The sequence below is a fragment of the Lemur catta genome, chromosome 10 (assembly GCF_020740605.2).
Source record: "Lemur catta isolate mLemCat1 chromosome 10, mLemCat1.pri, whole genome shotgun sequence".
In the NCBI taxonomy this organism is placed as follows: Eukaryota; Metazoa; Chordata; class Mammalia; order Primates; family Lemuridae; genus Lemur; species Lemur catta.
In genome coordinates, this window is record NC_059137.1 from 741211 (window position 1) to 877700 (window position 136490).

The following is a 136490-nucleotide window of genomic DNA, read 5'->3' on the forward strand; positions in this document are numbered from 1 at the left end:
TTACCTTCGCCTGACGAAAACAAACTGTTGCCTTGAAACCCCATAACGAATATGCTCCTGGCTGGGCGCGGTGGTTCACGCCTATAATGCTAGCACTCTGGGAGGCCGAGGCGGGAGGACCCTTTGAGCTCAGGAGTTCGAGACCAGCCTGAGCAAGAGCGAGACCCCATCTCTACTAAAAATAGAAAGAAATTAGCTGGACAACTAAAAATATATAGAAAAAGTTAGCCGGGCATGGTGGCGCATGCCTGTAGTCCCAGCTACTCGGGAGGCTGAAGAAGGAGGATCGCTTGAGCCCAGGAGTTTGAGGTTGCTGTGAGCTGGGCTGACGTCACGGCACTCTAGCCTGGGCAACAGAGACACTGTCTCAAAAAAAAAGAGTATGCCCCTTGTTTCTTGGGTGAGGAATTTGGGGGATGAACTAACCAATATTGTCACTTGGGGCAATCTACCTTGTAAATTCTCTTCCTCTTCTAAGCTGAGTGATGTATTCGCCATTGGCATGCTCCCAGAACCCTTTCGTGGGAAAAGTGACTTCTTCCAAAGGGTTTCCAGTGAATGGAATGGAGTCTCCGTATGAGCACTCTGCACCAAAATCATTCGTGCTGCACTTTCACACGACCTGATGCCAAAAACACACGCTGTATAGAGTAGCAAAGGCCTTTAATATAAATGAGACGAGGGAACTACCGCCTCACTCCCCCGGGGATTCACGATCTGTGAGAATGGATCCATGCAGTCTCCAGCTCGCAGGCAAAACCCAGGGTCACTCCTGCTCTGCCTCCTAGCGCAGGAAATTCCTCGGATACAGCTGGAAGAGCTTGCCTTCCTGTGTGGGCTCAAAACCGTACTTTTCCAGGTTGTCCGGATCGAAAGTGCCGTCCTTGAAGTCCTTCTCGATAGCAGGTGCGACTGCTTCCACGAAGAGCTCCCTGGCCGTCAGCGGCGCGTCGGCGCCCGCAGGGGCGCGGTAGCTCACGTAGGGCTTGAGCTTGAAGCCGGCCAAGTCCGGGACGACGAACTCCGGGACCTTCTCCTTTACCTGCACAAACTTCCTGCCCGAGGCGAAGAAGCCGGTGCCCTTTGCGCCCCGGCCCTTGCAGAAGGTGCGCGGCCCTCGCTTGCTCGTCCACTTGCTCATCCTGTCCGCGCCGCGGACCACGACTCGGGCCGCCGCGCTCAGGACGCCCATGCTGCGCCGCCCTGCGGAGCCCGGAGCCCGCCTGACTCGCTCGCGCAACTGTCTGGGCCGCGGATCCCGCTCGAGCCCCCACGCGGCCCGCAGCGGCTGGGACACCGAGCCCCCACGCGGCGTCGCTCCGCTTCCGGCCGGCGCGGGCGGCCGCCACTCTGCAGCAAGAGCGTCTCCGATTGGCTGCCGCCGCATCCAATGCGCAGCCTCAGCCCTACGAGGGGGCGTGACCTCGGGACTCGGCCAATGCTTGGGGAGATCCGGGGCGGGATGTCGGGACGGCGGGGCGGGGCGTCCGGAGCGCGGGCTAGGTGAGTCACCGCCCTGCGCGCCCCGAGGTCGCGGGCCGTGGGCGCAACCCTGTTGGGAGTCGCTGTCGGCTCCCGCGTCCGCGCCGCACGCCTACGGGGCCTGGTCCCCTGGCGTCGCCCGCCGCTGCCTCGGGTTCGCCCGCCTGCAGAGCCCGCGGCGTCCCTGAGGTGGCGTCGGGCCGGCCGCTCGTGGGCCCGGGTCTGAAGCCCCTTCCCACGGGAGGCTCAGGTCCTCGCCGTCCCGAGTTCGTCGTCACCGGACCCAACACACCGCCTTGCGCACTGAACCAGCTGCACTGGACAGTCTCACGTTTGCCCACCCCCCATCCCCCGGCCGCGCCCGGCCTGGTCTCGTCCCTGTCACCAGCAGAGCCCCCCCGCCCTACCAGCGGTGACCCCGCCTCAGTCCCAGCCCCCCCCAGCGGTGACCCCTTCCCCAGCCCCCTCCCCAGCGGTGCCCACTGCCCAGCCGCGCTCTCCCCCGGTGGAGCCCCTCCCCCAGCCCCCCCCTCAGCGGTGCCCACTGCCCTGCTGCGCTCTCCCCCGGTGGAGCCCCTCCCCCAGCCCCCCCCCTCAGCGGTGCCCACTGCCCTGCTGCGCTCTCCCCCGGTGGAGCCCCTCCCCCAACCCCCCCCAGCGGTGCCCACTGCCCTGCTGCGCTCTCCCCCGGTGGAGCCCCTCCCCCAGCCCCCCCCTCAGCGGTGCCCACTGCCCTGCTGCGCTCTCCCCCGGTGGAGCCCCTCCCCCAACCCCCCCAGAGGTGCCCACTGCCCTGCTGCGCTCTCCCCCGGTGGAGCCCCTCCCCCAGCCCCCCCCCAGCGGTGCCCACTGCCCAGCCGCGCTCTCCCCCGGTGGAGCCCCTCCCCAGCACCTCTACCCACAGGCTGCTCCTCGCCCTGTACCAGGCCCAGCTGAGCTGCCCAGAGTCCCTGGACCTACCTGGAGTTGAGCCCTGTGCCTTGGCTGCTGTCCTGGGTGAGGGCTGTTTACAGAGAGGAGGAAGTGGCTCCTAGTGAGGCAGCAGAGGCTTCTGCAAAGACAACTTTTGTTCACAGAGAACACGCTTTTTCAGCAGAGTTTTCCTCTCAATGAAAGCATAATTTGACTTGAAAAGGAACCTGGGGGAAAAGTCTGAAACCACGTGTGTCCTGATGTGAACACGAGCTGGTGGCTGTGTGCCGTTGTTGGCCTCTGTCTCCTTTCACCCCTGACTGTTCTGTTTTTAGCCATGGAGGAGGACAAAGATGTGTGCCTGGAGGTATGTAAACCAGGGGTCCAGTGAGGAGTCAGATCCTTGGACTTCCTAGTTGGGGAAATTTCTGGACCAAGAAAAGGGTCCTCTTGGCATCTGCTCTGTCTCCTTCTTTGTCCCAGTGGCTTCTTGAAGCCTGAGAAGTGTGGCAGCGTGGCTCCTCTCTGTGTCCTTGTCACGCTGCTAATACTTGTTAGACAACCGAGCTTTCCCAGCGTGGACAGCCATGTGGCTACTGGCCATGTCCTGTCTGTTCTCCCCTTAAGGTTCTAACCTGGCCTTAGGACTTTGCTGGTTTTGCATAAGGTCTTTTTCTTAGTCAAAAATCTGTAGCCAGATCATAAAGGCTTTATTTCTAAACCAGAGAATTAGGTCTATTAAAACAACAGTGGGAAGCTGGACAAGACTGAGACGCTCAACCGCAAGAGAGTGTAGATAGGCTGTGGGCCGTCCCTTGGGTGACTGGGCTGTCCGAGGAGTGGTTGCTGAGCTCAGAGCCACACGCTTAGGTGCTACTGTGTGCCCCCTCTGGTACGTTCTTGAGAGCTGGGCATGGAGCCTTGGGGGAAGGCAGCCTGAGCACCTCTGTTCCGAACTGTCTGAAGCAAAAAGCCCCCAGTGCTTGTTTTTTTTTTTGTTTTTGTTTGTTTTTTGGAGAGTCTTGCTCTGTCATCCAAGCTGGAGTGCAGTGGTGTCATCACAACCTCCAACTCCTGGGCTCAAGTGATCCTCCCACCTCAGCCTCCCAAGTAGCTGGGACTGCAGGCGCACCACTACGCCCAGCTAATTTTTCTTTTTTTTTTTTTTTTTTTTTTCCGTAGAGATGTGTTCTCACTATGTTGCTCAGGCTGGTCTCCAGTGCTTTTATTTGCCTCTTGAACCAAGTTCAAAGGGTTGACTTTTCTGGACCACTTACTTATTCTGCCTTGATGCAGAATTGTGCTTTTGAGATGCTTTTGTGGGTGCCCTTCAGATTTCTTTGGGTTTCCTGGCACGGATTGCCTCGTCTGAGTCCTGGCTCTCTGAAGGCTAGGGAGCTGCCTTTGTGTTTGGCACTTGTGTAGAAACTCAAGGGTTAACAGGCTGCTTGGGAGGAAGGTGTGGATGCCAGGGGGAGGAGAGCGGCTGCTATCTGGCTGGGTCTTCCACTAGTTTTCTCTTCCTGTGAAGTCAGCAGCATCCTCTGCTGTCACCCACTCACCATCTTGCCCTCACCCTTCTCTTCCCTTCCTTCCTCCTGCCCACGGATCTGGACTTCTGAAGTCCGTTGATGCCTCTGCAGGAGACAGTAGGATGCCAGGCGCACACAGCCTTCTCTGCTATTTTTTATTTGACGTATGAGCTGGTATTGAATTTTCTCAAAATGCAGATGGACTCTGAAAGTCCTTGGGTTTCTGAGCACTGCTGCCATGTGGGCTCCCGTGTGCCCTGAGGCCAGCGGCACGTGGCCCTGTTGGTGTTCAAAGGGCACTGAGAGATGGCTGTGGGCTCCCCTGTGGCTGGGGACTGCTTACCTGGTCTAGCTAGTATCCCAAGGAGCTGGAAAGCCCAGGGATCAGGTATGTCAGTGATATACGGGGCTTTTGTCGTGACAGCACAGATGCTGGCCTGAGGAGGACAGGTTGTTCTCTGAGTGCTTCCTAGCAGGTGGGCTCAGAGGGCCTCAGCACCCCCTGGAGAGATCTCTTCTTTCTGGAAATCTCCAGGCTGACTTCCTCCCTCACTCCCAACTCTGCTCTTACTGCTCTGACCAAGTCTGGGCTGGGAAGCCAGGCCACCCGCTCCTTGCTGTCCTGACCATTGTGTTCTCTGCTGCAGGCTGGCTTCTGTCTGGGTGCTGCACTGCACTCCTGGGGGCTGCAGTCCATGGAGGAGCCTTCGCAGTCCGCCATGGTAACCACCTTACGGGTTTCCCTAGGGCGGGACCTCGCGTCCTGCTGCCCCGTGCCCTGGCTCGTTGCTACCCATCCTGTGGTTGGGGAGGGGCGGGGCCTTCTGGATTGTCTTGCTGACAGGTGCTCTGTCTCCGCTCTGGCCCAGCTGATGGGGATTGCCATGGGAGCCCTCCTGTCGTCGGCCTTTGTTGGCGTTACCGTCTTTTTTGTGTACAGAAGGGTTAACCAGTTTCGTGAGTATCTTGGTTCTGTCTTTGGCCCCTAGCAGGGGGGATGGTATGGGTGTCTTGGGATGTGTTTTGAGCTTCTGGGAGTCGCCTTCAAGCCCATGGTGGCTTTTTTTGGAATCTGTTGGCCTATCTGGGCTCAGACTGAACACATCAGCTCAGAGGGCCGTGTCTGTGCAGAGGCTTGTCTGCTCTGCCTTCCCAGCAAGGCTCGGAGAGCAGAGATGAGATTCCACCTTTGAGCTGAGTCTGTCGCCCAGACCCTGTCTCCCATGCTGAGTGGTGGCAGGGACAGGACAGGACAGTAACACGGTTTACTGCCCAGCACCTGCTTCTCCAGGGCCGGGCCAGCCCTGCAGCTTTTACTCTGGCTCAGCGGCGTTCACCACCTGCACCTCCTCAGGGCTGCCTTTGCAGACCCAGCTCCCCACTGTGTCCTGGCTGTGGCTCAGGCTGCCCCTTCACTCCCTTTGCAGAACAAGTGCAGCCCACTCCTCAGTACAGGTTCCGGAAGAGGGATAAAGTGCTGTTCTACGGGCGGAAGATCATGAGGAAGGTGCGTGCTGCAGGCCCTGGGGCTCCAGGGCTCCCTCTTGAGCAGGCTTCTGCAGGGTGGGCCCTCATGCCCGCCGTCTCCCGGAGCCCCAGCTCTTGGTGTGTGCTGGTCTTTCTCCGGCTCCGCAGCCCCTGCTGCTGGGCACAGGGTTTGGGGCACATTGTAAATCATGCTGAGTGGTGTCCCCAGCTGCACCCCACACATTTTACCCAGAAATGCCCTCACCCTTGCAGGCCTTGAGTCCCCCTGGCCTGGGAGGGCGGCTCGCAAGGGCTGCGGCAGGCAGTGGCTGTTGGGGAGGGAAGGTGGGCGTCTGGCTTGAAGCACCTAAGGCTGCTGTGGCCCGTGCAGAAAGACAGGAGGCCCCATCGGCCCTCTGAAGTGGACGTCTGTTTTGACAAGAAGGGGACAGAAAGGAGCTTTTCAGGAACATCTCTGGGGATAGTGGGTGTGGAGGGTCCTGGCTCTGGTGCTGAGATTGGTAGTCTCTGCCAGAATGTGGGGTCTGGACTGAGGAAGGAATCCAGCCCTCTGGGGTGTGTGGGGGGTAAGTTCCCTGATGACCTCATGTCTGTCCCAGGTGAAAGCTCGTTTTTCAGTGTCTGGTGGTTCTGAAACCTCCTAAACCCAGTTCCCTGGGTCAGGGCTCAGGAATCTGCATTTAACCAGCCCTGATCTGGGGCATAAGCAGCCACGGTTTGCCCCTTCCTGGTCTTCAGCCACCTGCTGTTGCAGGTCACCCCCAGCCCCTCCTGTGCTCCTGAGGGCCCAGGACGTTCAGCAGAACACTCAGGAGTGGTTCAGAAATCACACAGACTGATACACTTAAAAATGGCTTAACGATTGGTGTTCTTTGTAGGAAACCCGAAAAACTGAGACAAGCGGGGATATGATACAGGTGTTTATCGTGGGTCCTCTGTTGTCATCGGTGCTACGTGCCATGACAGGAGAGAGAAGTCAGGGGCTGGGGCTGGGCCAGGCTCAGATGGGCAGGCTGGGGGCGGCATCTGCCACAGCCTGTGCTGAGGTTGTGCCACGTGGGGGTGACCTGGAGCAGAGTCGTGGAGGTCCCACAAAGGGTTGTGCAGTGGCAAACGAGGTGAGATGGGAGGACAGGGAAACTGAGGACCCGGAGCAAGAGCCATGGTGATGGCCACAGTGGCGAGTCTCTGCACTGAGACCACTGGTGTTCTGGGCAGTTGACTGGGCTCTGTCTGTGAAGCAGGGGTGAAGAATACTCCAGATGCAGGACAGACTGGGCAGCGGCCTGGGCTGAAGGCAGAGGGGAGGTCGGAAGGTTCAGTTGAACATTGACAGGATTCTAAAGGGCTGTAGGAAGGGGTTCTGGTGACCAGGGTGGAAGAAGTGGTGGGAGCAGCACCAGCCTTCTGGGGGGAGGGCACAGCAGGCATGAGGCTGTGGAGCTGTGAAGGGCTGGCTGTCTGGGGCCAGTGAGGACAATCTTGAGGACGTGCGGGGCTGTGTGACGTGCCGCTGTCAGCAGTGATGCCCCTCCAGGAGCCAGGCAGGGTGGGGGTGGCACAACCAGACCCAGGAGCTGAAGTCAGGATTGCCAGTGGCCCACGTGCAGGTCCTGCGGACTGACCCCTGGGGCTCAGAGTTCAGCAACTGGCGTTTCCCTCGGCCCTGCAGGTGACCACACTCCCCCACACGCTTGTCGGGAACACGGCACAGTCCCGGCAGCGGACCAGGAAGAGGACCAAGGTGCTGTCTTTGGCCAAGAGGTACTGGGAGTGTCCTTCAGACCATATCGCACCAGCTGTCCACCCTGGGGGACACTGGTGACGGAGCTGCCCTGTGTCGGCACTGCCTGAGAGGTCTCTGCTCAAGGTGAGCGTGTCTGTCGTAGGATTCTGCGTTTCAAGAAGGAATGCCCCACTCTGCAGCCGAAGGAGCCCCCGCCCTCCCTTCTGGAGGCTGATCTCACGGAGTTTGATGTGAAGAATTCTCACTTGCCGTCAGAAGTTTTGTACATGCTGAAGAATGTTCGGTAAGAGAACAAGCACGGGCCTGCTGCCGTGGCTCGGGGTCCTCCAGGAGCTGCGGTTGACGCAGCTGTCTCCACACCTTCTCACTGGGCCCCCTTCACTGGGCTGCCCTGAGCGGTGAGGGCTGGCAAAGCCCGCCTGCCTTGTGCCTCGGGACTGCCAGCCTCGGTGCCTCGTGCTGGGCGGAATGTTCAGCAGGCGTCAGGACGGTGCTTCAGGGGCGTCTCGTGGTCCACTTGCCCCTCACCGGTTCCTCCGTGTTCTGTGTAAACTGTTCCTCACTGTTTCCGTCTTCAGTGATACACCCAGAGCAAGGACAAGAAGTGCGTGGATGGATCAGAAACCGCAAGCCTGGGCTCTTTTCCATGTCGCTTGTCTTGCCGTTGGTCCCCTGGACAGCACCCCTTCCTCTCTCCAGCACCTGCCCACCCTCCCAGGGGCGCCCCTGCCTTCCGTCCTTTACGCATCCGGTTCAGGGTCACAGTCACAGCTCAAGTTCTTGAGTTGATGGGAAAACAGGCTCATGGGAATTTGAGAATTTAAAATCTGTTTGACAGTGATTCCTGGTGGTTTGTTGGTCAGCTGTGCAGATCTGCATCGCTGGACCCGGCACTGGCAGGGACAGTGGCCTGTGTCCTCTTGAGACTGTTTCAAGGGCTGTCCATCTTCTCTTGCCGTCCCGGGAAATGTGTCCCACAGTGCTCTCTGGTTCTTGCAGGGTCCTGGGCCACTTCGAGAAGCCACTGTTCCTGGAGCTTTGCAAACACATGGTCTTTGTGCAGCTGCAGGAAGGGGAGCACGTCTTCCGGCCGGGGGCGCTGGACACCAGCATCTACGTGGTGCAGGATGGGCGGCTGGAGGTCTGCATACAGGACGCTGTGAGTGGCGGGGCCATGATGCCTGGGATCTGTCATCTTCAAGTTTTAAAAATTTTCCATTGAAAATTTAATGCAAAATTTTAATTTTTAGTTGTTTGGGGAAAAAGGCACACCTTCATCCTGACATTCATACACAACTGCTGTTTTACTTTTTGCACATCACCTTTACCCTTGAGCACACGTATGTCTGATGTTTACGTGGGTTTGGTGGTGGTATCATATGTGGTTTTATTTGAGCATTTCACCTGACATGTTTTATTTATATTTATTTATTTATTTATTGAGACAGTCTTGCTCTGTCACCCAGGCTAGAGTGCCGTGGTGTCAGCATAGCTCAGTGCAGCCTCAGACTCCTGGGCTCAAGTGATCTTCCTGCCTCAGCCTCCCTCAGAGCTGGGACTATCGGCATGCTATACCACGCCCGGCTAATTTTTGTATTTTTAGTAGAGACAGGGTCTCACTGTTGCTTAGGCTGATCTCGAACAACTGACCTGAAGCGATCCTCCCACCTCTGACTCCTGGAGTGCTGAGATTACAGGCATGAGCCCCTGTGCCTCAGCTGATATATTTTATTTTGCTTTTTTTTTTTTTTTTTTTTTGAGACAGAGTCTCACTCTGTTGCCCAGGCTAGAGTGCTGTGGCATCAGCCTAGCTCATAGCAACCTCAAACTGCTGGGCTTAAGCGATCCTACTGCCTCAGCCTCCCGAGTAGCTGGGACTACAGGCATGCGCCACCATGCCCAGCTAATATTTTGTATATATTTTTAGTTGTCCAGCTAATTTCTCTCTATTTTTAGTAGAGATGGGGTCTTGCTCTTGCTCAGGTTGGTCTCAAACTCCGACCTCAAGCCCTCCTGCCACCTCGGCCTCCCAGAGTGCTGGGATTACAGGCGTGAGCCACCGCGCCCGGCCTCCTGATACATTTTAAACATGTTAAAATGTTTCTTCCAAGGATCCTTTGAGCCCAGGAGTTCAAGGCTGCAGTGAGTTATGATCGTTCCACTGGACTCCGTCGTGAGAGACAGAGTGAAACCCCATCTCTTAGGTGGAAAAAAAATGGTTTTTTCTCAGAATACTGCCTTTAATGGTTTGGTAAATCATTGTATTGATCTGATATGATCAATTGAACCCTTGCAGTATTTTCAAGTTTCTGATTATAAATTTTAGTTGTAAGAAAATAATTTAGGTACTCGTTCACCTAGGAGCTAAATACTTGTTTCCTGCCCCTGTTAGATTATACGCTTTGAATCCTGGTTGCTGGGGGTGGCCGCTGGGTCAGATCCTAGCGAGGCTTCCCGTTAGGGCGGGCGGCATCCAGTTGTCCGTCCTGGTAGTTGGTGATGCAGACTTCCCACTACTTGTTCTTGTTTGGGGCAAATATGTAGTGGATCTTGGACTTTGTATGGGGGTCTCTTGACCTTCAGGGCTCCTGGGAGTGGGCAGTGATCCCAAGACGGTTCCTGCACCATCCTTCCAGGTTTCTAGAACAAAGGTGTTGTCTGGGCAGAATATTTGATTCCTGGGTTTGTAGCTTAGCCTATGACTGGACTTGGTGGGATTGTTAGAAAGGAAAGGGCCTTTGTTTCGACCAGGCTAGGGAAGTCGGAGCCAGTAGCTCCCGGGGCATGTGGCCCTCCAGCTGGGGCCCGGAGACTCCGTCCCTGCTCGTGAGGGGCTGCTGAGAGGACCGGACCCGGCATGTTTCTGGCCATGGGGGAGCCGTGGAGGGAGGGTGACTGTTGCCAGATTGGATTTCCAGGGTCAAGCTGAGATGAAGTATTAAGTCACCAAAACTGCATGTTTTTTCCCGTTTTTTAAATAGAAAATCATATTAAACTTCTATAATTTATGCTGATAAAAACTGAATTTGGTCCTCGACAAACTAAGGTTTTGTGAAATTTCACCTAAATCCACCCAGTGAGGACCAGTCATGGTGTTGAGAGGCTGTGGCCAGGTCGGGTTGGGTTTCGTCCGTCGTCCTTATTCTTTTCTCTCCTCTGGTTCTGGCAAGTGCAGCCGGTCCTCTGCCTCCTCGGCTGCGGTGCCCACCTCACCAGGGGTGACGTGCAGGCAGAGGCTTCTGGCCTCGCCGCCCTGGGCCCACGGGCGCCCCTGGACTGACAGGGCTTGCTGTGCTCTCCGCGTGCAGGATGGCACCGAGGTGGTGGTGAAAGAGGTTCTGGCAGGAGACAGCGTCCACAGCCTGCTCAGTATCCTGGACGTCATCACGGTGAGTACCCGCCGTGCCGGGCGCCTGTCACCGTCAGCCCCAAGGCCTTGGTTTTCCCATCTCTCCTGGACAGCAGGTCTCTTGTCAGTAAAGGCCAGTTCTCCGCAGTGACACGGGGTGGGAGGATTTTCCAGGACACGAAGGAGCTTCCTTCCACCCACAGTTGGTAGGGGGGTGTCGGGGAAACCGTGACGATATGTTTAACAGTAGCCAGGCATTTGGTTCAGGATTTCGGTTGCCTTTTAAATGATTGTCTTTTGGACTGGGTGATACATGTATGTGGTACAACGTTCAAAAGGCCCCAGAAGTTGCAGAGTGACAGTTTCCTCCTCTCCTCAGGCCCCAGGACTCCTCCCCAGGAGGGACCTACTTCACTAGGTTCACACAGGGCCATTCGTGGTCCCCCGTGTTCGCTGTTCCCTGTTGCAGTGAAGGGTCTTGTGTGTATATCATTCCAGATATTGGAAGACCGGTCTGTAGGGAACGTCCTTAGGGTAGACTTGCCGGATCCCGGGGGATGCACGTTTGCCATTTCGACAGGTAATTGCTGACCCGCCCCCCACGCAGCGTCTGTCCGGCAGTGGCCTGTGCACCCTCAGCAGTGCAGGGTGCTGCCCAGTGCTGCGTCTTGGCACGTCTGACAGATGGAAAAACTGCATCTCATGATTTTTTGACTTTTTATTACGGAGCATTTCAAACATACACAGAAGCAGACAGAAGAGTAGAGCCAGTCCCTGTGCCTGTCACCAGCTGCTTCAGGTCTCAGTTCAGTGTGTCCCGTTCCCTCCCTATTAACTAGAATGTAATATTTGCTTAATCTTCTTTTTCTTTTGAGTAAAACCTACATACGGCGAAACAAATCTTAGGTGTACAGTAGCTGAATTTTGCTAAAAGCATGTACTTGTGTTAACGCGAAAGGGGCATTTGATTTGAATCTTACTCTTTGAAGTGATACCTTTTCATTTTTAGCTATGTATTAAGGCAAATTTTATATCGGTTTCTCTAGACTTCGTGAGGAGGGATCTTTGCCACAGTGCATTCGGGCCGGGCCAGGAGTCTGGGAGCTGTGTGTGAAGTCTGGTGGAGCCTGGAGACTCCTCTGTCCCAATCCTAAGTTCTTAGGCCTGGAGAGGAGGCAGCAAGCTCCACACAGAGGTGCTGGGGTGCCCAGTGTGCTCACTCTGCTCCCTGTCAGATGAGCACAGACATGCTTTGGGCCGTGTAGGGGCCTGGGGTGGAGGCATGGATGGGACCTCGGTGTCTCGCTGGGTCCCCGGGACTAGGTGTGTCTTCACAGGACACTTGCCACAGGCTAGGGAGGCCACCTGCCCGGTGGAGAAGAGGACACCCACCTCCACTGAGCAAGGCTGACCTGCCTTCGAAAGGCTGGCATTCAGCTTTGAGGGGGCCACTGGCATGGGCTGGGGGGCCTAGGGTCCAGGCCACCACGTCATCTCTGCTCCTGGTCAGGCCTCTGGTGGGTTTGTGTCTCTAGAACTCTGGCTGGCTTCTCGGGGACTCCTGAATGTGTAAGGCGTGCTAGTGGGCCTGAGAAAAGCCAGGAAAGATCTGGAACAGCTTTGGCCTCCATGGACGTAAACCACTTAGACATGTGGCACCTGCATCCCTCCCACGACAGCTGGTTTGCCTCTGTGCGAACTGGGGAGGGGCCTTTCTCTGTTGTTCCTTATTGTTTTTGTTTGTTTGTTTTTCTTTTTAAATCTCTCTTGGTCTGATATTCCTATTCTTTCTGATTCTGGTCTCCTTGTGGTTCTGTGTTGAGCCTGATTGTTACAGCACTGTGATGGGGATGGCCAGGAGGGAGAATTGTGTGCTGTGACCAGGGCCAGGGTTGTGTCCTGCCTGCCTCAAGAGCTGCATCCCTCTCCTCCTGTGTCCCTGTCAGCCCTTCTCCCTGGGGGCAGGAACCCACCTTCCTTGGGTGTCGTGGGAGTGTAAAATGGGGCATGATCTTGGAGCGAAATTATTGTATGTTGTGATTAATTGGTCACTTGGAGTGACATAATTTTTGCCTCATCAAACATTTGTGTTTGTCATTCTAATAAAATGTAAATTCCTTTTTTTTTTTTTGTTTTTTGTTTTATTTATTTATTTTTTTGAGACAGAGTCTCACTCTGTTGCCCGGGCTAGAGTGCCGTGGCATCAGCCTAGCTCACAGCAACCTCAAACTCCTGGGCTCAAGCAATCTTCCTGCCTCAGCCACCCGAGTACCTGGGACTACAGACATGCGCCACTATGCCCGGCTAATTTTTTCCTATATATTTTTAGTTGGCCCACTAATTTTTTTCTCTGTTTTTAGTAGAGATGGGGTCTCGCTCTTACTCAGGCTGGTCTCAAACTCCTGATCTCAAGCGATCCACCCACCTCAGCCTCCCAGAGTGCTAGGATTACAGGCGTGAGCCACCGCGCCCGGCCCCAAAATGTAAATTCTTACCAAATAATATGAACAAATTCTAAAATATAATCATTCTTGATGTTTTATACATCTGTCCTCCCCATCCCCAAAGCCACTTCCAACTCTTAGTTTCCTCCCGAACGCCCTGCTTACCTTGCTGCTCGTAATCGACTTCCTGCTGCGGGTGCCGGCGTGCCTCTGCGTGCTGGTGCTCGTGCTCGTGCTCAAAAGTCACGTTTGCGTTCAAGGTGGTGTTATCTTCACTTTACAAATAGTCTTCACAGGTGACCCTTGGAGTGTACTAGGGTTAAGTTTCCCTTTTTGCCAACTTTTTATTTTCCCTGTAATTAACAGTTGTCATTTTTTTGGTTGCTTAGGTTTTTTTCTATGCGCTCATCACAAATTTATGCCCTGACCCAAGTGCTCCATGAGTGGTACTTTTCTCTGGGAAAAGCCTCCACCCAGGGGTCCCCCGCCCCGTCGTCTTGTCCAGACCTGTTGTCCAGCTGCCATCCTGGGCTTTCCCACTGACTGCCCTGGGGTTTCCGCCCTCTCCTGTGCAGGGCTCAGGTTTCCTCTTTCTTGGTCTCCTTGCTTGTTTTGCTGGAGCAAATCCTCTGTTGGATTCCTGAGACAGAATGCAAGGGAGGTATATTTTTTTGAAACCCTTACAAATCTAGAATTGTCTTTATTCTACACTACCTTTATCTTTTTGTTGTACTTTCTAGGAGATTTTTCTCAACTTCCTTTTGGAAACTTTGTACTGAATTTTTAATTTCTGTCATATTTTTTTATTTCAAGAGATTTTTTTTCTCTGTTCTTTTTTCTTTTTCTTTTTTTTTTTTTTTTTGAGACAAGTTCTCTGTTGCCTAGGCTGTGGAGTGTAGTGGCATCATCCCAGCTCACTCCAACCTCAAACTCTTGGGCTTAGCGATCCTCCTGCCTCAGCTTCCCAAGTAGCTGGGACTACAGGCATGTGCCACCATGCCCGGCTAATTTTTCTTACTTTTTGTAGACATAGGGTCTCACTATGTTGCCCAGGCTGGTCTTGAACTCCTGGCCTCAAGTAACCCTTCCACCTCAGCCACCCAAAGTGTTGGGATTATAAGTGTGAGCCCAACCTGAATGTTATTTTTAAATATCATATTGTTTTTACTTGATGGATAAAGTAACATGAGGTTTTCTTTGGCTTCCTGAGTTGTCTCTGGCTGTTCTGAATTTCTTTTCTCTGTTTATCGGTTTCTGTCTTTACGATCAGGGTCTTTCTGTCTCCAACATTCAATTTATGTGAGAGTGAAATCCTCGGACACAGCGACACAAACCAGTATAGGTGCATCTCATAGGCATAATGTGGACCGAGAGAGACCAGGTACAAAGAGCACACACACTGTGTAATTTCACTTAAATGAAGTTTAAGTACAAGCGACACTGATACATGATGGCAGAGCAGTGGCCAGCCAACTTTTTGTGTAAAAGGCCAAAGAGTAAATATTTTAGCTTTATGGGCCACGTAGTCTCCATTGCAGCTACTCAGTGTGGCCACCGTAGCGTGAATGAACCGTTGGCAGTGTGTAAGTGACAGGTGATGGGAGGGTTTGGGCCCTGAGGCTGCACTGGCCGCCTCTGTGACAGACGCCACATTAGCGGGTGCCTGTCAGAGGGTTAGGTTGGGTATTCACTTGGGGAGACAGAAGGTAATCCGGCTTGCTGGACATGTTCTGTGCTTTGATTTGGGCGGTAGTTATATGGGTTAATTATAAAAAGAGAACTCGTGTGAGCCCCTGGAGAGCTGGGTGTAAGCCCCATGTGTGTGGTTGGGGGTTGTCGCCTGGGGACTCCCTGCAGGGGGACTAGGCAGGAAGCTGGCTCCTTATTTGAGGAGCTGGTAGCCCAGAGGTCAGTGTCTGCAGGTCTTTAGGGCAGCTTTCCAGAAAGGAGTCTGGCAGCATCCTCTGTGGTGGCGTTGGCTTAGCGTAGGGGCAGGTGTCTAGGGCGTTCCCATCCAGAGTAGACTCTGTTCTTTGGCCTGTGGCTGTGCCTGTTGTCCCGGTGCTCAGCCCCGCTTCACCTTCCCCAGAGGATCACCTGCTGGCCTGCGGGCCTAGAGGGAGGGCCATCCGCCAGCCCGGTGGGGCCGAGGAGGAGCCTGGGGCTGGCCTGCTCCTCAAGCAGCCCCTCCTGCCTCTGGCCTCGAGGGGTCCTGCCCGGAGCCTCCCATGGGCTCTGCAGCACGGACCGTTGTCCCTGTCCAGGTTCTGCACCCCTAAGGCGTAGTTTCAGCTTTCATTAGAGGACTCCATCAGCTTCTAAAATTTTGTTGACATTCCTTACCTAGTAACTCTTGCTTTTGCCTGACATAAGTGTGTGTACCTTCCATGAGGGAACAAGGATAAACACGTATCTTCAACCTACCATTTCTAATAGGAGGTTGGCTTTATTATTTTAATTTTTGCAAAGTTGTTACAAAATACTTCAAATATACAGAAAAGCATGATATTGCTGGGTGTGGTGCCACATGCCTGTAATCTCAGCTACCCGGGAGGGTGAGGTGAGAGGATCGCTTGAGGCCAGGAGTTTGTGTCTAGCCTGGGCAACATAGCAAGACCTCGTGTATAATAATTTTTTTAAAAGCATGATATTGTAAACAGACATGCTAACTATAACCTAGGTTGCGTCGCCATAACACGAGTTAGCTACTAACTATCAGTGTCGTTCAAGTTACCCATGTGTGTGCTCTGATTTCACCCTCTTCTTCCCTCAGAGATAGCTAATTTTCCCTGGTATTCACAGAATATGTGGTGCAATTTTGCTTGATTCTAAATCTCACAAATGGCATCCTACTTGTACAAACATGTGTTAGTTTGTGCAGGATCATTAGTGTGCGATTCCTGTGTGGACAGGCATGGTTCTCGCTCCGTCACTTAGACCACTGCTGACTGGTCATCATTTGCTGTTGCACAGGACGCTGCTGGGAGTATCTGCAAAGGTGTGCACGTGCAGGTGTCTTGGACCCTGCCTGCCAGGGCAGCTCGGTGCACCTGGCCCACAGCCCAAGGGCACCGCCTCTCCCTGGCTGTCACGGTTTCCAGTTTTAGGTGAGGCTGAGGGCTTTGTTGTTCTAAATAAACAACTAGATTCGAAAATAAAATGCACATGAGCCACTTTTAGCAACAGCTGCTTTTTTCTCCTGCCCCAAGCATGTGCACATGCTTTTCTCTCTAGTCCCAGAACAGAGAGGAGAGCTGCGTGTCACTGGGTTTGTGTGGATGTCTCTCCCTTGTTTCTGCAGGGTCTTTGTACATCCTGGTTGCCTAACCTGGTGCCTAGGGGACGTGCTGGCCACGCAGGTCTTGTAGCTGCAGCCTGGGAACAGGAGGAGGCTGCCCCTGAGTCAGGGTGTGGGCACAGGGCATCCTCCGCCCTGCGAGTGCCCACAGAAGGGAGCTGGCCTCCGCAGCCTGGCTGTGTGGTGCGTGTGTGAGGGGACAGCCTCTGGCCTTACGAAGGGTGGCAGAGTGACTCCGGAGAGGGCCTTTCTGTGCTCGTGTTTCTGGTGGTGTCAGGTGGATCTCTCTGTTGTGGAGGGGATAGCTTTTTTATATAAAGGTTTTGAAATGAAGAGAACAAAAGTACAAGTCGAAGAAAAATTGCTGAGTCTCAGAGCTTGATTACAACGTCCTAAGACTTGACTGTCCGTGTCCCTGGCGTGCAGGCTGTGCAGCGGGCACGCATGTTCGCCCAGCTCTGCTCTGGAGTACAGTGATGTCAGGAGGGCGGACACCCGCTCGGTCTCACCTTGTTTGGGCCCTCACTAATGTGGCCTGGTGCACGAGAGCAAAGTAGAATTCTCTTGAACAGCAGCAGCAACAAACAGGTGAGCTGCTGTTTGCGTTAAATATCTGTGGTGATTCATTAGGCTTCTTCATTCTGGTTCTCAAAGAAGGAAATTAAGGTTTTATTTTTAATAAAAGCAAAGTAGGAGAATTCTAGTTCTGCTGTGGCAGGGTAATGCTACTGTAGCCTCTCCTGCTGAATACAGCTAAAAACTCTGGACAAAATGCAAAAAGCAATTACTAGAGAACTCTGAAAATTAAGCAAGCAGATTGTGGGTAGGAATCAAAATGTAGGGTAGCCACCCATGAGGGGACGAGCTTTTTTGTTTTTTCTTTTGTCTCATTGCTTGCCTTGATGGCAGCTCACTCATAGAGCCAGCTAAAACCCTGATGGGACATCCTCTAAAAGGACCAGAAAAAAGGGCCCCTGAGGGCTGGAGAGTGTGCGTGTGTGTGTCTCAGGGAGGAGAGAGCTGGGGAAGTGGATCCACTAAGTCTGTCCGTGAAGCTGCGCGATCTCGGGACAGACCCGGAACAGCACAGCAAAGGTTTTGAAAATTGAATTGAGATTCAAACCTTAGCTCGACTCTCAGACTAACTGCTGAGTGACATGCGTGAGGTGGAGCAAAGCGTCAGAACAAAGGTTTTGAAGACAGATATTGAAAAAGGAAAAAAAAAGTAATTTCCTTATTAAGATAAGGACAGATACACTGTATGACGTAGGAATCCCATCCCTAATTATTTAGCAAGAGAAACGTCAACTGTGTTCACACAAAAACCTGTATATGCATATTTGTAGTAGCTTTATTGATAAGTGCCCCAAACTGGAAACAACCCAAATGTCCGTCAACTGGCGAATGGATAAAGAAACTGCGATGTGTGCAGGAGACAGGCTAGTGCTTAGGAGACAAACGCAGACCACTGGTAGATGCACCAACATGGATGAATCTCAGCTGTCATCTCGGGGAGAGAAGCCTATGCACTGTGTGGTTCTATTTAAGTGCCGTTTCGACAAAGCCAAGACCATAGGGACAGAGAAGGCAGGTGAGTGTTTCCAGGAGCCAGCGGAGGGAGGAACAGAAGATGAGAAAAGGCCACAGAGGGACATCCCGGTATGGGGCTGTTCTGTTTCTGTGCTGGTGGTGGACACACCAAAAAGCTGTGCACCAAAGAGGGCAAATCTTACTGCACGCAAAGAATACCATGATTAAGAAACATTCTCTTCTTTCCAATGGCAGCCAACTTCCGTAAGATAGAAACCAAAAGCCACTCATTAGGGATTTTTGTTAGGCTCTTTGATTAGCCACTTGAAGCCTTGTTGGCAAAGTCCACTTGTCACGAGTCATGTGGCTCTGCAGCTGGGGTCCCGTGTGTGCTCCTGGGTAGAGGCTCTGGTTAGTGCTTGGTCACTGTCACATACAGTGACATGACTGTGGTGGTGGCCATTTGACAGGAGAGTCCTGACTGTCTCAGTGGCCTTTCTAGGAAGCCTGCATGGGTTGATGTCTTATACACCCTTTGACAAGGGAGTACTGACAGCTGTGACAGTTGAGACCGGGCAGGACATTGGAGAGCTGGGTCCATAATTCTCAGCGACAGGTGGGAGCAGGTAGAAGCATCACCTGGTGAGTGTGCAGGTCTGATGGTGCTGGCTGCATCTGGGCCTGCCCCGACCCTGGTCTGTTGTTGGCCAGCCTTCGCTGTGGATCTCTTGGACAATCGAGGCACGTATGCACTTTGCACCCAGAGCAGCCTGCTCCACAGCACAGACTGGGAAATGAGAGCCACTCGAACGGGAAGCCAGGTGGGGCCTCCGTCCGGGGGGCTCTGCTGGGCCCACAGAGCAGGGACTGACGGAGCTGCTATTGCAGGGTCATACTTCGCCGTACAAAACGGTCTCCGCCCGTGCGGCTGTCCCATCCACCATCCTCCGGCTTCCAGCTGCGGCTTTTCAAGGAGTTCTTGAGAAATATCCCGAAACCCTGGTGAGGGTGGTGCAGTTGAGTCACTTCTTCAGTCAACTCTTCTAGGTGCTCTCAGTCCTCCGAGGCAGGGGACCCAGCAACTGGCTTGGGATTCGAGTAGGTCTATTTGCAGGTTACTATCTCAGTCCTGAGTTTGATAGCCATGAAAATGGGCTCAGAAGAATAGTGTAATTGATGTGGGATTCTGAGTGGGTATGGGAAGAACTAAGGCTGTTTTTAAACATTTTGTAACAGATATTTTACAATAAAATTAATATTCATAATTTCAAAGAGGTTTTCAGATCTCTCATTCTCTCCCATGAAGAAATTTTTAAATTTTTATTACACTTAGAGTAATTTTAGGTTTACAGAAAAGTTACATAAACAATGCAGTTTCCACATGCTGTTCACCACCCCCCCCCATGTTAACATCTTACGTTATCGTGGCGAGTTATCAGGAGCAAGGGACGTTTTTACCCCTGACAGGTCCCTGGAAGGGGTTTGGTTTGTTCTGGGTCTGGGGGGCGTGGTTCCCTGCTGGCGGCCACGACCCTCGCCCTGGGCCCGTGGCTGGGGCTCTTGGCATATGCGTGTCTGTTGCAGATCATCATGGTGCGGCTGCAGAGAGTGACCGTTCTGGCTCTACACGACTACCTGGGCCTGACCACGGAGCTCTTCAACCCTGTAAGTGGACACACTGCCTCACAGAGCCCTGTGTCAGCTCCACATGGTGTCAGGATGGCCTGTCAGCTGTCACTGCAGGGCACCCAGTGCCTGGTGGGGACAGTACCAACCACAGCTGTGGCCATTCTATTTGCTGGTCTTCGGGACTTTGGACTTCGGGAGGTGACTACTGGGCTGTGTTTACTTTTCTACCTTAAAGCAAAGGCCAGTGGATGAGTTGGGGGCTTGATTCTCTGGGGGGCCTTGTGTTAAAAAATTCTCTAATCAGTTAAGATTTGGGAAAGGCGGAATTCCTTCTCGTGCTGGAGTTCATCCCTTCTGGATACTGGCCTGATTGTGAGCGGCCGTATTGTGCCCCTGCAGCTTGTGTTGCAGGAGAATCTGGTATTGGAGGCCGTGACGAGGCCTCCTTTGTCATTTTGGGTCCATAAAACACTGACTGCCCGAACACACACACATTTTCCCTTTCTAGCTCCCCACGGGGCTGTAAGCTGAGCTGACTGCCTTGTCCGGTGGAGGCTGCTACCTTCTTTCCATCCCTGTCCCCGGGGTCGTCCTGCCAGCACTCAGCTCTGTGTCCTGCCCTTGATTGACTCCTGCTGTCTATGCAGACTGGGTGGGGTTGAGCTGATCCCACACTGTGAGCTGTTTGGAGGGAGCAGAGAGGGCATTGTCAACGGTGCAGCCCCTTGAAGCCTGGCTCTCCGCGCTCCCAGCAGTGTGAGCCTGGGTAGACGCCCGACCTGTGGAATGGGACAAGACTGGCTCCTACCTCACAGAGTTCTTAAGAGAACTAAGTGCGATAGTGGTTTCATGCCCTGCTCCGTCCTCGCAGCCGAGTTGCTGCCCCAGCATGCCGAGGGCTCCCAGCGAGGTACTGTGGGGCGTACAGATACAGCCCCGGTGGTTACGAAATGCCTGATGCATGTTTTTTATTTGGATTCAAAATTTTCTTTTTCATCTTAATGAAGTGTGTTACAGTGAGCCTAAGGTAAAAGTAGGCTAAGCCTTTGTTGCCTTAAACAAATCAATCTTTTTTTTTTTTTTACTCCCTTCTTAAAACAGAGTCTCACTGTTTTGCCCCCACTAGAGTGTCATGGCGTCAGCCTAGCTCACAGCAACCTCAAACTCCTGGGCTCAAGCGATCCTCCTGCCTCAGCCTCCCGAGTAGCTGGGACCACAGGCTTGCGCCACCATGCCCGGCTACAAATCAGCCGTTTTTTTTTTACATGATTGGATTTCCTAGTTGATTATTGGCCTCTTCTCGTTACCTGAAATGTAGCTGACAGTTTTCCTTGCGAGTTTCCCCCTCACCAGTGGTGAGCAGTCCCCACTAGAACGCAGGGGTGTTGCTGGAGCAGCGCTGATGTTCCTTCTCGTGTCCCAGGAGAGCCAGGCCATCCCCCTCGTGTCTGTAGCCAGCGTGGCTGCTGCAAAGGCCAAAAGGCAGATGTTCTGTGGCCCAGAAGAGTGGTTTGAGAGGCCCCTGCGGCCCCGGAAGCCCTGCGACTCAGGTACTGTCCTGACCCAAGGAGGGCCACCTCCAGCCCAGAGCCCAGGGCCTTCTCCCTCCCGCTGCCCAGGCCACCTCACACGCACCCTAGGCCACCTCACACGCACCCTAGGCCACCTCACACGCACGCTAGGCCACCTCACACGCACCCTAGGCCACCTCACACGCACCCTAGGCCACCTCACACGCACCCTAGGCCACCTCACACGCACCCTAGGTCACCTCACACGCACCCTAGGCCACCTCACACGCACCCAGGCCACCTCACACGCACCCTAGGCCACCTCACACGCACCCTAGGTCACCTCACACGCATCCAGGCCACCTTACATGAACCCAGGCCACCTCATGCACACCCCAGCTCATCGCATATGCACCCCAGGCCACCTCACATGTGACCAGGTCACCTTGTCCTCCATTCTTTAGTTCTCCCCATTTTTTTTTTTTTTTTTTTTTTTTTGAGACAGAGTCTCACTCAGGCTCGAGTGCAGTGGTGCCATCACAGCTCACTGCAGCCTCAAACTGCTGGGCTCAGTGATCCTCCTGCCTCAGCCTCCCGAAGTTCAGGGATTACAGGCATGTGCCCCTGCGCTCAGCCTATTCTCCCCACAATTATCTGTGAGGGACTTGGCACTCAAGGACCAAGAAGGCCCCATGTGGCCTTAAGGCCGTAGGTTCCCCACCCCAGCCCAGGTGAAATGCGCATATACGGGAATAGTTTTTCACCTATGTGCTCTTACCGTGCTGCTGTGAGCTCTCAGGAGGGCTTGGATTTGGGAAGGAAGCCGTCCAGTACGGCCCATGCTGGCCGAGTCACCTCGAGGACGATCTGTGGGACAAATTCAGCAGCCACCTTATCAGGTGGGGCTTATGCCCTTTGCTTTTTTTATAGCCTGTCATGTTCCCAAAGACTTCAAGTGGTTGACAAAAAGCATGTGAAATTAAATAAAGCAGTGTTTGTTAAAGTGGAACGGAACACAAACCAGAATGACCTGCTTGCCCTCGAGTGTGTCCTGGAGACCTGCAAGGGCAAGTGCCGGGCCCAGCCACCCAGCTGGCCCGTCCTAGGACGAGGCTTTGCACCATGTTGCCCTTGAAACCCAGCTCTGGCTGGTCTGGTTCCTCACAGAAGTCCATTTTAGAGTATGTGTCATTTAAGTATTTCTGCCTGAATAGCATCCTCTGACCTGAACTTTTGGCCATTATTAGGCGGTGGGGCAGGACGGCTCTCCTGGCGTGGGTCTCGGCAGAGGTCGGGGCGGGCAGGTTCGCAGGCCCCTGTAGACGCAGCAGACAGCATCGGCCTAGGAGGCAGCCTCCTCCATCCAGTGTGGGGGGTGAGGCCAGGGTCCTTCCGGGAAGGTTCTGGTGGGGCCACTCCACCTGAGGGACAGGTGGAGCGTCGAAGCCTCGCGTGGTTCCTCCCAGGTGTGCTCAGATGGCCACCTCGACTAAAGGAATGCCACTGAGAAAGGGACAACTGGCAGCTTCCACCTGAGCAGGAGTTGACTGTCAGGCACACAGGCCGGCAGCTGGGGTGGTCAGTCCAGGAAGACCGTGGAGAAGGGTGGGGAGGGGGCGCGGCGCAGGGCAAGTCTGAGGCTGGCACTTGCTCACCTGTGGGGCCAGCCAGGTGCAGATGAGCAGGGTGTTTGTGTGCAGGGGCACAGGGTGCTGTAGAGGGCTGTGCCTGGGCCTCAAGACGTGCAGATTGGGTGCCACTGTGGGGACCCTGCTCTGTGAGCTGAGCTGGACACTGGGCTGTGTGGACACCAAGGCTGTCACACCTGTCTCCCCAGCGGATCGTGGGGGTGGCCGTTCAGCAACCTCTGGGCCTCTGCTGAAGGGGAGCCTCTCTGTCCCTCTGCCTTCTGTCCATGGAGAGATCCCAGACGACCTCGAGAAGTCCCAGGCAGGTGACCCTGACCCTTCGGCCCCACAAGGTAAGGGACCTCCAACGGCTGCCTAGCCAGTATTGCCGACAGGCTGTCTGTGTCTGAGGGAGGGGCTGAGCTGCCCTGGCACTCAGCGGTGGTGCAATCTGTAGATGGACGAGAGCCCTGTGGGCCCAGAGGAGCCTACACCTGCGCTCTCACTCTGGGGTCAAGGCTCGGCGGGTGTCTTGCTGCCCTCGACATCCTCTGCACACCTGTCCCATCTCACCATCCCCTCACACTTCCCTGGGGTGCCGGCCTCACTGCTTCCCACCCAGGCCACCTCCTGCCTCAGCCTCCCGAGTAGCTGGAACTACAGGTGTGTGACATGATGGCTGGCTAATTTTTCTATTTTTAGCAGAGATGGAGTCTCAGTCTTGCTGAGGCTGGTCTCGAACTCCTGAGCTCAAGCAGTCCTCCCACCTCTCTGCCTTCCAGAATGCTAGGATTACTGGCGTGAGCCACCATACCTGGCCAGGTTTTAAAATTTTTTTATTTATTTATTTATTTTTGAGACAGGGTCTGGCTCTGTCATTGAGGCTGGAGTACAGTGGTGTCATCATAGCTCACTGCAGCCTCAAACTCCTGGGCTTAAGCAATCCTCCCACCTCGGCCTCCCAAAGTGCTAGGATTACAGGTGTGAGCCACCACGTGCCAGCCTAGGGTTTTTTAAATGGCAGTATTTTATTGAGGCATAAGTAACACACAGAGTGGCGCACCAAGCTAAAGGGTATAGCTCTGTGAAATCTGACAGGCACATGCTCCATGTGCCTGTCACAGTCAATAAGCCACATGCCCCTTCCCATAGGGTCCGCATATCTATGGCTCTGGTTTTGGCTCTGCTGGAACATCCCGTTCCGTGAATGGGGTACTTAGGATATGCGCCTGCACCTGGTGCCTTTCACTCAGCGTGATGTTCGTTTGTATTGTGTGTATCTGAGGTTTGTTCTGGGTTTTTTGTTGTTTTGTTTTTTTTTTTTTACTGCTCCAGTCAATGAAACAGAAACTTTATTGAGGCCCCAGGGCCATGGGGCTTGGGCAGGAGGCTGCCCTGCAGGGAAAGGAGGCGGAGGCGGTGGAGGGGCCTTATTTGACCTTCTTGGGGCACAAGTTGTTGGTGTGGCCACACTTCTTCTTAAGGCAGTTGACACCATGGCAGTGCAGGCGAGCATAACATTTGCGGCAGATCATCTTGTCGCAGTTGGATTTCTGGGCGAACTGGCAGAGGGAAGGCTCAGTGATGCCACCTCGCAGATGAAGCACCTGGTGCAGGGTGGACTCTTTCTGACTGTTGTGATCGGAAAGAGTGTGGCCATCCTCCAGCTGTTTGCCCGCAAATATCAGATGCTGCTGGTCAAGTGGGATGCCCTCCTCATCTTGGATTTTGGCTTTGACATTCTCAATGCTGTCACTTGGCTCGACCTCAAGGGTGATGGTCTTGCCCGTCAGGGTCTTCACAAAATCTGCATCTCTGCGTCTGTAACTCGGTTGCCTCGTTGAAGAGAAAGAGAGATGGTTTGTTGTTCTTGCAGCTCATTTGTAGCCTCCTGTTGATGCCGAGTGCTATGTATATGACCTGGTACAAGTTTTATGACAACCCTGAGAAATGGGTGTTATAAATTCTACATTTTGGATGAGGAAATTGCAGCTTAGATAAGTCACTTGCACGCACAGCTTGTACATGCTGGGCCAGATTCAAAACTAAATGTGTATGTTCCAAAGCTCATGTCTGGTCTGGAGATGTGAAGAGGTGGGTGTTCGGTAACATTCAGAAGTTGACTGTGGGTCATAAAAGGGGGGTGTGTGTGTGTGTGTGTGTGTGTGTGTGTGTGTATCTGTGCAAAGTGGTCTCACCCTCTGCTTTGTCCCATGGAAGCCACGGATGGAGCCACTGCAAAAGCAGCAGCAGGAGAGTTCCCACAGGCAAGTGCCCCAAACCATCCAAGATGGAACCTGCTGCCTTCCAAAGAAGGGAGCACTACAGCCAGGGTGCTCACTCAGGGCACTCAGTCTAGCGAGGACACTCAGTTGGGACTCTCAGTCAGGACGCTCAGTCGGGACACTCAGGACGCTCAGTCAGGACTCTCAGTCTGGCGAGGACACTCAGTCAGGACTCTCACTCAGGACTCTCAGGACTCTCAGGACGCTCAGTCAGAAGGTTCACTCAGGACTCTCACCCAGGACTGTCACTCAAGACTGTCACTCAGGACTCTCACTCAGGACACTCACTCAGGACTCTCTGTCAGGGAGCTTGGTCAGGTTGCTCAGTCCGGATGCTTAGTCCTCGGCACTCGGTCCAGGGCGTTTATTAGGGAACGTGTGTACATCCTTGTTGGATGGCAAGACACAGGGTGTTGTGCCGGGTGTGTCTCTGGTGAAGGTGTGAGGGTCTGGAGTTTATCTGAGTGTTTAAGGAATTTGGCTCAGGGTGGGGGTGAGTTTCTTTCAGTGCTTTGGGCAACGATTTGATATCTTTGTCAGGCGTGAGAATGTTCAAGGCCCCAGTTTGGGTTCAAGCCTTGTGGGGGAAACCTGCAGCTGGTTGGTCACAAGGCGCTCAAGGTACTCCATGATTTTCGGTCTGGACACCCTACACCCTCTAGTGATTGGAGTCCTGTCTACCAGGATTTTTCCTGTTAGACATGCAGGGTGCTCAGGTGTGTGGACCAGCAAGCAGTGTCCTCAGTCTCCCCTCTGTTTGTAGGGGGCCCAGCTGGGGCCACCTCAGACCTGGGTATGGCGTGTGACCGGGCCAGGGTCTTCCTGCACACAGACGAGCACGCTGGGAACTTAGTGGCCAGCAAGGTGGGTCCCTGCCTCTCTCTTTTCACCCCTCAGTGTTCTGCCCTCCCTGGCTCGCTAGTGCCTTGAGGGACACAACCCATCCTCTGATGTCAGACAGTCTGCAGAGGGTCACCAGGCTCGGCCAAGCTGCCCAGGGCCAGCGCAATGTCCAGGCCTGGCCAAGCCCTGCATGCCTTCCTCGCCACATGCCTCCTAACTGCTGGTATCTTTGTTCTTCTCAAGTCCAAGAAAAGTGTGATTGTTGCAGAGGTCCCTTCTGGGGCCTTCCACTACTCAGAGACTCAGGCGGATGAGACTGTCGCCAGCAGGAAGACAGACGCTATCTTCAGAGCAGCCAAGAAGGACCTCCTCACCCTGATGAAGCTGGACGTGAGTGCATGGTCCCCAGGGCATCTGAACCCCGTCCCCACAGCGCCTGCAGCTTCCCCTTCTTTCGGGCAGTGGTTCAGGCATGGGAGGTGGCGGCTGCAGGGGCCTTTGGGGTGGAGCACAGGCTTAATTTGCCGTTTGGCATCCCTTTCTGTGAAGCACGGGTTCTAGCCTCTTCCCCATTTTCTGTTAGTCCAGTTTTTGCTTTTGATGTTTAGGTTTCTTTGTATTTTCTAGATCACAGCCCTTGGTTGGGTGTAGGTCATGCGCATGACTACTCTAGGGCCTGCCTCTTTGCACCTGCTGAATGCTATCTGTGGTGGACCGAAGTTCCTAATTATAATGTAAAACTTATTGATCTTTTCCTTTATGGCTAGTGCATTTTGTGCCTTAAGAAATATTTCCTTGCTCTCATACCGTAAAGATTTTCTACACTGTTGTCTAAAAGCCTTACTTTTTTTTGCTTTCTGGGGTTTTAATGTAGATAAAATTAGTTTTTATGAATAATGCAAGGAAGGATTTGATTACATGTATTTTTTCCTCATGGAAACTCTGCTGGCCCAGTGTCCTCATTGGAAAGTCTGACCGTTTGCGCTAGTCCGCTGGATCTCTGGCATCGTTCCAGGCTGTCCTAGGCCCTCCCTTCTGCCCTGCCTTGCTACGGTTGGCACCTGCAGTGCAGCTCTGCAGATGGGGCTGACTTCCTAGGGCTGAGAGCAAAGGACAGAGAAAGGTTAGGTTTTCTCACCCTTTCTGGCTCTCTGGGCCTCTTCCCAAAGAGGGGGAAGGTAGAGGGAATTTCTCTTGACGTTTTTGTCATCTGCACCATGGCACAGCACAGCATCTCTACTGGGTCAGCCTTCAGGTTGAAGTTGGCGGGTAAGGGAGGAAGGAGAACCAGGCCCTGCCCCGTCCTGGTCATCTTTGATGCTGTGACCACACCCGTGCCCCAGCCCACCTGCTACCCCGTGGTTTTCAGAGTTCTTTTGTCTGATGATGGCTTTTACCTTCTGTCCAGAGTTAATAGCTGTAATACGAGGGAGAGCAGCTACTGTGGATATACTTCCTTCTGCTGCCATCACTCTTGAGGGACGCTTTGCTGGGGAGAGTTCTCACTCAGCATGTTGGAGCGACACCAACTCTGGCTTGCGTTGCTTCCACTGAGTAGTGTCCTGACCTGTCCTCCTCTGGAAATAACTCTTTCTCCTGCTGCTTTTAAGATATTTTCTTTTCTTTGGTTTACTGCAGTTTCCCTATGACAGAGCTGGGTGTGGATTTCTTTTTATTTATCTTACACAAAACTCATTGGACTTCAATCTGTGCTCTGAATCCCTTTTGAAAAATTATCAGCTCTTTGTTCAGGTACTGCCTCTGCCCATTTCCTCCCCCTGCTGCGACTCAGGTGCGTGTGTCTTCTCATTTATCCTCTGAGTTTACCCTTTCTTCTGTATTTCCGATTTTTTAAAAAGTCTTTTTATGCTTGAATGTAGATGTTTTCATTTAAGTTTACTAATTCTTTTTTTACAGTATCTAATCTGATGTTAAACCTATGCATTGACTTGTCAAGTTTGGTTATTATACAGTTATTCTAGAATTTCTACTTTTAAAAAAATCTGTCACTATTGAAATATTTCTAGTTCTTGTTGAGTGTTTCAAGTCTGGCTCTCAGGCCGCTTAGCGGTCACACCCTGTGTTGAGTTCTCTCGTCTTTCTGTTTTCTTTCGTTCCCTCTGGGTCTTGCTCATGATGTGTTATCTCTTCCGGGCACTTGTCATCTTGGTTAACGATATGCTTTGGTACTGTGAGCTCTCTGTAGTACTTAAGTACTTATTTTTGGACATAATATGAAACCCAAGGTAATGTCTCTTACAGAAGAGATTTTCATCTGCTTTGCCAGAGTCTGAACTGCGGGCAGTTTGGGATCACTTTATGTTCAGACTCAAGGCTTGAGATTTGCTGGGCCATTCAGATGTCCCAGAGCTAGACTCCAGAATTCCTCAGTTATGCTTAAAATTTGGGGAGTTATATTCAATCCAGCAATATAATTTTCAGATTATTTTTGTATGACATTTTTTCAGTTTCACTTTAGTAATTTTAAAGTTATTTTGATTATTTTTAAATATTCAATCATTGGTTCATCTGGAATTTAATTTTTATTTTCTTAGCATAGAAAGGTTTAAACCTGTAAAAAAGTAGGAGTCATAGTATCATGAAGTCCTGTGTACTGTCACCCAGGTTCAGTAATTATCAGTTATGGCTAATCATTTTATAGCTATACTCCTAACCCACCCCCTAAATATTTTCTTTCTGTAAAATTTCAAACACTATATATAGTAATTTCATGTCATTCTTCTCTTAAGGTTAAGGACTCTGTTTTGTAAGATATAGCTGCAGTGGAATGTCAGGGGCCTCCGTTCCTCATCTGCCCGGCCGTGTTCTTGGCCTGGCTGTGTCATGATGGATTTTAGTCGTGTCCTGTTGTTGTGCACAAGGCAGGGTCTCTATAAGGTCTATACGTTTGCAGTTGGTTGATATGTTTCTTAAATCTTCTCTCCTGTCAAATAACTTTTTATTAATGGAAAAATTCAAATATTTGCAAAACGGATGCAATGGCATAATGAGGGCGAGTGCCTGCCATCCGGCACAGGCACGGTGACGGTCAGCCCACGACTGCCTCGTTCCATCCATACCCGCCTTGGCGCCCCCAGCCCCACCCCAAGCATCCCACTCTGAAAGCAAATCCCAACATTGTGCTGCGTCACTAGTAAATACTTTGGTAGTTACCTCTAAAAAATGGGGGCTATTTTTAAACATAATCACAACACCGTTATCACTCCTGGCAGTTTAACAGTGAGCCTTACTGTCTTCAGCTGCCGGTTATACCTGACTTTCTAGCAGTCTCCTTAGTCGTGACTGTGGTCCTCGCCAGGCCAGCCGGGGTGTCCTTCACGTCTTCCCTGGAGGTCCCTCCCTCTGTTTTTCCTGCCTCTTCTTTTGTCGCTGAGGCTGGTCTCCCCTCCCACAGAGCTTCCCGCATTCTGGGTGGGGCAGTGGCACCTGCTGCTCCAGGTGGGTGGCTGCGGCCTGTGGCCTGGCAGTGGATACAGGGGCCACGCCAGAGTCTCCTCCTCCTCCTCTACCGCCCCCCAGTCTGTCCTGGCAAAACCAGGTCTCGTCAGGAGGCGTGTGACTGTCGCCTCTTCCTGTGGGGAGATGGCAGCAGCCTTTGACGCCCAGGGCTCAGATCCTTTCATCACCGGGGTTCGCGCAGTTTAAGGATTTAGTTACTTATCATGTTACAAAGGTGACCAATGACTTTCTTCTTGTGTTTGTTTCATTATCACTGTGAAATCTGGATTTAAACATTTTGGTGATTTTAACCGTTTGCAGGTGTGATTCTCGCAGGTGCTCACCTGGGCTCCCCGTGCAGGCTCCTGGATGTGCTGGGCACTTCCCAGCCGTACTCGAGGGCTGCCTGGGCTCCAGGCTCAACCTGACTGGGTCATTGTGGAGCCTAGTTTTTGTAGGTAGCGTGAAAAAGGGCGTCTCACTGATAGTTTTCTCATGAGTTATGCTGGCACTGTTCATTAAATAAATCACCATTTCCCACTGAAATGAAATCCTCTCTCTTTTACATGAATTCACAAAAATGTTGCTGTCTATTCCTGCATTTTTGGTTATATTCCACTCAACTTGTCTCTTTCTGTGCTAATATCACCACTTTGCAGAGTCTCTGGTGGCATCCTCAGAGTGGCTGCAGCCTCTGGGCTGCTACACTCGGCCTCTCTTTAGTCCAGGGTGGCCTCCTTCCTTGTGCCTTCGCTCAGCTTGTCTCTTCATGTTCCCTCTCTTGAAACCAATTCTGTCTTTTAGGACCCGTCCTTGTTGGATGGCCGCGTGGCACTTTTCCATGTCCCTGCTGGCACTGTAGTGTCTAAACAAGGAGACCAGGTGAGCGAAGGGCCCCAGCCCCGAGGGTGTGGCCACTGGGCTTGTCCGTGCAGCAGCACAGCGCGGGGCAGAGCTGGGCCGAGGGGGCTGCAGAGGCTGTCTCACTGGGGGCCTCCCGCCCCGCTTGCTGGGCAGTGAGGCTCAGCCGCAGCCCTCAGGCTGCCCCAAGCCCTGGGAGTCTTGTTCCTGCAGTGCTAGACCGTTTCTGTTCACACCTGACAGGTATGCAGATTTGGGAAGAGGTCATGCACTGGACACAAGCCGGGGTTTGCCTGAGTGGTTTTGTGGGGCACATTTATAGACGCTGCACTGAAATGTATGTGAGGTGTGCAGGGTGGCCAGGTGTCGGCCCCCGCCCAGGGCAGGAAGAGGTGCCCTCAGAGGCCTGGCTGCAGGCCTGCCAGTGCGGGACCCACCACGAGTGTTTCAGGGAGAGGAAGTGTCTTTGCTTCTGAGGGAATATTGGGCTGACCAACACATATTTGTGTGGAACAGTTAGATGCCAGGATGCTGGGAGGGAAGATGCGTGTATCTGAGCAGGGCTCGCTGCAGGGAGCTGCACACATTTCCTGTGACTAATGATTAAACAATACAACCGCTCACGTTGCTGAAATGTGCCTGTGTCCAGGGCTGGTGAGGTCGCCGACTGGGCGGAGGAGGACCTTGTTGCTCGCCTTGTGTCTGTGGCGCGGGGCCTGGCCCGATGAGGCCCGGTGCCGTCGTCCGTGTGCCGCGGCCAAGTAGCCTCCCCAGGCCCTGGTCCTCAGGACATCCAGGCTGCCTGCCCAGTCCCACTCCCAGCTGCTGGGGCGTCTCCCTGCGCTATGGGGCACACTGCTGCCATCGAGCCTGCGCCCCTCTGCTTTTGTCAGGACGTCAGTGTCCTCTTCGTGGTCTCGGGGCTGCTGCACGTGTACCAGCGGGAGACCGACAGCAGGGAGGACACCTGCCTGTTCCTGACATGCCCCGGGGAGACGGTGGGCCAGCTGGCCGTGCTCATGGGCGAGCCCCTCCTCTTCACCATCAAGGCCAACAGGGACTGCAGCTTCCTGTCCATCTCCAAGGCCCACTTCTACGAGTGAGTCCCCCGGGCAGCACGCCCAGCTCCTGTGATCTGTCCCTGAGGTATGTGTGACACGGCTTCCACCAGGCAGCTGCATGGTCCTTCTGGCGCTCATACACTCTGCCCTGCCCGCTTGTGTGTCCCTAGTTGGTGTGTCCCCGAAAACTTTGCAATGCAAGGCCTAGCCCGCTGCTCCTCTGTGTGGGCTTTCAAGCTCACTGTGACCAGTTGGCCGAGTTCGTCCGCGGAGCCAGGCCCAATATCTGTGCTCTCCTCCTGGTGAGGCAGAGCCAGCGACGATCTGCATTTCACAGTCGCCGTGGATGCGTTGCACCTGACCTGGCCTTGCCCTCCCGTTGCAGCTCAGGTCCGTGGCCCCCCGACCACACTCAACAGGGCCCACTTAGGGCCCAGGCCCCAGCATGTGGCTGTGAGCAGTGGTGCCTCGGGCCACCCTGCTTCACCAGCTGGGGCTCGCGTTGCAGGAGACGGCACTTCTGGGGTCAAAAGGCAAGGACAGTGTGGCAAGAAAGCTGCTCTGCCTCCCGGGCAGATGAGCCAGCTCGTGTGGGGCAGAGCACATCAGTTTTGTCGTCCATGCCCTGGGCTGGTGACCTTCGTCAACCTGACCCCAGCCCATGGTCCCAGGTTCTGTCCCCCAGGCTCAGAGCTGTCCTCGGTCTGCCTGTGGGGGCCCTGGGCTGCACCCCTTGCTGGTCATGTGGTCAGGATGGCTGCCTGGCAGTGAGCTGCTTGTCCCAGGGCACCAGATGGATTAAATGCTGCCATCATTTCTGCATTGCCAGGGGTCCAGAATTTCCCTGGAGCCCAGAGTTCATTTCAGGGCCTTCACCCTTGTGTTTGGCTGCCCGTGGTGTGTGTTTTCCAAAGGCCTCTGCCTCCTCCCAGGCCAGAGTCCTGCTGTGATCGCAGGGCTCTTCTCCCTGAAAGGTCAGGCAGATGGAAGGAGGGGTCAGGGGCCAAAGGCCAGGGTTGTGGCCAAGTGCATTTCCTGAGCAGTGGTCAGGAGGGGTGGTTCAGATGAGCAGGATGGCACCATGCTCAGCTCCCTCCAGCCAGGCTGGTCTGGTGCTCTCATTCTGTACTCTCGTGTCCGCAGTGTGAGTCAGGACCTCCTTCTACAGAGGGGGAAACTGAGGCTCAGAAAGGTGGAAACCTGCCCAGCTCCCTCCACCAGCAGGGGGGCCGGGCCCCAGGATGGAGCTGGGTCCATCTTCTTCCTGAGCACTCGGATCTGTGTCCCTGAGGCACAGAGCACACTCCCAGCTGCTCCTCTAGCCCCGGAGCTCCTGCCCTCTCTGCTCTGGGAGAAGCCCAGGAGGGATGGCAAGGAGCCAGGACAGGGACTGCCAGTGTGGGGGTCGGGGCCCCTGCCTTCCCTGTGCCTCGACGCGGCCAGATCCCTCCGTGCCATGTGTGTCTGTGTGTGTTCAGGCGTCTGTGTCTGTGTGGGTATCTGTGTTAGTACAGGCGTCTGTGTGTGGTCGGGCGTCTGTGTCCATGCGGGTATCTGTGTTAGTACAGGCGTCTGTGTGTGGTCGGCCATCTGTGTCTGTTCCGGTGTCTGGTTGGGCGCCTGTGCCTCCGTGCGGGCGCCTGTGTCTCCGTGCGAGTGACTGTGTCTCCGTGCGGCCGCCTATGTCTCCGTGCGGGCGCCTGTGTCTCCGTGCGAGTGACTGTGTCTCCGTGCGGCCACCTGTGTCTCCGTGCGGCCGCCTGTGTCTCCATGCGGCCGCCTGTGTCTCTGTGGGGGCGCCTGTGTCTCCGTGCGGGCGACTGCGTGTCTGTGCCGTGTTGCCTGTGGGCAGTGTGAGAGCCCTGGAGTGCGCAGCCCCACGCCCACCCTGCAGGCATAGTCCAGCTGATGTCCTGGGTGTTCTCCTGCAGGCCAAGGGCTCAAGTGCCACATTCCCATCTTTGGGGTCTGCGTAATTGAGCACGGTCTTGCCACCTCCCTGGGGTGTCGAAGGGGCTTCCACCATCTAGTGTGCACAGCAGAGCTCTCTCCTGCCCAGTAAGGCCGACAGCGGCCCACGAGCTGACCACGCCACCCCTCCAACACCCTCCGCAGCCACCAGGGAAGTGGTATTCCTGTGGTCAGAGCCCCCGGCCACCCTGCACCCACCCAGGAGACCCTGCTCCCTCCGGGCCCCGGGGGCCTCCACCACCCCCTCTGCCTGCTGTGTTCCCCAGGGGCTCACTGCCATCCACACCACACCCAAGTGTGTCGATTCACCGTCTGTGGCTATGGTCTGTGCTCCAGGGGCATTCATGGGTTGGCAGTGACAGGAGGAGGGTTTGCCCACCAGGCACGTGGGCCGCGGCCGAGCCAGCAGCTGGCCGGGCACTGTGCTGTCCCAGCCCTTGGCCAGTGGTCTCGTTGCCCCCAGAGTGGGCGGCGTGGCTCCTGTTTGACAGACGGCGGTCACGGCCCACCTGCTCCCCCGTGCAGTGGCCCTGAGTGAAGAGTAGAGTCGGGGGGATGGGGGTCGGAGGGGGCGTCAGCAGTGACTCTGGACTGCCCGGCAGAATCATGCGGAAGCAGCCAACCGTCGTCCTGGGCATGGCACACACCGTGGTGAAGAGGATGTCGTCCTTCGTGCGGCAGATTGACTTTGCTCTGGACTGGATGGAGGTGGAGGCCGGGCGTGCGATATACAGGTGAGGCCCCGGCTGTCCGTGGTGCCCTGAGGTGAGACAGTGGAGGCCTGGACTGCACATGCTCACACACACTCGTGTTTCGTGGGCATCTCTCCGCGTCAGCACACACATCCACACCATCCTTTAGGACGACCCAGGGAGGTGTTTCAGGCAGCACTTACGTGGGCGCCCGTGTGCTGCGTGTTCCCCGGAGTGTCTCTCTTGGCTCCGTGTCACAGACCCAGCTTCACGCTGGCCCAGGCCACAGGCAGACCATTGTAGCTGTCGGTATTTATGGTGCTAAAAAATAACACTAACAAAATTTTGGAATATTTATTTATTTAAAATTAACAATAAACTCATATGTGTTAACATATTTTTAAATCGAAAATAACTATTTTCCTAAACAAAAAAAATATAGAAGACTGTGTTCTTTTAATTTTTTTACATCCAGAGGTCCAGCTGGCGGTTGGGAAGCTGGGTCTGGGGGCTGAGGCTGGTGGGCCAAGGGTCTCAGGGCCTTGGTGTCTCTTGTAGGCAGGGGGACAAGTCTGACTGCACGTACATCGTCCTCAGTGGGCGCCTGCGCTCCGTGATCCGGAAGGATGATGGGAAAAAGCGCCTGGCAGGGGAGTACGGCCGAGGGGACCTCGTTGGTGTGGTAGGCGCCTGCCCTGTCTGTCCAGCCCCGCCTCCAGCATCCTGGATCTGCCTGGCTGGTTACTTCAGGGGAGGGAGGCCTCAAGGTGACCTGCAGGAGGGAACTCCCTCTTGGGGCTGGTCCGCTCTGGCCCCAGGCTCTGCCCTTGCCTGGGGCACCCTCTGGCCCAAGGGCTGTGTCCCTGCCCAGGCTGTAGCCCCGAGTGAGGGAGGTGGAGGCAAGAGTTGCCTTTGGAAGGGCTCCAGGGGGAGCAGCTGGCAGCTCATCCAGCCTCCCCAGGGCATCCTGTGCAGGAGGGTCTCTGTCCGGAATTACAGCGCAAGACACCTGGGGTTCTGTTCATTTATTTAAAATTCTCAGCCCATCTGTGGGGAAGTCCAGGGGCTCTCTGCCATCTGGTCACGGGGCTCAGGGCAGCCCCCTGAGGCTCGAGTACCTTGGTGGGTGGGTGCTCAGAGCTGCAGCCTCCGGCCCTGCCCTGCCCTGGGCACCAGGAGAGCTCGTGCCAGTGGTGTTCTGGCACTGCCTGGCCTCCAGGCTCGGCCTGGGGTGGGCATCCCTATCAGTCTGGCACCTCTCCAGAGCTGGCGCACCCGGCAGGACGCTGGTGCAGATGCCTCGGTGCCCAGCAGCAGGGCTCCCGTAGGATCTGAGCACCATTTTAGAAAGAAGTCTTCTCCAAAGGCGTTTGTTTCTCAGGGAGTGCTGAGACTACCCTTGTTCCAGCCCGCGGTGGCCTGTGCCTGTGTCTGGGATCTGTCTGGGTTGTCGGGGGTGCCTTTAGCTTCCGGCATGTTCTGGTGGTTCTGACAGCATGCCACATGCAAGCACCTACTATCGTCTTCCACCTGTGCAAAACAGAGGCTTGGCTAGGTCATTCTGCTCCCCCTGGCTCCCTGCACCTTGGGCTGTGTGTGGCTCTGCTGTGGGGCTGTGGTCCACCTGGCCGTTGGGATGCTCTGGGGGACAGGTGTGGCTGGCCGGGCCTCCAGGGCCTGCAGGCTGAGCGCCCCGGCCCAGCATCCAGCCCGTCCTCCTCAGGTGGAGATGCTGACCCACCAGGCCAGGGCGACCACCGTGCACGCCGTTCGGGACTCAGAGCTGGCTAAGCTGCCAGCAGGAGCCCTGACGTCCATCAAGCGCAGATACCCACAGGTAAGGGCGGCAGGGGGCTGGGCTTTAATTCCAAGCTGTGCCTTGCGTCCTGGTGATTATTCAGTCTCAGTGCAGGTGGAGCACAGCCTGGAGCAGGTGAGTGGGATGGATTTACAGAATCACCAGACAGATCACCAGCCTGGCAATAGCAAGACCCTGTCTCTACAAAAATAAAAAACACACCTGTGGTCCCAACTACTCGGGAGGCTGAGGCGGGAGGATCACTTGAGCCCGGGAGTTGGAGGCTGCAGTGAGCTGTGAGGACACCACTGCGCTCCAGCCTGGGCGACAGAGGGGGACTGTCTCAAAAAAAAAAAACGTGACAGATCAGCATGGTCTCCGCAGGGCGGGCTCCTTGCGGTGCAGCCTGGGAACAGTAGGGTTGGAGTGTGGTGGCAGTGCAGGTGGCGCCAAGCTGTGTGGCTGTCTGGCCTGGTCTCTGCCTGTGGGGGACGTGGTGCCGCAGAGGGGCTGGTGCACAGGGACGGGGAGGCAGCCCAGGGGACGCTGAAGGTGCAGGTCTGGCTGTGAATCAGCCACACACGTCACATAAGCCCTTTCATTCTAGAACAAATGAAAAGCTGGGGCAGGTATGGCCCTGGCGCTTCCTAGCCCTCACCCCAGGGCACTCATCCTGCCCAGGTCGGGCAAATCTCTGCCCCCTTTGGAGCCTTACAGAGGGGTCATCACCTTCCCTGCAGACTCAGGTGCCGGTGGGCTGCTCCTCCTCCCTGCGCTTGGTCCTGGCCCTCGTTCTGCCCACGGGACCACAAGGCACTGCTGCGTCCTAGAGGGCAGAGCCCTCGTGATTGGGCAGCACCTCCCAGCAGGAGCCTCAGCCGTACCTTCAGAGGCTGCTGTGTGGCTCTGTCTGGCGCACAGTGTGGGTTGAGCCAGTGGGGCCCCTGCCAGCCCCTGGGCGGTGCTCTGCGGGGTGCCACAGGCCCCCACACCTGGGCTGGGTGTCGGACTGATGCCCTTTCCAGGGAGGGGCCAGTGCTCTCGGGGCACTGGGCAGTGTCTTCCCTGCAGGCTGCACCAGCAGTGGCTGTCTCCCCTGGGGCCGCACGCCAGCCCTGGGCCTCTGACTCAGGAAGCCGTGGTGGGGCTGCTCCCCGTCGGCCCCTGCCCCTGCCCCTGCCCTCAGAGACCACTTTCCAGTTTCTGTCTGTTCTGGAGTTCGTATAAACGAAACAGTGCAGAATACAGTGTTTGGTTTATGGCGTCTTGCTCGGCATAGCATTTTGGAGATGCAGGTTGTTGTGAATGTCACTGGGGCATTCTTTCCGTGGCCCAGTCGGCTCCCACTGTGTACACTTCCCGTGCTCATACTCCCGTTGGTAGATACTCAGGTTGTTTCCAGCTGGGGGCTGTTAGGAACAAGGCTACTGAGAACATTCGTGTACAAATGATGTTATGGACCAAGTTGTCATTTCTCTTAAGTACCCAAGAATGGAATGGTTGGGTCACAGGGCAGATGTGCTTTTCAGAAAACTGCCAGACAGTCGTGAGTGGGCACTGTATAGAGGCCGGGGCAGCTTGGCCGTGAGTCCCGTGCCACACAGCCAGCACTTGTGCTGCTGGTCTCTCGGTCTGCACCATGCCCTTCAGTCGGAATTAGAATCTCATTGTGATTTAAATTTCCATTTCCTTCATGACCGCAGATGTGGAGTACCTTTTCAGGTATTTATTGGCTTATTTTGAACCTATATCATTTGACATAAGAATAATCATTTTTAAAACTGACTTTAACTTAGAATTTTGATTAATTTTTAGTTGTGATAATTATGTTATGACTGTTCTTAAGGGCTTATAGAGCTACAAATTCAAATACTAATGGGTAAAATGCTGTTTGGGATTGGCTTTGAAATTTTTCAGGTGTGTGCGAAATAAAATTATTGAAGTTGGATGAGAAGAGTGGAGTTCACTGTGCTCTTCTGTCTGCTTTGTGTATGTGTCTGTATCAAATTTTCAAAATGCAGTTTTAAAAAATTAGTTTCAGCTAACAGTTTGATGCTAGATTAGTTGCACATGAACCATACTTATTTTTGTTTTTGATTTTGGAGACAGAGTCTCACTCTGGTGCACAGGCTAGAATGCAGTGGCATCATCATAGCTCACTGTAACCTCACACTCCTGGGCTCAAGCAATCCTGCCTCAGCCTCCCGGGTACCTGGGACCACAGGTGCACGCCACCATGTCTGGCTAATTTTTCTATTTTCTGTAGAGATGGGGTCTTGCACTTGCTCAGGCTGGTCTCAAACTCCTGACCTCAAGCAATCCTCCCGCCTCAACCTCCCAGAGTGCTGGGATTACAGGCTTGAGTCACTGCACCTGGCCCAGACTTCTTTTTAGCTTCTCTTTTGGACTCCTCTGCTTAAACTACTTTTTGTCTCATATCGTAAAATTTGGGTGGTTTCACTTGTATCCTCTGTGGGTCTTTGACTCCAGCATCCTGGGGGTGAGCGAGGATCTCTGAGTTAGCTTGCTGGTGGGCTGCCTGACTTGGCAGAAGGGGCTGAGAGAGGTTGTCCTCACTGCCCTCCCACCTGCAGCAGGTGCGTCTTCAAGGTTGACTTTGAGCTCTTGGCCCACAGGGTCAGGAAGCAGACTGGAGAGGGAGGCTTGAGGGCAGAGTGGTGGGAGAGAAGTCCCACTTGCTTCCGGGAGCAACACCAAAATGACTGTCAGCGCTGTCACCTCGCTCTCCTGAGTAATTCAGGTTTTGCTGAAGCTAAGAGCAGCATCTCCTTCCCAGTCATCCTATCCTGCCTCTAAGAGCGGCGGTAGTTAGATTCCCTGTACAGTAATGCGTCTCTGCCATCTTGTAAACCTTAGCAGTTAAAAACATTCAGCACACTTTATTTTTATATGAACCATTTAAAAGTAAATTGTAACAATTTTAATTTGTCAATTAAAAATTAATTTTTAAAAAGTAAATTAGAGATATTTTGATATCCTAACCTTAAATATTTAAGTCTATAACTCTAAAAGTTAATATTAATAATAGCAAAAGTGATATTATTATATCTAAAGATGTAATAATTCCTGGGCATCATCCAGTAGCAGCCCGTGGCCCCAGCAGTGGGGTTGTCCACTCAGGAGGAGAGCCCTCCGCCGTGGCGAAGCCCACCAGCCTCTGCTCGCCCTGCCTTCAGGGTGGTGGGGGGCTGCCCCTGCAGAAGTGATGGCGAGAGGCTTGGTCAGGCTCAAGGGCACTGGGGACGTGCCCCTCACCTCTGACAGCCCCCCACGGCCACTTTTCAGAGCCAAGCCCCACACCCTGGCAGCCAGAATGGCAACCGTATGGCTCACACAGGCAGGGTGAAGGGAGCATCACCTGGCACCCACAGCCGTGTGGTTTCCTGAGTCTTGTCATCTTTGGAGCATCATTGTGGGGTCTTTAGTTCACAGCATTTGTTGGTGTAAAATGTTTGGTTTTGGGGTCTCTCCTTTCTCTGCCCACAGGTGGTGACTCGGTTGATTCATCTCTTGGGTGAGAAGATCCTGGGCAGCCTCCAGCAGGGACCTGCAACAGGTGGGTCACCCCTGCAGCCTTGTGGGAGCCCCACCTGTCCTGCAGCCCCTCCCACTCCAGACATGGCCCCGCCTGCCTTGGAGCCCCGCCCACCTTGGAGCCCCGCCCTCTCCGGACCATGGCCACACCCACCTTGGAGCCCCACCCACTCTAGCTACCAGGCTGCCCCGCCCTCAGGAGAGGCCCTAGGGCATCCACCAGAGGGCATCTCTGAACTGGGTGGATAAAGAGAGTCCTTAGATTTTGGTAGTACCAGAAAAATTTTGCAAAACTATGTCTCAACGCAGGCAGCATTGGAGGGAAACTCTATTATATGGGAAAAGAAGAAATGTGATACGTCTCCTCCCTATTGTTGCCAGCTGATCAGGAGAAAGAGGGAGAGTGAAACCTCTGGGAAAAGATAATTGGTGGGATGCACTGGATCAGCACCTAGTCGGGTAGTTAGAGTGCTGCGTCATGTGCAAAGCTTGGAAAGGTGTCGAAACAATTCTAGAGTATTAGGACTTAAAAATTTTTTTTTTATCTCAGCTTATTTATTCTTTTCTAGTTCTGAGTATGTGCTTTCTTCAGGAGCCACTATTGGAATTAGGTTTTCAGGCTGTCCTCTCTTACTGGCTCTCAAATATTTGAGAACTCTGACATTTGACTCATTATCTTTGGTTGACGACGCTGGACTCCAGGACCCCCTTGCTGTTCTGTGAACTCCTCTCCCTGCTGCCGGCTGCCTCCGTGGCTGCTGCTCTCTGCCTGGAGCAGGCCGCAGGGGAGCCGCACTGCTCCTGCGGGCCCGTGTGCTGCCTCACGCAGCCTCCCTACCCTCCCTGTCTGCCCCCAGCACTCTCAATTTCCCTTTTCCACTTAATTTTTCTCCTGTGTACTTGTCACCCCTGAGACATCACATAGGCCCTCTAGTTAGCTCATTTGTTATCCATTTCCTGCGTTGACATGTGGGCTGCAGGAGGACAGGGGTCTGGGTATGTTTTTTCCCAGCTGTGACCTTGTGTGCGATATGGAATGTCTATTGAAGGAATGAGTGGACGGACAGACGTGCCACATGGCGACAGCAAAGTGTGGAGGGTGTGCGACCTAATCCAGCACGATCTCATCCTAATTTGATTACAGCTACAAAACTCTCCTTCCAAATGAAGACACATTATGAGATTGTGGGTTGACGTGAATTTTAGAGGAACACTGTTCAACACATGAGATAATTCTTTTCATTTTACTTTCGACCTATTGTACCAGCTGAGTTTCTTGTAGAAATCATATAGTCCATGTTTTTTTCACCTCTTCTGACAATCTTTATCTTTTAAATGGTTTCTAGGCCATTTACGTTTAATGTAATTGTTTTGTTAGGATTTATGTCTTCCATTTTCTTTTTTTCTGTTCTCACCCCCCACACTTTTTAAAACATTTATCTATTTTTTATGTTATGTTATCTATTTTATTATTTTAGATATGGGGTCTTTCTGTGTTGCCCAGGCTGGAGTGCAGTGGCTATTCACAGGCACAATCGTAGCACATTGCAGCCTTGAGCTCTTTGGCTCAGGCAGTCCCCCTGCCTCACTCTTCAGAGTAGCTGGGAAAGCAGGCACATGCCACCATGCCTGGCTTTTAAAACTTCTTTTAGGTTACTTGAACCTTTTTGATTATTCCATTTTTATTTATCACGTGTGGTTTCCATTATATCTCTTCATGTGATATTTTCTTTTTTTTTTTTTTTTTGAGACAGAGTCTTGCTTTGTTGCCTGGGCTAGAGTGAGTGCCGTGGCATCAGCCTAGCTCACAGCAACCTTAAACTCCTGGGCTTAAGCGATCCTCCTGCCCCAGCCTCCCGAGTAGCTGGGACTACAGGCATGCGCCACCATGCCCGGCTAATTTTTTCAATATATATTTTTAGTTGGCCAGATAATTTCTTTCTATTTTTAGTAGAGACGAGGTCTCGCTCTTGCTCAGGCTAGTCTCGAACTCCTGACCTCGAGCGATCCACCCGTCTCAGCCTCCCAGAGTGCTAGGATTACAGGCGTGAGCCACCGCGCCCGGCCGCATGTGATATTTTCAGTGGTCGCTCTAGGGATTACAATGTCCATACTTATCGTTGTCTGCTCATGCCAACATTTTATTTAACTGGAATGTGGAAACCTTACCACCATTTGGGTCACTTTATTCTTCTCCCTTAATGACATGGTGTCTTAACTGTGACCTCTAGGTACACAGAAAGCACTCCCCAAATGGTGTATAACTTTCACTTTCAGCCATCAAGCATAATTTTCACAACTCAAGAGGAGAGTAGTCTGTGATATTTACTCAGATGGTTACCATTTCTGCTGCTCTTCCTTCATTCTTGGTGTTTCCAGTTTCTTTCCAGTGTTATTTCCATTCTGTCCAAAGAATCTTTTTTAGCAGGCTTTGTTTGTTTGTTTTTGGGTGGGTTTTTTGTTGTTGTTGTTGTTTATTTGTTTGTTTTGCAACACAGTCTTGCCCTGTCACCCAGGTTGGAGTGCAGTGGTGCACTGATAGCTCAGTGCAGCCTCGAACCCCTGTGCTCAAATCATCCTCGCCCTCTGCCTCCTCAGTAGCTGGGACGACAGGTGTGCGCCGCCGTGCCTGGCTATATTTAAAATTTTTCTGTAGAGATGAAGTTTTGTTGTGTTGCTCAGGCTGGTCTCGAACTCCTGGCATCAAGCAATCCTCCCACCTCAGCCTCTCAAAGAACAGGAATTACCGGTGAGAGCTACTGTGCCTGGCCTAGCAGTTCTTTTACAGAAGGTCTGATAGCTACAAATTCTCTTAGTTTTCCCTCATCTGAGAATGTCTTTACTTTGCCCTCATGCTGAAAGATATTTTTGCTGGATGTATAATTCTGGGTCGGCAGTTCTCGCATCTCACCACTTAAAAAGTTTTGTGCTGCTTCCTTGTGGCCTCCACTGGTTCTAATGGAAGTTCCAGATGCCTGGTGTTCTCACATAGGCGATGCATCATCTCCCTCCATCTTCAGTTTTCAGAAATTTGATTTCGAAGTGTCTGGGCATGAACATCTTTGGATTTATCCTATTTGGGGTTTATTCATCTTGAATCTGTAGGTGTGTATCCTTTACCAAATTTGGAAAGCTTTCAGCTTTTATTTCTTTAAATATTTTTTTAATATCATACCCTTTCGCCTCTTGAAATACAATGACACTAATGTTAGACCTTCTGTTACTGTTCCGAAGGTCTCCAGGGCACTGCTCATTTTGTAAGTCTGTTTTCTTCCTGGGCCGAGAAGACAGAAGTTCCTTTCGATCTGTCTTTGGGGTCACTGGCTCCTTCCTCTGGTCCTCTTGGTTCTGCGATTAGGCCTATGTAGAGAGTTTCATTTCACTTACTGTATCCTGGTTCCTCTCTATGCCTTCTGCTTCTGTGCTCAGACTGTGTCTGTTTTAGGGGCGTTCGTGATTGCTGGTTCTAGCTGGTTATGACAGCTGCTTTATGGACCTTGTCAGATAATTCCAACACCTGCCATGTCATTTTTGTCTCTTGGTAGTTTTTTTGTTGTTGTTGTTCCAGTTAAGATTTTCCTTGTTCTTGGTATGCCTGGTAATTTTGAATTATATTGTGATATTTTGAGTATTAAGAGACTCTGGTTCCTACTGATTGATTTTTTAGAGATGGGTTCGTGCTGTGTTGCCCAGGCTAGAGTGCAGTGGAGCGATCACAGCTCACCAGAGCCTCAATTCCTGGGCTCAAGCATCCTCCTGCCTCAGCCTCCCGAGTAGCGGGGACTACAGGTGGGAGCCGCTGCATCAGGCCTAGTTCCTGTTGATATATTCTATTTTAGCAGTCTGTAAATGTGCTTGAATTCTTAGAGCACGTCCTGACCCACTCTTGTGGGCTGTTGTTTGAATGTGAACGTAACTGTCAGGGCCTGTGCGGTCGTGCTGCGATCTGCCCTGCCGTGCCGGCAGAACCTGTGTGAAAGCTGCCTGGGTTCTGCGCTGTACCCCGCTCTCAGGGCCTCGCCGCTGGTCAGCTTCGCGTAGGCAGATTTCAAGACTTTGTGTCCCCCACCTCCCCCAGGGGGAGCAGAGCGTTCTCTGCCTACTGGTGTGGGGTGGGTGGTTGGTGGGTGTGTGCTGGTGTTGCTCAGTGCCGGGCAGTCTCCCTGCAGGCAGCACCCTGGGAAGGGCACTGCTGCTCTTGTTGGGTTAGTGCAATGGGTCTGCCTTCCTGTCTTCATCCCCCCCGCGTCTTGTGACCGTGGCTTCCTGTGCTATTCCAGGGTCTTGTGGCAGGTGGAATGTGTCTGCTCTACCTCCCTTTTGGCCACGGCTAGAAGCCAAAAGTTCTTAAAGACTACGCAAAGCTGGCTGTAGAATCCCTTTTTGCTTCCACCTGAGATGGAGGATTCTGACGTGTGCAGCCCCTGAGAGAGATGAGAGGAACGGGATCCCCAAGGAACAGCTGCAGGAAAAATAAATAAAACTCAGACCACGAAAGAGAAAAACATTCAGACTAACCTTGGAATGGGAGAGGTGATCCTTTGTCTCAGTGGCACTGTCGGGGGTGTGTGTTGTTGTTTGCTTTTCATGGCAAAAGCAGCGCACACTTCACTTGGCATTTAGAAGCAGAAGTGTCGCCGGAGGACAGTCTGAGCCCCCAGTTCTTCCTGTGTGTGTGGAGGCTCGGCTGCCTGGAGAGGAGTCATAACTGCGGGTTGAGGGTGTGACAGTGACTGTAAGAGACCCTTGCAAGACGGCTCAGCAGTGCTTGGGAAGGTGGCCTTGGTGGTGGCCAGGGTGGGGCGCAGCATGAGGACCACCAGGGTCCCCAAGACCTCCTGGACAGACAGGCTAGAGGCTGATAGGGTGGCCACTCAGGGCCAGGTTCAGGGTGGCAGGAACCGGAGCCTCGTAGGCAGCTGGAGGAGCTGCACCCGGGTTCTGTGTTCTGATCGGCGGGTTCTGTACCGGTGTGGCTGGTGCCACGGGGGGGGGGGGGGGGGGGGGGAGGGGGGGAGCAAAGGTAGTCAGAACGGCGCCAGATCCAAGAGGAAATGTGCAGCAAATTTTCTTTTGCTTCATTTTCTTGTCCGTGATTACCTAGTTTTATTACAAAAGCTGTGTAGGCCTAGGAAAAAGACACTAGAGAGTGGGGAACCCTGAAGGTATGAACTGGGAAGCCGACGCTTCCCCTTCACGGCTCCTCAGGCTCTGCCGGCCGCAGTGTGACCTGCGCGCCCTTTCTCACACAGGTGTGTCTGCACCACGCACTGGGCAGGGTCCTCTAGTGGGACTGCTGGTTCCTGCATTGACTCCAGGGTTAGGGTCTCTTCTGGGGGATCCAGTGAGCCCCATGGCCAACACCTGCCCAACCCTGGGCTCTCGGGCAGCCCCAGACAGCTCCCACCTCCAAGCACCCGTCTCTGCGCAGCGGCCTGAGCATGGACGTCCCTGCACGTCTCGAGCGTTGCCTGGTCACGGCCACTTAGCAGAGCTGCGTGCTGTCTGCAAGAGCCTGGGATGTGCCTGGGTTTTGCAGCCTCGTAGCAGAGAAGGGCAGAGGACCCTGAGTCTTGGCAGCCTCTGCAAAACACCCGTCCCTGCATTCCTGGGAAACACCTGCTGCAGCTGAGTTAAGGAGCCAGTCAGGGGAGAATTCTCTCCTGGCGTTGATAGTGGAGTCGGGGAGACAGGGCTCAGGAGAGGGTGGAGGGGCAGGCATGCAGCCCTGGGCAGTTGGGCTGGGCCCTGAGGGTGTTGGGGGTTGCCAGCGGCTCAGGTTGGCCACAGGTTGCAGGGGGCTGTGGCGGTTGTAGACTTGGCTTGTCCCAGGTTGGGCGGGGGGCGGGCACTGGAGGGCTTTGGGCAGAAGAGGCGCCTGGCCGGACTTGGGTGGGGAGAGTTGCCCTGGCCACTGTGCGCAGAGCAGCCTTCTCCCCAGGAGGTGGCCCTGACGCTGACGGGGGCCCGGGGCTCCCATTTGCTGGTGATGAGCATGACTGAGAACAGGGAGCGTTGGGGCCCCTGGGCAGGTGAGGCCAAGAAGCGGGGCTGGGGCTGGGGGCCAGGTCCAGAGGTGTGTCCGGAGCTGTCAGTTGAGCCTCAGTGGGACATTGTGCAGACAGCACTGCTTGCCTGTGTTCCTGTCTGTGTGCAGATTGAGGAACCTTTTGTTTGTTTAATGATGCAGTTACATTTATGAACTACGTGTTTGCACTCAACAACATAGCATCAGCTCTTTTCTTGCCAGTACATAAAGGCGTGTTTTATTGAGAGCAGCATGGTCACACACTGAGCCAGACTCCCCATTAACAGGCCTCCCGATGGCCTTGGGCTCTCCTAAGCCGCTGCCACAGGCATCCGTGTTCGTGTCCTGTAGGCAGCAGAGGTTCCTGCTGGTCACCGTGTGCGGCGGGGCCTGGCTGCCGAGCTCTCCCTTCTGTTCCCTGGTCTCTCCCCTCCAGGCTGCATCCGCCCTCTCCCGCCATTCTGCACCCCCATGCTGACTTTAGCCCATCAGGAACTACTGGGTCTGGCAGCTTCTGGAAACGGCTTCACTAGGGGTGAGAGGAGCAGAGTCAGAAACGAAGCCCGTTCGGAGGAGCTGGGCCTGTTGGCAGGAGAGACGAGCTGTGGCAGCCATCAGTGCTGGGCCCCGTGGGGGCAGCGGGGGAGAGAGCCCACCGCATGCCAGGCTGCAGGAGACCCTGGCTGAGCAGGAACGTGGCAGTGGTGCAGTGGCCAGCGGGCGTGGTGGGGCCATCCCTCACCTTTACAAGAAGGAGACTTCCACTAACACAGGGACCAGAGGCCCTCTGACAGCAGCTGGTGAACCTGTGGACCGACACACTGCCATCCTTGCTGCTGTGCTGGCCGAGGGGCCCGTCAGCTCGCTTGGGGGCCCAGGGGGAAGGTCCCAGCCGCCTGGGTGAGCCACTTGGTGGAACTCTTAGAGGCCCACGGTACAGGGAGAGGAGGGCTCCCTCGCAGACTTGGTCTGCCTCTGTCTCCCCAGGGCTACCCCAGCCCAACCCAGCCTCCACTGGTTTCTGGAGGTCGTGTGCACATGAGGGACAACGAACATGTCTCGATCTTCTAAGCTCTTACATCGTTTCCTGTTTCTAGAATGAGTGGTGGGAAAACTCTAGGAACAGCTGGGTCACAGGATGAGTCCTCCGACCTGGCAGGATATTTTAACCATTGTAGCTTATTCTGGGCTTCACATGCTTTTCCACACTTCATTTGCTTCCTGAATCACCAGGCTCCAGGGGCAGGAGCACGTCCGTCCCGCACGTGGAACTCAGGCACTCAGGGGTGTAGTCAGACAGCTCTGCAGGACGGGAAGGGTGCGTGGGGAGGAGGCCTCTGGTCACTGCGCGACCGGGGCAGATATGGGAGCCTGCCGCACTCCTCCCAGGCAGCCTGCGCCCTGGTGTCACCTGGAGGTGTCGGGAGGCATCCAGGCTGTCTCGGACACGGCCCAGCCGACACTGCCCTGTGATCCACAGGCCACCCACTGGGGCTCCACACAGCAGGCAGCAAGTGGGACTCGGGGAACCCAGCCGGCAACCTGTCCACAGTGGCCACGATGCCTGTGTCTGAGGACGTGCCCCTCACTGCCTTTGCCCTGGAGCTGGAACACGCCCTCAGCGCCATTGGTAAGCTCTCCCCACAGCCTGAGTGACATGTCCTCATCAGTTCCCGAGGGTCCTCGGGATCTCTTCATGTACAGCCCAACCTCTGTGTCTGTCAGAGCTGAGGGTCGGGACGGGGCACCTGGCTGGCAGGAGGGGCAGGCCATGGGGGGTCTTGCCTCACCCCTGTTAAGGCTACACTAGGGGTCTGAGGGCATCCCTGAGGCTAGAACAGGTGTCAGGTCCAGGGTTACCTAGAGATAATGCAGGGTCCCTCAGTACAGAGCCCCCCCAGCCCATCCTTGTCCTCAGTGCAAACCCCCCCCAGCCCTTCCTTGTCCTCAGTGCAAACCCCCCCCAGCCCATCCTTGTCCTCAGTGCAGAGACCCCCCAGCCCATCCTTGTCCTCAGTGCAGAGACCCCCCAGCCTGTCCATGTCCTCAGTGCAGAGACCCCCCAGCCTGTCCTTGTCCTCAGTACAGAGACCCCCCAGCCTGTCCTTGTCCTCAGTGCAGAGACCCCCCAGCCTGTCCATGTCCTCAGTACAGAGACCCCCCCAGCCTGTCCTTGTCCTCAGTGCAGAGACCCCCTAGCCTGTCCTTGTGTTCTCAACCTGCTGCTCCTCTGTTCGATTGGATACTATGGTGGATGGCCGGGGCCTCAGTTGGGGTCAGGTGACTTTGGTGGTGTTTTCAAATTACTGGTAGCTACTACATTTGCATCTTCAAGAACAAGAAATTGAGGTTCCTGAGAAAGCTTGGGGACTCTCAGAATCATGAGATATTTTGTATTCTTTTTAACACTTTATTTACAAGTTTTTATGGGTTGTGGGTAACCCTGATGATAGACAGTGTATCACTTCTCTGTGGTTTGGTTGTACTAAAACTTTAAGAGTTGTCTCTGGGCCGGGCGCGGTGGCTCACGCCTGTAATCCTAGCACTCTGGGAGGCCGAGGCGGGCCGATTGTTTGAGCTCAGGAGTTCGAGACCAGCCTGAGGAAGAGCAAGACCCCGTCTCTACTAAAAATAGAAAGAAATGATTTGTACAGCTAAAAATCTATATAGAAAAAAAAAAATTAGCCGGGCATGGTGGCGCATGCCTGTAGTCCCAGTTATTCGGGAGTCTGAGGCAGTAGGATCGCTGGAGCCCAGGAGTTTGAGGTTGCTGTGAGCTAGGCTGACGCCACGGCACTCACTCTAGCCCAGGCAACAGAGTGAGACTCTGTCTCAAAAAAAAAAAAAAAAAAGAGTTGTCTCTGCAAAATGATATAATAATGAATGCAATGAGTATGGTATAATTATTATGAAACAGTATACCATGATAAGACTATGCAGTGCCATGTTAAAATGCTCTCCACCTGAGACAGACATTTGATAATAGAAAACATTAAATAAATGCCAAAAAAAGATTTATAAAACTGAAAGATATTATTACTATTATCTAATATTTAAAAGTTATTCTCAAAATTCAAGTTTAAAACACATAAAGCACTCATCGCCTCCTTTGATAGTCTTGATCTTTGTTTCCTGATGGATGTTCAGATGTGTGTAGAAAATTCCACTCGTTTCCACAGACAGCTGGCGGATTGCTCAGAGTGCAGCCAAAGCATCTTCAGGTTGCACAGTGGAGTGTTGTAAAATTCCCTTTTTAAATCTTTTTATTTTGAAATAATTGTAGAATCACAGGAAATCATAAAATAGTAAAGAGAGAGCCCACGTGCCCTTCACCTAGGTCCCAGTGGTAACATCTTACGTAGCAATATCAGGACCAGAAAACTGGCATTTGTACAATCTGTAGACCTACGTGAGGTTTCACTAGTTTTTGTGTGTGTGTGTGAGTGTGCGTGTTCTGTGCCGTTTTGGCACGGGCGTAGGTTTCCGCAGCTGGCCCCATCCAGAGACGCGTCAGCCCACCTCGAAGTTGCCCCTCCCCCAACAGCCCCACTCACTGGCAGCCACATGTTCCTTCTCCATCTCTGTAATTTTGTCATTCTGAGAAAGTTATAAAAATGGAATCGGGCTGGGCACAGTGGCGCACGCCTGTGATCCCAGCACTTTGGAAGGCTGAGGCAGAGGATCACTTGAGCCCAAGAATTGGAGGCTGCAGTGAGCTACAGTGACACCACTGCACTCCAGCCTGGGTGACAGAGTGAGAGACTCTGTCTCCAAAAAAAAAAAAAAAAAGGAATCGTACCATAATATTGTGTGTGGCCTTTGGGACTGAATTGGTTACTCAGAATGATGCTAAGTGTCAAGAGCTCATGCCTCCCTGTTGCTGAGGAATGTCCCATCGTGTGGATGCCCACGGTTGCTTTGCCCCCTCAGGTTGTGTGGGTCGTTTCTGGTTCGGTGGTGTTAGGAATAAGGCTGCTGTGATTGTTTGGGTAATGGATGTTGTGTGCACATATGTTTTCATTTCTCTGGGGTAAATGCCCAAGAGTATGATAAGTATGTGTGTGTTTAGTTTTTTATAGGACGCTGCCACACTGTCTTCCAGAGTTTCCAGCAGCAATGCATAAACATCCTCACCAGGCTCTGTTGTCAGTCCTTTTTTTTAAGAAATGGGGTCTTGCTATATTGCCCAGGCTAGACTTGAACTCCTGGGCTCAAGTGATCCTCCTGCCTCAGCATCCCTAGTAGCTGGGACTACAGGCAGTGCCACAGTGCCCAGCTTACAGTGATTGCTCTTTTTCTTATTTTAGCTGTTCTGATAGGTATGTAGTGGTAGCACATCACAATTTAATTTGCTTTTCTCTAGTAGTGCATGATGAAGATGCACATTTTACTGTCTTTATTTTCTTGGGTGAAATGTCTGTTCATACCTTTTGCATGTTTTCTAACTGGACTGTTTGTTTTCTTACTGTTGAAGTTTTTCTTTCTTTTTTTTAGTGACAAAAATCATGTATTCTTTTTTAAAAAAATAGATTTATATTTTTTAGCAGTTTTAGGTTCACAGCAAAATAGAAAGGAAGGTACAGGGAGTTCCCATCTACTCCCTTCCCCCTCACACGTACAGGCCCCGGCTGGAGTGGAGCGTTTGCTGCAACCGGTGCACCCACACTGACTGGTCATCACCACCCAGGGTCCACCGTTTGCCTGCGTTCACTCTTGCTGATGCACATTCTGCACAGGTTTGAACACGTATGGTGACACGTATCCACCATTACGGTGTCACGCGGAGCAGTTTCCCAGCCCTAAAGACCCTCTGTGTTCTGCCTGTTCATCCCTCCCTCCCCACTGATCTGCTGCTGTCTCCGTGGTTTTGCTTTCCCAGAAAGACACAGAGTTGGAGTCAGCGGCGCGCGTCCTTTTCAGATGGGTTTCTCCCATTTAGTGACCTGCATTTACGTTGCCCCCACGCCTTTTGCTGGCTTGATAGCTCATTTCTTTTCGATGCTGAATAATATTCCGCTGTCCGGCTGTAGCACAGTTCAATGTTCCCTTCATCTACTGAAGGACATCTTGGTTGCTTCCCAGTTTGGGCAATTAGGAATAAAGCTGCTATAAAAATCCGTGTGTAGCTTTTTGTGTGAACGTAAGTTTTCAACTCATTTGGGTAAATACCAAAGAGCATATTGCTGGATGATGTGGTACAGTATGTTTAGTTTTGGAAGACATTGCCAGCTGTCTTCCAAAGTGGTTGTACCTTTTCCCACCAGCGGCGAGTGGGGCGTCCCGGCGTCCACACCTTCCCGGCCCCTGGCTTTGTCGGTGTTCTGGACTGGGCCGTTCCGACGGGTGTGCGTTGGTGTCTCAGTGCTGCGTTAGCCTGCGTTTCCCTGATGACCCGTGACAGGAGCCTCTTTCCGTGTGCTGATCCTCCCTCTGTGGCGCCTGCTCTGCTGAGGGATCTTCTCAGATCTTTGGCTCGTTTTTTAACCATGTTGTTTACTTGTTAAGTTTTAGCTTTTTTACAGGTTTTGGGTAACAGTCCTTCATCAGATGTGTCTTTTGCAAATATTTTCTCCCACCTGGGGCTTGTCCTCTCAGTCTCTTGACGGTGTCTTCACAAAGCAGAAGTTTTTAACGTAAGGGAGGCCCGGCTTGTCAGTTCCCTGTCGTGGGTCGTGCCTCCGGCGTCCTATCTGAGCAGTCGTTGCCAAACCTGAAGTTATCTGGATTTTCTGTGAGGTTGACTTCTAGGAGTTTCATAGTTTTCATTTCACATTTAGGTTTGTGATCCACTTTGAGTTAATTTTTGTGAAGGGTGCAAGGTCTGTGTCTAGATTCGTTTTTGCACGTCGATCCCCAGTTGTTCCTGCACCGTCTGTTGGCAAGACTGTCTTTTCCCTGTTGTAGTGATTGCCTCAGCTTCTGTGTCAAAGATTAGTTGACTGCATTGCTGCGGGTCTATTTTGGGGTGTGGCTTGCTTTTTTATTCTTTCAATGCTATCTTTTGATGAACAGAAGTTCTTGATTCTAATATATGGGCTAATTTATCAATTTTTTCCTATATGGTTACTGCTTTTTGTGTTTTATTAAAAAAATGTAATCCTGTCCCCAAGTCATAATGTTCTTGTAAAAACTTTATTGTTTTAGCTTTCCTTTTAAACGTACGGTCTACCTGGGGTTGATTCTGGTCATGGTGTGAGGTGGAAGTCCAGATCCGTTCTTTTCCGTGGGGGTGTTTGCAAGGCAGGTCTGCTGCGCTCCGGCCGTGAGCTTGCCTGTGTCTGATGGTCCTGGCCCTCTGCTGCCACGGCAGGTCACACCGCGCAGGTGCGCTGCTCACAGACAGCAAGGGACAGCAGGAGCCTCGACGCACTGCCAGCCGGACCCCAGGCTCAGGGAAGCTGCTGAGGACCCTGGAAAGCAGCCCACCCGGGTTTCACAGCCAGGGCAGCATGGCCCACTGGGCTGGAGCGTTGCGAAACACCGTGTCTGGGGGGCTGGGACAGAGCTGTCCCGCCCGTCCCTCCCCACCTCTGCGTGTTGCCCCCTGGCACGGTCTACAGTTGTTCTTGAGAACTGCAAGTGAGACATAGGGGAGAACTAGGTGAGTCCAGGGCCACCTGGAGCCCTGTCCTGCCATTTCCAGGTGACCCAGAACTCTCGTTTTGAAAGACCAAACCTGGCCCACCGTGCAGCTGCCTCACCTTCACCGTGACTCGGTCACCCTCGCTTCCGAGAGGGTTTTACTGACTGAATGAAAGCCGATAATCATTTTATTCTAGCACTTTGAAGGTGTCTTTCCATTTTCCTCTGGTTTCCAGAATTTGGGAAAGAAGCTGTTTGGCAGTCAAGCCGGCAGGGTTGCCCAGGCCAGAGCAGGCTTGGGACCGTGGCCTGACTGATGTCTGCTTCAGCCACACCCACAGAACTGGAGCCTGGTGGTGCTGACCCCTCTCCTGCCTTCCGGAAGGCTGGCTTCGCAGGAGGCGCAGGTCTCCCCGGCCTGGCCTGTGCCACCTTGCTCCCCTGGGCTTCCCCACGGAGCACCTGCAGGCCCGTAGCAGACTCCTCCAGGAGTGGGGTGGTCAGTGCAGCCAGACCAGCAGGAACTGAGCCCATGCCCGGGAACCCAGAGGTCCCTGAATAGCCCCTGAGAGCCTTCCCAGTCCAGGGGGGCCCAGAGCCACAGACGTCCATTGTGGGGTAGGTGGGGCCAAGCTGGGGTCCCTGAGGGCCTCAGGCCAGCAGCTTCATTTTCCTGCGTCTGGACGTGGCCTGTCTCGTCCTGGGTGGCTCCTGGGGCCGAGAGATGGAGCTGCTCGTGCCTCACCCCACCTTGCAGCGCTCCCGCCCTGCAGGCCCTTCTTGTCTTGTGCTGGGGTGGAGGAGAAGACACTGCTGTGTGGCTCCCGACTCAAGGGTCTCACTCCAACCTGCTGGCCAGGCAGGGCAGCCCCACCAGGGTCCCTGCCCTCCCCAGCCTCCCTGGGAGGAGCAGCCTGTCACCTGCCCAGTGTGCATGTGGTGGAAATCAGCCGTGTTTCAGCAGGGCTCACGCAGGTGTGACGCTGCAGTCCCAGCTTTCCACGCACAGCACTGGTCTTCCGGGTCCTTTCCCCAGGGGGAGGGTGCTCTTCCTCGACGGCCAGGGCACAGTGGGCAGCGCTGCCTGTCTCGTCCTGGCTTTTCTCCCGAGCCTCTGACGGGTTGTCTGCGGATGCTCTCTGCTGCTTGAGCAGGCCCTGACGGCTGCCTGTGGGGACAGCGGCACGCTGATTTTAGGGACATACAGCGTGAAAAGAGAGGGCATCTCGACATCGGTGAGCTTCAGCATGTTGGAATCCCGCCAGCCTCGCTGATCTGGATTTGGGAAATTGCATTATCTCGTGGGGTAGAACCTTCCCTGCCTGCAACACGCAGTCAGGGATGCAGAGATTCGACTCCTCTGAGGTTCAGGGAGGCTGCCTGGGGGTCTCTCAGGGCAGGGGGGTCTCTCAGGGCAGGGGGCGGCTGCCTCAGGCCACAGGCACTTCTTCCGAGGTAGGAAAAAGACGTGGCAGTTGCTTTCGAGGGAACAGACCCTCAGGACAGGAGTGGATGCTGTCATCAGCCTGGTCTGTCCTCGGAGGGGCTGCTAGGACACGTCTCCCTGATCGGTGGTTGTGTTTTCAGGCCCAACCCTGCGGCTGACCAGCGACAACATAAAACAGCGCCTTGGCTCTGCTGCTCTGGACAGGTGTGTGGCGGTCAGTGCCCGTTTGGCCCCACGTAGCAGACAGCCTGGCAGGCCCCAGCTCCCTGCACTTAGCCAGGCACGCCCTGGCTGCTCCACGGCCAGCCACACCGCAGTGCCGGCGGCAGTGACGCCACTTGCAGCACTCGGCACACGCTGGGCTACTGTAACCTACTGGTCACGGTCAGGCCTCCCGGGGGACCTCCAGACCCTCCCTGCTGCTTGGGCAGCCTGCGCCTCACCCTGTCCTGACAGCCCCACACAGAGCCCCAACCCCGGGGCTCCGCTGCAGCCCTGTGCAATGGTCCCGTTGCTAGATGACTCACCAAGGACTAGGGACAGCTGGGAGTGCTGGGCGGTGGCTGGTCCTGGCCCTCTGCTGCCACTTTTGGAGGGGGACACATGCTCCCTGGGGAGTGGGCCTCCTGGGCGCCTCCCACGGAGAGTGAGGCCCTCCCTCTGCGCCGTGCAGCACCCACGAGTACCGGCTGTCCAGCTGGCTGGGCCAGCAGGAAGACATCCACCGGATCGTGCTGTACCAGGCGGACGGCACACTCACGCCCTGGACTCAGCGCTGCATCCGGCAGGCTGACTGCATCCTCATCGTGGGCCTGGGTGAGCAGGAGCCCACGGTGGGCGAGGTGAGCAGTGGGCGTGGGCTGGGGAGCCCCTCTCTCCTCAGAGCCCTCTGCTTCTCGTTTCCTTTGAGTGAAATATTTCAGGAACTCAGAAAAAGACAGTAAGAGCTAACACCCGGACATCTGCTTCCCATGCTTTAAAACCGTTTTGCTGCATTTGCCCCTGGTGGTGGCTTCACAGAGCAGGGCAGGTGCCCTGAGTGCCCACTGACCCCAGGTGGCCTCTTTGAAGTCAGAGCCTCTGTCCGTCTTCCGCATTTTTATAACGTGTGCATAAAGCACTGTTTTATAGGCTTGAAATTTTATATAAACAGTGTCCTATTTTATATACTTCTGAAATTTCCTTTTCTCCTCACTGCTGAGGGTTCTGAGCTTTGTCCACGTTTCACGTGTGCGGCTGTGGCTGTCCCCTGAGTGTCCTCCCGCCTCTGCGTTCTCAGCGCTGGCTGTGACATCCTTTCATGGGATACCTTCCCGGTGGGCTACCAAGCCACAGGGGCTGTGTCCCAGGGTTCCCCGATGTCACCAGCATGCCTTTTTGGCCGCTGTGCAGTTTTTACCTGTGCCATGGGTGCGGGTGCAGCCTTTCACGTCCTTCCCAGGCCTGTGCGTTTCCTCCAGCTTCGCGGGTGTGGAATGGGGTCCCCCTCCCCTCCCTCTGCTCCCTGCTGTGCTCTCCTCATGAGCTTCTTCGGCCTCTCTGGTCCTGGGGCGGCTAAGAATTCCTCATCTCTCATGTCTTGAGAAGGTGAGTGCTGGAAAACCATGTCATCTGAAAAGGTGGTGTGGTCACAAGGCCGTGTTAGAGAAGCAGCAGGAGGAGGTGCCCCCGGCCTGCACGCCCCCAGCACCCTGGCAGGCAGGCTGACCTTGCCCGGCCCACGCTGGGCAAACCCTGTGGTCGGAGCTTCACTGGCCCTGAGATAAGCTGCGCCACGGCCACGCTGCTGCGGAGAACCAAGGGGCCGCTCTGGAACTTGCCTCGGGCCTCTGTGCCGTGTGGGGCTGGTCCTGAGCAGGTCTGCAGTGTGGGCCTGGGTGGACGGCCTTGCCTGGCCTCCAGCCCCGTGCCGCCCCCCGCGCCCTCGGGCTCAGGCTGGCTGATGCCGGGCCCTGCTCCCCAGCTGGAGCGCATGCTGGAGAACAGGGCCGTGCGCGCCCAGAAGCAGCTGGTCCTGCTGCACAGGGAGGAGGGGCCGGCGCCAGCCCGGACCGTGGAGTGGCTCAACATGCGGAGCTGGTGCTCCGGCCACCTGCACCTCCGCTGCCCACGCCGCGTCTTCTCCAGGAGGAGCCTGCCCAAGCTGGTGAGACCTGGGTGCCGGTGGCGGGGCCAGCCCGGCGGGGACTCTGGGCCTCTGCTTGCTTCCTGCTTGCATGGTTTGTTTCCCTGGACTTTCAAAATACTCCTACAGTCTCTCTCTGATGTTCTACCATCTGAGCTCTCTGGGGTTCTGATTACGATGGTTTTTCACCTCTCCACGTGCTTGTGAACTTTGGTCACTAGCTTGCGTTGGCTTGATCTCGACCTTCGGGATTCTTGTGGCCACAGCGTGGTGACGCGCCCTGCAAATGAAGGCATGAGCTCGAGGGGCACCCCTGCAAGACAGGCCTGACAGGGCCCAGAGCAAGTCCTGAGCCCTTTACCTGGGGGCCTAGTGCAGAGGCAGCCCACGTGCTGCAGCCCCTGCTCCTGCGCACGGGGGACAGTCCTGGGGCCGCATGGCAGCCCGGGATCCCGTGCCCTCGAGGGCACCGTCTGCTGCAGGGCCGGAGGGTGTGGGGATCCCATGGGCAGGGCTCTGTGGTCCGGTGGTCCCTCTGGGCCTGCTCATCCACCCATGTGCCCTCTGCTGACACCCGCCCAGCTGAGGTGCTGGCAGGGTAGTACCGGACAGACCCTGCCATGTCCTGGAGGGCATCAGGGGTCAGACATGGAGGAAACTCACCCTCGTCGAGTCAGCAGGGCTGGGGTCCTGCCCCAGCCCTGAATCTGCATCTGCTGCTCCTCCCCCAGATGGAGATGTACAAGCGCGTCTTCCAGAGACCCCCAGACCGGCACTCGGACTTTTCCCGCCTGGCGAGGGTGCTGACGGGCAACGCCATCGCCCTGGTCCTCGGGGGCGGGGGGGCACGGTGAGTCCCGCCCCTTCCCCCACACCACTCCTGCCGTGTGGGCGTGGGCGAGTGGTAACAGTCGCCCGTGGGTGCTGTGAAGACATGCCGCAGACCAAGAGACCCTCAGGCCACAGGTGGGCTCTGCCCCTCCAGACCCAGCCTCCAGCATGCTCAGGAGAGTCCCTGTGGGTGGGCCAGAGTGTGACCAGGCCCACGAGGTGGCTCAGTGCCTGGTGGGCCCGTCGCCCCTCTTGCCCAGAACCGCCCTGGTTTTCATTGTTGCTAATTTAGTAGAAGAAAATTTGTATCTTGTTCTGATGTCTTTGCTTTGAAGCATTTGTTTGCTTATTAGCCATTTGCATCTCTTCTTCTGAAACCTATTCTTACCCTTTCAGTCTTTCCAGGGGGCTCCTGGCAAGTTTCTTCCCATGTTGGTACACGCCGTACGGAGCCATGATCCGATTTGCTCGGGAGCTGGTGGCTTTCTGTAGTTCTTTGGACTGTTGAGTTCCTTAAAGGACTTTTAACTCAAATAACTCTGACACCACCCCCTCCTGAACTCAGTTAAAGAGAAATGCACTTGAGACAGAAGTGGGGCCGAGGGTGTCCTGAGGTGGCGGGAGGGCTGTGCCCGCGCCTGCTGCTGCTCCGCACCTCCCCGCATGGGGTGCCCGGGCGCCTGGACCGGTGCGAGGGCGGCACCAGGTGGCTGCTGTTGCCGGCACCTCTGCACGCGGCGCCTGGCCCTGCGGCCAGGGTTGGCTGCGGGTGAGGAGCACCCGCCTGAGGTCGCCGCTGGGGGAGGACCCAGGGCTCTTCCTGTGCGTCTGGACAGCGGGCGGCTCAGAGCAGCTGAGCCCAGACTTGGAGCTGCCCGTAGGCCAGATCTGCGGCATTTTGAATGCAAACGTGACTTTAGTCAAGGGGACACTTAGAAACCGTGTGGTTCTACGCGGCACATACAGCAGAACAGCAGCCCCCTCGCCACCCCCGCACCCGCCCCAGAGAGATCCCCGAAGTGACCACTGCCCACCTTTTTGGCTGGCTGCCTGTCTGTGGTTCTAAATAGAATCCCCATTCTGTTAATTTTTTGTTTTTTTCTGTTTTAGATCATTGACTTCGTAGCCCCTCCAGCACGCACAGAGTCTGTGCGTCTCTCTCCGCCTCTCTGGGCCCGTCTCCCTCCTTCCTGCTCATGGCCACAGTGTGGCCTGGTCACTCACGGGCCGTGTGTGCTGTTACCCAGAGCCAGCTTACAGCGTGTTGTGTCCTGTGATTGTGTCTCCTTCCTCGGAGTTGACAGTTGTCACATTTGCCATTTGCTGGGTTTTCTGGGCATTAATTCACCCACAGACACTCTGCTGCAAACACGAAGCTCTTGGCGCTCAGGCACCAGCCGTCTCCACTTAGCTCAGCGCTCCGGCTTCCTCCCATCGCCCCTGGTCGCTTTCTAACGTGTTGCTGAGATGTTGCCCCAGAATTTTCCTTCACCGCCATCTGGGAGCCACCTTTGTTTCTCTCTTGTGTTCAACTCCATCTCCTGCATTCCATGTCTTCCTCTTCCTTGATGTGCTCCTTATTTTGGTGGATACATACTCTAGAAATTTCCTTAGGAGGAGACGCGTGGAAGGAGATGCGGTTTTTGTAAGACCGTGCCTGTCAGAACACGTCCCCATTCCATTCCCACGCTCGAGTGACAGTGGGCTGGGTATGGAATTCTAGGTGGAAACAATTGTCTCCCAGAAGTTTTAACTCGTGGTTCCATTGTCTTTTCAGCTTTTGGTACAGCTGTTGACATGTGCGATGCTATCTTTGTTCATGAGGCCTGTGTTTTTCTTCTGGAACTTTGTAGGAGATCCTCTTCATTCTGGGTGTTCTGGAAGTGCACTACGCCCCTTGCTGTGGTTCTTTTTTAATCCGTTATGCTGGATTCCCAGTGGTTCTTTTCAAATTTGGAAATCTATGAACTTTGGGAGATGTTTTATTTATTTTATTTTATTTTATTTTTTTGAGGCAGAGTCTCACTCTGTTGCCCAGGCTAGAGTGCCGTGGCATCAGCCTAGCTCACAGCAACCTCAGACTCCTGGGCTCAAGTGATCCTCCTGCCTCAGCCTCCCGAGTAGCTGGGACTACAGGCATGCACCACCGTGCCCAGTTAATTTTTTCTGTATATTTTTAGCTGTCCAGATCATTTCTTGCTATTTTTAGTAGAGACGGGGTCTCGCTCTTTGGCTGAGCTCAAACTCCTGACCTCGAGTGATCCTCCCACCTCGGCCTCCCAGAGTGCTAGGATTACAGGTGTGAGCCACCACGCCCAGCTAAGATGTTTTATTTTTTGAAATAAATACCTTTTTCTTTTCTCTGTTCTCTCTTCCTAGAGCTTCTAGTGGTCAGATTTTGGGCACCCTAGATGGATCCTCTAAGTCTCATATCTTTTCCTCCCGTATTCTCCATTTCTATCTTTTTATTCTACTTTCTGGGAGATTTTCCACAAATGTATCTTCCAGTTATCTTCTCTGCTAAAGTATTTCTAATGTCTGGATGCTTCTTTCCTTTCGCAGTATTCTCTCTCTGTTTCATTAATCCAATATCACATTTCTGAGAATGTCGACGGCAGGTTTTTACTTGTGCGCTTGCGTGCTTGCTGAAGCTTGCACCATGCCCCTGTTTGTGTCTGGCGTGTCCACTCAGCGCAGCGTGTCTGAGACGTGCCTGTGTCCCTGATCACGTCGGCAGCGGTGCTGCTGAGGGGTGCTCCACATAACCGCACTTCGCATATCCCACTTCCTGTTGATGGAAATCAGGTTGTTTTCTGGTTTTGGTTATTATGAACACAACTATTATAACCATTCTTGTGCAAATCTGTTGGTGGACATATGTGCTCTTTCATCTTAGGCAAATCCTGGGAGTAGAATGACCTACTCATGGGGTCATTGTACCATTTTACACCTCCACCCGTGATAGAGTTCCTAGTTGCCCACGTTCTTGCCAACCCTTGATACTGTCAATTTTTGTTTGTTTGTTTTGAGACAGAGCCTCCCTCTGTTGCCCCGGCTAGAGTGCAGTGGCATCATCACAACTCACTGCAGCCTCAAACTCCTGGGCTCAAGCCATCCTCCTGCCTCAGCCTCCCAGAGTGCTGGGATTATAAATGGTAGATGATGTATTTTCCCCTTAATCTGTTAATGTGTGAATTACATTGATTTTCATGTTAAAACTAATGTTATGTTCTTGGGATAGACCCATGTAGTCACAATGAGTTAGCCTATTTGTATATTCCTAGATTCAGTTTGAATTGGAGTGACACTTGACTGAATTGTCCTTTCTTGAAATATCTTTGCTGGCTTTGGTATGACAGCTTGTTTGCTGGCTTCGTAAATTGAGGTGGGAAATGCTTCTTTCCTAATCTCTGGAGAGTTTTATGTAAAATTTATGTTACTTTTTCCATATATGTTTAGTAGAATTCAGTGGTGAGACCATCTGGACATGAAATTCTCTTTGTAGGGACTTAAAAGTTAAAGATGCATTTTCTTTAATTGTTACCACGCTATTCAGATGTTCTGTTTCTCGTGTTAGTTTTGGTAAGTTAGGTTTTTCTAGGGATGTGTCCGTTTGATCTTAATGTATTTATAGCATGACATCGTTCCCAGTAGCCTCTTATCTCTTTAGAGAAAGTGTCTGTACTGACGTCCCCTTTTCATTCCTGACATTACCAATTGAGGCCTTTTGTCCTTTTATTTTCTTTCCTTGGCCAGTGTTACCGGAGGTATCAGCTGAATTAGTCCTTTCAATCCACCAGCTTTGATCACTGTTGATCCTCTTATTGTATGTTTGTTTTTTGGTTCTTTAATTTGTGCTCTTTGTTATTTCCTTAATTTTACTTTCTGATTTAAATGGTTCTTGATTCTTAACTTGTGGGCCAGCAGACATTGTCTGTGAAGGACCCGCTCGAAGGACAGACGAGTCAGGGCTGTCTGTCTGTTGCCCCTGTGATGGCAACATGCCTCTTCTCAGGCTGGCTCAGAGAGTTTTTTCTCTGCCTTGGGCTTTCAGCAATGCAGAAATGGTTTTCTTTGATTTATGCTTAGAGTTTATAATGCTTCTTGAATCTGAGGCTTGACGTCTGTCATCAATTCTAAAAATACCCAAAAGTTACCTCTTCAGATACTGCTCTGTCCTGTCCCCTCTCTGTGGCTCAGATGACACGTCAATGAGACCTTGCTCCAGATCCCGTATGTTTCGTGCTCCTGGACGTGTTTCGTAAGAGAACATTTTACACGTTCCATCCCTTCGATGCTTTGTGATTCGACGAATGTTTTCTCCCGATCTGTCTTCTGTGCCACCATTTCTCTCGCACGCTGGTCCAGTTTGCTGTTAAACTCATTCATTGAGCTTCTCATCTCAGTAATTTTATTTTCCCCTACTTCCAGAATTTCTATTTGATTTTACTCCAAAATTATCAATTTTGTCTTTAATTCCTTGAACTTTTTAAAAAGGCTTAAGCCTGAGTTTGTAGTGATACTACATATGGTTCTTTTTTATTGTGTTAAAATATACACAACATAAACTTTACCATTTTAACCGTTTTCCAGTGTACAGTTAAATACATTCACAATGTCGTATAACTATCTCTACTATCCATTTCCAAATGGGCTTATCTGGGCCAACTCTAAGTCCACTGCTATTGTCTGTTTTTCTTACGGTCTTATGGTCTCTTCTCCTCATACGACGGGTGGTTTCTGGTTGCGTGGTGTACATTCTATAGGACAGTGGTGGCGGGCATTGGAGGCTCTGGGTGGGAACCCCAGCCCCAGTTCAAGGTGACGAGAAGCTGGCCTCCTGGCCTACATGTGCTGCGCTCCCCAGGACCCTCCTCACCTGCCCGGCACACGACCTGGTGTAGGGGCAGCAGGTGCTTGTGGGTAGAAGAGGCCAGTGCTGGTCGCCTCTTGGGGCACCCTCCCCACCCCGTCCCCACCGTCACCCAGGGCCTCCACAGAGCAGCCAGGATCCCTCTCTGAATCAGTGTCTTGGCCTGTGCAGGAGTCGGGAGCTGAGGACGAGCAGGCGGGCTGTGGGTGGCCACCCCTCTGGGTGCTCACTCCCTGCTCTGTGTCCCTGGCTGGTGCAGAGGCTGTGCCCAGGTGGGCGTCCTCAGGGCCCTGGCAGAGTGCGGCATCCCTGTGGACATGGTTGGAGGCACGTCCATCGGGGCCTTCATGGGCGCCCTGTACTCTGAGGAGCGGAGCTACAGCCAGATGCGCATCTGGGCCAAGCAGTGGGCCGAGGTGAGCAGGTGCCAACCATGCTCCCTGGGGCCCAGCTCCAGGTCAGGCTGGTACTGTGGGGGCCACGAGGACAGGGGGCCCGTGGCCTTGCCCCTGCATGTGGCTCTGCCGGGCTCCGGCCCCTCAGGTCTCCGAGACCATGTGGGGGCCCAGGGCAGCAACGAGAAGGAGAGGGTGTGGGTTGTGGTGGGCGGTGGCCCAGCGACTGGGGGCAGCCTGGGGGCCAGAGCCAGCCAAGGAGAGCAGACTGTACTCATGGGCCGCAGGGCAGGGAGCAGCCGGGGACACTGGCTGGTGGTGGCAGGCGGGCGGGGGCGGGTGTAGTCTGGCCTTGTGAGAAATGGATGTCAGAGTAAAGCACCAAATACGGAATCAAAGAAAACAGATGGAACAGGCTGCCCCGAGGAGCTGAGGGCCAGTAGGCCGGGCTCGCGGCTCCCGCAGGCGCAGCGTCCCTGCCCTCAGTGCTGTGCTCGCTTTTGTGAACAAAACAGAGCCCTGGTTGAAATCATGAGTGGGATCAAAAGTGTTTGTGTTCTCCTTTTAAAAGAAAAGAAACTTTGTCATCCTGTAGGCAGCGGCCGCTCTCAGGGCAGGCGCGTGGCTGCTCCCCGTGGCCTGGGGCTGCTGGAGCCCTAGCCAAGGTCCCCAAGGCCACGCCACTGACTCCCTTCACTGCTCCAGAAATGTTTCTTTCCCTAAAATGAGCAACCTGGTTACCCCAGTGTGGCCACTCCTGAGATAGGGCCTGGGGGCTGGTGCTAGGGAGCCAGGCGTGGGAACAGTCAGGGCTCTTGGGCTGGTCCCACTGTCCTGGCTGTGGTGGGCCACGGGGGCCTGCCAGGGCGACCCCCTGCAGGCCACGTGCTGAGCTGGGCGGTGCGGGCGCCCCTGGCTGCATCCCGCAGGCCCCTCTGGTGCTGCAGGGCTTTCTCGGGGAGCACTGGGGCCGCGCGTGTGTGCCCTCCGCACGGCACTCTGCACTCTGTGCACGTCCAGCCACCCTCTCCCCTCCTGTTTGGCCCGTGAACCTGGCGCACGGTGGCAGGGAGGACCCTTCCTCACCACCCCACCTCCCAGTGTGAGGCTGGTCCGAGTCCTCTCACCCAGCTTCTGACCTGCCCCGCTGCACTGAAGGATGGGCCTTGGCCTGCCCAGGAGGAGCCACTGAGAGAGAGCAGGGCTGGGCGATGGCCCCATCCCTGGGCCATGGGAGCACCCCAGGTGGTGGAGTGTGGGGCCAGAGAGCTCCCTGCGCACCTGGGGGAATCCCCACCAGGTCCCGCTAGTGCCTGTTGCTGGGCCCTGGCAATTGGCCCTGAGCTCCCCTCCCCCCACACTCCCAGCGCTGGGCCTGTGCTGGGCCTCACCCCAAACCCCGCCGGGTGCTCCCTCCACTCCGCAGGCAAACCTGCGAAGGTCCAGGGCGAGACTACAAGGCCTGCCTAGGTCAGGAAGGGACAGGGGCAGGGGCTGCATCCTAGCTTCCAGGGCCTGGGGCCATCCACCGGCCTCTGCCCACCCTGCAGCTCCAGCTCACGGCATGCACAGCCCTGAGACCCCGGGCAGGGGCTGCAGGTGCTCCCATACTCCCATGCGTGTACCCACTTTCCTGCTCCAGCAAGGCCTGCGGGCATGAGCCCCTCTGCAGAGGCCTCTGTGTGCCCCTAGGATGTGACGTCGATGGTGAGGGCCGTGCTGGACCTGACCTACCCCATCACATCCATGTTCTCCGGAGCCAGCTTCAACCGCACCATCTGTAGCATCTTCAAGGACAAGCAGATTGAGGTGTGTCCCCCAGCCCAGACAGGCCACCCTCCGGAGCCCACACAGGCCCCCTGGCCCGTGACCATACGCCCCGCGGCACTGGGCGCCCTCTTGCTCCACCCCCTGCCCCACGTTCACCCGGCCCTGGGTCAGCTTCCCCGGACATGGGTGCATCTGAGCCCCCTCCCACAGGACCTGTGGGTGCCCTACTTCGCCATCACCACTGACATCACAGCCTCGGCCATGTGGGTCCACACGGATGGTGAGAACGCCGCACACATGCAGCCAACTTGGGTGCTAGGCACAGCCCAGGGACAGTCGGGTGGCCCCATGAGGCTGGGGGAGGCACCAGGGGTCTCCAAGGAGGCAAAGGCATGGGGAGATCTGCACACGAGGATGGGCAGCCTCTGCCCCAGGCACCACAGTAGGGTGAGGACAATGAGCAGGAGGCCAGAGGGGTGGACTGGAGACCCCAGGAGAGAGGAGAGAGAGGGCACACTCGGTCCTGGGGTCGGGGCACGCTCAGATCTGGGGTGAGGGGCACAGAGTAGTGGGAACACCTGAGCCTGGTACACAGTGTGTTGTGACCCCAGAGAAAGACCTCACTCCTGTTTAGCCTCCTGGACCCTTACCCTCGCCTAGGAAGAGCTCTGTGGTAGCTTCTTTCCAGGCTGGTGCCCTGCCCTAGAGGTGGCACCTGCTGGCTCTCAGACCCACCAAGGTGAGGACCTCACCCCTGGGTCCAGGGCAGGAACCTCCTGTGGGTAACCAAAGGCTCCCCCTGCCCCCAGGCTCCCTGTGGCGGTATGTGCTTGCCAGCATGTCCTTGTCAGGCTACATGCCTCCTCTCTGCGACCCCAAAGACGGACACCTACTGATGGATGGAGGCTACGTCAACAACCTCCCAGGTACTGCAGGGGGCTGGGGAGGGACCCCCGCTGGCATAAGCATGGTGTTGCCTTGGTCAGCCTGCCCCATGGCCCCTGCCATAGCTACCTCCACTCCACGAGGGCTGGGGAGGAACACGTTTTCCTTAGAGAGTGCCAAAGGAAAATGTCAGGCTGGCATCCGAGCAGGGCCTCACACGCCACTGAGAACATGCACACGCACGCACGCGCGCGCACACACACACACACACACACACACACACACACACACAGGCTCAGGACCACATGCTCCCAGCATATGGCCCTGTTTGTCAGCTCAGCAGCACGCAGAACAAAGGCCAAGTAGAGAAACCAGGAACGATTAATTCCCATCTGTGCCCATAGTCAGAGCCCAACGGCCTGCAGGTGCCAGCTTTGGTGCAGGTGAGCTCACACCTCTCACCTGTTGGACATGTGGGCACAAGGGCCCAGAACACAGTTCTGTGCACACAGCTGCCCACAGAGCTGGGCATGTGGGTCTCCTGCCTCCAATGGTGGAGAAGTGACCCCATGCCACCAGGCCCAGGCCCCAAAGAGCAAGCCCCCAGGGTTCAGTGAGGCAGGCTGTGCCCCGTCCCCTGGCTCTGCCTGGTGGTGACCAGGGCTGCTGTTCCCTAGCGGATGTGGCCAGGTCCAAGGGGGCAAAGGTGGTGATCGCCATTGATGTGGGCAGCCGGGATGAGACGGACCTCACTAACTACGGCGACGCGCTGTCTGGGTGGTGGCTGCTGTGGAAACGCTGGAACCCCCTGGCCACTAAGGTCAAGGTAGGGCTGGTGCCTGTGGGAGCTGCTCCCTACAGCACCCCTCACCACCTCCTGCCCCGTGGGCAAGGGGTGGGGAGCAGCTCAGGCTCTGAGTCCAGCAGATCTGGCTGGGGTCCCTCTATCACCAACCCTGTCCTGGCCCTGGGGGCAGTTATGGGGACAGGTGGGGAAGGGGCAGAAGCCTGAAGGTTCTGTCACTGGCTAGAATACTGCTTGAGAACGGGGTTTGGGTCCTCAGGGCCTGTCCTGCCCCCGTGCCAGTTAGGGTGGGGAAGGGGCTGGGCAGGAGGCTCAGGCAGCATGGCGGAGATCCAGGCCGCCTGGCCTACGTGTGCTGTGTCCGGCAGCTGGAGGCGGGGAAGAGTGGCGACTACTGCGAGTGCCTGCGCCCGTCGACGGCTATGGCACCCTGGACTTCGGCAAGTTCAACGAGATCTGCGTGAGTGTCGGCCATCCCCACAGGAGCAGGGCGCGGAGGCTCCCCACACCTAATGGGGGCCCTGGTGTACACAGGAAGGGGGGTACCAGCATGGGCGGGCAGTGTTCAACATCTGGGGTCGCAGTGGCGTGCTGGAGAAGATGCTACAGGACCGGCAGGGGACAGACAAGAGGAAGGCCTGTGCTGTGAGTGCCCAGCGGGAGGTCCCTGGGCCCCACACCCCACACCCCCGATTCTGGGGTGGGCAGTGGCCCTGAGGGCCTGTCTCCTGGCCTTGGCCCTCCCAGGGGAAGGATGGTGTGGGAGGGGCCTTGTGGCAGGCAGCCCCGTGGAGTGAGGTGCTCCTGTTCTGCATCGCTTCAGGTCCTCACCTGCCCCAACGCCTCCTTCACGGACCTTGCCGAAATTGTGTCTCGTATTGAGCCCACCAGGGCTGCCACGGTAGACGGTGAGTTGTCCAGCGGAAGGTGGCACTGGCAGCATGACCTTCTGACACTGTGCTGACATCCTGGGGCTGGCTGGGTCCCCACCACCCACAGGCCTGCACTCCCCACCCGCCCCGCCGCCGTCCTGCCCACCCCTGAGGCTCCACCAGCCAGGAGGCTTGGCCAGCACTCCCGTTCTGGCCAGCGCATGTCCCCACAGCAGTGGGACCATCACCACTCAGGCCTCCCCTCGTACGCCCCAAGCCCCACCCACACCACAGACCTGAGGTGGAACCATGTTGCCCCCACCCTGCCTGACCCAGCATGCCAGGAGGCCGGTTCAGTACCACGGGGCTCAGTCTCGGCCCTGCACTGAGTGTAGGCCCAGGCCCTCCCCACAGCAGGGGCCTGTCCTCGGGTGGCTGCCCCAGGGTGAAAGCCCCAGGCTTTGCGGTGACTGGGCTGGGCCTGGAGCTGCTGCTCCACAGCCCCTCTTGGAAGAGGCCTGGCCTGGGGCACCTGGTCGAGAGGGGTGAGGAGCGTGTGCCCTACTTGTCTGTGGAAGACCCAGCACCCCCCAAGTCTGGGGCCGGGTGGGCACCCTCACACGAGGCTGGGCCCCAAGGCCGACAAGACCAGGTGTGCGTGCAGCCAGCCTCCTCTCTGACTCAGCAGCCCTGGGCCTGTGTGGCCGTGTGGGCCGCTGTGCCACGGTGGGGCTCGGGGTCTGTGCCGGTGTCGTGCCGCTGTGCTTCACCTGCACCAGGCATGGCCTCAGGAGGGAGCCCATGTGGCCTCCCCTCTGCCCCAGATGAATCTGACTACCAGACCGAGTGGGAGGAGGAGCTGCTGGACGTCCCCAGGGACGCATATGCCGACTTCCAGAGCACCCCAGCCACAGGCTCTGACTTGGTGAGCTGAGGGCCCGTGTGGGGCCTGCCTCTGGGTCCTGGGCGCTGCTCCCCTTTGCAGCCTTGCTGCACTGCGGCCGCCAGTCCAGGGTCCGCCCTCCAGACCTGCCCGTCCTTCCTGCCCTCACCTTGCCTTTTGCTTCCAGGAAGATGAGCCCTCGCTTGCGCACTGACACCCCAGGCTGCTTTCCACAAACCGCCAGGGCTCCTCATCCCCTGGCTCACCGCGGACCCATCCAGAGCCCTGCGTGCCCTGCGCGAGGCCCCGCTTCCCTGCCCTGGGCTGTGTCGCGGATTGCGGCTTCCTCTCTGCACTGGCAGCCCCTGCACTCAGGCAGCAGTCCCGGGGGCTGCGAACCCCTGCGGTCCCTGAGAGATGTGGGAGCCCTGATGCTGCGGCTGGGCATGTTAATAAAGGCAGATCCAAAGGTGTATTGGGCGTGTCTCCCGTGGTGAGGTCCCTGTGGGAAGGGTCACACCAAGTTGTGCCCGATGTGGGGGGTGGCCCCGAGGCCGGACGGTCATCTGTCCTCCTCCAAAGACCTCTCTTATGGTGAAGCCTGAGACCCCAGGGCGGTAACTCCGGGCTAGCCAGGCAGGGCGCCCAGGGTCTGGGTGGAGCTGGGGTCCCCCCAAAACCAAGCCGAGCCCAAGTCTGCGGGCGTGCTCCTTTCGGTCTCGGGTCCTTAGTGGTGGAGGGGAGCCCTTTGGTTTCAGAGGGAGAAGCGCCCGCGCTGTGACCCCTGCAGATCTCAGAGCAGCGGTCGTGAGGCCCACGGGCCTAAGACCTTGCGGTCCGGGCACCCCCGGCCTCAGTTTCCCCGCCCGGGAGGCCGCAGCGAAAGCCCGCAGAGCCCCGCGTCCGGTCCCGTGTTGTCTCGGCGGGCGGAGCCGCATCTGAGCCCCGCCCTCCCCTGACGTCACGGTGGGCGGAGCCGCCCGCCCCCGGCCCGGGCACAGCTCTCCCCCGAGCGGCGGGACGCGCGGAGCGCCGGGCGCGGCCATGCGGGACCCTGGCCCGACCCCGACCCTGAGCGCGAGGGCGATCCCGAGCGCGAGCGCGACCCTGACCGCGACCCCCGGCGCGGCGCGACTCCCCCGGCGGAGGCGGCGGGCGCGGGGCGCGCTCTGAGGCCCGGGGGATGCGCGGCCGCCTCGACCATGGGCGCCGCCGCCTCCAGGAGGAGGGCGTTGAGGAGCGAGGCCATGTCCTCGGTGGCGGCCAAAGTGCGGTGAGTGCGCGGGGACCCCCGCCCTGGGCGTCTCCGCCGGCCTAGGGTCCAGACCCCGGACCCGCTCGCGTGCCCCCCGCCCCCCTCGCCCGCCCCGCGCCGCTCGCCCCGCGCTCCCCACCGCCCCCACCCGCCCCTCGAGCCTTTCCCATTGCGGCGCCTCTCCCGCACCCAGCGCCCCCTCCCCCACGCCTTCTCGCCGCGTCTTCCTCTCCTGGTGCCCTCTCCAGTCCTCCCTCCCTGAGCCAGTGGTGGGCGAGGGGGCACCCCGGGTCGGGAGTGGGCCTCTGGCCTCACGACCCCACTGCTCCACTGGATCGGGCCATGGCCTGCAAGTCTGGCCAAGGTGCACTAGGACCCGAGGATCGCTGGGCTTTCTGGAGATGGATGGTCCCCGACATTCTCTTGTTGGTGGGGTGGGCCTGCGTGGGGACGGGGACCCCAGGCTTTGGCCAGGGTGGGCTGCATGCGCTGACAGTGCCCCCTCTGCCCACCCTGTAGAGCAGCCCGAGCGTTTGGAGAGTACCTGTCCCAGAGTCACCCTGAGAACCGCAACGGTGCAGGTGGGCGCCTGTGAGGCAATGCCAGGGTGGGTCCGAGACCCCCCAACCTAGGGCACACGTCACCTGCCTCACCAGGGGTGGAGTGGCAGTGGTTGGGCAACAGATGCCCTGCAGGGCTGGCTTTCTCACGTCCCTGCCCAGAGCCCTAGGAGCAGCTTGGAGTCACTCATCACCATGGCACCCACCCTGCCTGGGCCGTTGGCATGGCAACAGGCCTCCTGGCACCCTAGGGCTGGCACCACTGTCTCTGGGGCCAGCTGGTGGGAGGAGGGGAGAAGTTGGCACCAGGCAAACCGTGATTGCTTGCTGGGGGATGGCTTGCCTGTTCCTAGCCCCCAGGACCACGCACAGGTAGCACGGCTTGTGTTTCTCCTCCCCTTCCTGCACACCAGGGCTTCTGGCCCCAAAGGAGGTGGGAGGGGCTTAGACCCACTCTTACCAAAAGTGTCAGCGCCTAGGGTCTGGGTAGCCCCAGTCCCCACATCAGGTCAGGTGCCTGCAGGCCCACCTGGTGCCTCTCTCCCAGACCACCTGCTGGCTGACGCCTACTCTGGCCACGACGGGTCCCCCGAGATGCAGCCAGCCCCCCAGAACAAGCGCCGCCTCTCCGTTGTCTCCAATGGCCGCTACGAAGGCAGCCTCTCAGAGGAGGCCATCGGTGGGGAGCCGGCTGGTGAGGGTCCCCAGCCCCGTGTGTACACCATCTCTGGGGAACCAGCCCTGCTCCCCAGCCCCAAGGCTGAGGCCATCGAGCTGGCTGTGGTGAAGGGGCGGGGCCCGCGGGAGCGGCACCCTCACCACCACAGCCAGCCCCTGCGCGCCAGCCCTGGCAGCAGCCACGAGGATGTCAGCAGGCCCTGCCAGAGCTGGGCAGGCAGCCGCCAGGGTTCCAAGGAGTGTCCCGGATGTGCCCAGCTGGCCCCTGGCCCTTCCCCTCGGGCCTTTGGGCTGGACCAGCCACCTCTGCCCGATGCCTCTGGCCGCCGCAAGAAGCTGGAAAGGATGTACAGTGTCGACCGCGTGTCAGGTAAGGGGCTTGTCTCGGCACAGACAGGTTGGGGTGGTGTGCTGGTGCCGCACAGGGGGAGGGGAGGTTGCCCAGGTCAGAGTGTGCCAGCAGACTCAAGATTAAACCCTTGGGGCTCCTGCCTCCATCCACCCCTATACCCCGTGAGCTGTGGGCTCCTTCAACTCCTCAGCGAAGATCTGCCAGGCCCCGTGGTCAGCTTTGGCCCTGCCAGCACCAGTTCAAAGAGTGCCTCCCAGAGGATGCTCCTGGGAGCATCCTGAAGGATGCACAGGCAGGAAACATGGCTCACACGGAAGACGGGGCTGCCTTCAGGGAGTCCCGGGGGGCTGCCTGGGGCCCAGCCAGGCAGTAGCCTCTTCCCAGGGTTGTGGAGTCATGTCTGGTAGCTGCGCCATCCCACAGAGTGGCCTCCCTGGGACATTGTGCCAGCCCCACCCTTGGGCATCCAGGAAGGTCTATAGGGCCCCGAAGAGGGTCAGCCCTAAGCAGGGTGGTGTCCAGTCTCAGTGAGGGCCTGTAACTGGTCCTCCTGGAAGGGCCCAAGGAGGGGAGGACCTGGCCAGGCTGATATGGGAGCATGGGGGCTACAGAGAATGCCCCGGAGACCCTTCTGCCCAAGGGAGATGAGATGAATCCTTTTCTGGGCACCCCTGGAGACAGACTGTGCTTTCAAAGGAATAAATGTTTCTCAAATTTTGAGTGGTCAAAGGGAAAGTTAAAAAAAAAAAATCAAAGCATCAAGTCACCAAGCTTCTGAGCATGGTGTTAGTGAGTGAGCAGCTGGGCGTGCAGACTCTGGTCTCGCTAGGGGGTGCTAACCTGCACCCACACTCCCACCTGAGAGAGGGCTGGGGCCTCTGCGGGCTGCGGCTGATGCCTGGGCCTGGAAGCATTCCCTTCCCCAAGGAACCCCCAGCACACCTCAAGTCACCTCTCCTTTTGCCTCTCTCAGATGACGTCCCCATCCGTACCTGGTTCCCCAAGGAAAACCTTTTCAGCTTCCAGGCAGCAACCACAACTATGCAAGCGTGAGTCTTGTGCCTGCTGCTCAGGGTCAGGACCAGTGGCCTCTTTCTGGTGCTCAGGAAATACTGACCACCCTTTCCCAGCCTCTGGGCCTCCCGGAGCTGCTTCTGAACAGCCCGTGCCCCGATGCTGTGCCAGGCCTGCCAGGGGAGCCAGGCTGGCTACTCTCCCCCACCTGAGAGTACATGCCCCACCCCATCCCTGCAGTCCCTCTGGCCTGGGGACCTGGCCCAGGGCTGCAGCCAATGCAGCTGTCAGTGGGTGTGTGGGGTGGGCCTTGGTTCTCCTGAGCCCGCCACACGTCCTCAGCCTGAGTCTGCCCTCTCTCGCAGCCCAGACAGCAGCCTCCTTCTGTTTCCTGTGTGCCACAGGTGATCACAACCTAGGGGTCTTCTGGGGCTTTGCTCTTGTCCACCTTTGACGTACATCTGGGTTTTCTGTTGTGGGGTTCCTTCCAGGGAGGTGCCCTTTGCTGCAGAGGCCCCTGCACCGAGAAGCTCCCTCCCCACCCCTGCCCTAGGCTGCTGTCCCCGACAGGCAGGGCACAGTCAGGCCTCTGCAGGACTCTCCCACCTCACCCCCTCCCCTCCCCTCCCCTCCCAGCCCAGCCTGACCAGGTCATAGCACCTGGTGGCATGAGCCACAGTGACATTAGCTTCCGCTGCCCTTTCAGGGCTGGCCCACAACGTAGCCAGTGTCCTGCTGGTGGCTGGGGTACCTGTGAGGGACCCTCTGAGTCAATGACAAGAAGGGAACTAACTGCAGGGCCCTGGAGGGGCTGAGGGGAGGCCCAGGGCTGAGGCTCACTATGTCTTCCCTCTCATGCCGTCCCTTCCGGCTGCGGCTTCAGCATCTCGTAAGTACCCTGTATGACTTTGTGCTTAAGGGCACAGCTCTTGTCCCTGGGGGGACCTCCTGCCCCCGTACAGGTTTGGGCAGGCCAGAGACCTGGGCCTTGACTATGAGGGAGTGTTTTGCATGGGCCCGGCTTCCTGTGGGCACTGAGGCCGCAGCAGGGTCTGCCGAGAGCCGGGCCTCAGACGGGTGAGGCAGGCCAGGACTCCTCTGCCAGGCCCTGTGCCCCGGAGGCCCCGCTGGGTCCTATGTGCGTGCCTCTGTCCCCACGTTTGTATCCCTCCTGCCTCTGGCCAAGGGCAGTGCTGACTCGTGGCGGTTTCCCAGGGTGTTCAGGGGCTACGCAGAGAGGAAGCGCCGGAAACGGGAGAATGATTCCGCGTCTGTAATCCAGAGGTAGGGCCTGCCAGCCACTCGCCACCAGGGTCCACCTCTGGTCTGTGCTGGCCTGGCTGGGCCCTCCCGGCCCTGGCAGACCTGATGGGGAAGGGTGGTGGCGACCACTGGCCTGGCCCTGCTCTGGGGACGTGGCAGGCAGGAGAGGCCGTGTGGCCTGGCTGCAGAGTACTGTTTCACCCCCAGGCTTACATTTTGAGGGTACATTGACAGTCCAGCTGCAGCCAGCCCGCCCATCTGTCTCTCTGTCTGGCCCCAAAGCCCAGAGCTGTGGAGCCCGTGGCAAGGCCTACCCTCCCCCGCTCCCACCAACCACAGAGATGTCTGGGAAGCTTGTTTGTCCATTTTGGACATTGGGCTTTGGCAGGGTACAAAGTTTGGGGGAAGAGAGGACCTGCCTTGGGGGTTGCCTGGGGATACAGTGGCAGGGGAGGGGCATCTCCAGGCCCCACACCACCCTGGGGGTGGTGCAGCTAGGAGCCTTGCCCTGGCCTGGACCACCTGGGAAGGGAGGCCCAGCGGGATTCAGGGTGTGGTTGGGTCCCGGGAGAGAAAGGACAGCTCGGGAGTGCCTGAATGTGCAGGGTCACGGAGGAGTGTAAGTGGTAGCTTGATCTGGGGACAGAGGAGAGCCCTGGGGGGGGGTTCTTGGTAGGAGAGAGACTGGATGGGATTTGCCTTTGGGTGGTGGGTGAGTGGAGCCAGGGAGAGCATTTGCGTCCCACACGGAAAGGGCCAAGAGTAGAGAAGCTTCTGGAGTGTCAGGGGCTGCTGCCCGCCCCCTCACAGCCCTCAGCTCCCTGCTTCCTTCCCCAGGAACTTCCGCAAGCACCTGCGCATGGTCGGCAGCCGGAGGGTGAAGGCCCAGAGTAAGACCCGGGGGCGGCGGGCGGGGCGCTGCGCTTGGCCAGGTGGGGCTTTGTGTGCTGCCGGCTGCGCTAAGACCCGCGTACCTGGACCGCGCTCCAGCCCTGCCCCACCGCAGTGTTCTGCCCCAGGCCACGCCCACGCTGGGCACGCCCACCAGTCTCGCCCCGCCCAGACTCCGCCCCATCCCTGCCCTATGGTGTCTTTGGGCTCCACCCTAGGTGGCCCCCTGGCCCCGCCCCAATGTTTCCCCAGGCTCCGCCCGCATCCCGCTGCTGCCCGCCCATGTTACCAGGCTCCGCCCCCTTCCGCCTTACTCTCCGCTCTAGGCTCCGCCCCCTCCCGACTCTGTCTGTCCCAGTGTTCCCAGGCTCCGTCCCCTTCGCCCTAGCATTTCCTGGCTCTACTCTCTGGGTTAACCCTGACACTGGTCACTGTCTGTCTAATTTGTGTGACTAAGGCTCCACTCACACCAGCTTCCATCTCACCTCTTCGCAGGCTCCGCAGCCCCGGGCCTGGGTCTCCCCAGGTCCCACCCTCCTGGGCCCCACTCGCTAATGTGGGTTTTGCTCTCTGCAGCGTTCGCTGAGCGGCGCGAGCGGAGCTTCAGCCGGTCCTGGAGCGACCCCACCCCCATGAAAGCCGACACTTCCCACGACTCCCGAGACAGTAGGTGCCCCGAGACAGTAGGTGCCCCGGTACAGGCCGGCCCACCTGCCCCACAGGCTCCCCTAGGCCCCCAGACTCCTGCCAGGGGTTCCCTGTCAGGGCCACTAGGCTTCTGCGCTTTTGCACCCAGCCTCAGTTTACCTGTCTGTGAGATGGGCCATTCTCTCATCTCCAGTGTCTCAGAGGGGGTTAACTAGGGACTGGCAGTGCGGGCAGGAGGGGCCTGTAGGGCTGTGCTCATGGCCACTCCCAGGAAGCCCTGAGGGGCAGGGACTGCGATGCCCCACCCCACTCCCCAGGCTCCTGGCTAGCTGCCCAGAGCTGACACTCACCTGTTCCCACCTGGGTCTTGCCCTCCCCTGGTCGAGCTGCTTCCAGTGGTGCCAGTGGCCCAGTCCTGCAGGGCTGGGAGTGACCCTCCAGGATGTGCCTTCTGGGCTCTGTGGGCCAGTGGGGCCACGGACAGGACAAGAGGTGCTGTGGGTCTGCCGTCCCGGTGACCCCTCCTGCCCCCCAGGCAGCGACCTACAGAGCTCCCACTGTACGCTGGACGAGGCCTTTGAGGACCTGGACTGGGACGCCGAGAAGGGCCTGGAGGCTGTGGCCTGTAGCACCGAGGGTTTTGTGCCACCCAAGGTCATGGTGAGGCCCAACCCAGGGTGCTCCTCCATGCCACCAGAGCAAAGTGGCAGCCCTTTCTCTGAGAGCCTGACCAGCTCTACTTGGGACCCCACGGCCTCCACTGGCTGCCGGGGGGAGGGAGGCCACCTGGGGGAGGGGTCTCACAGGGCTGCACCCGACCGCTCCAGGGTGGGCCTGGGGGGCCCTGAGCAGCTCTCTCTTCCCCAGCTCATCTCCTCCAAGGTGCCCAGAGCCGAGTACATCCCCAACATCATCCGCAGGGACGACCCATCCATCATCCCCATCCTCTACGTAAGCGCCCTTTCTGCAGGCTCTGCCCCCACGGGTTCTCACGTCCAGAACCCCATGAGTCCTGGGGACTCCTGCGGCCCTCAGCTGGGCCCCACCCAGGGCTGACGCCCTCCCCCCAGGTCCCCTGGTGTGCCTCGTGGGGGTGCAGTCACAAAGGGCTCTGACGTGGCCTGAGGCCTGTATCTCTCCCCAGGACCACGAGCATGCCACCTTTGAGGACATCCTGGGTATGTGCCCTGCAGAATCCCATCTCTTTTGGTCTCGGGCTGGGGAGGGTGCGAGCAGGCTCTGGGTGCCCCGAGGCTCAGGGAAGGCAGTGTGTACACCCGCTCTCCCACCCCTTCCACAGAGGAGATAGAGAAGAAGCTGAACGTCTACCACAAGGGGGCCAGGATCTGGAAGATGCTGATCTTCTGCCAGGTGGGCTCAGCCCCACCCTTGCTGCCTGGGGGTGACCAGGGCCCCGGTGCATGCACGTGTGGTGGGGGCAGGCTTGTGGACACCCCCATGAGAGCCTCCCTTGGGCCCCACCCCTGGAGGCCTGACCCTGGCCCCTTGCAGGGAGGCCCCGGACACCTCTATCTGCTCAAGAACAAGGTGGCCACCTTTGCCAAAGTGGAGAAGGAAGAGGACATGATCCAGTGAGAACTGGGCATGGGGGGACTGGGGGTACTTCTGGCCCTGTACCCCTCCCCCACGATGCTGCTTTCTGTGGACCTGGGCTGGAGTGACCTCTCCCTCCCCCGCCAGCTTCTGGAAGCGGTTGAGCCGCTTGATGAGCAAAGTGAACCCGGAGCCAAACGTCATCCACATCATGGGCTGCTACATTCTGGGGAACCCCAATGGGGAGAAGGTACAGCAGCCCTCCCCAACTCCTGGAGACCCAGACCTAGAAAAGCAAACGACCTTCCATTCTTCTTGGCATTTGTCTTCCTTCTCCTTTAACCCCCTTAGGGAAATCCCCTGTGCCTGAGTCCCGCCAGGTCTGGGGATGCCCTGTGCAAGAAGAGTGGGCCCTGCCCTCCCCTCCCTTGTCCCCTCTCCCCTCTCTCCCTGTCCCCTTCCCCTCCTCTCCCCTCCCCTCCCCCTCCCTTCTCCCTCCCTTCACCCCCCTCCCTCATACTCACATCCTTGCCGTTTCTTTCAGCTGTTCCGGAACCTCAGGACCCTCATGACTCCTTACAGGGTCACCTTCGAGTCCCCCCTGGAGCTGTCAGCCCAAGGTCAGTTAGCCCAGCCTGTTCCCAGCTCTGGGGGCCACAGTGGGGTCAGCCCCGGGGGTGGGATCCAGGCTGCGACAGGCCAGGCTGAACCTCCTGGCCTCACCCTGTCCTGCCCAGGGAAGCAGATGATCGAAACCTACTTTGACTTCCGGCTGTACCGCCTGTGGAAGAGCCGCCAGCACTCGAAGCTGCTGGACTTCGACGACGTTCTGTGAGGACCACGGGCCACTGCCCAGTCACCACCAGGCCACTTCCTCTGGACCAGGGGACTCGGGGCTGGGCTGCCTCATGCCACCTGGGACCATGCAGTCCTGGTCTTGCCCAGAGCCACTTCAGGGCACCTCAGACGTTGCTCAGGTTTCTCCCGTGGGGTCTGGTCCTCGCTGCGCTGACGGGTCACAGAGGCCACGGTCCCTGGGAGGCCAGGAGGAGCCTCACCCAGCGGCCAGGCCTGACCTACCTGCCCGAGCCTCGCCTGGAGGCTGCAACCCTGGGAATCCCGTCCTCGGGGGCCATGGAAATAAGTGCAATTTTCTACACCCGAAACAATTCAAAGGGAAGCAGCGTTACTGGTTAGCTAGTTGAGCACTATGCTACTAGTTACAGCATAGGCAACCCAGCCCAGTGGCCCACTATGTGTTCAGGACCCTCTCTACCCGCCCCCATCCCTGCCGTATTTGATCACCAGCACCAGGGTGGCCTCTGTGTGGGGCCGGCGCTGAGCCGCCAGCCTGGCTGCGTCTGTGCCGGCCAAGCCTGTCTGTGCTTTTATTCCTCTTGCCACCCCAGCCTGCGTCCTCTGACCTCAGCCAGCGCCAAGCCAGGCCCAGCAGGGGCAGCCTGGGCAGCAAGAGGAAAGGGCAGAGCCTCCCCTTCCTCTCAGAGGCTGCGCTGGGCTGGAGCCTACTCCCCACCTCTCCGAGCCCACCCCGCACTCAGTGTGCTGTTGAGCTCAGCGTTTGCCAGTCTGGAGGCCCTGGGCCTGGCCTGGCCTCCCAGGCCTGAGAGCCGAGTGGCTGGCGGCGGGCTGTGGGAGCTCCCTGACTTGACCGGGGCCTCACAGCCTTGCCCAGGGTCCGGCAGGGTGGTTTCTCTTGTATATAGCTGCGGCTAGGGGGGCAGGCCCCCCTTTTGCAGAGCCAGGGGTCTCAGGATATTTGGCTGTGTCCCTAGCCAAGAGATGGGCTGGCTCTAAGCAATGTACGATTATCCCTTAGAGTGATCATTAAACCTGACCCTCCCTGCAGCTGCCACCTGGGTCTGCGCTCAGTGCTCCTGCTACCTCCCTGAGGGCCGTGGGGTGAGGGCCCTGCCTGGACAGGGGGGTGGGGCTGCGAGCCCTTCTCGGGCACACACCGTGCGGTGGGGATGGGGCTCTGCAGGCTCCCATGGGGGACTAGGGTGGGGAAGAGATGGAGGAGCTGCAGGAGGGATGGGCTTGGGGGACTTGGTCCTAGAAAAAGGCAGAGCCAGGAACAGACAGTCCCTGCTGCTTCAGCCCCACCCTGGGCACCAAGCCCAGGGCTGCCCAGGCCCCCTGTGTGTGGTAAGTGGTGTGGCCACCACTGGAGACCAGGGAGTGACCACAGCCTCAGCTGTCTCCATGGTCCAAACTACTGCTGGGCACAGCCAGGCCTGTCTGTCCAGTTGCTGGGGACAGCAGCAGGTGACAGCTGGGCCTACCCAAGGCCACCAAGGGCCGGGGAGGGCAGGGCAGCCACCTGTGTACAGCATGGGCAGAGCCTGGCCAGCCCGAGGTCTGGTGTGTTGGGGGTCACGAGGGGAGCAGCCCCTCCCTGGGTGGTGGGGGCCATGCAGCCCTATGGCGCCTCCGGCTACTTCCAGGCCATTCCATACAGTCCCAGCAGGGAGAGTGAGGTTTTGGTGCCACCTTGAATATATAAACTTATAGGGATTTACATTAAATATACGCTTCAAAGGTGACACGTGAAGGCACGGGTGATTCAGGATTCTCTTCAGAGCAGTTCATGAGGCATGTCGCTGCCGCCTGGAATCTGCCGGCGCTGCCCTGCAGGCGTGAGGGTGGCTGTCTTCAAAGGACAATGCCTGAGCACCAGGCATCCCGGCTGCCTTACTCAGAAGGCACAGTTAAGTGTCACCTGTGGGCCTGACCTCAGGACCTGGAGCAGCCAGCTACTCGCTGGCCTGCCCCTCCCTCAGCCCTGCCCCTAACAGGGACCCTGCAGTCAGGTGGGGCTGGGGGCTGCTTTGGCAAGTGTGCCTGTGCCACACTGTCCTTGGGGTCTGCTGGAGCAGGTGGGGGCTGGGAGGTCTTCCAGGTGGTTTGTGAGGGTCCATTCCTCACGCCCACAACCACCAAGGGGGAGCGTGATGGAGGGAAGGACAGCAAAACCAGCACAAACTCAGTAAGCATAGACCGGGGAGGAGGTGGCCGCGCCGGAGGCAGGCTGCACGGCCGAGGGGCAGTGCCGAGGGCACCCCCACCCTGCCTCGGTTGAAACACATGAACAGTGGCAGCAGCAAAAATAGAGAAGAAATATTTGCAACATGAGAGATTAAGGACTAAAGTCCTTAGTATTTAGAGTTTTCTTATGTTGATAAGAAAGACAAGAGCCAGTGGGGAAACCGAGCCTCTCAGGAGACTGAAGGGCCAGTCAGTGCATGAAAGTCGGAGCCCCGCAAGGACGAGGAGAAGCCAGCAAAAGCAACGATGAGGTTGTGTCACTGTCTTTTTAAAGAGCCTTCAAGTGCTGGAGAGGTGATACTTTTTTGGCAAAAATTTTAAAGGATACTAAGACACTGTGCTGGCAAGTATGTAGGGAATATTCACGTGTGAATATGTGAACTGCTGTAGCCTTGCTGGAAAGTAACCTGGTAACAGGTCCTAAAATCAGCCTCGTGGATAAACTCGCAGGCTTGCCAAGCCTCCCTCTGGCACCTTCTGTGAGGGTGTCCTCTGGGCAGTGCCCTCTGGTCCATCCAGGGGCGGCCAGGTCACACGGCAGCTGTCCTGGGAAGTAGTGGGTGGCTCACAAGGCTTGTCGCTAAGGAGGAGGATGCAAGAGGCCCAAATACCAGGGACTCTGATCAGAGTGACCAGGTCATGCTACAAGTTGGTAAACAGTGTCTCCCGTTCCCCTGCTGGGACACCCTGATCACCCAGAAGGCCCTGGCCTACCCCCTGTGCTGCCCTGCTCCTGGCCAGCCTGCTCTCGGGGTGGACACGTTGGCCAGCACGTCCAGGCCCACCCACACGACCCCCAGCAGCCACCCTTGGGCATCCCCTTGGCCCAGGTGTGCACCCTGGCAAAGCAGCCCCCTTGACAGGGCAGACCTGGAAGGTGGCCTGGGGGTGTGTCTAAAAGCACCCTGAGGTGTGGTTCCTGTTCTATAAAAGAAAACTCTAAGTGGGAATAAGCAGATGAGTGTCATGCAGTGGCGGGCAAACTGGCAGCCCACAATCTCTGCTGTGGTGCTGCCAGGAGGGGCCGAGAGACGGCATGAGATCTTCCGTGGGGGCTCCCTGCCCCAGCCTGGCATCTGTAGACAGGTGAGTCGGCTCCTCGCCTATCTGCTGAATCTGAATCTGTGTCCTCTGTCACCCTTGCTTCCTGGCTTGAGGGCTGAGATGAGAGGGCTGAGGAGCCAGGGAGTTGGAAAGTACCAGAAAACTACCCACCCATGCTGTGTGTACCTGAAGACAGCTGACCTGAGTGACCTGGGTCAGACCTGCCACTGGGACACACGTGGCCAGGCCCGACAGTGTTCCAAAGCTTGGAATAGGAAACTGACCTGTGCCCAGAGTCCACTGAGGCTGAAACTAGAACCAGCACCAAAGAACCACAAAAATGATAAGGTAGGTGTTGAAATCTGATAGGCTTTAAAGCAGCTATTATAAAAATAGCTTTGTGAGCCGCTGTGAGCATTTAAACAAAATATTAGAATAGAAGATATCAGCAAAGAAATATAAGATAAAAAAAGAACCACGTGGATTTTTTTTTTTACAGGCAGTGTTTGCTCTGTCACCCAGGCTAGAGTGCAGTGGAGCAATCACAGCTCACTGCAGCCTCCAACTCCTGGGCTCAAGTGATCCTCCCGCCTCAACCTTCCAAGTAGCTGGGATTACAGACACAGGCCACACCCAGTTAATTAAAAAAAATTGGGGGTTACAGATAGGGTCTTGCTATATTGCTCAGGCTGGTCTCGAACTCCTCCTTGGCCTCCCAAAATGCTGGGATTACAGGCATGAGCCACCCTGCCCAGCTAGAAATTTTAGAACTGAAAAACATGATAACCAAAATCTAAAAAAACAAAAGAAAAAACTCACTGGACAGACTCAGTAGCAGAACAGAAATGACAGGGAAAAGAGTTAATGAACTTGAAGATAAATCAACAGAGATTATCCAACCTGAACAATGAAAACGATCTAAAAGAAAAATGTGAACAGAGCCTTAGGGAGTAACATTTGTATCTCTGGAGCCCCAGAAGCAGAAGAAAAATGTAATGCTGAAAAAATATTTGAAGAAACAAAGACTGAAACAGCACATTTAGGGAAAGATATGAACCTAGAGATCAAAGAAGCCGAGGCAACCCTAAACAGGACAAACCCAAAGAAATCCACACCTAGACACATCACAGTCAAACTGCTAAAAATTAAAAACGAAGAAAAAGTCGTCAAAGCAGCTAAAGAGAAATGGCCCCTGAACTGGAGAGGAAGAGCAATTCGAAGGACAGTGTGCGTGAATTTACGAGGGCTGCCCTAACAATGTATCACAGACAAGGTAGCTTAAACAACAGAGATTTATTTCCTCCCAGCTCTGGAGGCTGGAAGTCTGAAATCAAATCAGTGATGTGAGTCGATGCAAAGTAAAGGATGGAGAATGACATACGCTGCAAATACTAATTAAAAGGAAAAAGGAGTGGCTGTGTTAACATCACACAAAGCAGACTTCAGAGTGAAGAACATCACTGGGGATCAAGGGGGCGTTCACCAAGGTGTCAGATCACAACCCAGGGGTACACACCCAGCAACAGTACAAAATATTTGAAACAAAAACCAACAGAACTGAAAAGAGAAACAAATGCACAATTACCATAGGACACATCAGTGTTCTTTTCTCAGAACTGGTGAACAGAAAATCACCAAGGATATAAATTAACTGAGTAATGCCATCAACCAACTGGACATAATTACATTTATAGACATTCCACCCAACAACAACAAAATACATATTCTTCTCAAATGCACATGAAACATGCACCAAGATAAACCGTATCCTTGTTTTAAAAAAAAAAAAGCCTTAGCAAATTTAAAATAAAATTATGCAAACTATGTTCTCTGACCATAATGAAATTCAAACTAGAAATCAATAACAACAATATCAGGAAAACATCCAATCACTTGGAAATTAAACAACACAATCCTAAATAATCCACAGATCAAAGAGAAAATCTCATGGAAATTTAAAAAATATTTGAAACTGAGTAAAATAAAAATATATCAAAAAATTGAAATATGCAGCTAAAGCAGTGCTTAGAGAAAAATTTATAGCACAAAAATCTTACATTAGGGAAAAACGTCTCAAATCAATAATCTAATCTTTCTCCTTATGAAATCAGAAAAGAACAATATAAGCCCAAATCAAGCAGAAGAAAGGGAAATACATGTAAGAGCAGAATTAAAAGAATTCAAGGCTGGGCGTGATGGCTCACGCCTATAATCCTAGAACTTGGGAGGCCGAGGCGGGTGGATTGTTTGAGTTCAGGGGTTCGAGACCAGCCTGAGCAAGAGCAAGACCCTGTCTCTACTAAAAATAGAAAGAAATTATCTGGACAGCTAAAAATATATATAGAAAAAATTAGCCGGGCATGGTGGTGCATGCCTGTAGTCCCAGCTACTCAGGAGGCTGAGGCAGGAGGATCGCTTAAGCCCAGGAGTTTGAGGTTGCTGTGAGCTAGGCTGACGCCATGGCACTCACTCTAGCCCGGGCAACAGAGCTAGACTCTGTCTCCAAAAAAAAAAAAAAAAAAATTCAAAAACCAAAACCATACAAAAAAATTATGAAACAGGTGGTTCTTTGGAATGATCAATGCAGTTGATAAACCTCTAGCAATACTGGCAAAAAAAGAAAAAAGCAGACACAAATTGTTAATATGAAAAACGAGAGGGCTATTACTAACACAGACCCCACAGACATTAAAAGGATAAGAAGAAAATACTATGAATAATTGTACTCATATAAATTTGACAACTTAGGTGAAATGAATCAAATTCTGGAAGCCACAAACTACCAAAAGTCATGAAATAGATAACTTGAACAACCCTATAACTATTAAAGAAATTGAATTGGTAGGTCGGGCGTGGTGGTTCACACCTGTAATCCTAGCAGTCTGGGAGGCCAAGGCGGGAGGATCGCTTGAGCCCAGGAGTTGGAGGCCACAGTGAGCTGTGATCATGCCACTACACTCCAGTCTGGGTGACACAGCAAGATCCTGTCTCTAAAAAATAATAATAATTATATATATATAAAAATCCATTCATGATGACAACTTCTCAGCAAACTAGGACTAGAAGGAAACTTCCTTAGCCTGATCAAGGGCTTTTACATAGCACCCACAACTAACATCGTATCTAAGAATGAATGACAATGCTTTCCCCTTAAAATTGAGAACAAGGCAGGCAAAGATATCCACTCTTAACCACTCCCCTCCACTTAGCCTTAGCCAGTGCAATGAGGCAAAAAAAGAAAAAGGAAAAAAAAAGAAAGAAAAGGCAGGCAGAATGCGGAGGAGCAGATGAAGCCATTCCTGTTTACAAACAGCACGACTGTCTCTGCCAAAAATTCCAGGGAGTCTACACACAAATTCCTAGAACTAATGAGTGAGCTTAGCATGGTCACAGGACACAAGTCAACACACGAAAAACAATCATTTTTCTATATGCTGCTAATGAATAATTGAACTCTGAATTAAAAACAGTACCATTTGCAATAGCTCCCCCCAAAATGAAATACTTAGGTACAAATCTAACAAGACATGTACTGGATCTGTATTCTGAAAACCAGAAAATACTCATGAAGGAAAATTTTTAAAAGACCTAAATTCTAAATAAATGGAGAGCTATAAGTTGTATTCATGGATTGGAAGACTCAAAATTGTTAAGATATGAATTCTCAAAGGGATCATAGATTTAATGAAATACCAATAAAAATTCAAGACAATTTTTTGTAGATATAGAGAGCCTGACTATAAGATATGTATTGAAGGGCAGAGGAACGAGAATAGCTGAAACAATTTTGAAAAAGAAGAAAGAAGTTGGAGGACACATGCTATATGATGTTTACACTTACTATGCGGCTACAGTAATCAAGATAGAATTGGGGAAGAGAGAAACATCATAGAGTCTGGAAATAGACCCATAAATATGGCCATTCAGTCTTAGACAAAGGTGCAAACGAATTCCTGCAAAAAGGACGATCTTTTCAACAAATGGTGTGAGAACAAGTGGTCGTTCATATGCAAAGAAAATGAATCTTAACCTAAACATCATATCTGATACAAAGATTAACTCCATATGGATCATAGATCTAAATGTACAACATAAAACCATAAAACTTTTAGAAGAAAGAAATCTTCATGACCTGGGCTTAGGCAAAGAGTTCTGACAGAGTAATGACATCCAAAACACCATCTGTAAAAGAACAAATGATGAATTGGATTTCATCAAAAATTTTTAAAATTTGCTCTGTGAAATACACTAAGACAATGAGAAGATAAGCTACAGACTGGGAGGAAATGTTTGCAAGCCACATACACAACGAAGGACTAGTATATAGAATATATAAAGAATTCTCTAAACTTTAAAACAGATAATCCAGTTAAAAATGGGCAAAAGGGCTATGATAAAGGCATCCAAAGAGGCTCTTGAGAAGACATTCAACATGAGTCGCTAGGGAGCTGCAATGTGGTACTGCAGTATTGTTAATGCTATCAGATTGGTACTGCAGCATTGTTAATGCTACCAGATTGGTACTCCAGTATTTTTAATGCTATCAGATTGGTACTACAGTATTTTTAATGCTTTCAGATTGGTATTGCAGCATTGTTAATGCTACCAGATTGGTACTCCAGTATTTTTAATGCTATCAGATTGGTACTACAGTATTTTTAATGCTATCAGATTGGTATTGCAGCATTGTTAATGCTACCAGATTGGTACTACAGTATTTTTAATGCTATCAGATTGGTACTGCAGCATTGTTAATGCTACCAGATTGGCACTCCAGTATTTTTAATGCTATCAGATTGGTACTGCAGCATTGTTAATGCTACCAGATTGGTACTACAGTATTGTTAATGCTATCAGATTGGTACTGCAGCATTGTTAATGCTACCAGATTGGCGAAAATTTAAAACTGTGACACCAAATGCTGCGGAGATGCAGAGAAACTGGATCCCTCACGCTAGAAAACAGTTTGGCAGTTTCGTATCAAGGTACAGGAGAGAGCAATTCTCTCGTGGGTGTTTACCAAAAAGAAGTGAGAATGGAAGACTTCCCGTGGATGACCCTGGCAGCTCTGTTCCTAGTCAAAATGCCAACAGGTAGGAACACCCCAATGTCCTTAAACAGGCAAGTGGTCACTGTGGTCTGTCCCTAAAATGGAACACTCCTGGGGCACAAGGAAGGGACCCTGGTGCTGTGCAAGGGCCAGCCAGGAGAGTGGTGCTGGTTACAGAAACCCGCAGGTGCCGGAAAAGGAGGCCTTTTTACCGCATGATTTAAAAACAACCAGCAACGGGAAGACGCCAAAGGCAGCCTCACCCCACCCTGCCCTGGCCTCCCCACAGGCGGGGGACAAAGTCCACCTGGGCAGGGAGGGGCCCTGTGGGGTTTCTACAAGCACCCCACCCCCAGCAAGGCCCCACAGCCCAGAAGGTCATCCTGGATGGAGGGTGCTGGCCCTCCCCCCCTCCTCTGCCCTCCACCCTGCACTGGCGGGCACTCAGGGGTCAATGCCACCTGTGACCCCGGGGAAGGGAGTGACCCTGGGCAGTGACCCTGCCAGCCCAGTCTATGAGCTAGGGGTGGACACACGGCCACCTGTCACTGCCAGCAGTGGACCCAGGTCCAGATGGGCGGTGACTGGCTGGGGGGGAGGCAGGACACAGGTCCAGAACAGGTCACCCCACAGCACAGCTTCCTCCTTACTACAGCTGCAGGTTGGTGGCCAGCCCAGGTGAGGTCAGAGGGGGCCTGTCTTGGTCTGAGGGGGCCTGTCTTGGTCTGAGGGGGCCTGTCTTGGTCTGAGGGGGCTTTTCTTGGTCTGGGGGCACCTGTCCGGTCTGAGGGGGGCTGTTCCGGTCTGAGGGGGGCCTGTCCCAGTCTAAGGGGGCTGTTCTGGTCTGGGGCCACCCCATCGTCTCTGTCCACCTACCTGGTAGCTCAGCCAAGGGGTCTCAGGATGCAACATCCCTTGGAGGTGGGGTCTAAGGGGGTCCCTGCCTGTCATCTGCTTGTCCCTGTGAGGTGGCCGGTGGCCAGGGTGCTGCTTAGGGACACAGGCTGGGTCCTGTCTGGGTCTGGGAAGTCACCTGTCCTCTCTGAGGGTCAGTCTTCACTCCTAAGATGGTGACACACAGAGAATTCCATGAGGACCCTCATGGAGTGTCCACTCACCGTGTGCCCAGGAGCCCAGGAAGTGACCCAGCCTGGTCCCTGCAGGTGGCTCCGTGTGGATGGAGCACACTAGGAGAGTTTATGTTCTTGGGGGTCACACGATACGACACAAAACCACGTGCACCTCAGTGCTACAGACATTGGCATGCAGTTGCTGGCCCTGGTGGTGATGCCCAGTATGGGGCGGGCACCAGGAGCTGGCCTGGCCGAGGCCAGGTGACTTTTTGGGGTGGTTGCAGGCCCCTTGCCAGTCCTCCGGGACAGAGAACGTGGATGCCTTGGCTGCGGAGCTGGGCCCGCCCCAGGCCCCACGCAAAGGGCATTCCCGGGTCAGTCTCCTGCCCGGGGCCATCTGGGGCAAACTAAAGCGTTTCAAAATCAGATTAGAGAAATCTAAGTCTGGGTTTTAAAACAGAAACCAGATGTCTTTGTTAAGAAGCCCCTGCTTTAAGGTCCTTCAATGGAGAAGAGGCCTCAGGATGGTTCACGTGTGGTCCTTGGCCCAGGAGCTCAGCCCTGCCCCGTGACAGGCCTGGGGGGGGGCCTCGGCGAGGAGGCCGAGCCCTGTGTGTGGCTCAGAGCTGGGCTCCTGCTCCCAGGGGGGTGGCCCGGGGGAGCGGGGGATGAGGGTGGGGCCCAGGGCTGCCCCAGGTGACATGGGGGTCCACAGGGGCTGCCTTTGCCCCTGACAGTAGCACCACACAGGCTTTCTCGACCCTGTAGGGGCTGCGTCCCCAGACAAGGCCCCTGCTGCCCAGTGGGGCTCCCCCAGCCATCTGCCCGGCCAAGAGGGGCTGTCTGAGCCCCAGGGCGAGTGACTCTCCAGGACGGGCAGCTGCGTCTCAAGGGAGACGGGAGTGCCCCTCTGGAGGGCTGAGCAGGGGCAGCAGGTGGATTCTGGTGCCCACAGCTGCCCCCACACTCCACAGGAGCAGCCCTGCCCTCGCCATGGGGCTGTCCTGGAAGCAGAAGGTCTTCCTGGCCCTGCTGGGGACTGCGGTGGCCTTGGGACTCACCGCACTTATTCTTGTCCTGGTGGAGGCTGTCAACATCCTCCTTCCCGCAGACACCAAGGTGCGCCTGGGCCGGGTGGGGAGGCTGGGCTGACGGGTGTGGCCCCCAGGCCCTCCTAACCCGATGCCGCCCGCAGTTCGGGATCGTGTTCGACGCTGGCTCCTCCCACACCTCCCTCTTCGTGTATCGGTGGCCGGTGGACAAGGAGAATGGCACGGGCGTGGTCAGCCAGGCCCTGGCCTGCCAGGTGGAAGGTCGGCGGCAGCTCCATCGGCGGTGTTGGGAGTTGCCGGCGCTGCCTGGCTGGGATCCCAGCTGGGTGGAGGTTTGGGCAGCAGCACAGCTGGTGTGCTTGGTGCCAGGCAGGAGCCACTGCGTTTCCACCCCTTGGCCAGTCAGCAAGTCAACCTAAAGGAAAAGGGCTCAGAGAGGTTCAGTGGCTTGACCAAGGTCACAGAGCTGGGCCACAGGGCTCTGCTGTTGTCCCTGCCTGTGCCTGGGGAGAATCAGCACAGCCCCTGGGCTGTGCCACCCGTCGGGGTCTGCGGCTGACTTCCTTCTGCCTGGCCCGCGTCTGCCCAGCGTCTGTCTCTCCAGTGCCAACCTCTCTGGCCACTGGTGCTCCCACCCTGACACCACCAGCTGCAGGGCTGCCCGCCAGGACCCTGAGGGGGGAAACAGGAGGCCCTGAATTTGTTGCCAGGGGACTCTGGTCAACTGGGGGCTTAAACAACAGCGACGTATTTCTAACCGTTTTAGAGGTTGGGAGTCCGAGACCAAGGTGTCGGCAGGGCTGCGCCCCTCCAAGGCTCTGGGGTGGCTCCTTCCCACCTCTGCCAGCTCTGGGGGGCCAGGCGTCCTCGGTTTGTGGCCGCATCTCCCCACCCTCTGCCTCCGCCTTCCAGTCTGTCTCTTTCCTCTCTCACAAGATACTGCCCCCGGATTCAGGGCCACCCGGGCAGTCCAGGACGGTCTCATCTCAAGACCCGTAACTCATGACACTGGGAGGCCCTTTTCCCAGATTAAGTCACATGCCCAGGCCCCAGGGGTCGGGACCTGGTTGTGTCTTTGGGGGCCACCGTTCGGGGCCTGCAGCCTGGTGCCGGGTGCTGTATTTCAGGGCCTGGAATCTCGTCCTACGCCTCCGACCCTGTGCAGGCTGGTGAGAGCCTTCGGGGCTGCCTGGAGGAGGCGCTGGCGCTGATCCCAGAGGCCCAGCATCGGGGAACACCCATGTTCTTGGGGGCCACAGCCGGCATGAGGCTGCTCAGGTGAGGAGGTCTCTGGCTGGCGTCTGTGGGGAGCGGCTGCAGGAGCCGGGGTCTGCGCAGCCCGGGGGTTCCAGCCAGCCTGGCCCCGGTCCCCTCTGCCCAGCCAGAAGAACAGCTCCCAGGCGGAGGACATCTTTGCAGCCGTCACCCGGGTCCTGGCCGGGTCTCCTGTGGATTTTCAGGGCGCCAAGCTCCTGCATGGGCAGGATGAAGGCGCCTTTGGCTGGATCACCATCAACTACGTCCTGGGGCTGCTCATCAAGGTGCCACGGGCGGCCCGAGGTGGGGCAGGGCCGGTGTGGGCTGGGGTCCGGGGCTGACAGCGCCCCCCTGTGGTCAGTACTCCTTCTCTGGAGAATGGACCCGGCCTCTGGAGGGGACACTGGTGGGCGCCCTGGACCTGGGAGGGGCCTCCACCCAGATCGCCTTCGTACCCGGGGGCCCCATCTTGGACACGAGCACGCAGGCCACCTTCCACCTCTACGGCTCCAACTACAGCGTCTACACCTACAGCTACCTCTGCTTTGGGCGGGACCAGATGCTGAGCCGGCTCCTGGCCGGGCTGGTGCAGGTCAGCATGGCCGGGGCTGGGGTGGTGGCGGCCGGCTCTGGGCCAGTGCTCAAGCCTTCCCTGCCCCTGCAGAGCCAGAGCCCCTCGGCCAGCCTGGTCCGACACCCCTGCTACCACAGCGGCTACCGCACCACACTGCCCCTGGCCTCCCTGTATGAGTCACCCTGTGTCTACTCTGCGGCCCCCCAGAACCTCACCCAGAACCTCACAGTGGAAGGGACGGGTGACCCTGGGGCCTGTGTCATGGCCATCCGGGAACTCTTCAACTGCTCCAGCGCCCAGGATGTAGGGGACTGTGCCTTCGACAGGGTCTACCAGCCCCCACTGTGGGGCCAGTTCTACGTGAGACCCCCACTGCCCACCCAGGGAGAGGAGGGACAGGAGGGATGGGTCAAGCCCTGGCTGGCTCCTGGGGACTCTGGGACACCCCGTGGGTGGGGCTTCCTCCAACCCCAGGTGTACCTGGGCGTGGCCTGGGGCACACCCATGTCCTCCCACCCCAGGCCTTCTCCAACTTCTACTACACCTTCTACTTCCTGAACCTCACGTCCAGGCAGTCACTGGGCACTGCCAACGCCACAGTCTGGAACTTCTGCAAGGAGCCTTGGAAGTTGGTGGGTGCACCTGGGCGCCCTGGGCCCCAGCTGTGGGTCCCCATGAGCCTTCCAGGGTGGAGGGACCCCTGGGGCAGGGCAGTGTAGCCAGGAGGGGCTGGGGCTGTGGCATGAGGGACAGTGCCTTGGCCGTCCTGCTCCAGCTAGGAGCCCAGGGGATGACTGGCGGGGACACGGCCTCTGCTGGCCGTGAGGTAGGGCCACACCGGGCTCCTCTCGGCTGGTCAGGGGCTCCCAGGGACAGCAGGAAGAGCTCTCTGCCAACTGCCCCGACCCCCTCCTGTCACCCGGAGGCTCAGGTCGGCCAGGGCAGGGGTGGGGGGTCCCACCCTGGCCTGGTGGTCCTGGGCCCTCACTTGGCCCCTTGGCCTCCTGTACCCCAGGTGGAGGCCAGCTACCCGGGGCAGGAACGCTGGCTCCGGGACTACTGTGCCTGCGGCCTGTACATCCTCACACTCCTGACAGAGGGCTACGGGTTCAGCGAGGAGACCTGGCCCAGCATCGAGTTCCGCAAGCAGGTGACCACCTCCCCAGCTCGAGGACAGGGAGTGGGCTCCGGGCAGCCACCCTGCAGCCCTGAGCGGCCTGTGCATCCCGCAGGCTGGTGGCACGGACATCGGCTGGACGCTGGGCTATATGCTGAACCTGACTGGCATGATCCCGGCCGAGGCGCCGGCCCAGTGGCGGGCAGAGAGCTACAGCGTCTGGGCAGCTGGAGTGGTGTTTCTCGTGCTGACCCTGGTGTCTGTCCTTGGGGCTGCCGCGGTCCAGTTCTTCTGGCCCCAGGACTAGCGGGAAGGCAGAGGCCCAGCCCACCACGCACCCCAGAGCCTTCCTGACCCCCTGACCCCTGCAGTGCCTTGCTCTGTGGGCTCTGGCCCCGCATCCCGGACATCCGGCCCCACTCTGCCACCAGGTCGTGCAGGCCGTGAAGACTGCATGGCCCCCCCCACAGCCCCCACCCCAGCGTCCCTGGGCCCCTCTCCCTGGCCCCTCGTCTCTGCAGCACCCCAAGGCTTTGTGCAGGGGCCACCGCTGGAGCAGGGTGGGGCCTGGCTCCGAGGAGCCAGCACAGGGACAGCACAGGGACGCCAGGAGCCACAGCAGGAGGCCGAGAGGGAAGCAGGGCCGCCCGGACCAGTCGCCCTTGCTGTCTGACCAGGTGGACAGAGTCCAGCAACGTGGGTGTCTCCTGGGCCACCCCCCACGCCCTCCTGGGTCACACCCCTCCCAGTCGCCAAGCCTGGAACGTGGACCACACCGTGGGGGGCGTTTTTATTAAAGCCTCCTGAGCACAGGATTTCCCAGGGCTGACCCTCCCTGCCGGGGCCCAGGGCCGGGGAGCTCCTCACAGGCGGCGGCGGGCAGGGGCCACGAAGCACTTGGGGAAGATGCCCACGCGGCCGTCGTGGTGGCCCTCCAGCCAGGCCTGGTCCACTGCGAGGGGCACGTCAGGCATGTCACCGAGCTTGGCCTCGGGGTGTCTCGTGTGCTCGCAGCACATGCCGCACCCCCAGGCCCCGGGTGGCTCCTGCCCCCCCCCCCCAGTGCTTGGGGAGGCCAGTGCCCACCCCACCTTCACACAGGACGTCCACCGTGTCCCCCTGCTCGAAGTCCAGGTCCTCGGGCCCCTGGGCTGCATAGCTGTGCTGGGCCATCACCTGGTAGAGGACGGGCCGGCCCCCTACCCCCTGCGGCGGGATGGGGGCTGCAGGGCAGGCCGGACACCAGGAGGACAGGCCCCACCCTCCGGGCTGCCCTGCCCGCACCCCTCGGCTCACCTGGCACTGGAGCTGCAGCCCCCCGGGGTCAGCGGCCGTGTCCAGCCACGCCCTCTGCAGCGCCTCCTCCCCGGGGACGGGGACCCATTCCCCGCGTTCACCGGGGGCTCGGTAACTGCAAAAGGATTCCTCAGCGTGGCCTCGAGGGGGCTGCTACGTGGGGGACTGGGGGGCGGGTGTGACCTCTGACCCGTGTGCCAGCCGCCCTCCAACCGCTCTGCCTCGGCCTGAGCGGTGCCCACCGGCCTGCCCAGCTCGGCCCCAGCAGGCGGGGGCTTTCCGGCCCACCTGAGCTGCCCCAGCTGGGCCTGGCGAGGCAGGGCCTGCCCCAGCAGTGCCCGCAGGCTGGACAGGTCGGCTCCCCTTTGGGCCTCCATGGCCACGGTGAAGGCACACTGCACGGTGACGGTGACGGTGGCTGAGGGCTTGGGGCCACCGGTGGCTGCTCCCTGGGGCCAGGCAGAGGGGGTGGGACGGCCTCTGAGCCCAGGGCCGTGGTGCACTGCGGGCCCAGGGGCAAGGGCAGACACGGTGCAGGGGGCGCTGGGGCCGAGGGCTGGCAAGGCTCCACTGTGAGGGCGGGGTGGGGGCGCCTCTTACCCCAGCACCCGCGGGGTCCTCAGTGGGGCCAGTGACAGGGCCCCCCGATGCCAGCAACCCTGCAGGACAGAGCAGGGACTCAGGCGGCCACCAACTCGGGACACCCTGTGGCCCCCGGAAGTTTCCTCCCTACCCCAAGCTCGCCTTGGGAGACTCCCCCCACCCACAACAAACACCCGCTACCTGGAGACGCAGGAACCTGTCCCCCAGCTTGCTCCACACGGGGCCTCTGCAAGGGAAGCCACAGGCTGGGGGCCTGCGCTGGGGCGGGACTGGGTCCCACAGTGGGTGGCCTCTTGCCAGGGGGGCGCAGCCCTGTCCCCCCAGCCCCACCTCAGGCAGCAGCTCCATTTTGGAGGTTCCCCGGAAACCCCAGAAGGCTCGGAACCGAGTCCGGGGACTGGCCACCGATTGACTTGCCTTTAACCCCTAGGTTGGCACTTAGGGCATGGGTCCGTGGGTGCAGCTCAGCGCCCACTGCGGGTGCGTGTGCAGCTCTAGGTCTGCCAGAGCCGTGACTAGGTTTTAACTAACGGGATGTCCCGGACCCAGCCAGAGTCACTAGCAGGTGGTGCTGTTGGGTCGGGAACACCAGGTGTCCCAAAACCCAAAACCCTAACACTGACCTCTCGTACAGCTCGGGGGGGAGTTTGGTTCAGTGGTAAAGGGCACAATTGCTTCAAAGGACGCTGAGCAGTCAGACGGGCACTGAACATCAGTGAAAGGGACAGTGACAGTGGCTGTTTTTAAATCGTGTCCTTTGAAACCTGAACTTTAAATGTGAGACCTGCTCTGTGCCCCGTCCCCCACTCCAGCCTGGGGCAGGGGCCAGGAAGGCAGGTGGCAGCCATGGCGGGAGGTGCAGGACCAGGAGCCCTTGGCCCCCGGGGCTGCCCAGCCCCCACCCGTCCCTCCTGGTCACTGCGCCCAGAGTAGGGGGAGGACCTGCTGGGAGACCTTGCTGGACACCCCTCCCTCCCGCCCTGATGGCCAGTGTCCAGCCTCGAGCACAGCCAGGCACCCCCATCTCAGCTTTGGGCAGGCGAGGCCCTCGGGCAGCCCAGCCGGGTAGGAGACTCGCATACCCGACAGCCCGCCCATCCCCCCGTGTGGGCCATGCGGCTGCTCCCACCATGAGTCTGGCCCTGCGGAAGGAGCCAAGCTCCTTCCCCCCGGGCAAGGCCCAGGCTCACGCACCTGCCCCTGGCAGGAGACCGACAGGCGGGGGTCAGCCTGCCCTGCCTCTGTCTCTGCATCCGCAGGGCTGTGGTGGGCACTGGCTCTTCCGCGGCCTGTAGCTCCGGCCCTGGGGGAGAAGGGAGGCCCCCTGTTCTCAGGCCTTGCCCAGCCCTCCTACCCCGGCCTGAGGGTCCCTAGAAAGGTGTGCATGGAAGCCCCTGACCAGGGCCCCAGGGCCCGTCTGTTCCCCACACCCCCACCACTGTGAGCCCCCCAGCCCTGCTCCGCAGCCGTTTGGCAAAGGAGTGAAAACCCCGCCCCTGGCATCTCGTGGTGACTGTGAGGCCCCCAGGGAGCTGGTTCACCCTGGGCAGCTCGGCCCACACCCTTGTCCCCTCTCTCGGTGCTGCCTGGAATCCTGGTGACCCTGTGGTCTTAGCTCCTCTCCTGGCCCCCCGGCTGTTATGGGAGGTAGAGCCAGAGGCAGGGGCTGGGGACCAGCGAGGCCAGACCCCCTTCCCTGGCACCAGGGACACCAGCCAGTTTCAAACTCTGGAAACTGCCTGTGTGGGGTTTTGTCCCCTGTCCAGGGGTGGCCTCCCAGAAGGGACTCTGCTCAGCAGGAGAGGTACATGCACAGAGGACAGGCCCCTCCTACCGTGGTGCAGCCCCGGGCCTGGCTTCAGGGTTCATACCCTGTCCCTGGGGGCACAAAGTGACAACCTCAGTCAAGAGTGTAGGGAGCAAGCGGCTATCCCCTCTCCCCACGAGCTCTTGAGAACGGACCAGGGCAAGACTGCATGGTTCTGACGGGTCCTCGCACGGGGGTGGTAAGGCCACCCCCCAATTCCCATCAGAGAAGCTCTGGGCCCCGAGAGGGGACACAGGGACCCAATGAGGGCTCAGAGCTTCTGCAGCCCTCTCTTCCCCGAGCAGCTGGGCCCCGCAAGGCTGGGCAAGGACAGGCCTGGGGCCACCCACTCACCTGCGGTTGCTGAGGCTGGATGCCCGGGCACCGGTCTTCAGGGAGGGCAGAGGCCACCACCTGCAGGGGATGAGGCCGCCAGGTCAGGGGGCCCTGGGGCCCACGCTGCCTCCCTCTGCACGCCCAGCCCGAGACTGCGGACCCCCACGGCAGAGGAAAACATCTGCTGGTAAGTTTAAACTTTTTTTGTTTAAAATTACTTTTAAACTATTTTTTGTTTGTTTTTTTTTGGTTTTTTTCTTTTGTTTTTTTTTTTGAGACAGAGTGTCACTTTGTTGCCCGGGCTACAGTGAGTGCCATGGCGTCAGCCTAGCTCACAGCAACCTCAAACTCCTGGGCTTAAGCGATCCTCCTGCCTCAGCCTCCCGAGTAGCTGGGACTACAGGCATGCGCCACCGTGCCCGGCTAATTTTTTCTATACATATTTTAGTTGGCCAGATAATTTCTTTCTATTTTTAGTAGAGACAGGGTCTCGCTCTTGCTGAGGCTGGTCTCGAACTCCTGACCTCGAGCAATCCACCCGCCTCAGCCTCCCAGAGTGCTAGGATTACAGGTGTGAGCCACCGCGCCCGGCCTATTTTTGTTTCTTTATAAACAGTCTTGTGCTGTGACAAGCAGACTCTAAGTTGATGCATCAGTACAGCCCAGAGCCCCTCCCCACCCACCCGGGCCTCCCCCGAGACCTGCCTTTGCAGCTGGGCACCGGCCAGTGTCCCGCAGGCCTGAGTGCTGCTGCAGGTGACCCCGGTCTGCGGCCGGCCCCAGGGCCACCAGTGTAAAACCAAGGAAGCCCACGGGGGAGCCGCCCGCTTCCCCACATTCCAGCTCTGCCTTTGGCGGTGAGCTGCTCCCTGATACCCTGTGATTTTGGGGGTGCCGCCTGGCCCTGACCCGGGAGCAGTGAGTTTCCACGGCCCTGTCTGGCCAGAGGGCGTGGCTGTGGCCAGGATGGGCAGGGCAGCCCCACGGGCTCTGCACTTGGCTCTGGTGGATTCTGCCTCTAGGTTCACAGCCCCATTTGGGGCGCCTCCCCCCAAACCCGGGAGCCAGGCTGAGGATGGCTATGCCCACTTGCTACTCTCTGAGACTTTACAACGGCCTGGACTGGCCAGACCCGGGTGTCCCAGGAGCAGCAGGGCCATGCTGCCCTCTCCAGCCCGCAGGGCACTTACCTTGGCCTTGCCCAGGAAATCCACCGGCTCCAGGTGCTCCAGGTACCGCCGGTGGGGCCGGAAGATCTCGCCCCTGGGGACCTGCCGAGGCTGCAGGGGGACCTGTATCTGGGGGGGGTTGTCCAGCCGATGCAGACCTGAGCGGCCCACCAGGCCCACAGCTGCAGTAGCCCCTGAGCCTAGAGCAGAAGGCGCTGTCTGGATGCCCCACCTCCCACAGGCCACGGGAAGCCCCCAGCTGGCCCCACCATGGGACGCTGGAGCCACCTCCCTCTGGATGCTTCTCCCTCTCGTGGAGTTGATCTTGAGGGGCCAAGGTGGACGTGAGCCCCAAACTGCCCGAGGCCAGCACTTCTCACCTGCACTTGGGCCAGGGCCGTGTCTAGGCCGTCCTGGGCCCCCTCTGGCCACTTGGACGTGGCCTCTGCTAGGCTGTGGGACGCCTCAGTCCAGAGCCCCAGCCGGCACTGCGCCGCCGCCACGTTGTACAGCACCTGGGAGTGAGGCCCACGGGGACAAGAGGAGCCGGGCTCCCCACCCAGTCCCCACCTGGTTCCTCACCCGGTCCCCTCCTGGTCTGCCTTGGTCCCAGCCTGGGCTCCCCAGCCACAGCGACTGAGGGCTGGTCTGCGTCCATGTGACATGAGGCTGTGGGCAGGGCCCAGGCCACCTGCAGCCCGTCTGGCTCACGCCTGGGCACCCAGGCATTGTTGAGTCCCCGTGCCCAGCGTAGCCCCCGCAGGGCCTTCTCTCCAGACCTAGCTGGAGCCATTCACTGCACTGGGCTCTTTTCTGCTTGGGACACCAGACACTGGGCTCTCGAGACACCTCCTGGCCCGTGTCCCCCCCACTCTGCATTGGGCTGCACCCCTCCTGTGCCCCACTATGCCATGCTCCCCAGACAGTCTGGGGTACATCTGAGGAGGGTCCCTGCTAGGGGTCTAGGGAACACTCAGACCCCACCCCAATGGGAAAGGACATCCTTGTGGCCAGGCGGGGTGAGTTAAGGTTGCCCCCTGGCATCAGTGACAGGCAAAGTCACACGGCGCTCCTGGGAGCCAACCCTCAACCCCTCAGTGCTGTCCTCTGGAGACCCCACTGCCCGGCCAAGCCAGCCCCACCCTTGCTCCCCGGCCCAATGCCTGTGGGCCAGCGGCACAGGTGGGCCTTCGACCCGGGCTCCAGACCACACCTGGGAGCTTTCCTGTGATTTGTCTGTGGGACACATGTTCCCAGAAGGCCTCAGGGCAGTGAGTGTCCGGGAGTGGAAGGGACCCCTGGTCCCTCCCTCGAGCCAGCAGGACTCCAGGCAGCCAGGAAGGGGCCGAGCACCCAGCGAGCGGGGAGAGCTGCCTGGGCCCACCCACACCGCTTGCACCTCGCTGCCCTGCCTGGTGGACACCCTTCCTCCCCTCCACTGCCCCCGGGGCCTCCTGGGCAAAGCAGTGACTGTGGGGTTTCATGGCACCGAGACCCCACCAGAGAGGCACCTCAGTCCACAGGGCCCCACCTGTGACAGTAACACCACCCACAGATGACCCCCAGGGCTGAAGCTGGCCCCTAGCCCCCGGCCCACAGGAGCCTGCACACACTCACCTCCCAGGCCTGCAGCTTGAACCGCAGGCCCAGCTGTGTGTAGTCGATGGCGGCGTTGTCCCTCAGCTGTGCCAGGGCCTGCCGGAAGTCAGACAGAGCCTCCTGGAACCTGTGGGAGGCAGGGAAAGGAGCAGTGTGGGCGCTAGCCTGGGGCCTTCCGCCTGCACCCCGGCTCTGGGAGCCTGGGTGGGGGGGCAGCCTGGGGGGGCAGCCCTGTGGGGGGACAGCCCTGGGGGGGACAGCCCTGTGTGTGGGGACAGCCCTGGGGGGGCAGCCCTGTGGGGGGACAGTCCTGTGGGGGACAGCCTTGGGGGGGCACCCCTGTGGGGGGACAGCCTGGGGGGCACCCCTGTAGGGGTACAGTCTGGGGGGCAGCCTGGGGGGGCAGCCCTGTGGGGGACAGCCCTGTGTGTGGGGACAGCCCTGGGGGGGCAGCCCTGTTGGGGGGAGACGTGGTTGCCCTGCTCTCAGCACTGAGGCCCGGCAAGTGGCTGACGGCTCAGCGCCCAAACGCACAGGCAGGTGTGGGAGGGCACGCTGGGGTCTGACCCTGCTCTGACTCGGCCTCCTGAGCTCCCTCCCCCTGCCTGGGGCCCTGCCTGACTGTGCAGGGTGCCCTGGGCTCCCTCCCGCTCCTCAGGCCCCTCCAAACTCTGAGCCTCCTTCCAAGTCTTGCTGGAAGCTTCCGAGGCCCTGCCAGAAACCCGCCTCCCCAGGCAGCCCTCCTGGGCTGGTGAGAGACGAGGCTGCCCCCGGACGGTTTGGGACCATCGTCAGGAAAGACACCATCCCAGATGCCACAGTCCTGCATTACTGTCCAACTAACACGCCTGTGCCTAACCCTTCAGAGCTCCTGCCTGGGCAGGGGTGTCACCTTTCAGGTCCTCTGCTGCCATTTCAACAAGTGGTGACATGTCCTTTCTGTACATCTGCATTTACGAAAGGTAACATTTCTCAAGATGTCAGCCCTTTGGGTGACTGCACATGTAGCGGTGACGGGGTCTGGCCCTGCCGCCCAGGCTGGGTGCCGTGGCGTCACGGCAGCCCACTGGCTCTCCACAGCCTCCAACTCCCGGGCTCCAGCGACCCTCCTGCCTCAGCCTCCGGAGTAGCTGGGCCCAGGCGCTCACAACTGGCGAGTTTTCTATTTTTTGGCAGAGATGAGGTCTCACTCTTGCTCAGGCTGGTATTGAACTCCTGACCTCAACTGATCCTCCCGCCCCAGCCTCCCAGAGAGCTGGGATTACAGGTGTGAACCACCATGACAGCCTTGATTTATTTCTTTATGAGTACAATTTTTGTGCTATGCCCATGTGACTGCTGTTCCTATGCCTGAGTGTTTATGCTTCCAAAAATATGCATGTCATTATTGCCTATTTTATTGTGAGCTGGCCTATGAAGTATTGTTTTTACATTTCTCAAATCTCCTTTTAAAAATGTAAATAAATATCTCCTAAAGAGTTTTGAACTATTTTTTGTAGAATTACATTTTGGGGACTTTAGACTTTAGAGATTTTGATCTTTTCTGTTGGAACAGTCATGACTGCGACTGGCCCCTCCAGAGCCTGTGCTCCTGGCACCCTGGGGTTCCCGCAGGGCGGCGGGGGGCCGGGCAGCTGCAGGGCCTGTCCTACAGCCCTGGCCGACGCCTTTCCCTGACTCCTCTTCTAGGGAGGGACACAATACCGACAGCCCAGGTGAGCAGTGAGGACCCCGGGACCAGCTCAGCCCTGCCCTGGGTTTCCACGTCTGCCAGAACAGCACGATCACCCCATCCCTACAACCACAGAGACACGGTGAGCACTGAACCAGGGATGCCCAAGGAAGTGCCCTGGGAATCTCGGCAGAGACAAGGCCACAGTGGGCTCTGCTCCGTGTTTCACTTGAGTGTGGCTCTGGCATGACCACAGCGTCCTTGCCCAGGTGTCCTCAAGGAGGGGGGGGCAGGATGAGGGATGCGGTGGGGAGAGAGGAGGTGGAAACGGAGGCGGGGACTCTGCAGAGACAAAGGGCCTCAGAGGAGGAACAAGGCGGCCCTGTGCTCACCTCTCCAGCTGGAAGTTGGCCACGCCTCGCTGGAAGAAGCCAACGGCCATGCAGGCGTCCTGGGTCACGGCTTGGTCAAACGCCTGGGGACAGAAATGCTCATGAAATGCCCAGGTTGGTAACCTGGTCACCCAGTGTCACAGACACAGTCTGACTAGTGACAGGGCCACAGATTCCATCAGCCCCCCGGGGAGCCCTCTTCGGGCCCCTCCTGCGCCTGCCCAGTGGCCTTCAGAGCTCCCGCCTGGGTGGGGGTGTCACCACTCAGGTCCTCTGCTGCCACAACTGAAACCAACCCGAGCTGTCCAATGTGCCTCACGATAGGCCAGTTTGTTTGCCATAAGGACAAGGACAGATGCTGGAAGGAAACTCTCCAGTGTGTTAATAATATTACCTCTGGGGCACTATTAATGCAAGACTGTTATGCACAGTTATGCCAGACTTTTGTCATTTTAAAATCCTTTTTTGGTAGATTCATACAAAATGTCACACAAGATACCTGTTAGAAAGAGCAACAACACGGAAGTCTTGGTATGGTAGGTTTATCGCTGTGTAAAGCACAGCTCTTCCTTTAACAGACTGAGAGATGATATTGAATGTTCCCAATGGGGACAGCAGCCATCAGTTAAATATAGGCTCACTCTTACAAATCGTGCCGACTAGGGGCTTGTTGTTGAACTGAGTTTGACTCAGGTTTGAAGGTGCAGCGGCTGAGGGGCCCGGTGTGGGGTTGCTGCCCGTAAAATCCACCTCTCTGCTGTCCCGCCACACCAAGCAGCCAAGCCCAACATAGGTAAGGTTCATACCACTGACAACAGTTCCGCCACACCCATCCTCACCCTGTCCTGCTCCCAACCGGCTTTATTAATTGAAGCTGTTCCATCTGCTTTTTAAAATTTCCAACTAATGCGCCCATGTTATTATTACTTAATTATATTGACTTTAGACGGCACCCCTCTCTTCCTGTTATGGAAGAGGAAGATTTAACACGACCCCCGTCTCCTCTCTCCAGCTGAATCACGGTTTTTGAGGAAGTGAGGATGGGGTTGGCCTCACACGTCTGACTCACCGCTGAACCACTTTCTCTTTCCTGGGTGACATTTTAAAACAGAAATTGTCATTGAGATACTGGTAGAGGCCCGTGCAGATGTCAGAGCAGGGGAATCCCTGCCACACTCTGCATGGGGTCCGCCAGGGGCAAGGTTTTGCAGGACAGAGACGCTGATACAATGTTCAATTCTTTTTCTTTTCATCTGCTTGGTGCTCCAGGCAGCTGCCACTAACCCTTCAAGCAACTGCAGGAACCTGGCTGCTTCTGTGTGAGTGCTGGGGACCTGAGCAGGGCCGGGGTGCTGCCGGCTTTCCATTATGGGCCGGTGAAACACGCGCAGTTCTGGGTGGACATGAAGCACTTGGACCGGGGCAGAGTGGCTCTGGGCTGCCTCCTCAGCGGTGGCAGGTGGGGCATGCGCGTGGGGCAGAGCTCTTGGCTCTGTTCCGGGAAGCAGGTTGGGAGACAGGTAAGTGCTCAGACCCCGTCTCCTGCCCATGAACACGGGCATCTGCAAAACCCAGCCCCAGCACTCCCACCTGGGCGCAGGCCCCTCTCCCAGCCTGACCCAGCCTGTGGTCACCTGGCCTTTTCAGGCAGCTGAAGCTCTGGCACAGTGAGTGCTGTGGAGGCAGTGAGAAGTCACTGTGCCCCCCAACCTGGCCTCACTCAGTTCAGGGGGCGTCCCCCACCACACAGCTCCCACCTGCCCTAGGCTTGGCTGAGGCGAGAGCTGGGAGGGACGACACCCAGGTGGCCATCGGGAGGAAGGACTTCACCCCTGCAGCTGGGTCTTCATCCGCACCCCGGTGACCTCCCCGTGGCCAGAGAGTGGCCTCCCCTGGGCTGGGCGCTCACCCGCAGCGCGGCGTCCGTGTCCCCGGCCAGCAGGTGCACGCAGCCCACGTTGAAGCACATCCTGGCGGGCGGCGCCGGGACGCGCGAGAAGAGGAGCAGGGCGCCGTCCCAGTCCCCGCGCTCCACGGCCTGCGCGCCGCGGTGCCAGTCGCGCACCAGGTCCCCGAGCGAGGCCATCGCAGCGCAGTCGGCGCTTCCGGGCCAGGCGGGGTTGGGAGTGGCGCCGAGGGGTGCCGCGGGGCACCGAAAGGCTGCGGGGTGGGGGTACTGCGCGGCGCCAACGGGTGCCGAGGTGCACCGGGTGTTCGGCAAAGGGCCGAGCGGAGTGGGGCGCACTGCCAGCAGCAGGTGTGTCCTGGCCCTTCCCACCTGGTCCGGCCCCGCCCCTCCCTCGTGGCCCCACCCTCCTGGCCCCGCCCCGCCCACCTGACCCCTCCTCCCTTGCGGCCCCACCCCACCCGGCCCTTCCCCGCCCACCTGGTCCCTTCTCCCTTGTGGCCTCATCCCGCCTGGCCCCGCCTCTCCCTCGTGCCCCTACCTCGGCCCCCGCCCCCTCCGGGCTTCCCCGTCCGGCCCGCGTCGGCCTCGGTGCGCCGGGAGAAGCCGTCTGGCCAATTTTCCGGGCCGGGCGTGGACGCCGGCGGGACCGGCCGGGGCAGGTGGGAGGGGGGTGGACGCCGGCGAGGCGAGTGGCTGGGGGGCCGGCGCTCACGCCCGAGGTGGGGACGGGGAGGCCCGCGGAGAGGCGAGCAGCGCGGTTCCCCGGGGCCTGCTCTGCAGCCTGCGGGCGCCACACCCCGACGCGGAGCCCCGAGGAGGCTCAGGGCCCTGGGGAGCTGGTCGCGTTGCCGCCCGGCGGTCGCCCTTGGCGCGCTTTCTGTCCTTGGGACACTCGGGTGTCCACGCAGGTGGGGGGGGGCGGGGACACCGAATGGCCTGAGCCCTTGGAGGCCAAGCGCGGAGCCACCGTCCTCCTCTGGGCCTTGCACAAGCCACGAAGGTTGCCAGCAAAGGGCCCTTCCCTCCTTCACAGAGGAAGTGGAAGCCGGGGGTGGGGCCTGCCCTAGGGGTTCTGGCCTCCTCACCTGCCCTTACACCTGTATTGGTCAAGGTTCTCCAAAGAAACAGAACCAATAGACTAGGACGAGCGTGAGCATCACGTGTGTGCAGAGGAGAGCGACTGGCTGATTGCGAGGAACTGGCTCCTGGGCTGGCCCGTTCGAGCTCCGCAGGGCAAGACCCTGACCGCGGTGCTGCGGCTCGCCTGGGTCTGGCTCAAGGCAGACCCCTCCTTTCTCAGGGGCCCTCAGCCCTTTTCCCGCGAGGCCTTCAACTGATTGGCCCCCACGCTGGAGAGCTAACCTGCTTTACTCCAAGGCTGCTGCTTTAAATGTTATCTCGTCTAAAAAAGTACCTGCACGAGGGCACGTGATTGTGTTTGGCCCAGTGTGGGGGAGAGGCTGCTCAGCACAGGGGGCCCGACCAGAAGGGAGGTCCCACGTGCCCCTGTGCTCCCGCGCTGGCCCGACCTCCCTGTGGTCTTCAGCTCCAGGCCTCACCTTTTTAAGGGGGACCGAGGAGCTCACGGGCCACCCAAGGGAGAAAAGCCCCCAGCCCCAGCCGCTGGAGCGCCCTCCCCGAACCCTCCTGGAAGCCCCAGGGGTCAGCGCGGGCCCCGCTGGGGTCTGGCCTGGACAAGTCCTGGGAGGCGCGCGCTTGGCTCGGGGGCTCCTGGTCAGACACCGGTGCGAGCCAGAGACCCCCCACCTGGACAAGTGGGGCTGAGACCTGGGGGTGCCACCCCTTCCTTAGAGCCGGGGCAGGGATGCGGCGGGGCGCCCTGAACCCCAGGAGGGGCCTTCTGGGAAACGACAGACGGGCCACCCTGGGAGCCAGCTGGGGGGACGGGCTTCCCGGGAGCAGGCGAGGGGTCACCGTGCTACGTCCAAGAAGGGGACAGACGCGGTCGCTCCCACGGCCGGGCCTGCGTCCCGGAAGGGTCCGGACGGCTCAGAGCGCGGGGGAGGGGCGGAGAGGTCCCGACCCGGGTGGGAACAGTGGAACAGGGCCGGCACGGGAGCGGTGGCCCCACGGGGATGGGGGGACGGCTGCTTTCGTTAGTTCATTCATTCATTCATTCATTCGTTCGTCAAACACCTTCAGCAGAGACCTTGACACCCGCCCCTTTCTGGGGGGGGGCGAGGGAGCAGCCGGGCACAGTGAAGCCCGGCCCCAGGAGGGGCGGGACCACGTGAGGGGGCGGGGCGCGTGGGATCCTGGGGGGGCGGGACAGTGGGCGAGGCCACAGACGGAGGCGGGGCTGTGACGGAGGTGGGGCCTTGGAGGCGTGGGTGGGGCTGCAGACAGAGGCGGGGCCATGGGTGGAGGCAGAGGTGGGGCTGGGGCTGTGGGTGGGGCTGTGGACAGAGGCGGGGCCAAGGCTAGGGCGGGGTGGGTCCGAGGCGGGGGCCATGATTGGGCGGGGCGGGGGTGGAGCAGGGCCATGGGCGGGGCAGGTCTGGGCGGGGCCGTGGGGGCGGGTCTGAGGCGGGGTGGGTGTGGGCGTGGCCATGGGGGCGGATCTGAGGCGGGGCGGGTGTGGGCGTGGCCATGGGGCGGGTCTGAGGTGGGGCGGGGCCAGACCGTGGCCGGCGCGGGGCCAGGACGTGGCCGCGGCATTAGAGGCTTTTCAAGAACTTGAGTGACTTTGACGTGACGCTTGAAAACTGCGAGTGTTTGGGAGGAAGCCGACTGAGCAGGGGAATGATCTTTGCTGCTCTGGGAAGCAGATTCTTTTGGCCCAGAACCTTCCGTTCCGGACGGGACTGGTTCGTTCCCAGGGCCCGTGCGGGGCGGGGGCCGGTGCGGGCGGTTGCACGTGCGGGAGACCCGCCCTCGCGGGCTCCTTGGGCCGGGGCTTCGCTGGTGCCGCTGGGCGCCGAGTCCTGCCCTGGCCGGCCACGTGCTGCGGGGGGCGCGGCTGGACCCTCGGGGCCTCCGAGGGGAGACGGGACGGGCAGGCCCGACGGACGGGGCGGGCACCGCAGGGAGAAGGAGGAACGCCCAGGACCTGGTCATGAGGCCACTGTGGCTTTTTTTTTTTTTTTTTTGAGACAGAGTCTCCCTCTGTTGCCCGGGCTACAGTGCCGTGGCGTCAGCCTCGCTCACAGCAACCTCACACTCCTCGGCTCAAGCAATCCTGCCTCAGCCTCCCCAGTGGCTGGGACTACAGGCATGCGCCACCATGCCCGGCCAAGTTTTTCTATATATTTTTAGTTGTCCAGCTAATTTCTTTCTATTTTTAGCAGAGACGGGGTCTCGCTCTTGCTCAGGCTGGTCTCGAACTCCTGAGTTCAAATGATCCACCCGCCTCGCCCCCCCAGAGTGCTAGGATTACAGGTGTGAGCCACCGCGCCCAGCCCACTGTGGCTTTTAATAATGTTCTTTTGCATTGAATTTTCAAAATTTGCAAATGAATTAGTTTTCCAAATATTCTGCTATATGCATAAGTTGCCTTTATAGATGGCAAAAAAAGCAATTAAAATACAAACAGAAGCAAATAGTGGTACCGTGGAACCAGCTGGGTCAAGGCTGGGTTCAGCCCTGGCTTCGACTGGGTTTTCTCATCTGTGATACGGACACAGCGCCCTCCTCGCTTGATCTATTTGTATAGCTCTTGCACTTTTTTTTGGTTACTTTTTAAAAATAGCTATTTCATGTTTAAAACTCTTGTCATAAGTAGGCTCTTTTCTACCAGCACGTTTTCTGACCTTTAGTTGCAAATGAAATATGAAGATTTCTGTGATACTTCTGTGTGCGTCCACCCAGCTTAATCCTGGGCTGCCCGAGCTTTCCAGCCGCCTCTCGTGGCCTCTCCAGGTGTGCAGTTTGCCTCTTCCTCCCGGCACCCGCCGCCCTTCTCCTCCTCCACCTCACCGGACAGTCCAGGGCAGCTAGTGGTGGGTGTCCCTGCCTCATGCCAACTGCCAGCAGAGGCAGTGTGTGCGTCAGGGCCTCGGGAGCAGGCCATGCCTGGAGCAGGCAGGCTGTCTCTAAGGCCCTCGGCTTCCGGGATGAAGCAAGTCTGCGGACGGGCGAGTGAGCGGAGGCGCAGTGATCAAGTGGCAGTGCTGTGCACTGACGGAGACAGCAGGGACTCTTGGTGCCTGAGGCTGTGCCAGGCCCTGTGGGGTGGAGCCAGTGTGGACGGATGGATGCTGCCCACTGGGCTGGGGGGGTCACAGAGAAGCCTATCTCCCTGCTCTTTCTGTCCTGCTGTGCCCAGCACTGTCACCCCCCCGCCTGGGCACAGGAAGGGCCGAGCCCTGCCCTGGGGCCCAGCACAGGCATCTGAGACCAGAGATGGGCTGGGCTGGAGGGGGGTTCTGGGAAGCCCAGAAGGCTGCCAGGACACGACTCGATGCAGAGGTGTCCTCCTGGCACGTGGTTGGTGGGCAGTGCATGTGCCTCTCAGAACGCATCTGTGGGCCCTGCTTGGGCCAGGGTCTCCACGGGCAGCTCCATGGGCATGGTTCCACATTTGGGGAACCCGTGAGACTTTCCCTCCTGAGCTTGAATTCTTCTTAAGTGTCCACCAGACACACAGCTGCCCCACAGTGCTCTCCCAACGGGCTCCTGAGAAATGGCACCTGGGTCAAGGGTCAGGCTCCTGGCCAGAGGCCATCTGTCTTCCTGTCCCAGACCTGCCGTCCAGCCTCCTGCCTGCAGGTCCGGGACGTCAGTGCAGCGTTAGCTGTGAACTTGGGCCTGGCCTAGCACCAGGCCTGGAGTGGGAGGGCTTGGGGCCAGAGGCCAGGGAGGAGTATTAGCTTAATGTCCACCCTGTGCAAAAAAGGCCCTGAGAAGCCACCACGTGAGGGAGCGGCCACAGGGAGGCAGGTGGGGCTTCCAGGCCAGTAGGACAGGTCTGAGAGGTCCCCCCGCGTCAGCCCCGAGCCCACCTGCCCTTCCTGGACCTGGCGCTCCTGCATGGTGCCCTGAGCAGGGCATTTGGGAGCTGTGTGCTGGGCAGGCTGCCTTCCCCACGGCCCCTTCCAGGCTTCCCTGCCCTGCTGCTGCCGAGCCCCTGGGCTTTGCAGAATGTCACAGAACACGCTTATCTCATTCGTTCAGACAAACGCCTCTCAACATCCTGTTTTTCTTATGTCATACGAACAGGAAGCCAGCGATTGTTTGAGATGTGCGTCAGTGTGGCTGTGGCGGTGGCCATGGTGGCAGCTATGGCGGGGCCTGGCATGGCAGAGCCTTGCCCCCGCCACACCTGCCGCAGGTCCACCTTCCAGCTCTAGCCCGAAAGACCGGGAAGGGGGGGCTTTCCAGGAGGTCCCTACAGTCACATGGGCTGGTGACCCCTGTGTGCTAGTGCACGACTGGCCCTGGAACCACTGGGGCGGCCACTGTGGGGCACCCGTCGCTCGCTGGCCACTGCCCTGGGGCCCACAGTGTCGAGGACAGACGGTACTGATCGTGTCCACAGGGAAGTGTCAGGAGGGGGGGGGGCCTGGGGCCACTGGGGAGCAGGTACAGGTCAAGGCAGAGGCACTCAGGCAGGGAAGCCCTCGCAGGCCTGTGGGGCTGGGGTCCGAGTGACAGAGGGTGGGCCCAGGAGGGTGTGGTGGGCTTTGGCTTTGACTCCAAAGGGCCGGAGGCCGCTGTGCAGTTACCAGAGGAGAGACCTGGCCTGCCTTGTTCCTGCAGGACTTTCCTGGGGCCCTGCCTGCGGCTGGGCTGGGCCTTGCCTGCAGGGAGGCCCCTGAGGAAGCTGGCATGACCCAGGGGTGGGAGGGGGCAGGGGCAGCCTCTCACCGCCCCCGGAGGGCAGAACCTGCGGAGCAAAGCCCACAGACGCTGGACCTGGGCGGCTGCAGGTGGCCATGGGAAACTCCCCACCTGCAAAGGGAGATCCCAATTCAGTAAAACTGTTAAAAAAAAATAATAGGGCTGCCCTGCTTTTTTAAAAATTGTGGTAAAATATATATAGCATGAAATTTACCATGGTAACCACTTTTCAGTGCACGCTCGGGGCAGCAGCACCGTCGTGTTGTGCAGCCGCCACCGCCCTCCCTCTCCAGAACTCTCTGGCCTCGCACATCTGGAGCTCCGCGTTGAATGTTTCGTTTATTGTGAAGTGAAACCCACGTGTAGAATAGAACGCAACACAAACAGGTGCGGCTGCGGGAACGACAGCAGGTGACACAGTGGAGCCGCTCTGCGCGGGCTGAAGCAGACTGTGCCCTCACGCTCTGCCCACCTGGCCCCGTCCCATCCCATCCCTATCCTGTCCCTGCCTGTGTCCGTGTCCACATCCCTGACCCTGTCCTGTCCCCAGGGTCCCTGCCTATTCAGCCACTCAGGCACACCTCCGAGCCTGGTCTGGAGTTGGCTCTGACGTTTGACCGAGGGGGTGTCCTTCCCACCTGGGGCCCTGCCCTGCGTGGCTCTCAGGTGCCACCTGGGCAGGCAACACTGCTGAAGTCTGTTTCCTGAACAGGTGGGGCCTGTGCGCACATCAGCCTGGCCTCATTTCTCCCAGAAGCCTCATCTGTGCTGGGTGAGACGGCACAGCAGGGAGAAGGGACGCGTGTGCTGGCACCGGGTCAGCACCTTCCACCTGGGGTGTCTGCACCCCAATCCTGCAGCTTTTGGTTTGTGTCGATGGCTCCGACGCCCCCGGGTCTTCTGTCTCAGTGATGTCTGTCCTTGTCCCCGAGACTCCCCCAGCTTCCTTGGGTTCGCGCTGCGGTTCTGTGTCCAGGTTCCCTGGCCCGGCGCTGCGGACTGCGGTGTGCGCCTGCGGCTTCCCAGCGCCTCTGCCCGTGCGAGGGTCCCTCTGGCACCGCGCCCGCCGCCAGTTACAGGTTCTGATTTGTGGATTTCATCATCTTTTTCTTCTCTAACAGTTTTGATCTTCATCACAATGTCTCCTTATTCCAATACACTGTGTTTCTAAGCAACACAGGGTGTGTTTTGACACCTTCGTTACCTGTTTCTGGTTTTGCTGTGCGGTTCTGGAATCACGTGTGTGTGATCCGTTTGGCGCTGGCCGAGCGTGTCTGGGTGGGTCAGCGTGCTGGGAGCAGACACCCTCCCGGGTGGTGGCCCCACATTGTCCACGTCAGCTCTGCTCACGTCTCACACGCCACAGCGTGTCCTGGTCCACGCAAGAGGGTGAGTGCCACACTGCCAGTGTCCAGGCTTGGCCGTCTGCCAGACCCCTGGGGCAGAAGCTCAGCAGGCGGGGGCGTCTCTGCAGGGACCCCAGCTGAGGCTCAGCCCGCCCGAGGGTGCAGGACTGTGCTGACTGACCCAAGGTGGCAGGAGGTGACATGGCCTGGCACGCAGCAGTGGCACTGTCCGAGGGAGGTGTGGGTGCCCGGCCCGCGAGGTAGGGGTGTCAAGTAGACTGGGGCGCTGGGCCTGGGCACTGGGCACAGGTGGTTGGAGATGTGGGGGGGTCCTAGGTGCCTGGGCAGGTGGGAGCCCAGAGGAGGAGGGTCCTGCTGCATGCTGGGGTGCTGGAGAAGGGCCCCGCCTGAGAGCCTCGTGCAAATGGGGGCACCAAGGACCCCGATGAGGCTGAACAATCGCTTGTGTTGAGAATGTTGAAGGGAACCCAGAGAAGGGAGATGGGAGACCGTGATTTTGGAGAACTCTTTGGGGGACTTTGCAACGTAAGGGGTAAGAAATGGAGCCAAGGGGGCTGGGAGGGCTAAGCCTTTCCCTCTAAATGGGTGAGGGGACAGCATGTTGGGTGCTGGTGGGAGGAGGACAAGGAAGGAGGAGGGGGAGGACAGTGGAGGGAGGAGGGTGGGGAGGAGGGAGCAGTGTGGGGAGGAAGGAGTATGAAGGAGGAGGGAGGAGCATGGAAGAGGGAGGAGGGAGGATTGTGGAGGAGGGAAGAGGGTGGAGGCAGGGGAGGGAGGAGCAGGAAGGAGGGAGAGGCACGTGAGAGGTTGGAGGAGTCTGGGTTGGATGCCAGATCGGTGGAGCACCCCCTGGAATGCACTGGAAAGTCATGCTGGGGCCAGCCAGGGGTGGGGCAGGGGCTCCCCTCACAGGCCCTCTGGGGCTGCTGAGGCCGTGATGGGGCCAGTGCTCAGCTGCTGGTGGGCAGCGCCAATGGGGGCAGGGAGGTCACCGCTGGGAGGGGAGAGTGAGGACATGTCAGGGTGAGGGCAAGTGACCACCGTGGGCTGGGAGGAGGGAGAGAGGAGAGCCGGGGGGCAGGGGAGGCCCAAGGGTCTTGGACAGGTCCGTTGAGACCACCAAGCTATGGACAGGAGCTAGAGGGAGGAGGGCAGGGCCAGACCTGGGTTCTCCAGAGTGAGGGGCTGGGACCCTGGGGCTGGGTGGCCCACGGTGCGGTGCACCCTGGTGTGTGAGGTCCACGCGGGCACCGAGGGGGCAGAGGCACAGCTGCCGCTGGGCCTGGACTGGAGGGGACGGGCCAAGATGGGCCTGAGAAGACGGAAGTTTGCACAGGGTCAGGGGTGGGGTGAGGCCAGAAATGCGTGTCCCCCTAGGGGACAAGGTACACCCAGGCAGAGGGGGGGTGTGCCCAAGGAGGTCTGTTCCAAATAAGAGTAGTCGAGGGTCTTAAGTCTAATTTTTATTGGGGTGAAATGCACAAAATATAAAACTGACCATTTAAAAATGAGCAATTCAGGTGCATCTAGTACGTTCACAATATTGAACAGCCACCACCTCTTCTAGTTCAAAACATTTCGTCACCCCAGGAGAAAACCTGAACCTGTAAAGTAATCGCCCCACCCCGCCCTCCCCCAGGCCCGGCTAACTCACTACCTCACTTCCTGTCTCTGTGGGTTTGCCTGTTCCGGACACTTCACACAAATGCAGCCATGTAACGTGATCTTTTGTGACTGGCTTCTTTCACTTAGCGTGATGTTTTCGGGGTTCACCCGTGTTGAAGCGTGTGTTAGAGCCTCATTCTTCTAATGGCTGAGTTGCGAAAGGGTCAAGCACACCGTGATCGTCCGTCCGTCCGCTGGGAGGCACCACCCGCCCACACCTCTGGGCTGCTGTGACCGGGACTTCTCTGAACATTGGCGCAGTGTCTGTTTGCGTCCCTGGTTTTAAACATTTGGGGGGGTCTGCCTACGAGAACTGCTGGATCATGTGAACTCTGTTTATCTTTTTGAAGACCTGCCAAAGTGGTTCTTTTTTATTTTATTTTAATGACTATTTTTAAATTTTTAAGGTTCTCTTTGGTTCTTGTCAAATCAACCTTTCCCTGCGTCTTGTTCTTTTCTTAGTTTCGATGCTTCTGTTTCATTCTTAGTTCTACACATCTGCTTCCGTGTTCATTCCCAAGTTGGTGTCCTGTTATCCCATGTTCTTAGAGCTTTGATCAGGCTCCGCGGGAATAGTGCTGACGGCTGCTTCCTGGTGTGTTTTGTAATTTTTCCTTGTGAGCTCATTTTAGCAGAGCTTTTTTCCCTCTGGTGCCCGAGGGCCTGAGCGTCCCTGCAGTGCGGTCATAGACTACTTGTGCTTTGTTTCTGCCAGGCAACTAGAACTGGAGCTAACTTCCTGGACCACGTGTGTAAATTACTAAATAAAACTCCAAATCCATGTGATGTGCACACCCGTGCTCACTGGCTTCCCGTTTCTTCCTGGAGCCCAGACAGGCAGACGAGCTCCCAGGCGCCCTCTCTCTGCCCACCCTGCCCCCGAGGGACTCTTGGGGGTGTCTCCTGCCCCAAGGGTGTCAGCACCCTCCAGGGCAGCCCTGGGGTCCCCTCATGTGCTCCCCAGCCTCGTTTCTCACAGATTTAATTTCTCCCGTGGGTGCAGCTACCGATAGTGTTTGCAGTGGGCCTCATGAAATGCTCGGGGCAGAAGTCCGCGCTGGTTTCCAGTGAGCTCGCCAAACTGCCGAAGCACAGCCATCTTCCTGCCGTGTGGAAGCCTCGTGGCTGTTGCTCTTGAAGCCTCTGGTGGAAGCGTTGTCCACCCTTGGGCACCAAGGGCCACCGTCCCCAAGCACAGAGGGTGGCCCATGGTCTGAGTCTGCAGCCTGCCCAGCGCTCTGGGGGCTGGATCTTTGGCCAGCGAAGGCGGCTGGGAACTTGCCCTCTGGAGTAGGCCGGCCGGCGAGTCCCATGGGAGCTGCAGGTGTGTCGGGTGCAGGTAGAGTGACCCGGGAACCTGTCGCTGTGGCTGTCGCGGGTGAGTGTGGCCCTTTGTCTGGCCTGGAGAACAAGCCTTCTGTCTTTGTGGGATAATTAGTGCAGACAATGACCGCCGCCCCTGGGGGCTTGGGGTGCAGCGGACCAGAACGGAATCTCAGAGGCATGAAAAGTCACTGTGTGGACGGTGGCTGAATGGCGACAGTTACCTTCTGAATAGATGAAATTTTAAAAACCTCTGTGTGGATGGGGAGGGCCTGCCAGGAGGCTTTGAGCTCAAGACAAAGTGACAATGGGGTTTTGTGTCTCCACAGCTCCAAGATGAAGCCTGGTGTGGGTTTGCTTCCCTGGACGACCAGTCTCTGGACTGGACGTGCCGAAGGGCAGCTGGGCCAGTGGGGAGAGGCCCCTCCCTGGAGGGCCACGTCCAGGTGAGCGCTCGGGCTCAGAACCAAAGTCATGTCCCTTCCTGCCCCCGACCCTCAGCACAGGCCCCACAGCTCCCAGACCAGGCCTCTGTGGCCAGCTGTGCTTGCCCTGGGTTGGGGGCCAGGACTTGGCCTGTGGGCCTGACCCCCGGCCCCCGCCAGCCACATGCCGAGACTGGACTGCGTCCCCTCCCCTGTGCCTGGCACTCCATGGTGCCCTGAAGTCCACCCATGGTGCCATGCGGGTGCTGACTGGCCACAGGGCGCTTCCCCCAGTGAGGCCAGGTCTGGGTCCTTCAGCACAGCCCCGTCTGGCGGGAAGGGTGAGCACAGGGGTGGGGGGAGTTGGTGACACCCTGTGGCTGCCCAGGCTGCCCCTCTGCAAGAGCTCAGGATCTCTTTGCAGAAGCCAGTGCGCCGCAGTGTCGGCACTTTGGGGGACACGGACGAGCCTGGGGCAGGCTGTCGGCGGCCTCAGTGGACAGAGCGTGGGGTGCGCACCCAGCCCTTGTGCGAGTTCAGGGGCTGAGGCCACCTGGGGAGGCTGTCTCCCTCTGGGGGAGGCTGGCTCAGAGCCAGCGTCTGTGCAAACATGGGGTTTCCTGGCTAAAGGTCTCTGGATAGGACCTTGCAGGGTTTTGGAATCACAGTGGGTGTGCGGAGCCTGAGCCCGGAGGGTTCCGAGAGGAAGACTGGGCCCTAGTGCCAGCAGCACCCAGCTGTGGCCTGGGCTTGCGTGAGGCAGCAGGGAGCAGGCAAGAGGCTGCCTTGTGTGGGGCGGCTGTGACTGTTCCCACCGGGGACCCCCATGGCTTCTCAGCGCCCCAAGACGGGAGGGTCCAGACCAGATCCTAGCGCTGGCGGGAGGCACTTGTCCCGGGAGATGGGGCGGCATTCTGGGCATCAGCTCCACCTGACGGCCGCGCCAGGCAGGGCCCAGAGGTGAACTTACCTCCCGGACGGTGCTGCTGACGGCGCTGCCCCTGTGCCAAGGCCGGGCCCTGCTGCCGCGGAGGCCGCCCCGCCGGCACCCTGCACTCCGCCTGCAGGGCCGTCACCGCGAGAAGACTCAGCGGGGTTCCGGCGTTGAGCACCGGGGCTGCCCGCCCTCGCGGCTGCGCCGTGCGCCAGCACCGTCCCCGCCAGCCCGGCCACCGTCTCGTGGCCGCTGATCCGCGCTGAGAAACCAAGATGGTCGCTCGCCCGGGCCACGCGGGACGGGGCTGGCCGCTCACGGGCGCGGGGCCACTGTCGCCGCTGAATGGGCGGCTGTGCCTGTGGAGAGTGCGGGGAGGCAGAAGGCAGGCTAGTGTTTCCGCCGTCTTCGGTTACACTCGAGCCTTTCAAAGAGTGTCTGGGGCCGGCTGAATGTGCCTCCCTCGCGCTCCGAGGCAGGAATCCCAGCACAAAGGGGGCTCTTGTCCTGCACAGGCCCCTTCTGCGAAGAAAAGCCATTGTCCCCAAGCGGGGCCGCCCGGCAGGAGGTGCATGCTCCACTGCCCACCGCCGCGCCGCCGAGAGGGGCCGCATTCAGGCCTGTCTGCTCGGATTAGCAGGGACTCACGACTCAATGTGCTGCGATATTTCATGTCGAGGGCAGCGGCTGGCTCTGGGCGGGATGAATGCCTGCTTTTGTCCGCTGAGTTATTTTATTTACATTTTTTAAACAGCTTATCAAGGTAAAAAGATAGCTTTGCTTTAAAAAAAAGGGGGGGGGGGCCTTGGCTCCAGGCCTGCGCAGCAGTGGGAGGCAGGGCCGCTGCCGGGTCCCCGGTGGAGCCTGGGCACCTGCCCAGCCCTCCTGCCCTTCAGGGTGGGGGGCCCCGGGGAGCCGTGGAGCACTGTTCCTGAGGGTCACTGCCCGGCCCCTCTGGGCTTTGTTGGTTGTTTTCCCAAAAGCATCGGCTCCTGGGCCTGCCTGGCCAGAGGTGCCTGCAGCCCCACCCTGACCCAGCAGCCAGAGGCCCCTGTGTCTCTTCTCAGTAGACGCCTCTCCGGGTGCAGGGTGGGCCCAGTCCTCACGGCCTAGTCCTGGGCTCTTTCCTCCTGTGGGGTCCTGGCCTCTCCCACCTTCTGCCATGTCTGCTCCCTGGCCCTGGGTGTGGGGCCAGTGGCAAGTCCCTGGGCTGGCAGGTGACCTCTCTGCCCACCCCAGGCCTGCTGCCTCCCGAGTGGCCGGGCATGGGTGGTGCCAGCCTGGTCTGCAGTCATCTCTGACACTCTCAGGCAGAAATGACAGGCGTCATGCCAGCAAAAGGACCATGCAGAGCCCCCACGCCCTGAGACAGAGGCCAAGTGGGGGCTTCCTGGAAGGGGAGGGTCTGCTACTAGCTACAGACCCCAACCAAGGCTGTCTCAGTGGAGCCATGGCACCCGCTGTGGCAGGGTTGGACGGAGCAGGCTCCCTCCTGTCCTGTCCCCACCAGCCACCAGGCCACAAGACCCCCGTGGTGTCCTCAAAGCCCTCCTGGCCTCAAGAGGGCACCCTGTGTGCAGAGAGCTCCTGCTGGGCCCAGACAAACCGGCCCGAAACCTGGAATGACCCAAGGAGAAGAGAACGGCTGAGCTGGGCACTTTGAACCCCCTCTGACAGTGTCCCTGGGGGCCCAGAGTCTCAGCCCATCTGACAGGTGAGGCCTGAGCCACACACCTGGGGAACACAGCCTGCACCCCAGGACGCCACCCAGGCTACCCTCGTCAACCAAGGCTTCCTTCTAGGGCTCAGCAGGTTCTTGGACGGGTGGCCCACTGAGGGCTGAGGTCTTGGTTCTCAGAGGAGCCTGACCAGTGAGGACGGCTGGGGAGGCCGGGAGCACAAAGGGGTGGGGAGGGGAGGGAGGGCCCTGTCCTGGCCACCTGCCACCTGGCCTCCCCACTCCCCGGCAATGGCCCAGGGCCTAGTCCCAAGTGTGTGAGGGGAGCAGCGCATCCTCGGTTCCACCTGCCTGCAACAAAGCCCAGGTCTAGGTCGGGGTGTCGCCCCAGGGAAGCCAGGCAGGGGCTCAGACGGTGGGTTCCACCACCCCACGGTTCCGCATGGGACGGGCCTGAGGCCCCGCCCAAAGCACTGAGGCCTGCTCACGGCACTGAGGCCCCGCCCCCAGCCCCTGAACGGGGCCCGCGGAGGCCCCGCCCCGCGGCACTGAGGCCCCGCCTGACGGCACTGAGGCCGCGCCCCCAGCCCCTGCACGGGGCCTGCGGAGGCCCCGCCCACAGTACTGAGGCCGCGCCCCCAGCCCCTGCAGGGGAGCCGCGGAGGCCCCGCCCCACGGCACTGAGGCCCCGCCCCCAGCCCCTGCACCGGGGCCCGCAGAGGCCCAGCCGCCTGGCGCGGGGCCAGGATGCGGAGGCGCGGGGTCAGCGCCGCAGGGAAAGGCCCTGGCCCTGCGCCCCCACCCGCGCGTCCAGCCTTTCCCAGGCCGCTATTTTGGTCTTTCCTCCGAGCTCCGGGAGCCAGGGCGCCGAGCTGCCCCTCGGGCCGCCCTTGCGGGTTATTTTTGTCCGTGGTGGGAGCGCTACGTGGAAATTACGGACAGCGCGGCCGGCACGTGCGGGCAGTCAGGGCGCGCGGCGCAGGCGGGTTCGGCCGAGCTGGGAGGCAGGCGGGTGGGCGTCTCCAGGTGCCCTGAGAGCCGGCGGCCCTGCCCGCACCTGACCCCCGGTGCTGACCACACCACGCACCCCCCGCCAGCGGCGTCCACCTCGGCCCCTGTGGCCACAGACGGGTGCTGTCGTGTCGCCTTGGGGAAAGTGCTCCTTCTTGCCCCTCAAGGTGCTGCGGGCACGCGGGTGGCAGGAGCTCCGGGAGGGATGGGGCAGGTGTGTCCCCGCTTGCCAGGAGGTCGTGGCTTCACCTTTTGGCCCCGCCCACACCCCTTGGCCCCACCGGTCACGCATCAGCAAGCCCTGACCAGGACCCTGAGGACCCAGGCTGCGTGGGACAGCACCCGCCACAAGTCCCTGCTGCCCCATCCAGGCCCAGCTCCAGCCTGGGAGGCAGAGGTCACCTCCCACCTGTCCCACCCCCACGAAGGCCTGGCCCAGCACAGGGCCTGTCTGCCAGGTCCACCTCTCAGGGACTCCTGGACTCCAGGCCCCTCAGCTGGGCCACGCAGCTGAACGTGGGAAGGCCGGGCTCAGTGCAGAAAGGTGGGCCACCTGTGGGCCGGGCACCTCCACCCAGGCACCGTGGAATCCGCCTCCTTGTGTTTCCCAGGCACTGTGCTGGGCAGCCAGAACTTGGTGTTGAGAGGTAAGTTCTTTCTCAGTATATACTCCCAGACACTTTTTTTTTTTTTTTTTTGAGACAGAGTCTCGCTCTGTCGCCCGGGCTAGAGTGCCGTGGCGTCAGCCTAGCTCACAGCAACCTCAAACTCCTGGGCTCAAGCGATCCTTCTGCCTCAGCCTCCCGAGTAGCTGGGACTACAGGCATGTGCCACCATGCCCAGCTAATTTTTTTCTCTATATATGTTTAGTTGTCCAGCTGATTTCTTTCTATTTTTAATAGAGACAGGGTCTAACTCTTGCTCAGGCTGGTCTCGAACTCCTGAGCTCAAACGATCCACCCGCCCTGGCCTCCCAGAGTGCTAGGATTACAGGCATGGGCCACCGTGCCCGGCTCAGACACTATTAATAGCAGCACAGACCTGCAGTGCGCGGGGAGGTCAGGAAATTGTTTGGGTTCAAACTTGGGTAAAGCCCAGGTCTCCAGAAGCTGTTTGGCAGTGGGAGGGGCGCAGGGCCTGAGAGGAGGCCTCCCAGGGGCCAGGGCTGCCCCCGAGCATAACGTGTAGAGCCCACCAGGCCATCTCCCTCCGGAGTGGGGCATTTAGGGCCACCTGGCACCCTGGTGAATGTGCCCCTGAAGCCCTGGAACTCGCAGCTGGGCTGGGTGGGGGGCTGCCACGTGGGAGCTGTGGACATTCCTGTCCTGGGCACCAGGCACCTCACTGGACACTCTGTCCTCAAGCTTCTGTGACCTCCCTCTTGTCTTCTGCCACACACATATCAGTGGGTGGGGACAGACGGTCGGCCTGTCTACCTGGGAATCTCAGATACATGACAGTGCTCAAGGCCACTGTGTCTGCAGGGCCAAGCTCTGCGCCCGGCTCGGGCTCCTTCCCTGGGGCGAGGACATGGGTGGAGCCTGCTGGTGAAGGGGAGGTGAGGACCACATAGCAGGTCATCCTGGTCTCCACCAACGTGTGCCTGGGGCCCGGGGGATCTCCATGGCGAGTGAAGCGGGGCAGTGGAAGGGGACTCTTGGGCTTGGGGTCTCTGCCTGAGGACTGTCCTCTTAGGGTCCTGCCCTGGGGGACGGACCCCATCCAGTCTGAGCCCCAGGCAGCTGTGTGGCTGAGTAGGGAGTGGGGAAGGGAGGTGAGGAGGGGTCTTCCACAAAGGCCCGTGGGAGGGGGCTTTGTTGAGTCCTGGTTCTTGCTGGGAGAATGGCCAGTGTGTCCCAAGGCCCAGTGTCACAGCCAGGGACTCCCTCAGGGCCCCCTGGAAGGCCTGGGCAGCATGAGCGCCCTGTGGGCCCAGGACAGGCTCCATGCTGGTGCGCCAGGAGCCTCATGGCCCCGGCCCTGCCAGGGAGTGTGTCCATCCCGCCTCCCCACTGTCATGACAACTGAGCTTCCCCAGGGGCCCCGTTGCTCTTGGGGCCTCCAGGCCTTCGTCATGGAGATGGGTGTGACCAGAGCCCGCCGGGACAAGGCCAGGGAGCATGGGCCCGTGTGCACACACGTGTGCAAGTGTGCGTGCGTGCCCAGGGGCACCAACCCAGCACACAGGCAGGGGTGCCAGCTGGCACGCCACATCACCATTACGGAAATTCAGTGCTCATGAGCATCATGACACTCATACGGGTCACACACATTTTAGGTTAGAGGGACAGACACGCCCGCCCGGCAGGCGAGGGGCTCGAGGGGGGGTCGTGGGCCCGTCTGGGGTCTGAAGGGCTCGCAGCCCCCGCTGCCTCCCAGGCCGCTGTGGAGGGGGTCGGGTCTCACACCTGCCTGTGTGGCGGGGAGCCCGTTCCATAACACTGGTGGGGGCCAGACCCCGTCTGTGCCCCTCTGTGTGTCATTTGGCTGACACTTTGGGTTTTGTTTGGGTTCTGCAGTGTTTCCACGCCAAGGTTACCGCCCAGGCCTCTCTGTCAATGCAGTACTGTGTCCAGAAGGCTTTGGACAGAGCATCCCCCTGGCAAAGTGATGGGTGAATCCTGGCAATGTCAGGAAAGCCGCTGTCTGCAGGTCTGAGAGTGAGTCACTTTTGCAGCCGCACCCGGGCGGCCGGCGTGTGCGCCGGGTCCTCCGGCCTCCCCCTCCCTCCTGACCCCGCTTACGCCCTACCCAGCGGCTGAAAGGGGTGATGGCCCTTTGGTGTCCTGCAGAGGAGGCAGCAGAGGCCCCTTTCCTGCCTCGGCGCCCAGGCAGTTAGCACAGCCAGGGAGGAAGCACACGTGTCTCGAAACCCCACAGTGTCAGGAAGGCTCCTGCCCTGGAGAAAAGGCAGGAAGGCCCTGGAGGGAGCCGCTGTCCCCAGGGACACCTATGCAGAGGCCCAGGCTGCACAGCTCAGGTGTCAGGGAGGCCCAGGGCTCGCTGGAACGGCAGGTGCCACCTGGGGCCGAGTGGAATCGCCCAGAGCAGAGGCTGAGGCCAGTGGGCAGGGGTGGGTTCAGGGTACAGGTGGAAGACGGGGCTCGAAGCCACACACAGCCCCTCCCCCTGGCCCATCCCCAGGAGCAGAGCCAGGCCAGGAGGCCACGAGTCCTGTGCTGCATCCCCAAGTCCGTCACCAGCAGCGTCCCGCAGCCCTGGGCCCTGTGCCCCCAGCAGTTTGTGGAGGCTCCTGTGCAGGAGGGGGCCTTGGCCTCAGATACTGACTGAGCACCCGCAGGGGGACGCAGAGGAGCCGGGCCAGGCCTGACCATCTGGGCGCAGACCCCCACCCCCGCCGAGCTCTGCCGACTGCCAGCCCCCCACCCTGGCTCTGGTCTGGACGCACTGGGAGACCAGAGCTCCCTCTGGGTGCACCGAGCCCCGCCGCAGCTGCGTGGCTGCCTTGCCCAGGACCAGCCGCGAGACCCGGGAAAGGCTGCGCACTGTGCGGCTGAGAGGAGCCCACAGGCCTTGGGGTGTGGCCCCATGTGCCCCGGTGCTGGGCACGGGCCACACGGCCCCTGGCTGGCTCCCGAGGGCCCAGGGCTGGCAGAGGCTGCTTGTGGGCCAGTGCGGAGCTCCGAGGTGCAGGGGCCACAGCAGGGGAAGCCGAGGGCAGTGCGTGTGGGCGGGGTGGACAGGCGTCCCCCAGGCCCAGGCCGGGCTCAGGGGCCGAGGGCTGGTCATGGACCCGCTGGGCCCTGGCTCCCAGCAGATGGTGCAGCGTCGGCTGTCGGCCGAACCAGCCCAAGTGGCATCCGGCCGGGGCAACGCTGAGCTGCCGGGGGTGCCGGGGCGGGGGACTGAGTCACCAGAGAGGAACGCAGGCCCCCTGGGCGAGGCCCGGAAGGCCAGTCCCCCTGGGTGCCAACGCCGAGCCTGCCGGAAGGGCAGCGGACATCCTGAAGAATGCGGACGAGTTTCCGCATATTGTCGTCCACGTGGGAACCCGCGGCCCGGGCTGCGGAGGCTGCAGCCCTCCGGGAGGCGGCCTGGCCAGCACCTCCTGGGGGTGGAAGGCGGCCGGGGGAGCTCAGACCCCTGGGGAAGGCAGGGTCCCCCACTCATGCCAACTTGTGACCTCAGGGACCTGAAGACCCCACAGGGAGTGAGACCCTCCAACGGGACCCTGGTGCCCACGCAGGGGGGGCTGAGTGGCCCTGCCAGGTCGTGGCCACCTCTGCTCCCGCTGGGGCACCAGCGTGGGGCCACCGCTGGACGGCAGAGAACTCAGCCGCGTGAGGACAAGGCTTCTCCGGGCCTGCTGGGTCACAGCCGCCCCGAAGGCTGCCCGCCCTCTGCTCTCTGAACCCCGGGGCCACTCTGGGGCAGAGAGGACAGGAGGGGAGAGGTTTGGAGTGGGCTCCACGGGGCCAGGGGCAGAGGGGCCAAGGAGCAGCCCAGACAGAGGTTCTAGAAGACACCTGGTCTCAGGTGCAGAGGCAGTGAGGCAGAGGAGGGGCTGCTGGTGGACCCCCGAGAACAGCAGTGCTGGGGGCTGGGCAGGCTAAGAGGGGATGGGCAGCCCTTCTCCGTGACTCTGTCTAAGCCAGCTGGTCACTCGGAGGCTTCTGCCAGCCCTGAGCCTCAGGCCGGATCGGCCCTGGGTGGACGGCCCCTCCCCAGGGGGCTCAGAGCCAGGTGGGCCACGGTCTGTGGGCCCCTGGGGCAAAGCTGGGACACAGAGCATATCGCTCTCCGGTCCTTAGCTGACACCGCACGCGGGGCTGGTCAGGGGGAGCCTGTGGCTGCGGGAGCCCCTGGCCTCTCCCCGTGACCTGGCCACAGCCGCCCGTTGTGCCCTGGACCTCTCGCTGCCCAAGGAGCCGCCGGCCCCGCTGCGAGTGCAGCTCCAGGAAGGTGGTCTGGCCGTGACAGCACTGGTCATACTCGCCAGGGGCTTGAGAATTAGCACGCAAGACAGAGCAAAGCAGCACAGCCCTGCACAGAGCCCACGAGCCCGGCAGGCCCGGCCCTCCTGCTGCCAGAGCATCCTGTGGTCTCGGGGTGGACAGTGGCCAGCACCCCCCGGCAGGAGGGACAGCGAGTGCAGGGGCCTCACCGGCCGGAGCTGGACTGAGCAGGTGTGAGGGGAGGAGCCTAGGAGGGCAGGCCCCAGAGACCCTGCCCCCAAGCAGCCCCAGTGCTCCCCGCCCCTCGGCTGCCACCAGCCGTGCTCCTCCCGGGCGGCCAAGGCTGACTTGGGGCTCACGGAGCTGCACAAGAACATGAGGGACAGTCACCGCCAGCTGCCCCTTGTCTGGGGGGACATCCACTTCCCGGCCTCGCAGCAGGGCCCGGCCCGGCGTGTAGACCAGCTCCTGCAGGTGCACGCCGCGGCCGCCCGGGGCAGGCTCCCAGGGGCGCGTGCGTGTTGAGGCCGTGTGTCGGGGAGACAGAGCCGGCAAGGCCTCTGGGCACTGGTCCACCCCGTTCCCCAGAGCGGAGCTGGGGCACGCTGAGCACCGATGACACCCTGGGCACTGCCTGGTGCTGGTTTTTACTGTCCTCCCGTGAGCCTGCCACAGACGCCGCGGGACCTGCACTTTACAGATGGGCCCAGACCTGCCCACAGGCACTCAGGGTTGGCACGAAGACCAGGCTCTGGGCCCGTGGATAGCCAGGCCTCCCTCTCCGGCCCGGCCACGCAGAGCCAGGGGTGGCCAGGGCGCTGGGCTCAGCACTGCAGCCCCAGCCCCCCGCAGCATGCGGAGGACGCACCTCCCCGGATGGTCCCTGCAGGTCCGAGTCTCCTGCTGCTCACACCTGCCCCCCTGCACGCAGCCCAGCCAGGTGGCTGGTGTGGAGACCTTCGCCCACTGAGGCAGGTGGCACAGGCCTTCTCTCTGCTGATGCCCGGGCCCTCTCCAACTGCTCCATCACCAGGCTGGATGGCGGGGAGGGGCGCCTTTCCTCCGCCCAGCCCCTCCCCTTCCGCCTGCCCCGGGGAAGGGCACTGGGTGCACCTGGGGCTGGGAGCCAGTGCCCACCCCAGCCTGCAGGTGCCCGCATGGCACAGGATGGCAGAAGACCCGGGGCCTGCGTGCACCCTGCCCCACCTGGGCCCCAGGGAGCAGATTCGCGTGGCGTGGACTCGAGGCCAGAGCACAGGCAGGTTGGCACAGGCAGGGGCGGGCGAGGACCTCTCTGTGATCCTGGGGACCTCTCACACCACAGTGCCTGAGTGGGGACTCCCACACGGGCTGGCAGGGGTCTGCGGGTCCAGGACTTGCCTCCTGACCACCCCAGCCAGGCTCTGGTTGGGTCAGCTTCAGTCTCCAGGCCCCACAGCAGGGCCTGGCTGGGCTGGCTCAACGGTGGGCCCAGGAGGGAGCCGCCTCACCAGGTGCAGGTGTCCCCAGTCCATACAGCCGGCGCCTGGCACAGTGGCCTTTTTCCCCAAACCAGAGCAACTCTGTGCAGCTGCCCTTGGGGGCTGAGGTGTTAACCCGGAGCTGGCCAGGTGGGCGGGGCCCGCAGCCCTGGGACCCCACAGCCTGTGCTTGCTGTGTCCCCTCCACTCCTCTGCCTGCACTGGCCGCTGGTGCGGGGAGCAGAGCCCTTCCCACAGCCCCACCTGGGGGAGCACAGGTGTGGGAGGGTGTGGAGGGCCACCTCCCCAGGCCGGTGCATGCCCTGCAGGCTGTTTTCTCGGCAGCTGTGAGTGGTGGAGGGGCCGGCCCTCGGTGTGGACAGGGCCGGGGGCTGGGGGGCCTGAGCCCCCCGGTGTGGCAGGTGTGGGCGAGGCCCTGGACAAGGCGCAGCAACCTGGACAAGGGCCACTGCATGGGGGGCAGCTCGTCTCCGCAGGTGTGTGGGTAGCAGGGCCAGGCCAGGAGTGAGCCCCCATCACCCCGGCCCTCTTGCTCTCTGCCCACTGGAGGCTGAGGCTGACCCTGCCTACCCAGCTGCCGGCGCCCACTGCCTCCCGGAGGTGCCCCGAGCCCTGTGCCCGGAGCCTACCCACCTCCGCCCCCTCAGGGGACCTGGCTGAGAGCCAGGGGCCACACAACCTACAGGAGGCCTCAGCCACACCCAGGCAGGTGGTCGAAGGCTCCTGTGGTCCCTCCGTCACTGGGGAGGTGGGTCACTGTCCATAAGCCCAGGTGTGAAGGAGTCTCAGCTGCCTGGGCTGAGAGGGGAGCAAAGCCGTGGGCAGAAGCAGAGGTGACTTCCTGGGTGCCCTTGCCGGGCGGCCAGTGCCCAGGAGGCAGCCACACCACCAAGTCCCCCAGGCCCCTCCCGACACGGGGCCTGGCGTGTCTCCTCCATGGTCCAGGGCATCATCTGGCCACATCCCCGGAGCCCCCCCGCCCTGCTCTGGTGCACACACGACCCCCAGACACACATGTGGAAGCCCCACCAGCATGAGCGCTAGAGCCCCCGTGGGTGAACTCATTCATCCGTCTGCATTTCTGTTGTTTTCTGCACAGAGTGCACAGTGCTTGTGAGACTCTTTCTACAGTGGAAGGGAGAGCAGCCCCCAGCCTCGGGCGCCCGCTCCCCACGCCGCAGAGCCGGCTGTGACCAGGGGCCCAACACAGATGCCCGTGGCTGAGGGTGAGGGTGCCAGCCCCCGGGTCTGCAACTCCATGCCCCAGGGCTGGCAGGGCCCCATTCTCTGGTTGTGGACACACTCTTGCTGGGCAATGACAAGGACCACCGAGGGGTGGCTGAGGGGAGCATGTGGGGAGGGCTTGGGGTCCTCCCAAGGTGCAGCCATCCCCAGCGCCGCCCTCTTCCCTCGGGCCCACCTGCGGCTCCCAGCTGTGCCGGGCAGGGCACAGGACAGTGTGGCCAGGATGCAGTGGAGGGGTCAGGGTGGCGGGGATGGAATGGCTGGGGCCAAGTGGCTGGGATGGCCCCGTCCCCACCCTCGCAGTCCTGCCAAAGGATTTGCAGGTGTAACTAAGACTACTAATCAGCTGACCTTAACAGAGACAGATCACCCTATCTGGGTGGGCCCAGCGTAATCGCAGGAGCCCTTAACCGCAGGGTGGAAGGTGGAGGAAGGCAGATTCAAAGCACAAGGTGGATTCGGTCGTTGGCTTGGAGATAAGGGGGCACCTGCCAAGGAGACAGGGACCTCAGTCCCACAGCCGCGAGCGACTGGCTGCTGCCGGCCCCTAACTGAGCCTGGAAGCCGGGTCTGCCCCAGAACCCCCAGACGGGAGCCCAGTCAAGCCACTGGTGTCAGCCACAGAGACCCCAAGCAGAGAGCCCAGCTGAGTCCATCTGACTTCCCGACCTCACAGAGCGGTGTTGTAAATTGTTAAGCTCACAGCAAGTTGTCATGGCAGCATCAGAAAAACAACGCAGACGTTGGTACCAGGAGTGGGGTGCCGCTGCGACAAACAGCTGGAACTGTGGAAGCAGCTATGGAGTCCCGCAGCGGGTGGAGACGGGAGAGTTTGGAGGATCACGATGGAAAAGCCTACGTGGCCCTTAGCAGAAATGTGAACATTAAAAGCCTTGAGGGTTAAGAAACACAAACAGGGTCTAGGTAAGTGCAGCTGAAACAGACGTAGCGAGATGTTCACACGTGTTGTTACAACTTGTCGTTGGAGAAATTAAACACACCTGTGCCTTGCCCTGTGCAGACACTGCCTGGGACCCTTTGGCTGTGTTGAGTCCCTGCTGTGAGCCTGTGAGTCCCGAGTCACCGAGCACGACAATCCTCGGGGACCCTCGACACACGTCCGAGTCTACGTGACACTGTGCTGTCCAGCTCTGTCACTCGTCTGCATGCCTGGTGGGCCCAACCTCGTCCTCCCTCTGCCCTCTGCCCTCTGCACAGGCTTAGAAACGGCTCAGCGATGGGGTTTTGCAAGGAGCTGCGTTAACTCTGTGAATCAATTTACAGAGAAGCGACAGTTTTCAAACATTGTCTTCTATCCATGAACATTTATCTGACTTCTCTCTGACACACATTTAACAACCTCCATAAGATCTTACATGTCGTTTGTTAGATTTCATCCCAGGAACTTTATATTTTTGTTGCTGTTTTTATTCTCCGCTGATGTACGGAGCTGAGCTGCCCCTCATGAACCAAGCTCTCGTCCGGTAACCTTGCTAAACGCTCCCGGACCTCACCGCATTGGCTGTCAGTTCTCTGCGATTCTCTCTGCAGACGTCACCTACAAGCAACAGTGGTTTCACTGTATTTCTGCCTTTCCCACCCTTGTGTCTTTTATTTCTTTCCTTGTTACATTAGTCAAGATGTCCAAGGCAGTGTTGTGTGGAAGTGGTGACCGTGGCCATCCTTGTCTGATTTCTGATTTAAAAGGGGGCTTTCAACATGAAGCATGACGTCGCTAGAAGCCCCCAGATTCCATTTGCTATAAGATTTTACTGTGAATGAATGTCGAATTCTGCCTAACGCTTTCTCTGCAGCTATTGAGGTAATCATAGGCTTTTGCCTTTAATCTGTGAATGTGATGGATGACATTATTAACATTTTAAATTTGCAACTAAGCTTGCATCTCTGGGTTAAATCCAGCTTGGCCTTGCCCTTTGTATCCGTGGTGCCTTTGGCCCGTGCTGCTCGTCTAGGAATGTGTGTCTGTCCGCATGAGTGTGTCTGATGCATGATTTTCCTTTCCTCGCTTTTCTAGCCTCGTAAACAAGTTGGGCAGTTTTCTCTCTTTTCTGAACTCTGAGTAATATTTAAATTTTCTGCTCCTCAAATGTTGGCTAACTTCCTACATGAGCCTCCGGGCTTTGTGTCTTCTTTGGAAAGGATTGTGCTGGTTTTCATTAATACTTGTGGAGCCACTTAGGTGTCTGCAGGCTCTTGATCGCCTTTGGTGATTTATAATTTCCCGGAATGTGTACGCCTCGCCCGCAGTTCACAGGTGTGGGGCTGTGGCCAGTGCCCGGTGAGCCCTCGGTGAGCTCCGTTCCCGCCGAGGCGTCCTCGGGCCTGCGCCCTTTTCCCTGTGACCTGCAGAGGTGTGTCCACCTAATGCCTTTTGAAATAGCCAGTGTTTGGCCCTGTTGATCCTTTCCATGACATTTTTGGTTGCTATCTTATTAATTCTATTCTTATCTTTATAATTTCCTTCCTTCTGCTTGCTTGGGGCTGTTTCCAAGCGGAGTGCTCAGCTCTTTAATTTCAGCCTCTTTTATTTTATGGCATAAACATTTAAGGCCATAAATTTTTCGCAAAGTACTGTTTTCACTACATTCCGTCAGTTTTGATAAGTAGTATTTTCATTGTTTTTTAGTTCTGATAATTTTGTAATGTCCGTTATGATCACTTATTTGACTTAAGAGTTCTTTAGAAGGCTGTTTTTCAATCTCAGAAAGCATGGAGATTTGGGGATTTTTAGTTATCTTTTTAAAAATGATTTCTAACTTAAGTATAGTTAGGAATAGGGTCTGTATGCTTCCAATTTTGGGACTTTGTTAAGGTTTGCTTTGCGGCCACATAGGTGATCCTCGTGTAAATGTTGCATGAGGCCTGTGAAAGGCCACATGGTTTCCCCGGCAGTCCTGCCCCTCCCTCCCTCTCACACACAGCAGGGCAATGCGCTGCCCAAATCATCTTCATCCTATTTGATTACTTTTCTGTTTGATTCTGTCAAAGACTAAGAGAGCTGTGCTGACGTCTCCTATGACGGTGGATTCATTAAATTCTTGCAGTTGTGTCGGTATTTGCTTTATGTGTTTTAAAGCTCTGTTATTAGGTGCATATGCATGCAATTATTACAGTTCTTATATCTGCCTGTTGAGCAAAATCTTTTATAATTATGAGGTGAACCTCTTTGACTCTTTGCCATAAAGTTTATTTTAACTCATATTAATACCTTTTCCCCAACATTCTCTGGTTGGTATTTGTACATAATTTTTTTATCCTTTTACTTGCAATCTTCTTTTACTCATCCATTAGGTGTATTTCTACTAAACTGCTTCTAGCCAGATTTTTTAAAAAATTATCTGACAATCTTTGCTTTTTAAGTTATTAGTTTAGTCCAGTTAAATCTATTGTAATTACTGATATAATGTGGGTGTAGCTGGACTATCTTAATTTGTGCTTTCTGTTCATCCAACCTTTTCTGTTTTTTTTCTTCTTTCTTACATCCTTTTAGCCTTTGAAACTTCATTCTCTTTTTCCCTCAATTAGTTAGAAACTTATAAATTCTATTTCTATTAGGGGTCACCCTCGAGGTTTTAACATCTATATTTGAGTTAATAGTATCTGAAGTTAAAGGGAGCTTAGATCAATCTAGCTTTGTTCCCTTACCTGCTATTATTTTCCAGCATTTTAACACAATGTTGTTTTTCTTAATTCTACAAATTAGATATAATCATAGCCATGTCTTTTAGAATTGATAGTGTATGTGCCACTTACTGCATGACAGACCTTCCTTCAAGAAAACAACAAACTCTTTGTTGCTAAAGAGTTTCCTTTGCTATGTCCTTAATTGGGGCCATTTTTCCCTGGAAAAAAACTTTCTGTTTTCTCCTTGTTGAAAAAGAACATTGCTGGGTTTGTAGCCGTAGTCTGACAGCACTTGGTCAGCGGCCCCTGTCCTTGGCTTCCGTCGTCACCCTGAGCAGTCCGCCGCAGGTCCCTCGCCTCGCCTGGGTAGCCGGCCTGCTATTCCCTGACTGCCGTCTGTTTGGTTCTTGCCCTGTATTTACTTCATTTGCCGGTTGTTTTGTTTGTGTTTATGCTTTTTATTCATCATATAGGTGTGTATTTGTTATCACCACAAAGTAACTACTTGCTTTTTTCCCTTTTTCCCCCTTACTTTTGTTGGAGTAAAATATACATACATAGCATAAAAATTACCATTTAACCATCTTTAACTGCATAATTCAGTGGCATTAAGTGCATTCACAGCATTGTGTAACCATCACCACCATCTATTTCCAGAACTTTTTCATCTTCCCAGATGAAAACTGTGAACCCGTTGAACAGTCGCGCTCTGACCCCACTCCCGGCCCCCGGTAGCCCTGCTCTGCCTCCTGTCTCTGCGAATCCACCTGTTCCAGGCACCTCTCATAAGTGGAATCACACAGGGTTTGTCCTTCTGTGTCATCCACATGGCAGCACGTGTCACAGTTTCCTTCCTTTTTCAGGCTGAATGGTATTCTGTTGCGTGTGTGCGCCCCACTTGTTCATCCACTCCCTGCTGTCGGACACGGCCATCTCCCTGTGGCTATAGTGGAAGACGCTGCCATGAACAGGGTGTGTGTCCGCGTCCCTGCTCCCAGTCCTGTCGCATCCTCACCTACAAGTGGTGATTCTGTGTTTAACTGTCTGAGGAGCTGCCGCAGGTCTCCACAGTGGCTGCGCCCCTCACATTCCCACTGGCAATGTGTGAGCTGTCCAGGTTCTCCATGTCTTTGCCAACACTTATTTTCCTTTTTATTGTTTTCCCATAAAAGCCATCCCCCCCAAAAAAAAGCCATCCTAATGGGTGTGCAGTGGTATCTCACTGTGGTTTTGATTTGCATCTCCCCAGTGACTAATGATGTTGAGCATCTTTTCATGTGCTTATAGCCACTTGTATGTCTTCGGAGAAATGTCTGTTGCAGTCCTTTGTCAGTTTTTAAGTTGGATTATTTGCTTTTTTGTTGTTGAGTTACAGGAGTTCCTTATATGTCCCGGATTTTAATCCCTGATCAGATATGTGATTTGCAAATATAATTTTCTCCATTCTGTGGGGTTTTCACTAATAGTGTCCTGTGATACATAAAAATTTTTAATTTTAATGAAGTTCAATTTATGTTTTTCTTTTGTCGCTTTTGCTTTGGTGGCATAGTGAAGAAATCATTGCCAAATGCAATGCCATGAAGCTCTCCTCTATGTTCTAAGGGCTTTATAGTTCTGGCTCTTACGTTTTTCATTTGGTCTTATATTCCCCAAACATATGTAATGGTTGTAAGGAACCAATCTGAACATATAGCTATAAAGGTGTCTGACATCTTCATCCACTGCACTGGTCACCTCACTCTGCACTTCGTCACCCTGTGACATGATGGAGCCGTCATTGGCCCCCGCGTCCTTTTGACACAACACTGTGGTCTTCGGTAACATCTTCGCTTTCTGATACGATGAGATGTTCCGGCTTCTTCATCTGCGTTTCTGCCTCAGACCTGGAATCAGCCATTTTCCCAAAAAGCTCTGGTTGCTTTTAGTGTAAAATGTATTTAGAAACTAGTCCAGGCATAGGGTGCTTGCAGGGATGGGGTTGGTGTTTGTTGCCAGGCCTTTGGTGGGCAGAGTGATGAAATAAATTTCAACAGAGAGAGAGATTTTTTCCAGGGAAAAATGGCCCTAATTAAAGGACATAGCAAAGGAAACTCTTCAGCAAGGAAGAATTTGTTTTTTTCTTGAAGGAGGGTCTGTCACATAGTAAGTGGCACGTACACTGTGAAGCCTGAGCAATGCAGCGAGACCCTCGCTCTACACGAAGTAGAAAAACTGTCAGGGCGTGGTGGCACCTGGAGTCCCAGCCACCCAGGAGGCTGAGGCAGGAGGATCATTTGAGCGCAGGAGTTGGAGGCTGCAGTGAGCTGTGATGACACCACTGCACTCTAGCCTGGGTGACAGAGCAAGACTCTGTCTCAACAAACAAACAAACAAACAAAAAACAGTATCAATACTGTCACCAACAATAGGATTGTTTGATGTGTAGTATAGCTACCTGGAGATACATGGTTAATTTACTGTGTTTTCATGTCTCTTGAGATACTTTCTGTGTGTGTGTTTTATTTTATTTTCATTTTGAAGGATTGCTTTTTAAATTTAATTTTGTTTGTATTTATGTAAAATGTTTGCATTTTTCCGAGATCAAATCTACAAAATAAGGCAGTGCGCAGACTCAGCTGCGGGACCCTGGGGCACAGGCAGGCTCGCAGCGCAGACCCCAGGCAGAGGCAGTCCTGGGGGCAGAGAGGGGCTGGGCAGGGCCTGGATCCTGGAATGGGGCTGCCCAGGAGCTGCCACCCGCCGCCCACCGGTCTTGCCTCCCGCACAGGTCGCTAGGCAGGAGGGAAGGGTCATCCTGAGGTCGGGCTGCCACCCGAGCCCACCTTCCCAAGGGGATCAGCCTCCCAGCCCACCCCACCTCGGGGTCTGCCCGCATGACGGGAGTGGGGCTGCCCCGTGCGCTGCCACCCCATGGTGGGCCGAGAGCAGGCCCTGGCCCAAGCGGGGGCTCCGGTGGGCACAGCAGGTGGAGGGAAGCTCAGGCTCGAGGACGTGCACTGGGAGCCCTGGGAGCCTCCCCAGGTGACTGTGCCCTGGGCCTGGTGGGCGCCCAGCCCCGGCCCACAGCCACTCGCCTGGGGGTCCCTGCGGCTGAGGGTCCCGGCCCAGGCCTTGGCCTTGGTTTGGATTTGGAGAGTTTCCTCCAGCCCGTGGGCCGTCCGGTCCGAGTCACAGGAACATGCAGGAGTCCAGCCAGGCCGTGTGGGTCCACGTTCCGCGGGCGCTGCCCAGAGCCACAGACGGCCCCTGGGTCCATTTGGTGGCACCTAAAAAGGTCTGGGCAGCGGATTCCCTGAGTGGGGGCTGCTGCACCCCTACTGGGACCCGAGGAGGGCGCTGGGCTGAGGCCACCTGCCCAGGGGTGCACTGTCCCAACGCGACATGCCCCACACCATCCGGCCGAGCCCACTGGGCCCCTGGGCCTGGCCAGCCACCGTCGTGCCCCTCCCCGTCAGCCCGGCGAGGCTGCGGGCGCCGGGCTCTCCCCGCACCGGGGGAACAGGACACCGTAGGCTCCTGGTGCGGAGCAAGGGCTGTTCCCAGAATGCTCTGGAGTTGGGGCCACATCCGTGCTCTTTTGGGAGCGGTGGGGCCGGTGTAGCTCCTCCAAGCCCAGATTTTTGGTGGAAGTTTTGGGACCACTGGGACGGGCTTTCCAAAAAGGAGGAGCCCCCATGGAGGCCGCCGCCAGGGCCAGGAGGGACCTGAGCTCAGCTCCAGCCCAGGGTCCGGGCGGGGCCGCCTGGCGAGCAGGGCAGGGTCAGGGTTAGTGGTTTCTGCACCCCCAGGCTCGGGCCCAGCCCTGCTTGCTGAGGGGGAAGCAGGGAAGCCCCAGGCACCTTCCACACCCTGGCACCGGTCGCTGGGCCTCCCCCCACACCCGCCGCCCCCTGGCCCGGGGCAGTCTGACCCTCAGGCCCCGCTGCCGGCCAGGACAGCGGCCTCCCCACGGGCAGCGTGAGGAAGTGGCTTCGGGGGCCTTTCCTTCAGCCTTGGGCTGGGGGTGACAGGAACCGGTCCATCCGCTGCCTCTCTTTGTCTGTACTGAGACCGGCAAGTGTTGCAAAGACCCCAGGATGTCCGGGACGCCTGGGGAGGCATTTTAATGAGCTTTTCAGAACCTCGGCTGCTGTATTTTCTTGAGAAAACAGGAAGTTGGGTGGCTGGGAGGAAACCCCTACTTGTGCCCTGGGCCAGTGCTGCCTCCGCTCTGCAGACCCCTGGGGGAGAGCCTGGGGTGCAGGGGTGTGGGGCAGGCAGTGGAGAGCCAGGGGTGGAGGGGTGTGGGGTGGCAGGGGTGGAGGGGTGTGGGGCGGGCGGGGGTGCAGGGGTGTGGGACGGGCAGGGGAGAGCCAGGGGTGGAGGGGTGTGGGGCGGGCAGGGGAGAGCCTGTGTGTGGGGCGGGCAGGGGTGGAGGGGTGTGGGGTGGGCAGGGGTGGAGGGGTGCGCCCAGCGAGGGGAGGCCCGGCTCTCGCTCTTGCCACCTGTTCTGGCAAGCGGGGGGCCCGAGGACACAAGTTCTGTGACGGAGCTGGCCTGCCAGGGGCCTGAGGTGCAGAGTGGCTCCCAGAGCAGGGGCCAGAGAGGGCAGCTCGGGCCGTCCCAGGACAGAGGGGGCCGGTCACAAGAGGGAGGGTCTGGGTTCAGGTGCTGTGACCCAGCACTGGGTCTGGGCTCTCCAGGAGCCTGGCTTGCAGGTGCTGGGCACTGGCGGCCACGGCCCCAATTCCTCTGCGTGGAGACAGGACACGAGGAAGGGGTCACAGGCTGCCTCGGCCGGGACCTGCCCAGAGCCCTCCCTGTCTGCGAACGTCTCTCTCGGCAGACGTGCATCCCACAACGCTGGTGTGGAGGGGACCACGTGGCTGCCCTGGCCAGGAACAGAGTTGGCACGAGTTGGGTAGGGGTCCCAGGCAGAGCCCCCGTGCACAGGCCACATGCCGCACCAGTGGGAGCCCGGTGGGAGGGGCCCTCCGGGTGCAGCTGTGCCCCATGGCTCCGGAGTCCCGGGAGGGCCACATGGCTGTGCTGTGTGCACGAGGAAGTTCTTCCTGGGCCCAGCAGGCCTCGGGCCACACTCCCACCACGCACCCCAGGGCCCTTGGCTCAGCGTTCCCAGCCAGACCCCAGGAGCCCAGCCGGCCTGCCCACCCCCAGGGGAGGCCGACTGGCTGGAGGGGCCACAGGCACAGTGCAGGGCTGGGTGGGCTCAAGACCCCTCACCAGCAGAGCCTGGCATGCTCAGACTGACCCAGCAGGGGCTCTGGGGACCGAGCTTGGCCGGTGCAGGGGAGGTCAGCACTCCCCGCCTGGCCCCAGGAGAGATGTCAGCCCCTCCTCCCTGGACCTGCCTGAGGGGCCCGGCTCAGTGCGTGGCCCATAGGACCTGAGGCTCAGGACGGGTGGACCCCGGCTCAGGCCAGAGCTGGCCACCTCCCCGGAGAGCTCCTGCCGCCGGACTGAGTTTCCATTTTCTTTTCCTTCCTTCTGCTATTTTGGTGCCGTTCCCCGAGGGAACACCCACTCGACATGCAGTGTTCCCAGAGCCAGGCCGGGGCTGCGTGCACAGCAAGCAGCAAGCAAGGTGCGCAAGCGGCCACCGCCTGGCCCCACCTGCCCAGAGCTGACACCGAGGGCCACTGCCCTGGATGCTGGGGTGGCCGGGGTGGCCTTCTGGGGGTGTGTGCACTGGGGACAGAGAACCCCCACGCGGGACCTGGAGCCAGGGGTAGAGGCCTCTGTCAGGCGGGGCGGGGCTCACCCCGGGCAGGGTGGCCCACCTGCCTACCCTCGGGGCCACAGGGGCTCTGGGTCCTGAGAGGGCAGGGCTGTGCCCTGGGAGGGTGTGGGGGGATTGGACTGTCCGTCAGGAACGTCCACGAACAGGACATTCCCAGTGCTGTCCACCATGGGAAAATATTTTATCAAAGAAGTCTGAGTTTAAAAAAAAGCCTAACTGTGAACCCCTGACATGGCCAGGCGCGAGGTCTATTTATACTATCTCCGTCCCCACCATGGTTGGGGACTGACTGGGCTGTGTTCCCCTCGGGGACTCGCCCTGAAGCAGTGACGTCAACCCCTCGGAAGTGGGCATCCCGGGAGGCTGGTGACCCTGGCTCCGAGCTCTCGGGCAGAGCCACCAAGTGGGGTCCCAGGAGGGACGGCCTGAGGGGCCTGCAGTTAGGGAAGAGGGTGGCCCGGGCCTGGCTCCTGGGGATGCCGGGGTGGGGGAAGGGGTGGTAGACACCGGCCCAGGGCGGGTCTCTGGCAAAGGGGGAGGGGTCCGAGGAGGGCACTGAGGGCTCCAGCGCAGCTGCCCTGCAGTGAGGGGCAGAGCCCAGGCCAGGACCCCGCCAGGGCGCCCCCAGCTCTGCCCACTCCCTCGAACGGGCCTGGAGACCCTCACGTTGTGTCCTGGCCTATCCTGATGACTGACGGCAGAGGGACAGACAGGAAGGGACACTATGGCTGGGGACCCCACCGCTCCCCCACCTCTGTCCTCTGCAGCCAGACCCCTCTGGCACACTCAGCACCTCCATGCACACGGCACAAAGGCGCAGGGAGACCCAGCCCGCCTGCTCCTGGGGCTGCAGAAGGGGCCCGGCCCCAGGGGCTCCGGAGGAGGACAGGCCTTTGGCCAGGGCAGTGGGGGCCACAAGGTGGGTTTCAGCAGGGGTTCAGGCCCAGCACGCCCCCCAGGCTCCACATGAAGATGGGGTGATGGCCCCACCAGGGAGCTCAGTGCACCCCCTGGGGTGAGAGCACAGTGGTCAATTGGGAACTCAGGCTGGCCACCCCACGAGGCTGCCCCAACACCCTCCCCACAGCCGGGGGGGGGGACCCTCTGGAAGGCCCCACTCCTCCCTTGTCCCTCCCCTTCCCAGCAGCCTTCCAGAAAAGCCCTGCGTCTCAGCCCATGGGTTCCCGTTAGGTGGCCTCTTGGGGGACTGAGGACCTGGACCCCACTGGCCCTCTGGACCCCTTTGGGGAGGATGCTGGCATGCCGGGGCCCAAGACGCAGCTGCACCACACCCTCCCCAGGAAGCACAGCTGCCGCTGGACACCCGCCCATGGGGAAGCTGCAGCCATGGCTGCCTGCACACCCCGTGCGCTTGCCCTGCCCCGTGCTTTCTGACCATCTCCCAGTGCCACTAGCAGCCCGCCAGTTGTCCCAGATGAGCAGTGAGGCCACACGGAGCCCTCCCTCCCGGCCCGCCCTTGTCCCTTCCCAGGGTCCCCCATGGATGGCGTGGGTGATGGAGGGCTGCCCTGCACCTGGGGCCTTGGGATGGCCCAGCTGCCGTGGGATGCACGGGCTGCGCGGGCTGTAGGTGCACAGTTGGAGCCCTGGACAGACACAATCACAGGACAACTCCGGCCCCAAACAGGATGGCTTGGCCTGGGGCCTGGCTGTGGAGCAGGTGAGGGGTGGCCGGACAAGCCCCGAAGAGCCTGGGGAGGGACCGAGAGGCTTCTGCACAAGCCTGGCTGCCACCTGGGTCCGGGCAGCACCTGCCCAGCTCAGCTGGTGGTTGGACATGCGTGTAAGAGGCGGGACCACACATCCTCAGGCGGTGGGTCAGTTAGACGCTGGGGACAGCAAGCAGGAGGCCCATCGGCACCACACAGTCAAGGGAGGCGGCCCTCTGCCTCCTGCTGCCTCTCTCCAAGGCTCACATCTCAGGGCCCTGAGAACCTGGACTGGGGCGCCTGAGCCCAGGAGGACCTGTTACCCCAGGGCAAGGGGTGGGGGCAATGGCCTGAGTGGCAGCTGGGCCTAGAGGGGTGGGCACAGGCCTCTCCCCGGAGCCGGGCAAGGCCAGGACACCCACAACTCACTGAGGGGAAGCCCGGAAGGGCTGGAGAGCCGTGCAGGCAGCAGCCCCCGTGGAGGGTGTGTGCGCTGAGGCAGTTAAGGGGACACAGGGCAGACCCGTGGGGGGGGGGCAGGTGCCCTGCGTGGGTATGCTGGCGGCCACCTCCCCTCCCCAGCTATAGAGGGACAGAAGTCTGTGTCTGCTGAGTATGGGGTCAGCTGAGACCCTGGCCTCCCCCGCTCCTCCCCAGCCAGACCGGGTTCGGCCAAGCAGAGGTGCCCCTGCCCGCAGCTCAGGGAAACGGTTTGCCAAGGCGAGGCAGGACAGGGGTCCCCGCCGGCCTCGCCCTCCACTCCGCCAAGACGTCCGCCGCGTGCCCCTCCCCCGCCGCTCCTCCGCCTTGGAGGGGACCAGGGACGGGGGGGGGGGGGCTGGGCCGGGCTCCGCCTGCCCCCGCCACACCCCCACGCCGGCCGGCTGGCCAGGTCACACCAGGCCCTGCCAGCCCCGCTGCTCCCACACAGCCCGGCTGACCCTGGCGCGCTGGCGCCCTCGGCACAAGGCCAGAGGCTGCGGCTCCGCGCGCCCCATCTAGCGGTCCCGCCCCCCGACCCTGCAGCGCCTGAGCAGCCACCCTCCCCACCTGGCACGCCAGGCCCAGCTTGGATGTCGCTTCCTCCGGGAAGTCCCCCAGCCAACTGCAGGACCCCCACCGCTCTTTGGGGCCCTCCCTGGCTCCGCCCACGGGCCTCACTGGACCGGGTGGGCGTCAGGCAGAGCCGGCCGAGGGCTTCGGGCCTGCCACCTGTCGTCGGGCCTCGGCCCACTCGCGCACGGCTGGGGGCGCCTGCCCTGTGGCCCTGGGTGGGCAGCGTCCCCGGCGGGCGGCGTCCTGGCACCCCCACCCCGCGACCCCGGGCGGGCGCGCGTTAGGCGGGCGGAGGCGGCCGTTGGCTTTTGAATCTCCGCCGGGCGCCCTGAGTGGCCCTTTCAAAGGCGGCGGCGGCGGGGGCCGTTCCCAGGCGCGCCCCGCCCTCCGCGCCCGCCCCTCCTCCCACTTTCCCACGCGGCCCTGCCCGGCGCGTTCTCACGGCCGCCGCCCCTCCCCCGTCTGGGAACGGCCTGCGCCGCCGCGCTGGGGCGGGGGAGGGGCGCCCGGGAGGGGGGAGGGGCCGGGAGGAGCGGGGCGTGGGCAGAGGAAGGGGAGCCTCTGGGACCGCAGGGGTCGGCCTAGGGGCACTCAGGCCACCGGAAGGCAGGAGGGGGTGTTGGGGATCCCCAGGGAACCCCCAGAGCCAGGCCCAGGGCCTCTGTGGGAGCCTGTTGCCCTGGGTTCGGTCCGGTTTAGCCCAGGGCAGGTGGGAGCCGGCCTAGGGCCCTGGTCCTCCTGCAGGGCCTGGGCGCAGCCACCCTGCCTGGGGTCCCCTTGCCCTCCCCTCCCCCACCTCTTTGCTCCTCGCCAGGGCCAAGGGCAGGCTGGGGGCAGGCTCAGCAGACGCAAATGCAGACTCCCGGTAAGGGCGAACTGCAGAAAACAGTCATTTTTTTCATGTAGAAATGTATCCTACACTTGATCTGACATTCACTTTTGGGACTTTGTGTTCTATTGGCTGCTGGGGCTGGGGTGGGGGTGCGACCACCTGTGGTTCACACTTACCCGGGCCACCCAAGCCACCCACAGCCTCCAGAGTCAGACGTCTGGGGCGTGGTGGGGACCAGAGCTGGAACGCGAAGTCACATCCTGAGGGGTGTCAGACAACCAGGGCCACGGCTTCCAGAGCCCATCGGATGGTGGCCCCACAGGGAGGTCTGAGCAGCACCTTCCTAAGCAGGGCTGCGGGCCGCACGAGGGGTGCAGGGCGGGAGGCAGCGGGCAAAGGCGTGAGGCCAGGCCAGGCCCTGGGCGTGGAGGCAGGGCTGGGCACAGAGTGGGCTGCTTCTCAGCTCCTTTTCCAGGCTCAGCCTGAAAGCCTGGAGGGCCTGGAGGGAAGGCTGGGACCACCGTGGGCCACTGGCCTGGGGACCTGTGCAGGCTGCTGTGCACGGGCAGGGAGGGCTGGGCACTGGACGGGGACCCCGTGCCAGGACAGCATAGGGCGACTCCACGTGCCAGGCCTGTGCTCCAGTGGGCAAGATCTGAGCCCCCGACTTCCTACTGCTGCAGGAAGTGGAAGCCCCTGACACCTGCGGTCACATGTGCGCTGTGTTCACACCTGTGTTCACACCCCGACACACCCATGTGCAGACGTGCTCGGGCACGTGTGGTGGGCACTGGGGCACCTGTACCTGGTGCTGAGAGACTCACGGAGGCACTCACGTGTGTGCCCAGGCCCGGCCCCCACAGGGACTCACCATGGGCCCCCACCTCCTCTCCTGCACCCGTGGCCATGTCTTTCTGGGGCATCTGGGGTGCAGGCTGTGGGTCTGGCTGTCCTCGGCCCTCAGGGGACCCTCTCGAGGCTGACACTGCCTGAGGCCCATCCCCCACTCTGTCTGTGGAGACATTGTCCTGGCCGCACAAAGGGGATCGGGCAGTGGCTGGGCGGGGGAGGGGCGGGCCGTGGGAACTGTCCTTCCTGGGCGCGGGGCAGGGGGCAAGGGGCTGAGGCCCCTGCCAGGGCTGCCAGCCACAGCCACAGGCTCCAGACTCGCTGGGGGCACCAGGGCCAGAGGCCACTGGGCTGGGGGCCACCAGCTCGCTCCACAGGGACAGATTGGATCTGAGAACCTCCCCATGCAGGCAGGCTGCTGTCCACAGCCACACAGCTCCCCAGGGGCCTGGGGCTCTGGCCCTTCTGTCCCCAGCCACAGCTCTGTCACCAGCAGAAAGTGGGCCCAAGCTGTCCAGGTGCAGCGCCAGTGCCGAGCTAACAGATCCTGTAGCCACATCCAGGCAATGTACTTCCCTTAGAGGAGGCTCACAGCCCCCAGGGGCAGGTGACACTCTCGGGTCACCTTTGGGGCAGACAGCCCAGGGCCCTGCAAGGCAGTCCCGGGACAGCGTGGGAGAGTGAGGTGCGGGGCTGGCCCAGGCCGCAGAGGGTAGCTGGCCCGCCCCGTCCAGCAAGGTGTCAGGCCAACACCCCCGGCCCACACCATTTGTTGGGGCAGCTCTGGGGGAGGTGAGTGTGCACAGCCAGTCTGGGGGCCTGACCTGCCCAGGGTCTGGGCAGGAACCAAATGTGCAGCCAGCACCTGGGACAGTGCACTGGTGACCCTGCCCGGTGCCCCCACCCCCAGCAGGAGGGCCTCTGAGCACACAGCCTGGCCCTTGCCGGTGTGCAGGCGTGTCCAGGGAGGCGCTGGACGCCCCTTGGTGTGACAGGTGGTGGGGTGGGGTGATGCTGACCTTCTTTCTGCCCTTTTATGTTTTGCTATTTTC

The 136490-nt window shown here is 58.1% G+C and overlaps 5 protein-coding genes and 1 pseudogene across 10 annotated transcripts; 3 read left to right on the plus strand and 3 right to left on the minus strand.

The window, feature by feature from the left end:
- Nucleotides 1-646: 646 nt before the first annotated feature.
- Nucleotides 647-1349, minus strand: MRPL41 (mitochondrial ribosomal protein L41). The gene has a single exon (XM_045563774.1). It carries the CDS (start codon nt 1190-1192, stop codon nt 785-787), a length of 408 nt encoding a protein of 135 aa, XP_045419730.1. The 5' UTR covers nt 1193-1349; the 3' UTR covers nt 647-784.
- A 969-nt stretch (nt 1350-2318) lies between these two features.
- PNPLA7 (patatin like phospholipase domain containing 7) lies at nt 2319-67047 on the plus strand. The gene is given in 37 exon segments (XM_045563775.1): nt 2319-2478; nt 2576-2761; nt 4574-4648; nt 4796-4883; nt 5354-5433; nt 7087-7178; nt 7304-7444; nt 8161-8320; nt 10470-10550; nt 18671-18799; nt 19367-19447; nt 20835-20961; nt 22760-22903; nt 25599-25699; nt 25922-26068; nt 29942-30019; nt 30892-31097; nt 33633-33764; nt 34281-34404; nt 35446-35559; nt 39028-39097; nt 46584-46733; nt 53273-53336; nt 53806-53974; nt 55096-55278; nt 55989-56107; nt 61221-61377; nt 63049-63165; nt 63337-63406; nt 63936-64052; nt 64689-64837; nt 65185-65227; nt 65230-65276; nt 65351-65461; nt 65640-65724; nt 66513-66613; nt 66759-67047. Coding segments are annotated over 36 exon segments (3909 nt in total). The 5' UTR covers nt 2319-2478; nt 2576-2731; the 3' UTR covers nt 66786-67047.
- Nucleotides 23981-24577, minus strand: LOC123646316 (annotated as a pseudogene).
- Nucleotides 67048-67563: 516 nt separating the features above from the next.
- On the plus strand, nt 67564-76652 carry NSMF (NMDA receptor synaptonuclear signaling and neuronal migration factor). 3 transcript variants are annotated; one of them, XM_045563776.1, is made up of 17 exons: nt 67581-67844; nt 68346-68407; nt 68934-69434; nt 70390-70465; nt 70796-70834; nt 71314-71319; nt 71646-71714; nt 72531-72583; nt 73161-73250; nt 73768-73892; nt 74100-74183; nt 74377-74410; nt 74533-74603; nt 74745-74824; nt 74934-75036; nt 75331-75406; nt 75524-76652. In XM_045563776.1, exons 1-17 carry the CDS (start codon nt 67774-67776, stop codon nt 75619-75621), a joined length of 1638 nt encoding a protein of 545 aa, XP_045419732.1. In that variant the 5' UTR covers nt 67581-67773; the 3' UTR covers nt 75622-76652. The 3 variants fall into 3 exon arrangements, with proteins under 3 accessions (XP_045419733.1, XP_045419734.1, XP_045419732.1); XM_045563777.1 differs by lacking the exon at nt 70796-70834 and having other exon boundaries at nt 67564-67844; XM_045563778.1 differs by lacking the exons at nt 70796-70834; nt 71314-71319 and having other exon boundaries at nt 67564-67844.
- A 9360-nt stretch (nt 76653-86012) lies between these two features.
- Nucleotides 86013-89389, plus strand: ENTPD8 (ectonucleoside triphosphate diphosphohydrolase 8). Its single transcript, XM_045562795.1, has 9 exons — nt 86013-86138; nt 86215-86332; nt 87199-87349; nt 87453-87612; nt 87690-87920; nt 87999-88262; nt 88424-88534; nt 88918-89052; nt 89135-89389. The coding sequence occupies exons 1-9, from the start codon at nt 86013-86015 to the stop codon at nt 89324-89326; spliced, it is 1488 nt and encodes a 495-aa protein (XP_045418751.1). The 3' UTR covers nt 89327-89389.
- A 400-nt stretch (nt 89390-89789) lies between these two features.
- NOXA1 (NADPH oxidase activator 1) lies at nt 89790-100180 on the minus strand. 4 transcript variants are annotated; one of them, XM_045562792.1, is made up of 13 exons: nt 99803-100180; nt 97894-97976; nt 95848-95956; nt 94611-94745; nt 94252-94430; nt 93080-93139; nt 92113-92221; nt 91099-91144; nt 90916-90974; nt 90604-90764; nt 90316-90430; nt 90111-90225; nt 89790-89971 (listed from the first exon to the last, which is right to left on the minus strand). In XM_045562792.1, exons 1-13 carry the CDS (start codon nt 99977-99979, stop codon nt 89883-89885), a joined length of 1437 nt encoding a protein of 478 aa, XP_045418748.1. In that variant the 5' UTR covers nt 99980-100180; the 3' UTR covers nt 89790-89882. The 4 variants fall into 4 exon arrangements, with proteins under 4 accessions (XP_045418748.1, XP_045418747.1, XP_045418750.1 ...); XM_045562791.1 differs by having other exon boundaries at nt 90111-90430; XM_045562794.1 differs by lacking the exons at nt 89790-89971; nt 91099-91144 and having other exon boundaries at nt 90136-90225.
- Between the last annotated feature and the right edge of the window lie 36310 nt (nt 100181-136490).

Excerpts from the sequence above, each read along its gene's own strand:
- ENTPD8 (XM_045562795.1), top strand. The coding sequence starts at position 86,013 with ATGGGGCTGTCCTGGAAGCAGAAGGTCTTCCTGGCCCTGCTGGGGACT. Across the intron at positions 86,333-87,198 it reads CCTGGCCTGCCAGGTGGAAG|GGCCTGGAATCTCGTCCTAC; the intron begins GTCGGCGGCAGC and ends GCTGTATTTCAG. Across the intron at positions 87,921-87,998 it reads TCCTGGCCGGGCTGGTGCAG|AGCCCCTCGGCCAGCCTGGT; the intron begins GTCAGCATGGCC and ends CTGCAGAGCCAG.
- NSMF (XM_045563776.1), top strand. The coding sequence starts at position 67,774 with ATGGGCGCCGCCGCCTCCAGGAGGAGGGCGTTGAGGAGCGAGGCCATG. Across the intron at positions 69,435-70,389 it reads CAGTGTCGACCGCGTGTCAG|ATGACGTCCCCATCCGTACC; the intron begins GTAAGGGGCTTG and ends TGCCTCTCTCAG. Across the intron at positions 73,251-73,767 it reads TTCCCACGACTCCCGAGACA|GCAGCGACCTACAGAGCTCC; the intron begins GTAGGTGCCCCG and ends CCTGCCCCCCAG.
- NOXA1 (XM_045562791.1), bottom strand. The coding sequence starts at position 99,979 with ATGGCCTCGCTCGGGGACCTGGTGCGCGACTGGCACCGCGGCGCGCAG. Across the intron at positions 97,977-99,802 it reads ACACGGACGCCGCGCTGCGG|GCGTTTGACCAAGCCGTGAC; the intron begins GTGAGCGCCCAG and ends TTCTGTCCCCAG. Across the intron at positions 90,765-90,915 it reads AGGACCCCGCGGGTGCTGGG|GGAGCAGCCACCGGTGGCCC; the intron begins GTAAGAGGCGCC and ends GCCTGGCCCCAG.
- MRPL41 (XM_045563774.1), bottom strand. The coding sequence starts at position 1,192 with ATGGGCGTCCTGAGCGCGGCGGCCCGAGTCGTGGTCCGCGGCGCGGAC.